The following is a 144,179-nucleotide window of genomic DNA, read 5'->3' as shown; positions in this document are numbered from 1 at the left end:
CCCTCTTACTTGCTTTTCCTATCTCTTTCTCTGTTTCACTCTTCTTCGTGCTAGCAACTCTCCCGAGCCACCCCCGCGCGTAGTCGGTAAAGCTCGAAGCTCCAGCCTCAATCTCGGCTGTTCCATTCCTGCCACCGATCCGACCGAAACACATTCCGATTCCGTGGAGAGACGGGCAAATCGCCGCTCTTGAAAATTTAACGGTCTCGTAAAGCTTGGCCTCCCTCGCCCCGCAGAATCCACGGATCGGTGACCGCGACCCGACGCGTTCGGATGCGTTTATACTGTCCATTTGGATACGTGACACTTCAGTTCGGACGAACAGTCTTGTGGGTAATAAGATGTATGCATTGTTTGTCTATCATTTGATTGATAGCGAGACAGGACAGCAGGAGTTCGTTTGCCGGGTGTTAAAATTTTATGTTGCTGATTATGTGTAATTGGCTGTTAGTAAATTAGTAGCGAAAATTAGATGAAAATAGATGAAAATAATTGTACTCGCGTTTCCTAGCTCAGCCATTACATGATCTCCTAACTTTATTTATGTCTTGTCAGAACGTACATGAACGAGGCAACAAGTGGGAACCATTACGACCAGTCTTTCTCAATTCTCGAACGTTTGGTTGTCTCGTTGTTTTACTGTTCCATGTCGCGTTTATATTATAATGTATGAATAAGTGTTGGAAATAAGTACACTAAATGACAATAGAAACCTGCTGAATAAAATCCGTGGTGAATAATTCAATGGAATTTGATTTCATATAGTGAAACATTTCTTTGAACTTCGTTGAATAACGTGACCAGGTCTTTAGGTCAATCTAAAACTCAGTTTCCAGATGAAACCAGTAATTTACTATTTAAATCGTTATCAACAGTTTCTGATCATCTAATAGATCACTGTCTTATTTCATTTGTGGAAAATGACTTTTGTTGCGATGTGCGAGAAAATCATGCGTACAGACTGATCTAATGGCGGGCAGTCGAAATTTGCGATATGTTTACGAGTGATTCATCGCGATATTCGTCAACTATCGAAACAATCGTTGCGTTTCACCGGGTTGAACAATTTGAGAGTATTGAGGGGAAAAAATTTGTTTCGCGCGTCCGCGCACTTTCGCTCGATCGAGTGTCGGTAAACATTGATAGCGATGGGAATTTTGACAGCGAGGTCGCGGCCAGTTGAACTGGTTGAACGGCGATAATGCGGAATACGCGTAGGCTGATAGAAAAACGAGAAAAATGTACGAGACCGACATCAGTATTTATGGCGTCGCACGTTTGCGTCAAAATTTGCGAACAATATCGTGAATTGGCCACATTTCACAGCAGCATTGTTACTCTTACAATAAACCAACAATTGTCATTACCATCCGACCTAACATTAGTAACTGTAAACTACATTCCCATTTGAAACAATGAGACTTTTAACACCGCCAATAAATTCGCAATTTCATGTGTTCTAGTTCAACACGCACCGAAGATTAATTTTCAATGAATCCATCGACGCGGAACAAGATATCAGGTTCAATATTTCGAAACAATTAATCGCGAAATACGATACGAAGAGCATTACACAACAATCCGTGAAAAAGTCGCATTAATACTAACCTAACACCGTTTCCACCGCAAAAGGCGTATTTGTCGCAAAGTGAATACATAATACATACATCGAATCATGAGCAAATATCAATTCCAGGAAACTCATATGCGATTCACTGCACGTGTTCACAAACACCGCAGAACATACTCTCATCTTTTATCCATCACTGAAATAAAACATTCCTCGACGCGCCGGCGTGCACGCTGCGCGGCGGGTTGGTCAATTGCTCGGCGCGATTAACGATCTGCCTGTTCGCGTTAAGAGCCCAGTGGTTTCCGCGATTACATCGACACGATAGGGACACACGCCGTATTTATTTACACGATGTTTTTCTCTTGTTTCGAGTACCTCCGCGTTCCGCACGCCCGGCCCGATTCTTGACCGCGATGATCCCGGCGTGCGGCTCGACGGCCGGTGCAACGATGCAGTGGTGCACGGAGACGCGATACGCGCGCGAGATAACGGGCCGGTCTTGAAGCGATACAAGCCAAGAAAACTGTTGTCCATCCGCGGGTCACGTCACATCGCGTGCCCCTTCGTATAATGGATACGTCGGTGCCCAGCCGAGAGCGAGCGAGCAAAATTTTATTACATCCACGCGAAAACGAGTGTCCCTAACCGCGCTCCCCGATGCTTGTATCGCGTCGTGTAAACAACGCCACTCGGATAAAGCGAAACGATCGGTTAATCGATGATTCCGTCGTTACAAGCGAACATTCCATCGCGAAAGAATTCGATTCTTATCTGGCGAGATCGAGTCTTGAAGACTCTCCATTAATCTTTCTGATTAATAATATTGTAGTTGATGAATTGTGCAAGTTTTCATTTCGATTTCCATACTGACTAATCGAACATTCGAGTGTTTGAGTAGAGAAATAACCACAGAAGTGTATTTTGCAAAATAAAAGGTTGTGAAGTCTTAAAATTCGTGTCGATAGGCGACGTTTAACCCTGTTGCAATTGTCACTTTGCCAGTGTGTTTGGTGTGTTTGTTAAAATAGCAATAAATGTCAGTGAAAGTAACTACTTTCCTGTACCCTTCACTAATTTGGAAGTGTCCTCCAGAAGCGAGAACTTTGCAAATGAATCGCAATATGTTGAATAAACGCAGTGGTGCTGAAAAATATAAGAACGTCGTTGGGTCGGAAGAGACCCCGAAGGACGCCGGCAGAATTAAAGGAGGCGAATTACGAGGCGGCTCGGTACCGAGATCTCGAAACCAACCGAGTTCTAACGCGCTCGAGCGTTTCCCACGCGAGCGGAAAGTGGCGAGGAATGTTGCTGCTGGTGCAGCGCTACTGCGATACTCGAAACCAATTAGCGGTTACGCTCTCTTTCTACCCGTTTAGAGCTATCGATGCCCGAGGCTTTTTTTCTCGCCGTCTTTTTGCCTTCTTTTTTTCTTCTGGTTTCCTTCTTCGGCTCTTTTTTGGCTTTCCCGTTGCCTCCTAGTCGTTTCAATGTTTCGACAAAGGGGAACGACGTCGGGCACAGCGATAACGTATCCCGGGGCGAATGGGGCGGAAAGTCTCGGGAAATTGAGAGATTAAAATAAACCTTGCGATACACTGTGGCCCGTGCACCGCCGAGGAAACGGAAACGTGGCCAGATCTGGGTTAAGGGTCGCTGTGAAACCGTTCAGCCGATCGAACGCCATGGTATTGGAACTAGCTTCTAACGTTGGTCTCGTCTCGACGAAATTTTTATAAATCAATTGCGAACGATAAGCGTACAGACGAAACGCGACACGGAGAGGCATTTCGCTGTTAGCAGTCTTTAGCTGAATCCTAACGTTGGACCGATATCCGCGTTGATGACGATGAATATCAAACAACAGGGTAAATATTGTATGAAGGTGTTATAATCGAAAAAGATCGATTGCAAAACTGAATCTTTCGTAAAACGAGACGCGGATGATAAATCGAACTGTTCCCAGTAACACGATATTTATGGCGAATGGGAAATGTTGAGATAGGATTGGTGAAAATAAAGTGTTCTATGATGTAAATCGCAATTATTACAAATGCGAGTCATAATATCCGGGCGAGCACTCGAAACGCGAGTATCGATTTACCGACCGGTGTCGCTATTTAAAATGATAAACGAAAATCACGGCACACATAATATCAATTTACAGTTCTGGACAGGTAAATATAAATGGAGCGCGATGTATTAAATATCGGTGCACCCGTTGTCAGGCGCGCACCGCAGCGACAGTGCGCCGTCGGAGATAAAATCGCCGATTGATATACCCTCGTTATTCGATCTACTCTTTTCAATCACCTGTGGCACGCTCATAGTAATTCCGCATCTGTTCTCTATTAACAGAAACGAGGATCCCATTTTCGAAGTAACACCGTTGCCGCGAACAACGAGCACGGAACGACGCTGAAAACCGTTCGAAAATTGATTTCCATTCTTCTTTTTCTTTTTCAACGGGATACGTGTCCGGAATTCGCGAGCGACAAATCATTTTACAAGTCTGCAACGATCGCCCGATTAACAAGTGGGTACACCGTGCGAACGATTAATTGCCGGACGCGTCCCGTCGGCATTAATTAGCGTGAGCGAGCTTGATTACGAATCCTTGCACGCGTAGATTGGGTAAATATTTTCGATCGCGACGAATGAAATAACAATTCAATAAACTGTAGCCAGGGCTCGCTGAAAAATATTCAATTCACTGTACCCTCCCCCCCCCCCTCCCCCCAAACCTCGTCGAACGTCACAGGCGTGAGTAAATAGCCCGCCGTCGGCACACAATAAAGTATTACGTGCTGGCGGAGGTCACGAGAGGATGACGCATTTGTAATTTAAATAACGGCAACAATCGCAATATCGTGCGAGGTTCTGTTTCATTGGAAGCCTAGGCGTCAGTCGCCCAGCGCTTGGTCGGTGGGGCGCGAACGGCACGAGCCGGGCTAAATGAATCGTGACCTATCGCGATTAATTGCGATTCTTCAAATATTCGCCGGGTCCCGACAGAAAAATTGGCATCGGACGCTGATTAAAATCACCCGCGTCGGCGGAAGTAATCGAATCAATTTAGAACGCTTCGTTAGTATTTAAGCTCGCTCTATATTTCCTCGACTATGTAAATTATACCACGCCGATGCAGCTCACGCTTCGCTGCGGACGCGAATGCCGATATGCGCGTCACCCTTCGCCTTCCCTTCGGCCCGATTCGACTCGGCGATCGTAATTTCTCCGATCGTCGGACCCTTCGACGGAAAAAGACGCAAAAAAATGGAGCGGACGTGTTCGTCCGGATCTGCGCGCGTCCGTCGATCGACCGAGCCAGGATCGTTTTAAAAGATCGCGAGGGAGCATCTGATTTATCGGGCAGATTTAGCTTACGTGGAAATTGCTTGATAAGAGGTAACTAATAGCGCCTTCGCGACAGTTTCTCGATAATTATGGTCACACACAGCGAGGAAAGCTTAACGTTCGTTACCGGCGAACGCCGGGCTTAATGATTTTTCGCGGGAAAAAGGAACGACTCGGTCGTTACCACGGATGCCTCCGGTAAAAACATTAATGCCATCGGCGCGATGAGAATCACTACAGAAATATTATATCAGTTACTTCTTAGCCTTAACCCGTTGCCTTATGGTTTCTTCCGTGATACGATGTCGCCTAAGCTACGCTATCCTTAATCCGTTGAGGCTTTAGAGCGTTTTAATGCTTTTTTAAGTATCGAGGAATGACGGTGATCTGAAACGACTTATCAGGCGGTCGATACAGTTATATATTCATTTACTTTTTTCATGAGATTGATCATCAAACTTTATACACATATATTTAACAATTTTCCCGCAACAATCCGAAAATACGAATTACACTAAAAACGGAAAAGAAACTGGTACACTTTACAATTATCCGCTCGATAATTATTTGAAGTGAATCCCGAAGCAGTGAGAGGTAAAAAACTTTCGTTCCAATTTCGCGACGGACAAAATCGATACGGTCCTTTACAGATTCATTACGGGGACGGAAGACTTCGTCCCGCGTGGAGACTAAAATAAAACCGGGAGGTCAGTTAACGTCGATTCTTACTGAGGAATTCGCGATAATTGCAGTCGCGATAACTCGATATCGAGAAACTTGACCGTCCCTTGAATCCAAAGCGTAAGACCGAATGGAAACGCCTGATTTCCGTGTCCCGGATAGCGAAGATTCGTCGGGTAGCGGTTACAGGCCCGCAATTTTCGAAAGAGGACTGCAGAGACGGGTTTTCCACTTCTCACGTCCGCGTTTCGATACCTAGACCATGACAAGCGATGTTTCCATTGTGACAGCAGCCTGCTCGGTGCCACGGATCCAGGCAACATGCGTTTCGGGATTATTCTTAGGCACTGCGATAGTGAAAAGCACGAAGGGACGCGCCGGTGCGTCGTCGTTGCATTCTCCATGAGAGATTAGACTACGGTAGGACGCGGAGCGTTTCAGCGCAGTGCAGCTGCTCGCGCAACAACTTCCGCAGCGGTATGTCTAATGCGAAGACTCTGTACTTTCGAATCCACGTCGACGATTTATTTCCATTTGCCTGGTTTAATGGATCCCGCGGACGAGGTTATTCGGAAAAAGTGGTTGATAACGAGGGTCGGATTAATTTACGTTACGCGCGAGAGAAATACGCCTGTGTAACTTTTGGAACGAAACTAGCATAGGTTTTTAAGGCTCAACTTGCGAATGTAACATTACTGCTGGAACAGGATACAATTTTAGCGCAGTGAAATATTTTAATCCACGTTAAGTGAAAAAAGAAATATTACTTTTTATGTCTCTTCATAGATTGAAATCCCTCATCCGAGAAAAATTTTATGTAATTCGAATTCGGTTAGCTGTCAACGATTTTCATATATTTCTCCGATGAGACCTGGCTGCTGACGATTCCCATCATTTCCACAGTCGGGTTCTTTAATTATCCTACGATAAACCGAACCGTGGGATTCCGTAGGCGCGGCTCAGCCCCCGAACCCTCAAGCATTATCGAATACCGATAAATTTACGAATTATAACCACATTTTCGGGCCAGGTTCCGCCATAAAGGGCACTCCACCGTACTCGCGGCCGAGCCACGAACAACCAACTCGAAGTTGGTAAATTATTCATCGCAACTGCGCCAAGAGACCACGAATATCGCGGGATTCGAACCTACCGCGCTTGCACCATGATTTTAAATCTCATCAACCACGAAATGTATCGATTCGTTCCCTCTATTCCCCCCTCCCTGGTCCAAGAGCGTTGAATTCTTTCTCTAGAAATTCTAACAGCCACACAGCCAGTCAAAATTCGGTAAATTTTCCAGGCAGGATGATCGATGGAGGCCGGAGAAAAAAGAAAATAAAGAACCTGACCGAAAATTACGATCACCTGCAGCAGCACGGTCGATGAACCGCAGTTTAAAGCCAACTTTTCTGCCGGAACGATTCGAACGCGGATATCCTATCGCGAGAACGGTATTTCGTTTCGCGGCCAATCTCTAATGGCCGGATTCGATCGAACCGAACTCAAATTCGTTGGGCTGGCGCGGCTCTCTGTTCCTCGCGCTGCAAGGTGTAAGAGTGTACCGTTAGGTGACGACTCGACGTCTAGCAGAATGACACAGGGACAAGAGTGATCTTTCGTCGAGTGTTTCGTTTAATGATTCGATTGGCTACCTGTAATCGCATTGACGAATAGCAAATTAGCATCGAAAATGAAATAAAACAAATGGATATTAATCAATTAGATCCGCATTCCCTATCCTAGTCACTAAGTGATCTACATTGCGATGCATAACTATAGCACCGCCTCAATTTTTAGTTGTTTCAGAGTTTAAGTTAAAAGTGCAAAAAAATTAATTGTAGAAATTGAAAAAGTGTGGAAAAAATGAACTGTACACTGAATCACATTTAAATTACTTTCTTATACAAAATAATGTAATCGAAAATGTAACTTTCAACCGTTGCGTAACTATAGCACTGGCGTTGTAATTTACTAATTTCACTGACTTTAGTTTCACTACGCATCGTTTAACCTACATAATGAAATAACCGCGAAAATAAAAATTGAAATTAAGTATTTGCCACGGTAAATATAAGAATTTGTATCTTGGAAATGCCGCATGGTAAATATTTAACGGAAGAAGAGACAGGTAAAATTTTAGCCTTGAAGGAATTAGATTTAAGCATGCGCGAAATTGCTCGTAGGATGGTCACATAAAGTTGTTATAAACTTTGTACGTGGTGAAGCTGAGTACGGAAAGAAGAAATTGAGTCTACGTGCGGGACGAATAATTGTGAAAACAGCCAGCAACACATTAAAAAGTTGAAATCAAATTAAAAGAGAACTTAATCTTGATGTTTCACGGTGCGCTGTACATCGAGGTTTACAATAAAATCGTAACATCGTGAGACAAAAGTTAAAATCTGCGCCCAAACTTCTACCGCGCCATAAGATTGCAAGACTCGAATATGCTCGAGCAAACATGCATCGGAACTGGTATAACGTAAGTTAATTTCTGATATTAAAATCTTATAAACTCAGTTTATTGTAATTTCTTTTATTGACAATTAGACTGTCTTTTTAGACGAAAAGAAATTCAACCTTGATGGACTTGATGGATACAATTTATACTGGCGAGATCTTCACAAGGATCTACGGTATTTCACGAAAAGAAATTTCGCTGGAGGAAGTCTTTTAGTTTGGGAGGCTTTTTACAGTGATGGCATGTTAAAATTAGCTTTCCCATCGAACAAAAAATGAATAGTGACGAGTATGTTAGTATCTCAGAAAATAATGTACTACCCTTTTTTCAAGAAAATAGTATTATAAATTGGTCGTTTCAACAAGATAACGCGGCCATACACACAAGTCGAAAAGTGATGGCATGGTTTGAAGCAAACGGTGTTAACGTTTTTAAATGGTCAGCATGTTCGCCCGACCAAAATCCTATGGAAAATATCTGGGGCATAATTGTGAGGATCGTTTACGCAGAAAATCAGCAATACGGAAACGTTTCGGAATTTAAAAAACGCCATAATCGAAATAAGTAACAAAATCGAAAGAGACATTTTTTAAAAACTTATTGATAGCGTACCAAATAGAATCTTCGAGCTAATTATAAAAACGGGTGGTCCCACAAGTTATTAAAATCGTTTATGATTGGTTCTATTGATGTGATGCCATAGTTACGCAACAATGAAAATTCATACTTTTGATTGTATCGTCCTGTAGAAGAGGAAAATTTAAATAAAAATTACTCTAGAGATTATTATTTTTCATATCCTTTCAATTTTCACAATCAATTTACTCGTACTTTCAATCTGAATTCTAAAACAAGTAAAAATGTAGGCCGTGCTATAATTAGGCACTGCAGTGTAATAGTACTGTTGGGATATGAATTGATAATAAAGTCTAATAAAGTGGCACAGAAATAACAGAGGTCTTTGACCAAGTTGTTTTGCTTAAACTTTTAACTGGTTACGTGTAACCGTATTGACTAATAGCAAATTAGCATAAAAACTGAAATAAGAATGGATAAAAAGTGATCAATCGGATCTGCATTCCTTAGTCTAGTCATCAAACAAAATCCCAACCTTAGGCTTGAGTCGATGCAGACCAGCCCTTCCGCAGTTCCTTCTGCTAAGGTCGTGAAAGGAATGACGAACGCCGACAATGAAACCGCGAGATCGTGTATCCCGCGGTCAACTCGATTACAGCTTTTAAAGGGAAACAAGCTGAAACACAGCCTTTCACGCTATAAATAATACGGACCGGTATCGTTGCACCTCATCAGGAGTGGGCACACCGCTTTCGCGTTCCGGCGTGCAACCTACAATAGCCACTGCGCGATAATTACAGAGTTGCAAGCTGCTGTATCCAGACGCGAGACGACTCGTGTAACGCGCGATAACCGGTCTGCGGCTCGTCAAGATTCCGAGCGCGCGAGCGGCGAACTATTTTTTAAAAATATGCCACGGAATCTGTTTGCTTAGTATCTCTCTTACCTCCTTTGAAAATACCTGGATTTTCTAAGGAATAAGATAAATAAATTTAACAAAAATTTGATGAAAGAACAGAGTTTATAAAATGGGAATGACAGATGAGAAAGCGATCGACAAAGAAGGTACATTATTTTAAAATAAAGTCGTCCTCGCTGTTATTATTGTATTTCTGCGAATACAGTCACCGTTGAAATGCTTAAAATAAGTAGATTTATGTTCACGTTATGACGGACTTTGACGCTATTATTCTCTCCGATACTAAATCTCCCGACAAAATGACATTTACCTCGCTATTCAGGGGACCGATTCCTGTGATTATCAAACATTATTACGCTAAAATTAATTTAATATCCGGCGAATGTCCCGTATGAAATTAACCAAATCGACATCGCGTAAGACGCCGAGTTCGTTAAAAAATCTGCTGTCTAACGAGGACGCCCCACGTTTCAATAAACCTCCAATAATCGACCATCACTGCCACGGCGTAAAAGAAAGGGGAGAATAGGGGAGCGCGCGTAAATCAAGAAGGACGCGTCCGAATTTTCGCGTTCGGGAGATGATTTGTGCAGGCAGTGCTTGTCGAATGTTGCCGAAACGACTGTCAGCAACGGAATGTACATCAATTTCTCGCTGTGTTCGTTCCATCTGTCTCGAATCGGGCATAAATCGGCACGGGAACGTGATGGCCGATTAACAAACGAAACTAATGAAGAGCGGATCTCGGAAGAGGCAGAGGGTCGAGGGAACAAACGTGTTTCTCCGTTAACCCTTACAGCGCGTCACTTATTTAGAACTAACAGGCACTTCGATTCGGTCTCTAATTATCGAGTAGTTACGATAATTCGTACAGCACCATTCGAAACGTTCGGATCGATAACTCAACGAGAAGAAAACCTCGTTTACGTTCAACACAAGAAACCATCAAAGATGAATGAATTCTTAACAATTTCAAAGTAATTATAAGAAAAAGAATCGCAGTATATTATTCAGCGACTAATCTCGCGGCGAGAATAAACGAGCAGTAAACACGACGACAAGTTTATGCGGCATCGAAAAAAGAATTAGATACCCGAGAGGCGAGATTGGAGTCTAGATAATTCTTCCCACGGACGATCGCGGGAATAAGTTTCATTGATCGAGGATTCCGTCTAACTTTAATATTCCCGGGGTGTTCGTCGGTCCGCGGTGGTCCTTCGAAAAGTGTCAATTAAACTTATTCCATTAGCTAGGCACGAATCCAGCGAGTATCGCGACTTAATAGACGGTATTCGTAACCAGCCGCGCATAAATTGTGGATGCTCGCGTGGGTACGCGTTTCGCCGCGTAACCGCGCGCCCTCGGGGCGCGTTAATAGGAATTCGACGAGTACGGTGCCGCGGTGAATGTAAATTAGCTGGGTCGGCCGCAGACGTTTGTAAACTGCGCGGATCATCGATGGTCGAAGGGCGCCGGGAAACTTCTTCCCTGCGGACGCGGAGGAAGGAAATATCGTGGTCCGTGAAAAACGATATGTGGGCGGTTGGATCTTCGAGATAACTTCGATTGATTCAACCAATCCGCCGAATTGAATGTCCCGGGACGGGAAAATCTATTTTGGCAAAGTACAAAGTACCGCCAGAGTCCGAGACCTTAGAACTTTTCCTTTAATTTCATTTGGCAAGTTATTATTAAACCGAGGAAAGCATTGGTCAAACGGTCAGATGGTTTCGAATAATCCGTTTACCCGGGATATGTCCGAGGAGAAACATTCTTTGCAGCTTGAAGAGCGAAGTTCAATCTTGGAATCATCTTAGCCGAACGAATCGATTGGAAGGCAACGATGTAACTTATCCGGCTTCCTCGACTTTGCTAGTCATTTCGTTCTTCTTTTTCCTCTCGCCGAGGGCACGGGCAAGCCTCAAGCAACACGCTTAATTGCTTCCGTGTTATTGATTTTTATACAATTATAGCTTGTAGAAATCTTTCAGGAGGAATAAGGTAGAACCTTCCATTATGTTACGTTCTCTTTTATGCTGTCTTCAAGCTACCGAGACTGTTAACACAGGAAATTTATCTGAGAAACTTTAATTGCGTACGCGTCCTCATGTGAACTAGAATTTAATTTAATTTAAAGCATAGGTGCATATTACAATGAGAAAGTACACGTTGCAATAAATAATCGGCAAAACCATGATGAAAAACAAGCTTGTATAACTTTAATGCTTCTCCTTTGATCGAAATCTCTTCGTGAATTACTCTTCATCAGCATTACAAAACGAATATTAAACGGTACATTCCAAAAGAAAACCGCAGAAACAGAAATCTCGTATTCTCCGTGCCGTTTCATTTGGTTTCGCCAGCACGTTCCCCCTCGCAAACGTAAAGTGTTCTTTTTATCAATAGTTGAAACACTCCGCCGCACCAGACAATGTTCCATTCATCTCGAACAACAGAAAAACGAGAAACAAAACAAAAACCAAAAGAGTGTAGCAAGAAGGGGAAAGAAAAAATAGCCGCTCCACCGATCGCAGGATCACGGGGGAACGATATCCTGTTCTGTCGATACCAACGGCGCCTTGTAAAACGACGCAAACGGAGCCTGGCATCTATTGATCAAATGATCACAATGGGATCACAATAGGAACATGCACGCCATGGATGCAACGCGTTGCACCGCTTCGATTTTCCTGTGTGTAAATGCTGGCTGGTCGGATGCTCGAAGCCCCTGAAGGTGCGTTCCCCGCGCTGCTATGCATCGCTGCAGCCCCTGCTACCGTCGCGCTGTTCCATGTAAACGCGGAACATATCCGAGGGTACGTGAAACTGAGCCAGTGCGCACCGATCGTCCGCTAAAAAGCTGACCGTAGGTACTCTCGTGGCACGGAAGCGGATCGATGTACCGAATGTCGATGTGGGATGACCACAAATCGATACCTCGCTGTCACGAAGCTGGATGCGTTTCGACCGTTGCACAACTGGTTTCCAATATCCTCGGGTACTCGGTCTTCACGAGTGCCACGTCTTCCCGTGTATCCGTGCGTTTCCCCGTTTACTCGCGCGACTTCTATGTATGTATGTCTTCGAGCTTCTTCGAACTCTTTACTCGTATTGTTACTAGGACTGTAAGACTTTGAATAAACCTTGTTACATTTTGGCAACTATGTAACTTGGCTGCTATAGAGTTTAAAGGGATTTCGTCTATTACTAAAGTTTGCTCCGCGACGGCGAGAACGTGTAGTACAAAACGCAAAAGAGAAACTCGTGTCATCTGCCCAAACAGTTACATCAAGGAATTGACAGTGTGCACTAAGAATACAAGGTTCGTAGCGAGTTAGAAAGGTAGCTATCTGTCATTATAAATTGTACAATTTCGATGGTAAATATATTATAACATTTACATCTGTAGTTAATAGAAATGCAGATATATTCTGTTTATTGAAATTCCTTCGAGACACAAGTAATGTGAGTGAAAAACGCTTCGAATACGCGAAGTTAAAATTTTTATAACCAGTTAGGTGTGTTTTCTGAGTTCAAAAACGAAGATTGTTAAGTTGTCAGTGTTACGTTCGTTCGTACGCAGAAAGTTCTCGCGCAGTTTTTCTGAAAAGAATCTCCATAACATATACCTCAGAAACATGGATCGTTTTCCTGTCCATACCTCGAGCCACTCTGTTCCGTGCAACAGTTTAACGGATCCACAGCGATGATCGATGCCCCAGCGTTCCAAAACTCTCATATTCTCCTCTCGCATACACGACGAGGATCTGAGCAACTTCGATCCGGATTCTTTCTCCGTGATCGAGACTGAATTATAGCTGTATCATATACTACCAGCTAGTTCAGCTGTGCTCCCCGTCACGCGTAGTCGCGCTACGCCATTACGTTGGACAAATGTTTGACGACCGTCGTTTCAACTAATCTTCTCGGCTCTGACATCGAGGCTTCAAGAACGAAGCGAGGACGAAGAAGAGTAATGGATTCTTTAATCCGTGGATGGCAGCGCTGTGAAGAAACTGATGCAAACGTCATGACTCGGGGCAAGCACCAACATTATCTCTAACATTATCCGCTATGTTTCATACTCAGGTTTGTTGGAATATTCATCGGAATTTGACTCGAAACTAGCCTCGTGATAACGGGCTGGTTAAGCTCGAAGAAAAATATCAAAAAATCTCATCTGCACAAGTTTAGTCAAACTCACATATATCTATCGAATTAACCAACAAAAAGAAACACCGGGATCGAAATAATAACGCCAGGACAGTTCTTTCTTCAGTAGAAAAACATGAGCGATTTGCTAGAAATCGTCTCTGCTGCTTTTAAAATAAGAAAGATATATTCTCCTATCTCTCTAACAAAAATTGAATAAAACAAGTTTACGTCTCTATTGTTCTCGCAGCTGCTATATTTTCCCGTGAACCGTTCGTGCGCGTTCGTCCTAAACCACTCGTGTTCGTGTTATTTAGCCTAAATTTCATTTGAATCCCACGGTAGGCGTCGCTGTCGTGTAGAATCGAACCCATTTCGACTGGATAAGATTACACGGTGGCGGTGTTTCGGTACGGGATCCACCGATAATTGCGAAAACGGATCGTTTCCGGCCTACGTTCAACGTATACCAAAAGCGACGCGCACGGTGAGGAACACGAATCTTTCCTGGCCACCACGGAACCTGCACCGTTCTCCTAACCGTGCCCCCCAACCCCTTGCTCGATAAGTACTTACCAGTGTTAGGCATTGCCAAGATCTGTTTCGGTTCGTGTTAGGCTTAGTGCACGTGCACACGCCCCTGCGGAGTGGGTATTAACGCGGGTATCTGGCTGGCACGCGCGTAATTACACCTTCGTTGCTCGCTTCGGTTAACACCGGTTCGAGAACGACCGCGGTTATCTACCTGTGATTCCTGACACCTTCGCCGACGTTCCGAAGACCTAGCCTTCTGCTACAAATGTGATCTGACTGTTATTCGGCGAACTTCGTTCTTCACAGGTTTCGCGTGAAATTTATTTCCTGTAGAGGGTAATTACAGGGGAGATGATCATGTTTTCTTTCAAACGCGTTTAAACGAAATGTGAAAGAATTAGAACAGCAGACTTGATTTCTAAATGAACTTTAATTACCTTCTTACTAAATAATCAACAAGAATTGCTTCAATTGTTTAGGTGAAATGGTTGAAGTGTCCATCTCTCTTGTACGATAATGTCTCGTGGAATTACTCCAACGAAAATGGCAAAGCAGGCTTACTACGGATGCTAATGCATTTCGTAGCGTTCGGAGATAATTGTTGGAGCTGACAGAAGAGACTTAATATATTGGTAGCATTTTTTAAATATATCGATGCGCTTATATTTTATTGTTGTAGCGCCATTTCGTTGTTCTTACGATAATGTTCATTCGAAAATCCTAGTATCATTACTCTCTATGCATATTGACTTCTAGTAAAGTGTCCAAGCGAATCCAAATTCTACGAAGTTCAGCGGTACAGCGGGGTTTAAGCATCAAGTTTTAATTACTTCTATCAACGTCAGAAAGACCATCCAATATAGACAGGACTTCCCAAGCGACGTTTAAAAGATTCACAAATGCCCAGGGTCCTTCAAAGGAGATCTATGTATTTTTAATGCAGAATCGTGTCCCGTGTTGCAAAGGCTCATCCATTACACTTTTCCGTGGTCAAACTGTTATTTCTGCGTGCGAATGTAAAACGAATCACTAACTACCCCCGACATAAATCTACGTACAATAAATCTTTGAACAGTGCATACTTTCAAGGTATTTGCGTCGCGATTACAGTTCAACAATTTTATTAGCTACACATAGCACTCGCTTGTTGTCATAAACTAAGCTGTACGTACTGTAGCAGTGCAATAGTGGTCCAGTGCGAATGCTGGTGCGCGCGTACAAACACGCGAATCCTCTCTACACAGGGTGCTCCAGAAGTTGCTCAAACAGAGTTGCAACACGAGAAACCCTTCAGCCCTACAATATTCAGTCAATCACCTCTAACTGTCACTCAATTATATCCCCGCAACCCCTCCCACCAAATGAAACGTCAAAACTGAACGCCATTAAAAAACATCAATACCCGTGAAACGACGATACTCTTGAAAAAAATCTGACAAAAGATTCATCCCCATCCTCAGATCCGCCCCTTCAAACAATACAACCCTCGCGTTTCAATCGTTTCTCCCCCACCCTGGAATCCAAACGCGAACACACCGAACCGTTCCCTTTGACTCACCCGGTGCACACGAGCGACAGGCTCATCCGCACGCGTTTACACGCGCATACCTTAGGTCTAATTCAGAGGGCGTACACCGCTATCTCCGGAACGCGACCTTTCTTCCGGCATGGTTCATTTACCCCATTCGTAGGTACCGAATCGCGAGGGCGTTACATTCAGCGCGATATTCGCCAGTAAGTGTTCATTAAACCCGACGTTCTGCCGCCGGTGCGGGTGTTAATAATAGTGCCAGGACGTATATATACGACTAGGTGGTGGAGGAAGGGGACTTAAAGCTGTTGGAGGCTCGCAGTCGAGAGAAGCAGCGCGCAAGATGGTCGAACCGGTCCAGCCGGGCTGTGGCTGCCATTTTTCAAGGGACATATTTCCGCGGCGGCTTTCAGGATCGGGGCCGAGAATAAAGTACGTTTCACGGGTCTCCGACGTTCGACAATTGATCGGTATCCGACGTCGTTAGAGTCGAGCCACTTGAGCCAGATTTGTAACGCGAACATTTTTCGCTATCCCTCGGTGACACATACGTCCCGCTTTTCATACATATCTCAATCCCCTCCCGAATTATACCGTGCTCGACGACGCTGCTCCAGATACACTCTGCCATTCGCCCTTAATTGAGTTACGCTTTCGGCGCGTGGTACTCGACATTCTTATTCTTATTCGGCTATCGAACGTACCGGCACCTCCGCAATCGTCCGAACACGCTACGGAAAATAAGTAGGTGACGAATAATTAGAACGACATTAAAAGTCTGTTAACGAGGTTTCCGTCGAGAGGAACCAGTCACGGTGTTATGCTCATCGAGCGTCCTCGCGATATTAATACTTAAGCGACCAATTATTTAGTTCGTGGCTGTACGCGACGAGGTCGGAATCAAGCTGACATCAAACCATGCTTGTAAGCGATAGTTTACATGCGCTCGGTTAATAAAGATGTCAATGCGGTGTGTGATATTGAGCGTTAACGCTTGATTATTCTCTGTGATCGATGAATGTTTCTCATTTCTAGTTTGAGTTCTTAGATGCTTTCGACATTCTTGCAGTAATGTGTTTTTCGGGATCTTTGAATGTGGCAGTCGATAAGGTTGGATGCAATTGCAACTTGGAAACAGGATTGCATCAGATATATCTGTAGTGTCACGTAGATATTTTTTTAGTACGTTTAATCTTAGTTTAAGATATATGTTAGTCGATGGGCTATAAAAGAGAGAGCTGGAAGAAATATCTGGCCTAGGTAATGTCAAGAGGAATGGCGTAGGCTTGTCGAGAAAGTTTCTTGGGTCTTAAGACTGAGAGAAGCGTTGCTTGGTCGTGAGGAAATTGTAAGAAAATTGTGAGAGAAACTGAACAAAGTTATTGAAGAATTAAAGAAGATTGACATAAATAGAGTTTCACTGATTAATTAAAATTAAGAAGTTGTCGTGTACTTTACTAGTGACATTTTTAGTTTCAATTTTAAATTCTTATTTAAATAATATTTATTCTGCTCTCTGGATATTTGTGTGAATTTTTTCTATCATTTCGTGCATTGAATTGTGCACTATCCTAGTTATTCTTACGTCTTACAAAATTTACTTTTAAATAGACATGTCAGAGCGTATTCGTAAGCTTTTTGTCGGCAAGATGGAACTTTCTTAAGGCGTATTACGATTTTCATAATTAAAGCGCTGGTAACTCTATCCAAGCTCCTCTATATTTGTAGAAAACCGTTTCCAGCGAAATACAAATACGACAGCACGAATGAAAAAAGTGTTCTCAATGAATTCCCGGTCATATGTACAATCAGAATGATCTGCCATGAATGAACTTTTTAATTACGAATCACAAGTATAATATCTCATACTATAAGTAAATTAATTTACAGAAATTAAAATCAGGGATTTAGTTCCTTCATTAAAAGTTTCATGAAGGTCTGCATAAGATAAGGAACTAATTATATTATATTAAATTGTTTAATTCTTGTTGCAAATGGACTAAAAGTAAAATTGGGTATATTTTAAATCCATGCTCGTTCCAGCGTTTAAAAGTAATTTTAGCCGCGCATTTTGTCTCGATAATTACCTGCACATCAACTTCAATCTTACCGTTTAAACACCAACGCTAGAACATGTCCAATATCTGGCTGCTCTAAAAAAGACCGCCTTTTATTATCTGTCCTAGATAATTTAGATAACTGTCGTATCACGGTAATATCAGAAAACAAGCATGAATGATGGAAGAAGTTAAAACAGGAATAATATTTTCGCAGAGAGGATATTTAAGAGCGGACGTATTAATGAAACGTATTATTAAGAACTAGTTTGACTAGATCTGGCTAGCTGGACGCGTGATTTCTGCAACAGGACGTCAGAGAAATTCCTCTGCTGAGTTGTAAATACGTGTATCAAAACCGTTGAATGTCAGAAAACAAAATATAATGGGACTTGATTATTCTTCTAAATATACTCATAATAGAAATAACAGTGATAGATAAAAAGGTTTTATATAAATAATCAGTTATTTTGGGTTTGGTATTTCGCTGTAATTCAATATCCTACTATCAAATCGTTCGTTCTTAATTAACATATTTCATACCGATTAATTCTTATAAAACTAGCCGATTTTTCGATCAGATCAATTTATAAGTTCGTGATGTATCACGATAAGCAAAATATTTTTTTAAATTGTGTGATAGCAAAGTTACAAAGGTAGGTTTAAATAAAAACGAGATTTCTCGTTTCCGATACACAATACGTTAATATACACGTAATAACGCATTCATTTAATACTTCGTAATTTTGAATTATTCTCATTAACAGTAGTTCTTTGAAGTATAATAGTTCTCCGATTTGCGCGAATCAAGAAGAAAATGTTGTTGAACATTTGAACAGAACATTGCAACAGAAAAGTGGGAACCTGATCCTCGTACTTCACTTCATTTGCTTACACGCTATAAAATGGACGGCGTTACATGCGTTCCTTCCCACGTGAAATCGAAGAAACGATAAGACTGCTTCCTACGCAAAAATTCTTGTATTGCTGCAGTTAATACATTTCAATTATGATATTTATTATGTATCTGCTGAACAGCATCACGAACAAGCCAAGCAGAACCGCCAGTGATAAGTATACATACTACAAATTGCTGTTCATGAGTTTGCAATGTTCTAATTTGTAAGTATTTTAATCGAACGATTCATCTTGAGACATCACATTATTAGTTAAAACAAATCACTTTTTAAATGCTGAAAGAAGAATGTATGTTCATTGGATAATGTAATATTCCAATATGCTTTTGATAAATACTATCTACTGAAGGTCGCGAAAATCGATGGTTTAGATATCGAAAAAGCTTCTCGGTAGACCATTAATTAAATTGTACGGCCGGTAATGAATTTTCGAACGCTAACAAGAATATTAAGCAATCAATATTCAAGCTCTAAAGCGTTTGTCTAATGAATATTCACGGATGAATTTATGAATATCACCCATAATTGTAATAAAATGATAATTTCTTATTGGCCAAAATTTTCTCGGCAACGGGAATGCAAGGAAGCTGAAGCAAAACCGTTGACAGCGACATATTTCGTTTATAAATAAAAATATTAAAATATTCGAAATATTCTTAATTAAAACCCATTTCATTATTAAACCGAAAATAACATTGCACAATACGAACACTATATAGCTTTAATATATAAATACAATTCACGGATATACCATTTCGATAATTATGCATAAGTTGGTGCAAATTTCAACACGCTCTCCGAACCTAAAATTAGGAATCAACAATGACAATCATCCCGTAAAATCAAGAAAAACAACTTCTAAATAAATTCATTCAAACGACAATGGTCTCCAAAGTAACATAATAAACGAGCGTTCCCCTTTCCGTTCCGAAAAATTGCACCCCGAAGACCTGTTATTTATTATCTTTGTTATAAAGTTTCCAGCAACTATTTTCATTTATTTCAGGACGCCGCGTGCGCGATAGAGCTCTCTTTGAATACATGTGCATGTACACTTACAGGCCAGTCTCCTTCATGCGTCCCCGTAAGCCGACGTGCAGAGTAGACTGCGATGTGCAGTTCTTCGAATGACGCTCGGCATCGATTGCCGGATTTAAATGTGTACTTTGTCCGTCTCTCGTGCGCATTCTCTATTCCGGGGCCGCGCGATCTCCTCGGGACGTAGACGTATGTGCAGCACGCGACGACAGTGTTCTTCGTTCTTTTTTTTCTCTTTCCCTCCCCTATGTGGAAACAGCGAACCACGCAGACGAGCATTCCTTCCCTCGCGATACGATACTATTGAAAATATTTTATCCGGCGACTATGATCGATCGGCGGCCTCGAATTTCCACGTTATCGGCACGCCTCGAGCACACCCGTCCGTTTCGGGAACAGGGAACACCCGCCACCATAAAGTCAGTAACTTGTCAATCGGGACAGTTCATTTAATCAATCGAATAATATTTTCTTTGATCACGAATCGATACATAACAGCGTTCGTATGAATTTCAATCGATCTGCTACAATATAGCGTCGACAACGAACGAACAATGTGTGAATGGTTCTCGGAATTTAATCACGTTCGTAGTAAATGCACTTTAGCTGATTTATTATGGTGTGGTGCTGTTTTAGGATGTATTATTCAATGTTTCATGTTCAAACAGATGTTTTTGTTTAAAACGAAAAATTAAGATAGACCGCGGTCTATTTTATTTGGGATTTAGTTGTAGTTTCGTAGAAATGTAGACTACGAGTGTAAAGCGTGGTAGTCGAGCGCGTGGCTCGCCTGCTTGAAGTGGGGTATACTGGACCATTAACAGCTCATTACGGTGTTCAGTTTAAATTCTACATCCTGGAACGAGCTTATATTGTGAGTGGAACTTTCAGAAATATGATAATTAAAGTCATGCTTATTCTCGCGCGCGGCATATCGTATTTCATTTTAAACACAGTCTTTAACATCAATATGAAAATGTCCTACATTTCATATCCTGACTGAATTCATTCAAAATTTCAATAACGATTCGCTTAAAATTCCATTTAGCTAAAGAGGATCGATTACAGCAATGTTTAACAATTATGAAAATACATATTAAAATAAAGAATTGTTTCTCGTACAAATTTTCGAAAAATCCGAGTGTATTGGTTCGTTAAATTCCCCTATATCTATCGCTGTCTCACTGCGCGATTCGTCCGACTCCTCTAATGATGGGTAATCAACCGACCTCGGTTTCATAGTTTGACCAGCATATCTGCAGGGGAAGTGTGTACAATAGGCGCGTGTTCGATGACACGCGGAGCCCGCATAACGCGAGCGAATCAAACACGACGACGATTGGGACCATCGCGTTGGAATCCGCGGTGCGCGTTGCGTCGTGTTGGCAGCCGGCAGCGATGCAACTTGCAGCGGCGACGATAATTATTCCGCGGATTCGCGAATATTGCGCCGGTTGTTCGCGGTTCATCGGCGCAAAGGATTGTTACATTTTAACAGTTCCCAAACGGGGGGCTTCTCCGATATTCAAAATTCCCAGTAAAGTAAGCTAAATTATAAACGACTAATACTTTGCACGTTACATTAACACTAGAACTACCGAACATTTAATAGGATTGATATGTGAACCCTATAAAAATTGTAACGATAGATTATTTTCAGTTTCTTCGAATACTCATTATAGTATTCAAGTGAAAATGTTTATTATTATTCATGACATCACATTTAGGATGTTCATCTCGACGAGATCTTTTCTTTATCTTTAGTTACCATTTCATAAACACGATTCGCTGTAAAATATTGTCAGTGTAAAGACTGCTGATGCCTCATATGTTCATAACGTGTGAAGTATTAAAAAGAAAAAAAGAAAACTATGTACTGATTTTCGGTCATTTGAATAATTAAGTTATCCATTTGCAACTTTGTATTTTACGTGTGAGACTTCAGTATCATCGATACAACGCCGTTCGTCCCCAAAGGGTTAATAAACCCTGATTCACCTGGCCGATTCTAACCGTTCCGCGAAGATTAATGCGTCGGTATGAAGAACGGTGGCCGGTTATCGATTCCCCGGCTCGGTTCCGCGCGACTTCTTCATCTAATTTCACTTTCGACAGCCCTCCCCATCTCCTTTGCCCAGGGTATTCATACTTTTATTATCGTGTAATATATTCGACCACCGTCTAAGTTCAGCAATTCCCTGCCCGCGCGCAAATTGAAAATTCTTTATTCATGAAAAAGAAAAGTGGAGCGAATGGAGGAAGGAGACAAATCCCGACGGCCCGAGTGCGACCGCCATCATTTACCATCCATTGGGCTGTCGATGTCCAACGTTAAAACGTTTAATGCCCACGGTCGCGCGACGTCGTTATCTCGCCCGACGAAACAGACGCATCAATCCATTCGCAATGGATACGAGTACGAATGAAATAGATAGTATAAGGTTTTCCAACTCCGTTCGAACTGCGACCCCTGCGTGAACGGAGAAATCGAAATGTGGAAATCGCGAGGGTGGACAGAGCTGCTCGAAACATTTCGTTCAGCTCGATAAGAATAGTTAAATTGTTTAGTGAAAAAAATTAGAATGAATGTATTAACTTCGAATGTTTCAAGCTTATCCGTATAATTCTATAAAAATAATAAAAAATAAAGTTATTGATCTGTAATTCATTCAACAACTTTCTTTTTCTCAATGTAAATGAGGATCTTGTTATAGAAGAGTAAACGTTTAGGAAAAAGTTGAAGTATTAAACGGTAAAGTAACAGTAAAAGGATTTGAAGCAGATGTACAAATCGCGGAAAATAATGATAAAACATTTCTGTTTGCCTAAAACGACCAGCAACAAAATTTTAACGAACCTACTAAAGGCAGAAAGTATCCCGCCATATTATTCTTCAATTTATTTCCCTCCACAAACATAAATTCGAAAATTCCATGCGATATCGTATATTAAAGGGGCAACGTGTACTTTATCGATTCCGGACATAGAATCGAATGGACGTTGTCCCTGTAACAATTCTGGGCACATTTCAATATTATCCCACGGCACAGCCGTGTATTTTCAAATGAATCGATCTCGGTTTTTAGCAGCGACGAAAGCGCGCTGTTAAATCGCGCTGAAATCACGTCGGGATCCGGGAAATCTTCGGGAAACAGAGTCCATGATAATCGAACCCGAACCGGCGGGGAACAGGGAAAAACACGCTGCGATCCGACAAGGTGCGCGCGGGCGGGTGACCGGTGTATTAAGCGCATTAATTGTAAACTCTGTATATATTACTTCCGCATCCCGCGTTTAAATAAAATTTAATACGCACGAACTCGCGATGCTAATTTATGTTAATTTCATTTCCCGCCGTATCAAGCCGCGCTTAATCGTATTTTAATCGAAACGTACCTTTAAATCTCGACGTCGCGTCGAGCTGAGGCTGGCGCGGCAAAACCGAAGCGACGTTCACCCGTCGCGTCGCGATTAAAATTTCGTTGACTCGCCACCAAACGGTATCGACGTTAAAAGCAAGTGCTCGCGTCTCATTCCTGCCGCGCAGTCGTTCTCCTCGATCAGATTTATTTACGAGTTCGGTGGCATTCTTCGTCGACACGGTGTCACATAAAACTTACAGAAGTTCTTATATGGTCCGGTGTAGTCTAGTTTGGGTCGAGTCTGGTCTGGTTTAATATCATAAAATATTTCTCACGCTTTAATTCTTGCGCTTCATCGTCGTAGGTAACCAACAAAGAATGCTTATGAATAGTAGCAATCCGCGATGACAAGTGAGAAAACGTTGTAAAGTATACTTCGCAATAACAAAAATCATACTAGAAAATAGTACCTAGTATGTATCTGCTTCCCATACATCCACTCGACAGTATGATTATTATTTATCTTGTCACTTGGAAATAGAACAATACAAGATGCCTAACATACATGCATACAATATATTCATACCCAAAACCGCAAGACCACGAATCAAAATTAATTAATAGCCAAAATCGATAGGCGGGGCGCATCATGAACGCGATCGTTAGGAGGAATTAGCGGATCAATCGGCGTACCTAACGTTATAATTTTCGGTTGTATGAGAGTGGTCTGTTTTTTCCACTGTTGGCTGGAACTCACCGGTGTTTATCGTGCGTGGGCGATACGCGGATTCAGTCGCCGGTCGTTGCGCTGCGGTGTATCGGTCCGGGGACTGGCAACGGGGCATTTAGAAGCATACGAAACGCGGTTTACCACGGTTACTAATTAATTTCGAGCGGTAAGCTGGCGATTAACTCGGCGGTAATATGATCTCGTGGGTCGCGCACCGCGGACGCCTACGGATTGACAAATATGCGCAATCAGGTGAACCCGGCGCGACGGGGGCGGCGCGTGTCCCGGCGAGGGGGTAAAAGTTAAGCGTGCGGGCGCGAACCATTAAAAGCTGCCCTCTCGAGCCGGGGCACCGGCGTGTACGGCCGGGCGGTAATAGATTATCGTGCCGGAGATTCGACAAGGGCTTCTCACCTCCCTCCCGGGCCGCTGCGGTAACAATTTCAATAGTTTCGTCGCGGCGAGCCGGTGCAAACTTCATTAACCGTTCGCTAATTCGGCGAACCTCGTCCTCCGGTTGGAAACGCGGACCGTGACCAACATTCCCGAGGATCACCGGAGTCAGGATTGAATTATTACTCTAAGGTGATCGTTTTCTGTTTACTCTTTTCTAAATTGATCAATTTTATTTGAATAAAAGTTTCACCTCTCTTCAAACCAAAGCAGGTTTCAATCTTTGTACAACTTTAAGTTTTATTAGTAACTAGTAAAGTAAGCTAGTTTGTCCGTGCTAATTGATAATAGAGGTTCATGATCTACGCATACGGTTTGGCATTGGTCTTCCAGGCTAGATTTAATCATGGTTAGATGTAATTATCCTTCCTAGGAACCGCGTTGTGAATTATGTGCTTGTAGAACGAAGATTTTGATACTCGATTAAATAAGTTACTTTGATTCCGTCGAATTTCCGTGGACGTTGGGGATAGAACTGCTAGAGTGCACATGCAACGTTGCGGTTGCGAAAAAGCATAGTCCTGAATATGTAGTCCTCTTTGAACCGCTCGTCCTTTCCCTTTGACGTTCTTTTTTGATTGCAACCGGGTTGGACGAATCACTCTGTAGAATATGGGACTTTGCTCGCAGTACTACTGAAAGGCAGACGATTCTTTGCGCAAAAAGAGAACGGGGAGCTGGAATAAGATTTTTTCGTATGGAGCTTCGTCCACGGGAAGATATAATTTGAAACTCGATTGGGCACTCGTGTTTGTCAAGCGGCTAATTTGCCTGTCGATCGAAGACTGTTTCTACTTCCAAGGAACACTGACAGTATTATCTGCTGTTTCATTGATTCCGCTGTTCTTTGTGATAGCAATTTGTATTTAATTGTTTCGGGGAACAAAGAATACAAAGAGCGCTGTCGATATTTGTAAATATTATATCGGGGGAACGCATAGGGTAATGGTTAGACATATAAATTGAATGCGCGTTTGATCAACGAATTTTCAATTTTAATTCTCTCGAAGACAAAGGCTGCATGGTAATACGCGACTTCATAGGAGGAGTTCACCTACTTTTCAATTGTACCGCGAATAAAATTCTTCCCCGCTGCTGCCGCCGCCGCCGCCGCTGTTTAAACGCTCAATAATGGTCCTGTTTGCAGGATGTCATACACGCGTCGCCGAGTTTCAATATAATTGGAGCTGCTTATCGCGTGTCTGGCCGCATGATATCTACGCCCGTTGATTGTTGTGCCGTACTGCGCATGACAGAATCGCGATCGAATAATAAGCGTTCATTTTCTATTTATGGCGAGCCTAATTCCTTCTGGAGTGCCCGGGATAATTAACTTACAATTAGACCCTGACGCACACTATCCACTGATAAAGCGAAAGTAATTGCTACGAGGACCAGTTTAATTCTACTAAACTACTGGCACATTTAATTAAGTTTAGTCACGGTGAAATGACACTCAAACGGTATTTCCTCGTGCATTATTAACATTCTGCTAAATTCGTTTTGCTAATGATTTACGAAATCAATTTCGGGTAACCAACTACCGATATCTCCAACCCGCTTCACGATATTAGAAATTCAATGTAACTTTTTCGATTCTATACGAAAAATCGGCTGGAAACGTAGAAAAAAATTGTTCAGTATAATTCGTCGTTTCCAAAAGTACTGTAAAAAGCAACCCACTGTATCGTCTGTTCGCAACAGACTGTTTCTACTTCCCGCAGACACTTAAACACCCGTGTGGTGCACTTTCGTGCTCTATTACCTCGAAAAACGACGCAATTCCTGAAAAAGCTTAATTCTTCGCTTCCCACTAATCCTTTGTAAAGAAATATCCATTTTTACCATGATTACGGGGACGTTCTACGTACTCACGGACGACAAAGAGAATAGGATAATGAATTCCGAGAACAATTATCAATGCGAGGCTGACTTTAAACGGCATACATGATATTTCTGAGTATCCTTCGATCTGAAACGCCTATTATCTTCGCAAGAATCGCAGTTTTTCGTGTCTCAACATGCTCGCGATTCGACGGGAAGTATTTACAAACGAACAACGACCAATCGTTCGAGCAGCTTCTCGATCCGTTGTTTTCGAAACACTGCGGCCAGAAAGTCTTCCGATAAGAGCAACTGCGAGATTCCATATATCGACCGACGGTTTTATTTACGGTCAAATTGGCCCCCTCATTTTCAACAGCCGCGGCAACCGGCAACGGTGAATTATAACGGCGCGCGTGATTCCTCTGTTTCGGAAGCTGAAGAATGCGCCCGGGGTAATCGATGGAAAAAAACGCTACCCCCGTTCCATTTAACCGTAGCCGCGCGGCACGCATCGACGGAGTCGTTGACCCAGTACCGGATCTTTTGTATTCGCCCGTCCCGGCCAATGAAAAGGTTAAGGCAATTCCGTATCGCGTTACCGCGGGTCTCTTGTTTATCACCGCGAAAAAACGCCAGGGCGAGCATTTTTCCCCGGCCGACCGGCTGCGCGCTTTTCAATTATCGGGAAAGCTTTCGCGCACCGGCTCAAGTTTCTGCCAATCGGACGCGTAATACTAGAATGATCGTTTCGAAAACACCGATCCCCGGCGTTCGCCGTTGCGCATCCTCCGAATCACGACCCTATTGTTGCGAATTTATTTCCTGTCGCTACGTTGAACAGACGGTTCGGAGAACGAAGTAAATGAATGGAAACTCTGCTTCCAGGGAAGCGAATATTAATGTTACTTTAACAATCAGTTTCTTGTTATTTGGATTCGTAAGAGTTAGTTAAATGTATATTACAGGAGAGGTCATTTAATGAGCAGCGAAAAGGATAAAAAGTAGGTAGATATTTTTGAAAATTCTGGGAATGTTTTTAGGGAATTTTACATGTTTATCGGGGAATCTTTTGCTTAAAGATAGAGAATCTGTGGATGGTGCATTTTTTATTATGGTCAACGGTTTCAGAGGTATTTCGTTTAGTCTGTTTTCCGTACCTGACTGTGAGAGTAATCTCTTCAACGTGTGCTGTGGATGCAAAGGATTGGTATTTAGAACTTTCTTGAGTAGAATATTATACTGAAAGCGTATTATAATCGGCGAGTGACTTCCTTTGTCAGGCCACTTGGGTTCTCAATGGCTCGCTCATTTTCCGTGCATTTCTGTGTAACGCGGCTCGACGAAAAAGAAGGCAAGCCTCGCGAGTGCGCCGAATACCGGGCGAAACGTAATTAAGGATTCTGGCAATCTCGTGACTCGCGAGAAACCGTGTCGCGGTGACTCGCTTCGTTCAACTGTAAACACCGCGGTCTTCTCTCGCGGGAAGGAAAACACTGTGTTTACGGTGCGCCGTGCACAAAGTATCGCAAACATAATGCAATCTCTCGTCCGCGAAGCCGCATCAGGCAATGAGGTATTAACGCAGCAACATTACACATGAGATGCGGAAAAACAGGGAAAACACGTTAGAGTATGTACATAAAATCGCCTTCTGTGTAGAAGAAACTTTAAGAATGTCATCTGTTTAATAGTGCACTATTTGTTTAAAACGCCACAGATTATTAGGGAAATCATAAATTTCGATGCACCTCGACGTTACAAGTTTTTTTTTTTTCGTATCAATGCGTGTCGAAAACTACGAACGCGTTTACGTTATTTCATAATTATGAACTTGATATAATACAATGGGGTTTTCAATCAAATAACTAACAAAGTCTCAATAAAACAATTACATGGTGATGCGATGTGCTGATTTCTTACTGCAACGAGTGATTCGGCAAATTAAATGCTACACGTTTCTGAAGATTGTATCGCCGGGTATCATAGGAACCAATAAATTAATCTTTCTCGCGTTCTACCGACGAATGTATAAATTCTACTGTAAAATTAGAGTCGTATAGAATAATATAAGCGAAATAGTATTTACAAATTTGTTCAAATTAATCACTACACGTGTACCTATTAGTAAACTGCGGACGTTGTATGCTTATAACAATCACCCACAAACAAATCATAACAGAAAGCAAATTATTCCTGCGAAATTCAAACTAATCTCTACGTTACAAGCACTATAACGAAACTCCTAAAAATGAATTTTCAGTACACGAGTTCACCGTAGAAGTATCACAAATTTGCTACCAAAAATTCGTAACATCATAAACATCCTCAATTTACGCTCATCGCATAATCAACCATCCGAAAAATAAAAAACAAGTGACAGAACTTACGTGTCAACCCAGCAAGAATCGCGGTAACAAAGCGAAAGAAGAGCACACTCACCGAAAAAACCTCCTGCAGCGGCAGCCTTGAAGACGACCCATAACAGGTAGGTGTAGATAATCCGTCCCCGCAACCACCAATCCATGGTGTCCGCGAGTATCGTCCGCCCGGCGCCGGGCGGCCCGTTTAGTCCGGCCGAATGAAAATCCGATCAGCCTTGACTGCCGGGTCACAACGATAAATCAACGCGCGCTACGCGAAACGTTCTCACTGGACGGTCCCCTTGCCGTCTAGCGGCGGTGAACCGGACGACGCGTCACGTCTTTCCGCTCTTCGTCTGCCAATTAATGTTCCGCACAGGATCATCGAGATCACCGGACGATCGACCTTCTCCCCGACACCAACGGGCCGGCCTCTTCTCCCGCCTCTGCTTGATTGTTCCACTCGCGAGGATCGTTCAGAGGAACGATACCATCGAGGATCACGCGCGAGTACGATCCCGGTTTTCCACCGCGACCCGAAAAAACCGGCACGAACGAACCGTCGTAGTTCCGTTAACACTTTTACGAGGAGCGTCACCGGCGAACGTGCGAACGACGAACCGTCTGGCTCTATCGGGCACGAGATCGCGCGCGGCGCACGCAATCCCCGCGGACTATTCGTTGTCCCGTGCGCGGTGGCCAGCGAACCGATCGAACGAATCTTCCGTTTCCGCTCGTACACTCGCGATCGCGTCTTCTCTCACTCGCGGTACGCGCGCGTACGTGTTGTCCGAATCACGACAGCTCAAACACTGACGGCGCGCCGCCAGCTTTCTCTCGCCATCCCACCCTCCCGCCGCCCACCCCCTACCCCCGAGACACCTACCACCACCCTCTGTGTTTTTCTCTCCCTCAAGCACCCTCGTCGCCGGATACCCAGAGCGAGCGCGCGGCAGCGACTCCCGCGCGTTTCCCTCTCGCCGGATAATCGCGGCCCAGACCTCTCTCTCCTCTCTCCGCCCTTAATGGTCGCGTCCACCGCGTCTTATCGCCGCGACCTGCTGCTGCTGCTGCTCCAGCTCGGAATCGGTTCCGTTACAGGAAACGACGGTGTCCCGGGTCCGGGGCGAGCAAACCTTCCGACGCATCGCGCTGTCCCCGCACAACACTACCCTCCGACGATTAATCAAGCGTTCAAGCGGTTTCTTGCGACGGCCTCAATACAGGATCTCTTTGTTAGGGGATTCTTCGGCTGCGCCTCTTCGGTAGAGAAGTTTCTTGGAGGTTTCGAGATTGGACCACTTTGAGAATGTCTTTTCGAAGTCGCTTAGAAATTCTTCGATATACACTTGGAGCGTTTTTAAATAGACACCGAATAATTTAGGGGGTCACATGCAGCACACATATACAACATCAATATTTGAAATTAATAGCGATTGGATATAGTTTCCATGATATATACTTTTCTTTCGACCTGGTACCTTCGATCGTCCGAGGATCGTTTCTCGCTCCCTCTTTTAGTAGATGTCTTGGAAACCGGGAGACCGTAATAGACACCTGTTCCGAACCAGTTCCCTTGAAACGTCGATGGGGAATCTTCGCTGTTAACCCCCTGGTCTCAAGGAAGATGACCTCGAAGTCCGAGGGAATTTCGAGGGTCGGCGAACAAAGGAAGAAACAGACGCGGCCGGTCGAGGTTTCACGCCAGTCTCCTCCACGGAACTGGGAACGCTGTTCTCCGCGGAGAGAGGTTGTCCCGGCGCCCGACGCTACTCGAGTCTTCAAGCAGCAGGGAAAAGTTCACCAGTCGACCGCAGTGGAAGAAGTTTCCGTGCTGACAGCTGTTTTTCGCAGGCAGATTCTTAGCTGTTCGTCGAAGGTCCTCGCATAATCGGTTGGAGTTTTCGGATGAATCCTCTCGATGACGCTCTAGCTCCTACCGTTGTCGCTCGAGCCTTCTCCATGTGAACATGATCGTGGTGCTGCGCACGGTACCGCAGCGAGATCTCCTGGAGGCTTGTTGTTCGATCTCGCGTGCCGTGTACGCCGATCTTCCTGCTCGTCCGAGCGGTATCGATGGTCCTTGGACGCACCTGGTGCTCCCCTGGCGGAGGCCTCGCGCGGCGAACGTTGCGGGGATCTTGCACGAGCTCGTCCTTCGATCGGAGCAGCAACACGTCCCGCACGTAACCACTGAAACCCAAGGTAGAGACTAGTAGCCGGCGCGAAGAAGGTGGGCCGCGAAGGTACGCCAAAGAGAGAGGAGAAAAAGAGAGGGAAGATACACGGAGGAAGAGGGAGACGAAAACAGAGAAAGGGTGAGAGCGAGAGAAAGATGACGACGGAGAGCAAGCTCCTCGTGACGCGGACCAGAGGAGGAAGGGACACGGCGACGACGAGGCAACTCGCGGCTGGAATCACTGGAGGGAACGATGGTAGTAGAGAGTAAGAGAGAACGACCGAGGCAAGGAGGAGAGGGCGAAGCAGCAAGCGAGCCGGTCGTCGAACCGGTTTCCTCGCAAGAGATCGCAACGGGCCAATTGGAAATACCACTGACAATGAGTCCACCGTCGGCCTCTTTACGATCTCCGCGGCGCTCACCTGACGGCCCCATACTCTGTTCACCGGGTTTTAGATCCGGATAAAACCCGGTGAGATCGGCCGCGAAGCCAGTTTCCACCGATGCCGACCGGCCAGGCCGATCGACCGTTTCATCGGCTGCAAGGATGGCGAACGACTACCACCACGTAATCGTTCCTTCCGAGCGCTCAAGGTCACCAAGGAAACGCATCGGCTGCGCTCGACCATCGCTCGATCCTTCTATACTGCCCTCCGAGAAGAGTCCTCTCAAGGAAATTAAGGTTCGACATATCACAGGATAAGAGATTGCTTTTAAAAGAGCATGGACGGAAAATTCATAAAGCTTTTACGCGTTGCGGAAGAAAAGCTCGGCGGCTTTGGATCTTTTTTCTTCATCCTGTGCGCTGTAGGACCTTATTAGATTACAGAAATTTTAGCGAATCGAGAGACACTGACAAGGCTCGATGAATTATGCGACGGGATTCGATGCAGTTTGCATCGACACAGAATCAACAGGCGATTACCACGACGTAATGGTTTGTTCAAGCGTTCAAGGTCAGGGCGCAACCACGCATCGTTCAATCCTTCACTCCGTACGAGATGCCACTGCCAAATCGAATAGAACGAAGAAGGTAACGCTCGAACTGTGTGTCCGGATAAAAATTGATAAAGAGGTGAAGCGCGTATTGCAGAGATCACGACGCGATACTCAGCCACGAGCTGATTCAATACTTCCGGAGGGTCGTTCCGGTGGATGTCGGAGAATTTTTACGAGGTCACGACGGTCAGCCGTTTAGCTGGCGCGGTCTGTGACGAAAGATGAATTATCGGCGGAACGGAGAAGAGCAAATCGGTGGAAGGTTCGTCGTGGCCGTTTCGCCTCGTACCGCGGGCTCGCCGCGATCGATCGATCGCCAACGGAACGCGCGGCTACATTTTTTACAAGGCTCGGCCGGCGAACGAGTTGCCCCGGGTACCAGTTTACATTTTTCCCAAGAGGGATACGCCGCGGGACGAACAATCGAAATTGTCCGCCGCGTGCGCCGCTCACGGTCCAATTTTCGATTTGAAATGACACGGTGGACGCATAAATTTTGCATTCTTTTTTTTATCCCGCCGTGCATCCCCGCTCGCTTCTCTCGATGGCCGAGTTCGTCGCGAAATATTGCGATCCGGCTGCAATTAACGGTCGCTGCGTAAGTAACGATTGATACCACGCTGGAAAGTATTGCTGATTAATAAACATAGCTCAATTAATAATCCTTCTTGTCCTAGTCAAGCCTCCTGCTCGTCCTCCTTCCAAAGAGAATACGCGAGAAATCGTACGCGACCAATATTTTTCTATGAATAATCGATTGTTTACGAGGACTCGTTGGGAGAATGCGAGCGGCTGCACTGATTGACGCCACAAATTGCGTTAAGTAGCTCGATTCGATAAGACGCGCGGCTGGAACAAACGTTTGTCCTCCTAAGTGAAATCCAGGAAATCCGATTCGGTACCACCGGTTCCAGAGTATATACCTGGCTGATAATTCTCGACAGATTCGGTCGCGCGCGTTTTGTCCGTCGTGCAACAGTTCGACCGATTAAATCATGCCGACTCTCCAACCCGACCAAGCGTTCCAATGATTAATTTACCAGCTGGAAGGTTGAAAAATAAGGAGCTTGTCCGCTTTCGCACTTTTAGCGGGCCAGGAAATTACACGGAGAAAACCACTAGCAGCTTTCAATGAGAGCTATCCAAGAAGGAAGCGCGAGAGACGGAAACTTGGGAAGGGGCTGAAGGAATAGGGAGGAATGCAAAAGACTCCATTTCAACATTGTGCCGTTTTCTCTTAACTCTCTCTCTCTCTTTCTCTCTCTCACTTTTTTCCCGTATTCTCGCGGGTCTTTTTCGCGAAAATAGGGTAAGCACGCTGACATACCTATTTGTATATTACATGTAACAGCACGAATATCTCGGATTCTGAGTATTTCTGTCTTTATTTATTTAGATATTTCTTGTTTCATCAATATATGTTCTGAATAGCTTACAGGTTATAACACAAAAAATGTTTCTGCCTAGAACAATGCGAATCAAAGGGTTGCAAATTTGGAATTTTTCTCTCGCTTATTAAATAACACATACAAAACCACCAGAACATATACATTCGCCTATCGTCCATACAACAAAAAACAATCGAGAAAAGACTGAATGTATCCATCGGCATAAGAAAACGATCCCAAATCCTCGAATCTTAGTCAACTTCCCTGCAACCCTCAAATAAATAAATCCTTTCCCCGTGTCGACGATCCGTACCTTCCGGTCCCCGTCCGGTTTCCGGCGCGAAGACTGACAGATAGAGGGTAAGGAACAAACAAAGTTTGACGACTACTAAACACGCGCGCAGCGGCTGCCAGGCGCGCGAGATCCTCGGAGGTTTCTTCCTCGGTCTCTTCCTACGTGCGCGGAGCCGATGCAATATCACGCGGCACGCCGACGACGACCACGGCGACGGCGACGACCATGACGACGATTGTCGTCGATGACCCGTTGCGATCGTTGCGATCGTCACGATGACCGGCCACGATCTTCTCTATCTCGACGACAATTCTAACCCGGACCAAACGTCGCGATACGCGCCTCGCCTGCTATTCCCATTCCGCGACGTACCCGTCCTCATTCCCGATCCCGATCCCGTGCCCGTTCTCGTGCCCGTTCCCGTACCGTCCCGTCTCGTGCGCGTCCCGACGATCGAGTCTATGAACGTCGCAACGCTGCACGTCCCACAGAATCACGATCCGCACTGGTACGCCATCGAGCGTTAGGGAAACTTCAGCAGCCCTCCGACATCCTTCCCCCACCATTCCAACAACCACCTCCACCGCTACCACCACCGCTTTCCACTACCACCACTATCCAGTCCAGAGTCGTTGCCCACTACTATCAGCAACTCGACGGGCCACCAACGCATCGAAACGTACACGAAACAAGACACTCATACCAGCGCCACCCTTCGGTTCTCCAGCGGCGAACTTTGCGCGCACACGCTGTCAGCCTCTACGTCGACGGTGTGCGCGAGCGCACCAGGTACCGCTTACCCCCCTTCCACAGCCCTCCTACTCCCACCACCGACTTTCTCGATTTTATCCCACCTCCCACCACCAACCGTCATCCTCATCCTCCTACTCTGCCTACCTCTTTCCATAGTTTTTCTTCGCCCTCTCTTCCTTTTCACCCTTTCGCGACTTTGTTCTTCCCTTCCTTCCTTCCTTCCTTTTCTATTCCTTACGTCCCTTTCTTTCCGCTCTTCTCGGCAACCCCTCGATTCGCGCACACCGATGCTGTTCCGAGGAGTGGGCATGCAAGCCGCACGCGGATTACAAGCACGCCGTACGACGATTTCGGACGGAAACATTGTCGAACGGCCCGCTCGAGATTCGAACCTCGAGAGCGAACCGGAGCGATTCTCCCGCGCGAATATGCGACCGAAGCCGCGCGCCCGGTGACTGGGGAACGCGGTTTTCGCGGTGGCTATATACGGCTCGAACCGATTTGTTATAGAACGCCGGGTTTCTTCCGCGGTTAGCGGGTTCGACTGGTGATACAGGGATCGGAGATGTGCTTTTTGACGTGTCGATGCGTTGATCGCGTGTTGTTCTTTGGTATTCTTGTCAATATTTATGTTTCGGTTGTATGTATACTTGTAATCCTTTGCTGTCGAGGGGCTACTCTCAGGCCCCACGCGATTCGATACAGTGGAATCGTGAAGCTTTATATAATCCATCGAGAAATATTACAATAAGACATCTTCATTTCTTAATTTTATGTAATTTCTCGTTGAAAAAACATTGTTTATATATGCCGTTAGAAAATGTTGCATATTTCTAGTGAATAATATTGGAGTGCGAAGGATTAATTAATAGAGTAGGGAACTGTTGAACGAGTTATATACAATTATGTTAGAAGGGAAGGATAAAATTTAACTTGAATTTAATGTATAACGTACGCATTTAATACCGTTCGCTCCGTCCGACGATGATAATAATGGTAATAATAATAATAATAATAATAATAATAATAATAATAAAATTTGTTTACTGTACGCAACATTATGTAATCAGCTTACGATCAATGAAAATTAATTTTGAGTTGCAAAGCATCCGCGTCTAAAGCGAATAAGACCACGAAGGGTTAATAATTATGGTTTTCATAGACTTCGGGCTCCCTTACGTTTGTAATCAGTATTTACAACATTTTGCAATATGGTGTTGTTAATGTGTGTTCCGTGATATAGTAGTTTGTACTTGAATATATTTGAATCTACAACTTTTCGTTGACCCTATTTTCATATACCCTTCCCTTCGCACGGATCCTGCGCACTGTACTCGCAATGCCTAACGAATAATACAGCGCTATTAACCACCGAATTGATCGGTCGAAATAAATGATGCAGAGGTGCAATGAAAACTTCTTTTCAACTCCAACAAATCATGGAATCGAAATTTCATGGAAACGATATTTTACAATAATGATTCCTGGAACATGACTACTCGAATACTCGGTTTCGTATAACTCCCGTTTAATTACAGCTTCCCTGCTCGCACTGTAACATGATCCACAAATGAACAAATTGATGATCGAAACAAATAAATTCCAGTTTCATTTATAACTTCTCCAGTGTCCTTTGTGCGTTGGCATCACAACACAAATGAATTCCCGTTCGTCTAACCAATTTCACTGAATTCCGTTCAAGTTCGAATAGAAACTGCTGAAAAATGTTCTTCCCGAGATAAAGAACAATCGAAACGTGCCGCGTTCCCAATCACTGCGACCGAAATCGTTCTTGAAGAAACTTCTTTCCCGCTTTAATTCTTTTGCGCAGTTCTCCGTCGTCGCGTACGCCCCTTAAATGTCGGCGACATAATTTAAACAAATTCAGACGGAGGCAGAACGCGCGATTAAATTAAACGCGGTGTACCTTTCCGGCACACTCGCAGCGAACTTTCTCGGAGTCTTCAGTTTTAAGTAATTCTTGAATGTCCGCCCGCCCTGTATACAAAGTGTCTCAGTAATCGCGGCGCAACTGGAATGGCGCGATTCTTTGTGAAACGTTGTATGGCTATAGCGGAAAGAAGTTTCTACGCGTGAAACTCCGTTTGTAAGAAAAATTACTTGAAACTTATATCAGTGCGCGCGAATTAGATTCACGCTTCAATTGATCGAATCACCGGGCAGATTATTCTCGTTCACATTTACATTTTAAAAAAATTGCAATTCTTCGAGCACCTTCTATACCAGTTTCCTGCGATTTCCTTTCGACTGCCACTTATTGTTAGCCTCAATCGTTTCCGTTTTAAACGTTGCGCGTTTCCGAAGCTGAATCCGATTGCCCCGCGATCAATTCGTCCAAATTACGCGCAGTTCCGATTATTAAGCGAGGACGCTTGCATTCGACGCGCGATAAGAAAGAACTTCGAGTCCACGGGAGCGTCTTCCCGCGAGAAAAATGCGGAATCGATTCGAAGAGAATAGTCCTCGCTCGCGGGAGTATTTGTAGATCGAAATTGAAATCGCGAGTTTCCAAATACACATTACATTCTCGATTTATACGGAGGGATTGCGAATCATTCCGCGTGTGCCAACACGACGCCGCTACGGATGCACTTGTCGGTTCTTCCTTCGGCGACGACATATTCCGACCTGTTCGAACGTATTACTGAAATATGGTTGTTCTTTAATCGGACGGAATTGGGAACTAACGGGAATTCGAATGCAAAAATGTAGATTTTGATAGATAGATGCGAGCATAATATTTTTACTGCAGTTTTTTATTCGATATTGCTTGATTGCATATTCCCGACGCAGAAACAAAACTCATAGTTTCATCGGAATAGCTCGTCGTATCTATATAACATCAATCACCGTGTAGATTTCAAAATTTTATTATTTCCAATCCCCCAACGAAATTTTCTAATTTTCGATTGTATCGCCGACGGCTCACGTGTGGGCAGCGAATATTAATAGCATACATAGAGTATCATGTAACAGGTAGTGCAATTGGATAGGGGTTAATTCTATGTAAAAAATACTATTTTTCAAATATACAATAAAATTTGTTCATATGAGGCTTTGTATTCGAGAAAATCGACTGTGAATATTCCCCAGGTACGCGTGCACTTGACCATATCTGGTTATTGGATCTCACTGTACATCTTTGTCTCGATTGAAATTTATGTTGATAAAGGTTTCCAGCGTCACGAAAATATTTGTCTCACTTACTACCCTACTATCCTTACTATTCTACAATACACCTTCCAAGTCTTGGCCGACTACTCAGAAGCTAAAAGTGCATAAGGGAAAGGGGAATCAGCGCATGCTCTACTTATTATATCGTTTCATACATTAAAACAACAGAATGCGTTAGAAAACGTTCATAGAAATGTAATTAGAAGAACAGAATTATATATTTTGCAGAATGCACAGCATTTTCAATAATTTCTATTATAATAAAATTTATGGTTACTTTACATCCTGTTTCATTGCGCATTTTCAACTCTCAAGTGTGGGAAATATTATCGTGATGCTAGTGGTCTTTATCAACATAAATTTGAATCGAGACAATGATCTACAGTGAGATCCAATAACGAAACATTATCAAGTGCACGTATACTCGACGAATATTTAAAGTCGATTTTATTAAAAGCAAATCCTTACGTGAACAAATTTTCTATATTTTCGACTTATTTTTTGACATAGAATCAGTTTCTATCCGGCTGAACGACCAGTTACTTGACACCCCGTATATTATATATGTTAACCCCCTTTACCACGTCCCCGCGTTCTGCCGACGAGACTTGTTCCAAACGAGCTGGTGTTCTGACGTTAAAAAATTACCCGACGATCCTTTGACCGATACAGGGCCGCGCGTACACGCGCAACCGTCGAGCGGGCTGCACAAAGGCGAATTTCCTCGTGGAAATCCGTCGGGGCGGATTCTTCATTGTTGAAGATCGTTAAATTTTCACGGGTGTCGACCAACGGCAATTTGATCGAATGTGTAAGCGGATTGTTTAGAACGTCACCGAACTCGGCAGCCGCCGTTAGAACAATTTCGAGTGACGTCGTCCTCTGACATTCTCCTTTTCACAGGCACCCACACGCACCCACACACGCACACGCATAGAACCCTGTAAATTTCGACGTGTTCGACGTCTCGTCGGAAAAAGTATATCTTCTGAACGCGCGACAGCTATTACCCGTTCGAGTGTTTCGCAATAAAGCGTTATTTTCTCGGAAAATATCAAGGTTCGTTCGGAAATATTAAACGTAAACAGCATGCAAAACGCAGAGCAAGCGCAGCTTTGGCAACAAATAAAGGGTGAGAGAAAGGGACGGGCGAAGGTAGACGGGAGGGAGGAGGGCAGGCTGGACTTCCGGAACAACGCCAAACAAAAGCTGGGTAAACACCAACCGACCGTGCGTAATAAAACGAAATAACAATAACAACTGATAGCCACGCGAATCGGTTAATTTCTATATACCTGTCTGATGATAAATCCGGTTAGACATGGCACGAGCCGAGTTTCGCTTTTGGTTGGTCGTCTGAACGTTTTCGAATCCTGATAGAATCGTATTCCAGTTTGGGAACACTGGGTTTAAGAACTTGATTCTTTGGAATGTTTTCAACATTTCCTTTTCGAGCATTTTGGCGTGGTTTGAAAAATACTTTAAATTTATGACAACCCGACACATCGATCTACATGCGTTTCATCAAACCTGCAGCAACGTTCTGAGAATACTCTAAGAATACCACAAGAATATTTCAAGACTATTCTAAGAATATTCTAAGAATATTTCAAAACTATTCTAAGAATATTCTCAGAATATTCTAAGAACATTCAAAGAATATTCTAAGAGTTTTCTAAGAACATTTGAAGAATTCAGCCCAATGTCCATCCTACTTCTAACGCTCGCGGGCAACAGCGCGCACGTACTTTCCTCCGAACTCCGTGAAAAACCTTACTGTCCTCTTCCTATTTACTCTATTCCCATCCATGAAGGTGCTGCATATTTAATCAGCCGAAAGCTAGTCCTCCAACGCGAAATCGAACCGTATGAATAAACGAACACCATCAGCGTGCCTGCACGCCACACCGCGCCGGAAGGAGGATGATCATGAAACGTTCACGGGAAACGCGGCCGTCGTTCGGCGAAATAAAAGCCGAATAATTTGGACACAATTGGATAACGTATCGCGACGCGTCCGGAACAAAGGGTGGTAGTATAGGCGAGCCGGTGGTTGGAAATTGGAAGTTCGTTCGCAGAGTCCGAAGCCGGAGTAAGGTCGAGTCGGGCCACCTAATCCAATGTTTTACAGGTTTACTGATTGCGGTGGAGTACGCTGGCCCTCCGTAGAAGGGTGGACCTCCCAGGTCCCCTCACCGTTGGCCGTTCTCTTCCATTTCCTAACCCCTCGCTCTCATCTCCCTCTGCCACCCTCTCTTCCTCCCCATATCGAACCGTTCACGTCCTCTATCCCATCTTCGTCGCTCTGTCTCGCTCCCTGCCCTAATTCTCCGGCAAATAAACGCATCATTGAGCAGCCGTAGATTTACCAATCAGTCCGGTGCCTCCGCACTGAACGACAGAAGCCGTGCGGAAGCCCGCACTATTCGGAATAGCAATGAAAACAGTCCTTTATATCTGCCTCCCCATCTCCGTCCTCGCCTACCTGTACGCTGTCTACGGTAGATCTTCGACAGCTGCCACCTGCGAGTGGACTTCTTCTAATGCGATCTGTCGATGCAGTATAGGGAATGATTGCTTGTTTTCAGGGTTTAAGAATGTTGTACAGGAATCTTATATGGATTTATGTTTTGAAATATTTATCTCTGTCCATCTTTCTTCGGAGTAAGTTTGTGAGAGTTGCTCGAGACGATAGCAGCAATAATCCTGTGTTATCGAATTTCTGATAATTAAATTTCAATATTCCGTTCGCGCTTAGCGACTAAAAACGACTCATTTACCGTATTAAATACTCGTTGATATACAATCAAACTCGATTGGATTCGTCATCGATGAATTGATTCCCAAACCTGCGTTGAGTAAGCATCTCCGTCCATGCCCACGATGGGGATGATAAGTCTTTAAAGTTTCAGACACTTTTTTCCCCTGGCGTGCCGTACAGTGTCGGTAGCACCGGTATGTACCCAGTCACCTGTTCTTAATTTCTATTTGAGCAGGTTCAGTCTCCTTTTTTCCATTCAGTAGCCCCCCGATTAATTCGTCGTAGGAGGATCGTTAAGCATGCCGGAACGTTAAGGGCTCGCAGAATTCGAGCCGGAGGCGTGCCGTGAATGCTTAGCCGAAGAGGAGCAGATGGCGGAATTTCATTTCGACGAATTAAAGGTATTGAAAAACTCCGGCTGAAGCGTAAGCCGCAAAAAACTGTACAGTGATAATGGACGGTTCTTGCATCCCGTTCCATGGGTGCGTTAGTTTCATGGTTGGATGGTCAGACGGACGGAGGGGTGGGTGGATGGATGGATGGATGGATGGTTAGTTGGTCCGGGTGGTAGGGATCCGCCTCGACGGATGTCAAAGCGATCGATTAAGGGGAAGAGCTCTGCGACGAACAAGGAGATAGTTGTAAGTTGATGAAGACAAATGGTAATCTTCTTATTTTTAACCGCGACTCACCGGATCGTTTCGCGGTTAATGAAAAGCGACCAATTACAACGCGTGTATTATCTAATCTTTGCGCCGATCGCGCCTTTTGCTATACAATAGAAACGTTATTTCAACCTTCTCGGATATACGATAGTAGCCGAATATAATGAATAGGGCAACCAAAAGTTGCGAGACCCCTTTTTTTCATAACCAACCAACTTTTATCGAGCGAATGAAATTTTTGCAGTTCCACGCTCCGCGGCATAATACACGCCATAATATTCGGGAAAACTGTTGAGCGCTTTTACTCTCTATCTTCACGGTTTAATTAAAGTAATGAGAAAAATATTGTACCCGAGGAATATGACAATGTTTTGCACGCTAGGCGTTTCGCGGAACCGGGCGAAGCCGTAGCTTTAAAGCGGTGGGAGGTAGAGGAAAAAAATGTTCACAGGAAAAAAATGAATAGTTTCGGATGGCACATCTCGCGATGCACGCGAGCTCGCTCCGGGAATCGCGAGCGTTTCGAAAACTTCCGTGTGACCTGAATATATATATATATAGAATACTATGTATGTATATAATATATATTACTTTTTTTAACGAAACTCTGTGTATATTGCACGTTTCAATTGACGTGTTTACTCTCTTCTATAAAACTCCATTGACGTGTTTACATTGGAAATTCAATAAGAAAATCGTTTCTATTAAAATATCGAAATCTGTGTTCTGTTGCGTGAAAAATAATTGAATTGAAAACTAAATTTAGGTTCGATGAAGCTATTGTTGCAAGAGAACTTTTTCCAAGTTAATACAATCAGTTTTTGATAAGTTGGATAAACTCAAGAATAAATCTGAAGTAAAACCCAATCACGTTTTACTTTAATTGTTTTTGGTTTGTCAAGGCGTCCTTGAAAATTGTCGGATATGTGTACATAGTTCCAGCAACAACTCCCGTAGAAATAATTAGGGGACCCATCCGTTTATGTTCAGTGACGTTCATACATTTGAAACGTTCTAGAACAGCGCGACCGCGTCGCGTTCCAGGGAACGTAGGCATCAAGATACACGCCAGCAGGATGCGCAAATTAGATCATGATGCAGGCCTCGTCCACGTATGCGTCGCGTTAAATGCCGTAATAGTGGTTTAACAGCTCGTAATGCCGCCGCTATTGCGCGAGGTAAACGAAAATAACGATCGCCGTGGAGGTGTAAGTTTCGCGCGTAACGTTTTAGGCTCCAACACGTGGTTCCACGGTCGGACAAATATTTTTTTTATGAGCACCTCGTCAAGTCGCCGTAATTTCCTACGCTGTTCCCTACCTCGTTTTGCATTAAGAAACGACGAGATGAATCTGCTACGTTTGCGCAGATTTTTATCCGATTTATTCGCAGTTTGCACGTTTCATTAATTAGCTGACGCGCCGCTATCTTTTTGGAGTTTTTGGAGTCATAGCGCTTTATTGGATTTATAGAATTTTCCATGTCTTGTTTGCTTTCAAATTATGAGCATTATTTGCTTCGCAATCCGATTTTATGCGTCGTTACTCAATATAATTACGAATAATCTAATTGTTGATGCATATTTTATTCAATTCGAACGGTTGTCTCGGGATAATTTCTTCGAATTCCATTAGCACCAACAGGAGTTTCTTTTTCTGTCTATGTTACAAAAACAATACATAGACCGTTGTCTTCGATTTTCGGCAGGTTAGTTTCATTTTGTTTCCCTTGTTTTCGCGGAATGAGACGTATCGACTGATCGCAAAACCTCGTAAATATACTGGAATTTATATTCGGTGATCGAGGATTTTTCTGTGAAACGATGGCTACCTACTCAGGGCTCAATATAAAAAAAGAATATTACATAACACAACATTCACGACTGTTTCATTGAAAAGTTGCAATGAAAAATTTGGAAATGACAACGGAAACATTTTTACTGGATGAAAAGTATACATGTCTTGGCAGTATGTTCGTTAGTAATACTTAAAAATGTTTTTCTGTAATCTGTCGTACCTTTCGGAGACTATTCAACCGAGCCTTCGACAAGAGGTTAATGCGTCCACCTAAGCAGCACTGATTTCTTATATTGATTTATGCACTGAATTAACATAAAATACAGCGAAAGAAAATCTTGTGAAACAGTCTTCAAAGAATTGACAACGCATTTTGAGGTATACTCAGTTCACGCGAATTTCTTCCAGTAATTCGCGCGCCAAAAGTCGTTTCCCTTGCTGCGCCACGTGCCGTGGTCCAACGTTAAGCGACTCGCAGGCTGCTCTCAATCGGGAAGCGCATTTTCAACTTAATTAGAATCCGCGATCAAAGAGATGGCCGTTTCGGACTTTCAATCCGCAACCGTGTTGATCTTGTTTCGTTTCCATCGTTTGCTGCAATGACTAAAATATTGACGTGTCGTAACTGAATCAAACTTTACGTGAAAAAGCCGAGCCGGATTTTCAGCGCCTGCCCGGAAGTGAAGGCAAACGGAGCGGTATTAAAAACGTCATTTCGACCGTGGCTCACGGTAAACCGAGGAACCATTTTATATAAACACAGGGGTAACGGCGGGGTTGTCCCTTCGAGCACTGCTTTTTTGTGCGAAACGGTGACCCGATTTCGGCGGCTCACAGACTTCATCGTGATTCCTGCTGGAAATATTTCATAAAGCCCCGCGTTATCACGGATATAAAATAAAAGCGTTACGGGTGCACCCGCGAGCCTCCCCGCTGAAAATAACATATCAACCGAGTCATCGTGATAATTTCGAACAAAGATTTCTGAGATCGTACATCAATAGCACACGGGGGGAAATAGAAAGAAATATAGCGGATGAGAAACAGAAATAAGCGAAGCAGAGAAAAATAGAAAAAAAAGGAGAGAGGGGAAGAAAGAGTAAAATGGGAAGTTCAGAGATGAACAGATAGAAGCAAATAGAAGAATATGAAAGAAGAGAAAGAGAAAGAGAATCACCGAAAGAAGGGGTGAGAGGAACAGAGAAAGAGAGAGAGGGAGAAATAGAAAGAAATCAAGGAAAAGTGAGTGAAGAGGGAGGAGAGGGAAGGAAATAGAACGTGTGGAAGTCATGGAGAAAGAGAGAAAAATTGAAAGAAGAGTGAAGAGGTGCAGAGATGAAAGGAAAGAGGGAACCAGGCACAGGATCCCCAGGATTCGGGTTTGAAGCGGAGCGCCGTGTACTAAGACGATTGTCGCCCGGTACTTCGGAACCGGCTTACGTTCCCTTGAATGTGAAACGAAGCTGAATCCCGCCGGAGCACCCTGTTGGATCGCTCAGAACCAATAATGTTTAGCGTCTCGCGAATTCCGTCTGCTGTAAAGGATACCTTCTAAGTGCGCAGACGACAAGTTTACGTACAGAGGAAGCGACTGAACCGTAGCTGACCGAAGGTCAGGCGCGCTATTCCCCTCCGGAAGCCTTTCATGCCTTTCTGTGGTTGTAAACGATGCGAACGTACGTTCTGCCAATGCTCGTGGGGACTTGCGTATTGTGTTCAATATAAATAATCGGCGAGTTTATTGAAAGAAAAGAATTATGTTCAATGAAAAAGAAAAGAATTATGTTCAATGGAAAATTATGTTTCGGTAGAGTAAAAAATAAATCGAATTGTATAATTCTGGTTAATTAATAAATTGTGTGAATATATTGAGAACAATTTAATAACATTTGCGAATCACTATTTATGATTTTAATGGGAAATTTGAAAACGTGCTTTCGCCGTTTCCATTCACCTAAAACGTTTGCCAGCTTGAATTCAATCGTAATTCCCGTCGTTTAAAATCTGTCCACAAAAATGTGTATTTCCATTAAAAACCGCAATCGACCGGTAAATTCGTTCGCGTCTACAAACAGAACACCAATATTCATTCTGCCAATCAAATTTTACCGATTCCTGTGCGAACAAACATTCGCGCGTGGGCGTTCCGCGGCGTGTAAAATAATTCGCGGAAGGGAATTCACGGCATAGGAGAGCCCGAAAATGAAAATGTTACTCTGACAAGTGTTCCGTTGGCTCCGCGTTTTTCAGGTAACCGTTGAGGGTATGAAAACCGGTGAAATTGTGTGGACCCGTCATTTCGACTCAAGCCGCGTCGAAATACGTGCATCCCTTATACCATTCGAGATTGATTCATAGCGTATGTAATGCATTTCGTAACCAAAAAACCGAGTTACACATAGTGTCTGTGTGCGTGTAATGATAATTGCGAATTTCTATTATCAGTTACTAGAGGAAAAATAGCTTTCTTTATTAGTTATTAGAAAAAATTGAAGATGTACAAAAATGAAAACCTGTAGACTAAACCGAAATTAGTTGGATCTCAGGACGTATTGGAACAAAATAAGAATCCAGTTATAATGAAAGTGATGACTTCGAGTCCTAAGGATCGTTTTAAAAAAGCAACCCTCACCTCGAATAAGTTAATCCTGTCTGCCCAGCGAATACGTAAGGTCGCGCGTTACCAATCTCGTAAACAAGCGCGATACGCTGTGGGAATGAAAGAAATTTTCCTTCATTCCCGCATTTACATTCGCGGCCGCACCGAGCGTCAAGCTTCCGCATTCGTTTCCGCTGGTTTATGCAGCCACTTGCGATTCCGCGTCCGATGAAGACGCGAATTACCGCGCGCACGTTCTTGCCTATCTCCAATTAACCGGGAAACATCCCCCGTCAAGCGTTTTACGGTGCGCTGCGTTCTTTTTCCACCCGAGCCTCACGGATCACCGAGGCCAGCGAAGACGAAGGTTAAAAAGAAAACGGCCCGAGGGCGGCCGGCCGGGAATTTTTCATAATTTTTCCTTTATTATTCCGTACACAGGCACCACCCTCCCGCCGATGCGTGTCGGCTCTCGCTCCACGACTCAAAGACCAGCTCGTACGTACGTGCCACCCTTCTGCCTTCTGACTGCTTTCACGCTCGCCGGTAGACGTGTTTTTTTTCGCGTTTGGCTTTGTACGCTATTTGTAAGTGACTGCTGTTTCTAGGAAACTGAGCGTTAACATTTTTCGTTTCGGTGTAATACGCGTACAAAGTATAGTGCTAATAAAAATTTAAAACGAACAAGAATTTTATGGGGGAATTTATATTATATCGGATGCTTTGCATCCAGTGTCTCCATTACTTCTACACTATTAATTCATGATAATTTTACTGTACCAAGTAACATGAAATTCTTATATTTAATATTACACTTTGTGTAATGCATCAGTACATGAAATTGAAATAAACTAGCTTCGTTACTTCAGTTACATCTGATTTCTCTGTAAGCGAGTTTCACTGGTTGAATATTTCTAGCGACAAACATCCGAGTGCAAAGAGTTAATAAAATAAGGAAGCTTCTTCCTCGTTGAAAGAGTACAAATTGCAAGCAACTTAATTTCACCAAAATAAATCCGTAGTTTCACTAACACACTTAACGAACCCCGAAAACACACCGCCACGAGACAACCGATCACCGAGCAGATCTTCTCACAATCGTATCGATAACTTGAATCACTGCTTGATTCCTTCGGCGCGTGCACACGAGAAATTTCGCGTTTCCGTTTCTAGGGCGTCGATAGGAGTCTACAAGCACGTAATGTTTCCGCACAATAAAACGCCGGGACGAGCCGTAGCATCGCGATAGAATGAGAGAGGCCGCCTTAAAGCCGCCGCGGATCACTCTGAGTGCGTTTTAATCACGCAACAAAAGCCCTTGGCGCGAGCGACTAGCGTTCCGTGCCCGCCGCGCCATAAAAGCAGCCGGATAATGCGACCGCCCGGTTCGTTTTCAATATCCGCGGTTACGCGGATCGTAAATGAATTTACGGTTCGACGTGCCGTAATCCCTAAGTTTACACCGTCATTAACAAGTCGAGTGGCCCGGTGAGGAGAAAGCCTTCCGGCTCAGAGCTCCGACCGATAAAGTAGCCTCTGCGGAATTGCTATGCCAGGGCGGGCAAGACGAATCCACCCCGTGCGATCTATGTCCGGCCGAAACAAATGAAATGTTCCTAAACGGTCTCGTTAACATCGCCGCTCGTTCAATTAATTCCTCCGGATGTTTCGCTGCCGGAGCTGCTCGGCTGCCCACGTCCTTCCAGATCGATCGATATCCAATTTTCCCCGACTGCCGTTGAAACCGCGCACTCTCCCGAAAAGGAACTCGCTTTCCCCGAATTTTTCGCTCGCGAAGCTAGCACGATCGGCTGAAACGTAATAAACGTTTACATGGGCAACATTGTCGGCCTCTACCTCAGCCGTCGCCGCCGTTCGGGTCTCCGCGACGCGAATTTCGTTTCGGTTGCACACGCGGAAGACGGTTCTCCCAGTCACATTCGTTTCGTTTTGAAATACTAATTATCCAGCGATCCCGCGTCGCGAAAGTTAATTAGTGCAACGGTAATAGCCGCAGTCGTGGGCCAGTTGTTTCGCTTTGTTCGCGAAACACGCGGGGATATGGAAGTAAGCATTTCCGAATAGCTTCTTCAAAGTGCAACGACATTGATTTTCTGATGAAGAAATGTTCCGCGTTCCGGATACTTGAAGCTTATTTCGATTAGCGAAGAAGGTAGTTGGTTTACCGGATATACAGAGTAATACTGGCGAATAATGATCGATATCAAAATTTTTTATTCGTCATTTCATTTCGGTCATTATTGTGACTGCATTGTTCGTTCGCTGTGTTTCGTTCTATTCAAATTTTGAAACCATTTCGCCGGTTTGCACTGAGTGGCATTATACGTACGTAATTCCATAAAGATTTTCAGAGTCGGATTTAACAACAATGACGTTAAAGCGCACTGAATCTCGTCCATTCCGTGCTATCATTATTCTCATTACCTTACACGACAATGCGTAAGAATAAATATTATTCCAATTATAATTCTACTGATATGCGGGCAATAAAGGGGTATTATTATTACTACCGCGCAGAATAGTTTGGTCGGGTTTAAACCAATGAGAACGAGCTGCGCCCGGTTCATATCAGCGTTGATGTAGAAACGTCCTACTCTCGTTCAATTAACTACGATTGCTTTTTGTACCCGCGTGTGCGCTGATAATGTATGTAGCTCCGTCGTAAACATATGCAACGTAATGCTTCTAATTAATATTATTCTTTGTAACCGGGAGTAGTTACTGTTTCCCCATTTTTACTAAATTTTATCTCCACAGTACATCCATACCATTCATTACTACGGTACAATATTTATATTACGGAATCGGAATATGAATCAAGTTATCTTCATTCGTTCGTTTATCAGTACCATTTTTTGCCCAATATTTGCAACCGTTCCGCCTCTGTTTATTCCGTATCCACTAGTTTCTGGAATATGTTCTGCGATGTATTTGTGTTTATATTCTATATCGTGCGTGTTTGCATGTGTCCATGTACGAATGCATGCTCATGCCGCATGATCTCCGCTATTGTGTTTATATTCGCAGTCTATTTTGACGAAAATTTTGGACCCTCCTATTGTATTATGCATATTGATACCAACATCGTTATTTATTAAACACAGGTTACATGCGTTCCGAATCTCTGACGAGACTGTCAAATTCATTTGATTCCCGCGAGTCGGAACTCCCGGTAGGGGCGGAACGAAACGAAAATGTTCAGGTAAAAGAACAATATTTGGTACGGCGGAAGATTTACAACTTCGGACAAACATGATATTCCAGCAAAACGTCACGGAATATATTCGCGGTGGCCGATCCGGAACTTGTACATTCGAAAACTTTGCTCGGCGTTCAAGTGCGACCCGCGCCCTACCCCTTCACCCCCGCCGCTCCTAAAATCGAATTGTCGAGGAGATCGGAAAAATTTCGCCCATACGAATGTTGACGTCCCGGGGAAATTCCGTCGCGACACACCGGGGATTATTTATATCGTCTTCGCTACAACGGCCGGCCCTGGCCGCCCGTATAAGAGAAAAATTCCCCTCGACCCCGGCCGGGTCCCGAAAACTTTCAATCGATAATCTATAAACGCTCGAAACCATTCGTACGTATCTGTTCCCCTCATTAACCCATATTCAAGCTTTCTCTTCCTCCCTACCGCTCCGAACCTTCCTCCCATACCATTTCCCTCTCGCACCCTAAACCTCGTGCATCATCGCATTCTCGTTTACGCTTTTTACCCCGAGCGGAGCCGGGATCTGTCCCTCGTATGTAAATCAAGGGGGCAATGTTTCTCGAGATACATCGCGGATCGTGCGTCTCGGAGCCCCGGGTTCATTTTGAAACACGGCTAACGAAAAAGTGTAATAACCGTTTTCCTGGTGAATAATTGCCGGTTATCTGCGAGGGAATCTGTGTTTATCTAAACTACGTTTTAATGATCACGTCGCTGGCACGGTAAATTTCGGGACCGTGAGTTTTGTGCGGAGCAAATTGTTTTATGAAGCGGAGTGATCGTTTTGTGTCGCGACCGGGGAGTTATGCAGGGCGAGTCGCTTGAAAGAATTGTATCGAGTAATACTAACAGTTTGAGAGGTACGAAATCTTTCGAATAAAAATTTATCAGACATTTTGTATATTCATTGTACACGTGTGATAAAAAGTTACAAACGACTTTTTTTTAGGAAACGAGGATGATCGAATCTTTTAAATGCGTTCGTAAGGTAACATGTTTCACTCGTAGCATAGAAGATAAAAGCAGATGATAATTGAAACGTTATTTTACATTTTCATAACGGTAGCAATTATTCGGTCCAATTAACTTAAATAAATCAGCTTCAGGTATGCGTCGAGTGCAACGTCCATGTAAATGCCCGAAAAACGCGAAACTCGCTCTAATATTTAATGTTGATAACAAAGCGCTAATGAGAGAAAAATCCGTTTACACTTGTCTATTTCAAAGGATACGCACTTGTTTCGCGATGTTAATAAAACATTTAAAAACCCTCCGTCCGGGGCTCCATTAATCACGGAAAATAATACAAGTTGAAAAGTAATTCGTGCTCGATACCGCCGACTCTAATCAAAGCACAATTCCCCGATCTCCGTTTCGCGGTAGTGAACCGGCGTGTAATGGAAAAATTCCCGGTATATCCAATTAATCGGACGTTCCCGCGGCAGAAGTTTCATCGCGTAAACGTCGGCTGGCCGCAGAATAAAGAGGAATTAGGGCAAATCACTCTCGCGGGAGTATTATTCGTCAGGAACGAGTTTGCACAGTTATCAGACGGTATTGGGAACGGAGTCTCGTCGGGTTCCGTGGGAGTAGCCGGCGGCCCCGGCTGGGAACAGGAGAACCGGCGCGTCCGTACGAAATTCCGCTTTGACTGCGATGCCTCGAAGGTTAAGCACCGCAGGCGCGCTCGCGAAACGGACATCGTCGTTTCGGAACTCGGCCAGTTCGACTCCGAGGCGCGCGCCGCTCGAAACCTTCGCCTAAGCGAACGACGAAAACAGAAAATCCACTTTCGGCCAACTTTCCGATCTCTTCGAGCTGTTTAAGGCCCGCCCACCCCATCCTCCCGATCTCTCTCGCTTAAGTAAAGCGAACGATTCCATTTTTGGAACAACGTCGTCGCGAAAATTCCGCGGTACTTCCTTCCTTCCTTTTCCCTTCATTTCTCCGATCGGCCCTTTTCTTTCGTGAAATAGTATTTCCCTCGTTCCAACCTTTACCTTTCCTTCCTTGCGCCGGTTCTGTCTTCCTCCTTTCCCTTTTTCTCCGCTCTCTTTATTTTTCTTCCTGTACCGGCAATCCCTCGAGGAACTAGCTCGCCTCCGCGTCGAACGTTCATTACAAATATTGGAAAGCACGGAATTTTCTCGGTGTCGGCGCGGCATTCCTGCGGCCCCCACGGTGTTATGAGATAAAAAGGGAAGGGAATCGGCGTCGACACGGAATTCCGTTCATTCTACAATACCCTCGACGGCGGGGTTAAGTATCGCGGTGGACACCGGCAGTTAACTCGTTCCTCAAAACTCTAGATTGCGAACCGGCCAGACGGAAAAACTACTTGCCCAACTTCTCGAATCCCATTGTTCTTGTCTCCGGGCTTCTTACCCGTTCTACTTCCTTGTGCCCGTACCGCTTTCACTGCCCGCTCGCCCGTCGAGCTTCGAAATCACGCGAATAAACGCTCGAACTCGCCAAGAAGGAAATTTCGAGTCTCTTTTACAACGGACACGTAACTTCGTTCTATGCCAACGGGGAGAAGAAAATTCGACAAGGAGCGAGGAATTTTTGCGTCGCCGACGTGTTGGAGTATTGTATCAGTGGTGTGTCAGTTGGTTTTAAAAATGTCTCAGGGGGGAAAGCGTGCAACGAAATTAACCAATGACGAGTATACTCGTTGAACGATGGCCAAATACATGTGATATACAGGGTGGGGCTATAACTATTAGCACCACAGATATCTTCGAAATTATAAGTTTCACAGAAATATTTGCTGAAATAAAATTGTACAGTAAGAAAGGGGCCATCCGGTGGCGATAATAGTTTTTTTGCAAGTGGAGGTACTTTGTACATTTGACGGTCACCTCCATTTTTTTTAATAATCGGTACGTTTTTGCTTCCATATCATGATAGAGGATCTTAAAAAGGATTCAACGACCTATTACATAAGGTCATTGAAGGTCATAGAAAGTAGAGAAAGGCGATAATACTTACGGTTTTGGTAGTAAATGAAACATATGTTTATAGTAGGTGGTCGAAATGGTGACCATCAATGTCAGTGCAACATTGGATCCTTTTTACGATTGACTGACTTGCAAGTCTTACAGCGTCAGAAATTATTGACGCACAGGCTGCAATAATTCGCTGTTGCATGTCGTAAGGTGTAGTTGGTACACTTCTTTGTATACTTAATCTTTCAGTGTTTCCCACAGAAAGAAATCTGGAGGTGTTAAGTCTGATGAACGAGCTGGCCATGATATTGGATCGCCGCATCCAATCCAACGACAGTGATGATCATCATTTCGAGCACCTACTATAAACGTATGTTTCATTTACTACCAAAACCGTAAGTATTATCGCCTTTCTGTACTTTCTATAACCTTCAATGACCTTATGTAACAAGTCGTTGAATTCGTTTTAAGATCCTCTATTATGATACGGAAGCAAAAACGTACCGATCCATTTAAAAAAATGGAGGTGACCTTCAAATGTACGAAGTACCTCCGCCTGCAAAAAAACTATTATGGTCACTGCATGACCTCCTTCGTACTGTGCAATTTTATTTCAGCAAATATTTCTGTGAAACTTATAATTTCGAAGATATCTGAGGTGCTAAGAGTTATTGCCCTACCTCGTACATTAAAATGAAAAGTTAAAACGAGATAATGAAGAATTACGTGTGAAAGAATGAGTAATTCATCGGTGAAACGATTACTGTTGTTCTAAGTTTTAAGGTAACAGGTATACTCGTCAAGCAAGGTTAACAGGAAATTAGAATTATTTGAAAAATACATTTGTGTAGTATGACTGTAGATGTTTGTCAACTGAATATTATTTGGTCAGTAATGGCTATTTTTTCTAAGAAAATTCTTTAAATATGGAAACAGTTAATCGTTAAACAATCAGAAATTGAGATGAAGTTTGAATACTGTCCCTGTTTGTTTCGGATCAATTGCTGTGAACAGTAGTTGCACGAATATCAAGCATCACATTATCGTTTGCTTGTCGTGGCGATAGTAATCTGTTTCAGTACATCTCAAACTGTTTAGAAACGTATCTAGCAATAGATTCGCATACAGATATCAATTAGAAACATGAACGCATCGATTATCGTCGTTGTTATTAGCATCCCTAGATATGCAGAAATACACTATAATTGATAGGAGAAAGGAAGAAGCCCGATAATTGTGCAGTCGAAGTTATAGCATTGTTAATAAATCATCTCTTGATCAAATACTCAATAGATTTCAGATTTTATCGTTTATTTTTGCACAGGAACGTTCTATGGGGAATTGAATTCTTCATGGCAGGTTGTTTCTCGCGCGAAATGGAATCTAATTGCTAATGAGTTATTAATGATCGAGTTTAATTAAATATCTACCTCTATAGGGAATATACGCGCCGATTATCGATTAAAAAATTGACAGAAGTTCGTGAATACACGAATGTGTCATTATAGCACCAGATAGATTGCCTGAAAACAGAAATATTGTGGTCTCATAACAGCGGTTGTAAAAAATGGTGAACATAGGTGTGATCTGGGTTTTACGATAAATACAACGCGATACTCATCACTGACCCCTTAATTTCACTGTGTGACGGAATTAAAAATTTTCGAGAGATAGTCCGGTACATTCAAATCCACACGATGAGACTTCTAACTGAAACTTCGAACTTTCGATTCGTTATAACGAAACGTAATGAAACGTGATGAAGGAAATATTCTATTTCTGCAAAAAATGTGTGTAACGGTCCGACAGAACAATGACACGTAAACATTATTCTTCTTTCGTGGTTTTGACGTTGATTAAACGTATTAGAGCTGGCCTGTGCGTGAATTTGATATATTTGCTGATGGTTATGCCGTTGAAAAATCGTGAAAATGTTCCCAGTATTATTGAACAGTTGACTGACGTCTATGGAATTTTTAATTCACATTCACGTTCCTATTCACAAGCGTGTCGATCAAGTGGAATTTCCGATCTCTGCGACGATTCTGTTAACCATACGCACGTAAGATATAACATAGGCGAACCTGCTGATTGTAGTCTTCTTCATTAACGGGGTACAAACATCAATTCAGTAGAGCGTGTACACAGAGCGCGGCGGAGTATTTGTCTACAATCAAAAGCTATACGGCGTACCGTTAATCAGGAAATAATGAAAACAGTTTAGAATAAGGACGCAGGAATAATAAGGGATAAATACAATGTAAGTGGGAATGGTGTCTAATAATGAGTAATTAAGGGGACGACCGTTACTCTACCGAGAACAAAAATGAAATAATTACGAGAAGAATAATGATGCGATAAAGCCGATTCCTGTGGGAAAGGAGAGAATATAAATTCATAAATAAGTAACGCACGTGTTTATAATAACCCGGTATCATAGACACAAAGAGTACACTCAGAAGTAATGTATTCAAAATTAGACCTGTAATTTCAGAGCATCTCTCCAGGTAGGTTAAATGAATTTAATATGAAAAACGACTACTTTTTCAATACATCGAATGTTTTCGTATTTTCGTTAATGTCCAGTAATAACACTCTTGCCGAGCGTGTTCCGCGATCATATTTCACGGATAAAAACTAAGAATTACAAAAAATTAGTATCCCTCAACGAAAACGGAACAAATGAATGAACCCCCTAATTCTCATGTATTAATGTATACCGTCCGAAATAAGTGGTCCCTAGGGCTCGATACAGGGCGCGATGTTTAATAGCGGGCTCGGAAAGTTTGCAAAGGGGAACGGCAAATATATTTTCCACTTTTACTTCCGTAACCCGTGGGCTCCTGCCCGATTCCCATTCGAAACTGATACAGGCGTTATTGCCGGCAAAGGTGCGAGCCCGGAACAAAGTAAAAGTGCTCCGTATAGCCAATTCATTCCGCACGAATCGCACGGAACTGGCCAGGGAAAGACGTGGATACGACCATTCGATGGTTCCGAAGTGATGTAAACTGCGGAAACGTGCAAATAAGTAACCGGAGGCCTGCGAAGGTGCTCCCCTTCATGGACTGATAAATTGTTCTCAAGTCGGAGGCTAACGGCTATTCCCAATGATGAATGCGTGCTAATATGCGTGCGCGACTGACTCCGCTGGAAACTTTTTCACACGGTGCGGGAAAGCTGTCGATGGAACGACGAAAGGGGAAGAGAATGCACCGGAATCAAGGAAACAATAAACAGAGTGGTAAAACGTATACAATAGAACCGTGATTATAAAAACACATGCCAAAGTAGTAGCCGAGCCACTAATTTTTAAGGATTTCAATTATTTAGAGTACCGATTATCTACAAACTCAATAATTCGGAGCCTTAGGTTGTTAGGGTATAATCCAATTTTGCAAATATACTTGCTATTAATGGTTTAATTGGATCGGATGATTGAGATATTATTGTACTTAAAATTAATCGAAGATATTCTAATTCTTCGTATTGCTACCAGAAATTCCGAAAGGATTATTGCTTCAATAGGTAAATGAAGGAAACCCAAAGAGACTAATCCAAGAAACTCCGTATGAATTTGAAAAAATCTACTGAAAGATTTGCAGAGACTCGTAAATTATAGTTTCCGGGAGATCCCATATAGCCTTGAGGGAATGTTACCAAGAATTTCAGGCAGCATTCGAGGAAACTTTACAAGCAATCCTTTAGATTCTGAAAGGGACCTCCAAGTTGAAGTATAGAGGCCCTTGAACGGCCCACTTCTGAAGAATCCTTCTAAAGAGACCCTGAATCTTAATAGAGAAGACGTTGACTAGGTGAGGCCTGCTGTTGCGTAGATCTTCATTAAGGGACTAGAAAATTTCGATGTTTACCTGTATTTAGAGAGCCAGGAGAAGAAAAATAATTTATTTTACTATTCAACGTGTTCGTAATTGATGATAAATGCAATCAAATTTTCCATTCAGGGAATTGTTAGTATTGGTTTAATTACTTTCCTTTCCGAAGCCAACGGCTGGGGAGTTCGATTGTGTTAGTATTTGAAAGATTTTATATTTACTCTGGCTAAATTGATTACTATTTATTTTACCGGAAATATCAAACAATCTGTCACAAGTTACTGTTTGCTTGTACATTAATTCACCATTAATTTCATTTTCCACTAGATTAAACTCGTGTGCAAACTGTGAAACGCGTCATTCGTTTCAAAGCATTATTCATGATGTTTATACAATAAAATCTCCGGAAAGATAGATATGCTATTGAAAAAAATGTTAATTCCTTTACCGTCCGTTCTAAATTCTTTTTTCGGCATGTACTAATAATTACCTATACAATTGGAAACGTAAGTATTGCTTTAGACTCTCGAGCGAAGTATCCACGTACGTAATTACACGTATCAGTGCCCCTAATTTATGTTATCGTTTCTAAAGCACGTAATGATCAACATGAAAAAAGCATTGCGCTATTATCTGAACTGTTACGCCTCGGCGTTGCACTTATTTCTTTTATAGCCATAGTAAAACAAGACAGTTTTCAGCTTTTACATGCACGAAACAACCAATTGTGTCGTGTAGCTACTTTATAGCCTTATCTTCGTTTTTATTTTATCCGCGCTGGCAAGTGGCGGGATGCAGTCAATGTTTAAAAAATATACAACCCGTTCAACGTGGAACGTATACAAATAACGCGCACGTGAACTTCCCATTCTGAATTATTAAGCTCGTAAATAGCACAGCCAGCCAGCACGTACCCATTATGATTCACATAAGGCAGAGTAATTATCATCGACCTAATTAACTTCATGGAAATAAATGAATACCTCCAACTTCTCCTCGAAACGACAGTTTTTGTTCCAAGTACCATTCCGATGTCAAAATCATAATTCATTCTATAAAACATTAAATGATCCTATCGATAAACGGTCATCGACCTTCGCAAACTATTGCACTGTCAAATCGAATCGTGCCAAAAGTAATTTGTAAATAACCGTTTTTCTATGAATGTCGGCGCGAGATCGAATATAATATTTCTACTAACGAACGAGAGCGACCGCCCATCCATTGAAATCTAAGACCCGAGAGCAATTAACTTCCATCCGATCGTGATTGATGTCAGTATTGGAGTTATGCGCGCAGAATGCTGGGTACCGTGACCATATCGATATCGCGTAACCGAACGTTCACACGTGTAAGGTCTCCCGTAAATCTCGGGTAACACCGACTACGAGCGATATTGTTAACACACCGAACGGTCGAGAGGGGGATGGGACAGAAATCGAAGCGAAGTTGAAAGAAAACAGAGAACCGTTCGAATGCGATCGAATGAAATTTCATTACGCTACGCGGGACACCGTCGAGGGTCGGGATTCAAGTGGCCGCGACAGACTCGGAATCACAGGTCTAAGAAGATAAAGAACACACCTGCTCCGGGGGGCGAGCGGGGGTGGACCCGAAGCGATGTTTGAAACGCGGTTAATAAAATCGCATGAATATTCAGCGACGAGGGAATTGAAGCTGCCCCAGCGGCGGTGGCGGCATCGAAACAAAAAGATCGGGCCGGATTTACCGCTGCACGCGGCGTTCCCACCGGAAAATTGAACTTTTCGAAATCCGGCCGGATTATTCCTTTTGCGCGTTCATTTCTGTTCGCCGCGTCGATTCCAAAATGAAACTTCGCCGATTAAAAACGCCACGGTACCGCGCGCAAATCCCTTCGCCCTCCGACCGTTGCCCACCCTTTCCCCCCTCCGCGCGGTTCTTCTTTCTTCGTCCGTGAAAATATTGCGGTCGGGCATTACCGCGATTACGGGCGCGCGACCGAGGCGGACGCGAATGGGAACCGTGCGCCCCCGTGGCACGCGGTTCCATGCATCACGGGGACGACGATTACGGTGACAAGGCTTGGGGGAACCGCCCGGCAGTCCCGTCCACCCTCCAGCCTCTCGTCCAATTATTTACGAGGCTGTTTATCACGAAATTTTAAAAACGCACGAATACTCGTCCCCTCTCGCGCGAGTTCTTACGCGCCCCGCGAGAATTTACCGCGGTCTTCCCAAACAATTTCCAGGATCCCTCCGTCGAGGTGTGCGAGCGAGCGAGCGTCGGTTAGAGGTATCCTTCGGGATTCTTAGTCGTTTTGTTCTTCTTACCGCTTCCTTGGCTACCTTGGCTACCTGTCTCACGCTCCGATGTACTTGCGTGCTTCGGAATAAATGCTGAGATTTACTCGATGTTGAGATTGTAATGGTTCTTCAGCTAATGGATTTCGGACGTGAATGGGTTTATCTGTTTTTACTGGGCACACCGAGTTTCGATTAATTGAGAATGATGTCATTACGTTTAAAAGAAGTGTACGATCTTGAAAAAATTCATTTTAATAACATGTTTTTCTGTTGAAGATATTTTTATGCCGCTGTTACTTGGAGTCTAGTCTTGATTCTCGTTGTATAATAAACTTGATTACAATGAACAAAAGTAGAACATAGATTATACGCAGTAACTCGCAGATACCATTATATTAAAACCTATGTGCCTCGTAAGCGCAATACATTTGATAGATTCTTCAAATAACCCCTTTGCTGCAAATACCATATGTCGTTAAAGAAATCAGTTTAACATACTAAATCAGTATTACCTAAAAACCACCAAGATTCTGTTCTACGCTCATTCTAAGTTTTCTCGGTTTCTGTGAAAATCCGCCGCGGTTCCTGCAACCAATTTCCACGATCCCTCTTCCGTCCCTCTCATGGCCAGGTTTGAAGTATCTTTCGGGATTCTTCGTGTTCCTCACCCACCCCCTACTGCTCCCGGTGCTTCCCAGGTTTTCTGTTTCGCTCCGTCGACGATTCGCCAAGAAGCTTTTAGCCGGCAACGCAATGGATCAACATCGACTTGAAGGGTCACGATCAACTCGAAAGAGGATTCCCCGGTATATTAGACACCGTCCACCGAGCTCCAATCGAAGGATTGTTGCGATGCATGTCAGTGCCTCTCTGTTTGCAGAACAAACACCGCCGATTTAGTGAACCCTCCGCGAGACTAAACAGACCACGCCGAGGAAACTGATTCCATCTAGCGTTCCCGGCTACACGAGCATTGACTTCACGTCCTAATCGCTTGCATCTTTTCTTTTGCATCGTGAATCACGGATATTTTTCATTACTTTGCACCTAACGATTTACCAGTTACAATCTTGAAATACCATTTGCCTTTGGGCAACAATATCGTACAAGATAAATCGGAGAATCTGGTTGATCGATTATTTATGGTCAGGAGATTCGAAGGAACGTTGAGATTACATTAATGTAAAAGGGTCTTAACGTTGTATCAATACAATTGGAAAATGGCTTAAGTATTTACAGAGTACTTACAGTGCATAGAGCGTTTGCAGCATGGTGAGCTCATCATGATGGATCTGCAAACAGCAAAAATAGGCACGGAATTACATGCAATTCGTAAGACACATTGGTTCTAAAACAATTGCATTTGAATATTGTCTGAATATGACTTACCACTTTCACTTCCTACAAACACTAATTCATACCGAGCAAACTTTCAGAGACAATTACCTCCGAAACAGAGTCTCCAAAGAAAAGACTTCATCTCGTGTTCAACTTTATTTTCCCATATAGAACCACCTTTCTCCCCCTTACACGCATCAAGCTACCCAAAACAGCCCTACATCTTGATTAAAGCGAGACTTAACATTATCCCCTGCAAGGATTAGAAACTACATTAAATACCCAACATCCAGCACCATCGTTTGGCAGCTAGAATCAGCTTCGCTAGTTAATTACAACGATCCAACCATCGATTAATCGTTCGTCCGTGTTATCCACGCGCCGATGCGTTCTCAGGGCCGCGCGTCCGCAACCCGTCGGAATCTTGATGCGCCGCGGCACATCGTGAGTACCGGATGCCGAGAGACGAATAACAATTTAATTGCACTCGCAGCCGTCTCGCAGTTACGAAACTCACCTCTATTCGTAATTAGGCTTGCGGCTGGCCACGGGAACCGTGGTTAAGTAATTCAATCCGGCGCGTCTGCGTGTGGCCTAAAGGTTTCCGGGAGGTCTGCCACCTGCTACGAAATCCTCTCTCTCTCTCTGTCTTTCTCTCTGTTCGCGTATCGATAACGGTGTATTAAGTAGCTGCTACAAAGTAAGTAACTCCGCTGCCAATAATACTACGGTTAATTATCCGCGATTCCGAGGGGTCAGAACGGTAGAGATCACGTGGCAACCAAATAGGCTTCGAAGACGCTTCGTGTCGTCGTTACCATTAGAATCTCTGGGTGCAGAATCGCAGCGAGCATTCGCGGTAATAACGATGTGCTGATTAGCATTTCATTCGAGACAAATATATTCGGTTCTGAGGGAATCCGCGGAATACATTCGGCGATATAGCACCAGCCGTTATTACGCGTGCAATCTGCGTAGCTATCCGCTCGTCCACGCTTTATCGGAACGGAGGATTCGTTGTACCAGTTATCAGGCCCGTTGTTTGTATGCATACGGAAAGTTTCTCTGTATTGCATCTAGCCGCGGCTTCAGGCGGCAGCCCGATGGAACCGGGGCAATCTAGCAGAAGCAAATTCTGTGCGTGAACTGCCAAACGTAACGAATCAACAAAGAGAAAATAATCGGATGAGCTGCCGCGACGTCATAAAACGGTCACGATATGTAGGTCGCGGTGCCTCCGCAGAAGCCGTCAAGCGGTGGGTACATATCCGTGCGCAGACACGGTATTTTGGTAAATTTATATGCTAATCCCGTGCGGTTGACGAGTCTGAGATTAACTTCATCCTCTAGTTACCAGCCACCGAAAACCTAGGCCGGCCTCATCGCTCTGTTTCCTACGGCCGCGACAAAGTCGGTTGTCACCTCATTTGCGTTCGCAGCGAAACGACAGAAACATTATTCCGTTGGGCACGAAGTTCGCCCGCAGATCGGATACACGTTTGATTCGTCCGCGCAACCGCGACTCTCGTTGCGTCTGTCGAACTGCTCGCCGAAGAGATTTTTCGCTAGAAACTTCGTCGCGGAACACCGTGGCAACTCCAGGGCCACCGGTGCTCGTGACAACCGGCGGTCCACCGAAATGTCATCGAATCTTGTTTGACGCGTTTGGCAGAATAATTAAATTCTGCGTGCAATTGACTGGGGCAGCCGGTTGCACTTCAGAGGAGATTTCTCGTGGGACGTGTATCCGGATTACCCGCAAATGCGCAACACCATTTTCCTTTTTCGGAAACGAGGAGAGTATTTCAGAGCTTGTTTTTCGACGATCGTGTATCGCGGCGTGAATCAGTGAGGATGAATTATTCGGAATTCGAGAATTGATCTGTTAATTGTCTTAGATAAATATTTATTGAGGGCAGTTCAAACGGTACTTATCCCTGAAGGATATTGGGTTATTCGTTAATACCTCATGCAGAATTCATGTCCGGAAGTAAACCAATCTGTGTTGACGAAATCCGTGAACATAACTCTTTCATGCTCCATTCTTGTGAAAAATAAATGAAGCGCCCGTAACTTCTATTAAACGCGCGCCACAAAAATCCTAATCCATTACAACATCGGTATCGCTACATGTAAAATGCATAATCCGTGATTCACAATTTATTACTTTCGTTTCGTGGCGTTACGAATGTACTGCTGGTAAGCAACGGAGATCGATGGAAAGTGAATAAGTTACCGCCGCTCCTCCGAAAGAATAAAGAAAAACCGACGTTCCTGTTCTGGGCATTACAAGCAGATAAAAATTGCTACAATGGCCGTCGCATGAAACGTCAAAGGCACCGATAAGATTGTTTCTCGTTTCCTTCCAGTGCAGAGAAGGAAAACACTTCTGAGTTTGCGTTCCTAGAAATTCTTTTCATTTCCCTGGTAAGGGGAATACGCCGAGACGAAATTCGTCCGGGAAAAAATTGCGGGCCGGGTCGCTTCGGAGCGTGGACCGCAAGTACGGACTCGTATCGACGGAGTAGTTGTGCGCACTTGTCCCATTTCCGCCGACCCGCTGTCGAAAATTAAGGTCGACCAGACACGTCGAATTCGCATCGGAAAGTTCCAGCTCGGTAGCAACTTCGTATCAAAATTTCGTTAAGATTAAAAAAAAATATTATTCTCCGTTGAAACTGAAAATGTGTCTGTTCGTGCGTAGGTTGAAGCGACGGACCTCGCATAATAAGGTATTTGTTCGATCTGGGCGGACAAAAGTCCATTTATCCCAAAAGTTAGGCATTTTTCGAGTACACATGTTACTCTTAAACTTACTCGCAACAATCACCATATGTTTTGGAAAAGTTGTGCGAATGATTCTTCGGTACCAATGTTTTCAGGCAAGTATATACTTTTTATGGTGATTCTTTGTGTAAATATCACCATTTTATCATAACTAATACATCTTCGACATTCCATACAGTTGTACAACTTCACGAATGATTTTGTCATAGATCAGAATGCGTTCCGGCATTTTTTCAAGCATAGTTGTATTCAGTAAGGTCTTGAGATTGTTATCTAAAAGAAAATTCTCCGTATACGTTCGCCTTTTCGCTTAACTCTTTAATAAGCCACTTTCTAAGGTCAGTAAGTTCAATACATAAAAAAATTCTTTTCTTAGAAATTTATATCACTTTCAACATCAGCAATTTTTCAACAGAAATATTGTCATTATTTAATTTTGTTCACTAGTATAGGAAATTTGTAGAAAATCAATAATATATAAATATATAAATCTATAAATATGTATGTATGTATGTATATATTTAATTCTATTACAATACAAATTTATTCTATTACAAATGCGTCGAAGCAGAATTAATCGACCACGCATCACATGTAAAATTATTAGATTTCGTATAAAACAATTTAACACTACGACGCGGGCACTTTTAGAGTGCAGGTAGTCGGAAATTCTATCGTACATCGTAATATCCGCTATTTCAACGCTCGCATGTCCCCGGCCCAAGGACCAAATCAGTTTCAGCTAGGCCATCCCCTTTCTTGCTAATTGATTATCGGCAATATTTCGTAAACACCGTGGAGCAGCTTCGTTTAAAAATTTCGTTACCGATCAATCCGCCATATCCTGCGCGTTTTATTTATCTATACGATATTTAATCGAGAACCGAAGGCAGAGGGTCGCGTTACAATTCCCCAGCGCAGCACAGCGACGCACCATTTTGTAAATAATTCCGATTTCTCTTCGGCCAGCTCGAAAATAATAATTCGGGCACCGGCAAATGAAATGTTAACCGGGCGCACGGTCCCGATGCAATGGTAAAATATATCGTTTTTCTGCGCGCTCGTTGGATGCCGTGGTTTGACTCGTTAACAATAACACGGTGAAACAGTAACTCTCGCGAATACGGATAAATACCGCGCGCGGGATGGGGAACGAGGGAGGGGGGACTGTCCGAGTGAATATCTGTTCCGAAAAAATCCGGCGGAATAAAACATGAATTTCCGTTGCGTTCCGCATTATCGTCGCGGCGACGCGGTGTATACGGAATTTACGGTGTTCCTCGTGTTCCCTTGCCTTCCCTGTCCTGTCGCAGCCGCGACCGAACCGGTCCACCCGTTTTCTTTACCGTCGAATGGAATTAATAAACGCGACAGCGACGAACGCCCCCTCGGCGACGACAAATATTTATTCATGAAGGAAAATCTGAAAGGTGTTGTTGGTTTCGTTGAATGGTAATGCTCTTGTAGAATTCGCCGAAGGTATTACGACCTTTATGCATCGACGGGGAAAGCACGCCGTGGCAGGGGAACATTTTTATAGACGCCATAGTCTTAAGCCCTCGAAGTACGGCGCTATATTTCGCTCGGAACCGCGGTTAGGGTTTCGTGTTCGTTGTCGGCGATATTTTCAGCCGCTGATAGAGTTTCATCATATATTAAAAAAGTATTCGAGAATATTTCGGCGATATTCATTTTCGACTGTGCAAAAACCCAGTTATTTGTGGTTCTCCTTTTTTCCTGCCGGTGGATCGGAAATCATTGTTCAACGAACACGTAATTGAATATTCTATTGTAAAAATTGTTAACGTATTTCAAAATTTTGAATAAATATGTTTTTGTGCATCGTTGTATTCCGAAATAATTCAAGGGAAATTGCGGCGAAAACGGGATGAGGTTATTTTACATGAAAAATTGGACGGGGAATATAGAGTGAAATGTTTTCGTACGATACTTCGTACCGGAGATAATCGTATTTAATCATTGAACGGACGTACGGGGTATCTGTTTGTGATATTAATGCAGCTTAGAAGAAACAAATGTTTGGAGAAAGCAATGTATTCATATAGTGACTCTTTCATTTAAAATTATCCTCATTTGAATTGTATAAACATTTAAAGTACACACTGTTCTACTTCAATACAAATTAAAATATCTCCACTACAAACATACAAAATTTCATTCCCATGTCTCCCAATCTATCACGCCTGAACAGTTTCAATCTCCACCTCCCCTAATCACATTCTAACCACTTCCCAATTAATCTATTCACATATCCCCGCAAATTATAAGAATCATCATCCTCTCTTCAAAACCCATCCACTCTGCACCAACGAACGAACGAGCGTCCACGAAACGCGCGCAACTCTTACTTCACCGTGCTAGATATTTGAAATGTCTCAAGTGGCCCAAGAATTTTGCAATCGACTGTAATTCGAGCCTCGGAGTCGTACGGCGTCGGATCAATCCGCGGACGGACAGCTTCATTATCCCGGTTCACGTGATCGTTCGTCGGCGATCGCTTACACGCCCGAACGAACGCGGCGGAACGATTCCCGAGACCCGAGGCGCAGCAGCCCGGTGTAACGGGATTTTTTTCGCGAGAAAACGCGGCTTTTAATTCCGAAAATTTCACCCTCTGCTGGCCGGTCGCCGGCCGCGGCTGTATATAAATGATGCAATTGCCTTCGGTGCGGACGGGAGGGAAATAAATTACGTCTCGCCTCTGAACGGAATCCGCCGCGTGTAGGGCGGGAACGATCGTGCAAATTTATTTGCGCGAAGAAGCACGAAAGAGCGAGCCCCGGCCACGGCCGGCTCCCTTCGTTCCGAAGGGCCGGCAATAAAAGGATCACGCGGGTCGGGTTAAGACGATTTATTGTCTACCTAAGTTTGCCATATTCGATAAAAAACAAAAGAGAAGAAACAAAGAGAGAAGACACACCGCGGCGGCGGGGAGGAGGAAAACACCGCCGGTACACGGTATAAAAGGGTCCAACGCCGGGGGACAGATAAAGTCGATAATTCCTCGCGGTTGACGCGAGGCTTATTGCCTCTGTCACAGGCGAATCGCGGGGTCCTCGAGCCACCAATTTGTCAGGAATACTTTATGGTCGAATTTTCGGGAGTTCGAGACTCCGTAATTCGTATTTCCCTCCTGTCGACCGGCATTCGAACGTTTCCACGGGATTTCTATCTTCGAAATATTACACTCACCGCTGCTTTTTTCCGTTGATTTATCGAGCCCGCGAAAAATGCGGTTGAGCAACGTTTACAGAAAAAGTGTTGTACGATGTTTTATATAATCCACGTTCTACGGAGCGGATGACATAATATGTTTAATGAAAAACGATTTCAATGGCGGAAAATGACGGAGGAGTAAGGAAGGGATGATTTTAATCTCGTATTTTAAAAGTGCTCTTGAAATACTCGTTGGCGATGACAATGAGGGAACAAAGAATGTATTATTAATATTTACTATTTTCTATGGAAAGTAATATTTTTCTTATTTATTAGAAACGATTTTATCGAACAGCATTTCACGAGTACGTATATATTGTAGAGTGATGAAATGCATCGCGTAATAGAATGAAAGAACGCATCAGTACTTCATGCACGTACAAATAACAAGAGAAATATAAAAATTGTTGCCGCCCTCCCTTCGAAAGGGCGAAGATTACACCACGTAATAGATTTCAATAAATTTTGTCCTCGATCGAGATTTTCGGACACGTCCGTCAATATCGTTCGTCGCTTTTTCTACAGAATTCATACGCGGGGAGAATTTATCACATAGGGGGAATTTTAACGAGTTCCCTACTGCTGAGCAATAAATCTGCGATGACCATCGATCAGAGAAAGTCAATCAACCGGTATCTCTGCGCCGAGCTTGTATAAAAACAAACATCGCTGTAAGATTTATTGCACGCGTAGCTCGTGTGTCGATCGTGGTACTTGCTCCTCGCATAATGCGTAATATTCGCAAACGTTTCAATATTTATTGCCCTCCATCCAGTCGGAATAAATCGGGATGTTCACCCTTTGTATGGCCAGAATTCATCCGAAACGACCGCCCAGCTTCGCCGGACCGCTTTCACGGCAAAGCGTTTGAAGACGAAAACTCTACTTTGGAAGCAGAAAATTGTAAAAAGTTACGCTATTATCGTAACACATTTTCCTTTTTTTCGTTACCTTGCTTTATCTTGATATTGATAAAAGTTGAGTTACATATTCTGAAATTTTCCATGGTATTATATGAATAATAAAAAATACGCGTTTGACATGAATTCTTTAAACTAATAACATATCGTAATTTTCTGTAAGTATAATAAGTTAATTATAATTACTACAAAAAGTTAATTAAATAATTCATTGAATTACATATATTGTGCTTCTCGACAAGATTTCTTTCTCCTTTTCGATATATTTTTACAGTAATATAATCTACATATATATTTTTATAGTAATACAACATAATCCTGCCCTCTAGCGTTAATCAGAATATCACTTTCAACATCCAATGCGCTGGTTTTGTACGAGTGTCCCAACGATTAAACAGACTCATCTTGTGACAAATACTATAGAAACGAACGAGGCTGTACCAGCAGCCGAGAAGCAGACGGAAAGATCAATAATTGCAGAGAATCTTTATACCGTCACTGATGAGGTGTCCTCATTTGTAGTCGAGCTATCTCTAGTCGGTGATATTATGTTATTTCTTTATCCTCAGATGTCATTTGAATTTAATTTTCAAAATACAACAAGTGACATATCTTGTAGCATGTGTTCTTCCATTAGCATTTCTTGTGTTACAGTGTACATAGTCCTAAAACTAATTGTTTCATTCGAATAGAAACCGATAATAAGTACCAGTCCTGTCGGTATTTCAGATCCACAGTCACGAAAGTTAAATTTCATAAGAGATGTTTACAGACGTTAGATCTGTAGCTTATAAAATATTTCATTTGTTCATGCACATTGCGTCCATATTTATGACGTTCCTCCGTCGGTACGTCTCATAGGGGTTGTTTCCAGGAAAACACTTCTGCTGACCCCTATCGGCCTTTCTCGCAAAATCTAAAAGAATTTCCAACCCGATATAAAGGAATTTAACAATCATTGCTCATATTAACGCGATAGAAACGAAATTACGAAACTGATTCGATAACGATGCAGAAGAACATCAAGAAATCCATATATTCTTTACATAGCTTTTACATTCTGACGTTTTAACAAATCCTGATGATCCACAAAGGAAGAATCATCCAAGATCACACTGAAATCATATCATACTACTCGATAAATAACTCGATTCCTCATCTCTTTGTCATCCTACATTATTGCAGCCTCCTCTATCCACACAATCATGATTTCACAACGTGCCCGACTCGTTAAAAGAAACTAATACTCCGCATACTGATTAACACTTTCAACAACACCGGAAGTGTCAACAGGAAGATTATCGAAAAACCACGCACGTCCAAATTTCAAAGTAAGAATCCATCGGTCCGCGGAAGATCCTCCGAAGCGACTGGTAATGAGACTGACGATCGGTTTGACGGGTGACACGAAGAAAGTCGCAAAGTCGTGTTTCGTCTGCGGCGTGTCGCTCGAGGAGAGCCAACGCGGGCTCGGCTCGAGGCTGAAAATAGCATCGGCGGAGTCGCTCGCTCGCTTCATTCCGCTCGGCACCGCGCTCCGGCAGACCCGCTCGAGCCTCGATACGATTTTCGTCGGAGGGGCCCGATAGAGTGATCCGAAGAGCCCAGGACGAACCCCGAAACGAACAATCCGGCTCGAGCAGTACGACTCGACCCCCTGGCTCGGCTCGAGGTTGATTCTCGAGCCCCGAGAATCAAGTCAAGTGTCGCGCGAACATCGAATTTTGTACTATCGACCTTCGACCCGCATTCGAAGAGATTTAGTGTCGCGGGCCTGGCTACCCGAGGTGATTGAAGAAGGTCTTCTGGATCGCGGTCGTCAGTTTCCGCGGGGAAGTGAATCGCAGTGGTACTGGGAAGAAAGCAGTGAAGTTTCACTGGAAAAGGTAATGCGGATAATGTGTTACCGGTTTGCGTTTCGCGGTGGTCAGTTGGTCGGTTAGGAGCGATCGACCTCGATGCATTCACATTATGATAACCGCCAGCGCGGGTGGAGCGTGTGCGTGTACGTGTGTGGGTGTTCGCGCGTGAGTGAGTGAGTGCGTACGGGCTGGGCAGTACGCGCACGGTGCGCCGCAGGCAAGTTTCTCGAAAAGTGGTGGCTGTTTAATTACGGACACGGCCGAGCAGATCCTCCCCGCGTAAGGTTGCGGGGTTGAATACAGGTACTCGGAACAGCTGACACGCCGTGTTACTTTCCACGGAATTTCTTCTATGTATTCAACGGATGTTAACCCCCCTGATCGGTTAAGACGCTGCACGCTCTTTTCCCCCCCTCGCCCCTTCTCTCTCACTCTGTATTAATTTATGTAACTCCGTCGACCGGGATTCGAGCAAATTTCTCCGCGTGAGTTACCTACCCGGTGCTTCTGGCAGACGGTTCCCCGAAATTGCGAAATTCTTGAGGGACACGGGATACATTGACGCGGGGGTTTTTCTGCGCACCAATGACAAAGTATATTTTCTCGCTAGGAGCCGCGAGGATCGCGCCCGAGGAAATATTTAGCACGGGAACAATATTTTCCGTTGATACGTTGCCAGTCGTTTCTGCCGTGAATGATTTATCAGCGGTTCGGTTCGGGCCGGGCCGGGCTGAGCAGCGCCGCGCCGCTCGGTAGCCGCCCGCCGCGTCTTCCGAACTCTGCACCCTGGACCCGCGGTGAACCACGTGTCCCGGAGACGATCGCGATATTATCCTTAACCTTCGATCGGCGCATTACCGTTTCTAATTCGAGCGGAAACACGGCCGAGCGGTGTGCGCGCGTGTATCTCAACGACGAGTGCTGGTAAATGCATCTATTTCTGCCTCGTTGCTGGAAATAGACATGAGAATGAAATAGGCTCGGTCCTCTCGGCGTGCGTCTGTCTGCGTCGTAGTAGCCTCGCCGCGTTGTCATCGTCGATAATATTATTTAATTAGCTGATTCACGGTACAACGGCGCTCATTCTCGGAATATCGATCCAGCCGAGGAGTGCGTGCAATTGAAACACGCGGCGCTCCGGATTACTACGTATCCTTCCCACTCGAGCAAACAGTGTAACTCATTCGAGGCTAGGATTTTTGTAAAAGATGCTACCCAAATTCTGAGACTTTCTTTCAGTTTGTATCGTAACTTTAAAAAAGGTTTTTGGAGCAGTGTCAGAACTCGTTATGAGGTTTTAACTTGAAACTAATACAAGTTCGAATCTTTAAACATCTTTAGTTTTTACTTTATTTGTGCGAAGTCTGTCTTTTTTATTGAATACTGAATTACACACTTGGTGTGTAATTGGTGTTGAATAAGTGGTACGGATTCGCACGGTCGATCGGTTCTTGCTTAGTTCAATGCTAGAAGTTGGTTTAATAGCCAACGTTTAATAAATTGAACAGCTATTTTCGAGGGAAGTACGTAAATGAATATATATTAGAATAGAAGTCGTCCGATGATTAAATGAATACACTCGTGCATATTTTGAACCAATCGCATCTAATATTAACGCATCTAGCGTTAATTGTGCTTTCATGGGATGCATCATCCGGTTCGCTGCATCTATAGCGCAACAGGAAGTCTTTTCGTTCAGTGAGTTACGTCCTTGTATCTTACGTTGCTCCGGAAGCGTCATGTGGGAAGACGGGACGCTCGAGAACTATTTTTACTTAAATCATCGCACGCTGGATTTCTACGTATCTAAATATACTGGCTTCCATGCCGAATCCCTTTCAGTATGATGCCACTTGACCATGAATGATTGTCAAGAATTAATCAGCGCGTCAGCTCCATTTATCCTTTCCTAGAGTGGGATATATCGAAAAGATCACAGAGTATAAATTTAGTTCAGGTGTAATAAAATAGTCAGTGAAACTATCTTCTGTTTATTGACATTGAACATATTTTCAGAGTGTTCCTAATCTGATTAGTTATGGAAAGAATAAATATGTACAACTGCATCGAATAAGATTCGCTTGGAAATTCAAAAATAAAATTTCGTGAAACAAAGTCGTTTGATGTGTCAGTTTGATCAGTTTCATCGAATGAAAGGTTAACAGTAGCGATCACGTATCATTGACGAGATTAGCAGCCTTGTGTTTCGTTTCGATAAATGATCAGCTGCTTTGTGCTACGTTTGCCGCGAAAATAGCGTTGAACGGTTTCTGTCGCAGTGTTCGTATCGAATTGCGTATAAATATACGCGTTTCTAGTTTCGAAACGCACGAGAAGCAGTCACGATTCTAGGTCACCATAATTACTTGTCTCTACCTGGCGTCCAACTAAGCATGACACGATCCAAACTTTCCCGCTCGTTACACTGACTTCTTTTCCCCACTGGCATCAAGCTTCGTTGCCGAACACGCACAATTTTCTGTTGCCCCCTCCTCCGTTTATTTGTTGATTTATTGGGCAATCTCACCCTCCACTAGCTTCGGTTCCGATAAACGTCTCGCAATATGCGAAAATCATTCGATTCCTACGTAACAGATATCGATAAAATTGGAAAAATATCCGCTCAGATTTTCGAAGACTACGTTTGGAAACGTTGCCTCAAAAAGTCACAGAAAAGGAACAACGCGTATTATTTTCCGAAATATACCAAAAATTAATTAAATTCATGTATCCAGAAGACATCCTTTTGCCAAATGTGATGACTTCTCATTTTCTCTTTAAAATTAACAAAAAAAAAAATGAAATGCCGAATTATCAAATCGTTGACAATCGGAATATTACAAGAACGTGCCTCAAACTACCCAATGAATCTTCGATCTCAGTTTTCTGAAAAAAATGAACTCGACGTAACGAAACTATTCAGCGTACTTTCATCCTGTGTCCTTGCATGGACTCACCCCTCATCTAGTACAACCTTACAAGAACCCGGTAGTGTCACAGTTCGAATATCCCATTCACCTTTATTTTTCCCAAGGAAAAAATCCGAGTCCTATTCCTCATCGGGCAAGAGATCGCAAACTTTTTAACGAGCACCGTGCACGTGCATGCGTGGCGAGGGAGAGAGTGTGTACGGGAGAACGCGGTGTAGTGGGATCTCGTTGAGCGGAGCGGTATATCGCGGCGGTAACGACGGAATTTCGAGCATGCGGAATTTGATTGAAGGGAACGGGCGCTTGCGCAGGGGTTTGTCGGCGTTCGCGCGAGCCACCCTCTCGGGGCCAGTAGCGGCCGATCATTGGGTGCACCATCAGAGGTTAGAACGTCGCCGACGCTGCTCGTCGTCGTTGACGGGACAGGATACGTGTTCTGCAGCCGGGGCCGACAGACCGCGACCGCCGACCGGAAAGGGCGAGAACAACGGTGGCCGGAGAGGCGAGGGCAAAACATGTCGAAACGTGGCCGCGTGTGACCATCCCTCGACCTTATTGACTACGGAGGTGGGCACGGTCGAAGTGAGCCGCGTAAGAGAAGCAGACACCACCTAGATAAAGCGAACGGAACGCTCTCGGGGCGAGCTCCTCGTCCAGGTTTCGTGAAAACGTACCGACGGGATGGCTGACAGCGAAGGTGGCTCCGAGCAGGATGACGTATCCTTCCTCCGCACGGTGAGTTTCTCGTTTCTTCTGTTCCCTATGTTCTGTATCCACTTGGAATTCTAACAACTCTATATATTCAGACTTAATAGCCCTATTATTACATTAATCTGTTCGATTGCAATCAAATGAAAATATTCTACTGCTTCCTATCGAATAAAAATATTCTGCTCATCTCATATTAGAAAATCAAGTAATTGTGTTTATTATCAGAGGAGATACTCAGTTACAAAAATGAAAGGATGAAACAGAAATTTTAGTAAATTCGTGAGCAACCACTGATCTGTTTGATTCTGTAAGAGTGTATCTATTAGAATGAATATCTGTATTTTCGGAGGTAAAAGTCACGCGGGTGATATGCTGATAAACGAGATGTGTAACGTATCACGTGGGTGGGTGTATACCGTGGACAGTGATCGAAGGATAACGGTGTCCGGCGATGAGAGAACGTGTCTGAACGGAAAGATGGAAGACAAGTAAAGCAAGCCGCCGGTTAACGGTTGCGTCTCTCTGAGCGTGTAACCGACGCAGAAACGCTCGCCCGCGTAAGAAGTAAATCCTTTTAAGCAGGGTTAAAGTTAGCGCGTCATCGTTGTGTAGCTGCGGCTCGATGTTTACAGCTTTATCCGTCGTCGGCCGTAAAACCGCGGTAGTCTTGCAGAAAATCGCAGCCCTTTTCCGCCGCAAAGGAACAAGAAGAAAGGTTAGCGCGCGCGCTGGCGGGGAGAGATTCAATGAATCGTGGAGGAAGCACTTAAAGTTCCCGCGGCGAACGACCTTGACCCCGTTACCGGCGGCAAGGATCAGGCAGTAGCATGGTGACCGAGAAGGGTAGCCGCAGCCTTGAGCTTCCGTTAAGCCGCACGCTCCGCGGATGCCCGCGACTTTTTAATACTCGCCCCCCCCCCTAAATAAAAATACACCAGCGCGGTACGTGGGGTTCCGTTAAGGGAACGTTCACCAGCCGACACATGCGTGTCGCTATCGATTGCCACCGGAGTTGTCTCCTTTATTAACGAAAAACATGTATATTTGTTGCACAGAAGGTACAGAGATGAGTATTGCTCGATTGTTGCACACGACACGGACGTGTTGGACGAAAGATCGCTTCGACGCGACAAGAGCGTTCTTGACGATTGAACGAGTTACTTTTTTTATATGCAAGACAGGGAACCGGTACGTTAGGTGTCCTTCGGATCCGCGTCAAAATTTTCGTCGTCTCACCTTTCAATCTGCTGCTTACCGTTACCAAACGCTGGATTCCCTTTGTCACGAGAGAGTGCCTTGATACTCGCTCCACTTTCGATCGACGTCAACCTTGATTCCGTCTCAGATGAAACCGGTGGATCCACCGGTTCACCTTCTTCTACGTTTCCCGCATCTACGTTGATACTTCTCTGCCATGCGTATGTACTTCTTCTTGTGGCTCTCAGACATGCAACACCATCTGCGACCGGCCTCTCTAGCTACCACTGCCACTCGCTTTCCGGGTGACTTGAAGTACATTTCCAGGTAGAAAATGATGAACGGGTTGGCGGACATGATGTTTTGCCTCCTCTTGCGCCTCCTTCGTCGGGGTTTGCAGGAACAGCTTTTCTTTCCCATACGACGGGATCGGCGCCGGGATTTTCGGGATCGTCGGGAACGAGGACGACAACCGCGACGGGAATGGCGACGCGATCGACGACGTCGGCTTCGTCGCCGACAGCCTCTGCCACCCCTCTCGACTACCTCATCGGTGAACGGTTTACTAGATTCTTGATTGGCGTCCGGTTTCGTGTCTTTCCTATTGGAACGTTGACAATTATTGGGGGTGAGATTGTTTTCGTCGCGAGAATCGTGTTTTCGATAGCTTATGGCTGGATGTTTGCTGACAGCCGAGGGTTCTTTAATTTGATGAATATCTCTGTGATGAATACAATCGTTTCGACTTACGAAGAGCTAAAAGAAACTAACTAACCAGTTAGATTCTAAAATGGTTAAGTTTTATAAGAATTAAATATACCATCAAGGTAACATTTTGAACTTATAATCCAATAAAATGTAATGTAAATTACGAACGGAAAGATCCTTAACGTGCCACTGTAATTTTAACACGCTGATTTAAAATTCCAATACAAATCCTTGAGGGATTAACCAGTAGCTATATACAGATATTTAATTCCAGCTAATGCCAAGAGTGGCTTTTAATCAGAATTTCTCGTGAGCCATGATTCGTACGTGCAATAGCATTCGAGAATCGTGTTTATTTTCTGGAAGCGAAGGAGCCAAGCTTCCAAGATCACGGAGGAAATTACTATGCTGAGTGTCTGGAAGCGGCGTGTCACCTTCGATCGCGCCGCTTAACGGTCGACCTCTCTCATTCTAAGCTCCTCCAGCTCGGAATACAATTGATATAGTCAGGGGCGGAGAGAACTTCGGAGAAAATCGCGCGCTAACGAAATTATATCGTTTGATCGCCGTTTCCTCTTAGCCACTGAGCACTAATCGAGGCTTTATTGTGACACGCAAACATAACCGAAGGACTCGCTCCCTTGTGCCATCGATCCCTCCCGAATTTTTACGACGTTTACCTCGAAACTGAGTAAGTACCGTAAGTGAAACAAGAATTTTACGAGTGCGGAACGTTACCGGGTTAGTAAGGGTTTCCAAGTCCGCGTGGGAAACGACTCGCGGAATCGATTGTTCGACCGGGGATATCTAATCAGCTTGCAGCTATTCGTTGACCCTCTCTATACGTGAGCACGGTTTAAGTAGGCATAAACGTTCGGGCTTGACGTTCGAACATTGTCAAAGATAAAACGCTTTTTAGATATTTTCACAGGATGACATTTTGAAAGTATTGTAAAACGAGTTTGACGCATGAAAAGTATAGAGCAAGTTGCGAGATTAAAGAAGCTTTAAAAATACGCTTGCAGCTTCTGAAAAAAAGGTTTACTTACTTTACTTATACCTGAATTTTTCAATTGAATGCATCGTAATTAATTATAGCATTAATTATATTCAACAAAATAATGAATATGTAGTGGATAATTAAAGAGAAATTTAAAACAAGCCATTCGAAAGCCCATCCATTTTTCGATGTTTGAAATGATTATATTCCTTTAACCCGACGACACGGAATCCTCGTTCCGATCGATTCTGCGTTTCGCGAAATCGCGTGAGGAACACGATTCCACGAGATCCACGATAAAATACGATCCATTCGGCGGACGCAGGATCTGTTCCGATTCGCATGTTGGCCTACCGAACGTGTTCCTCAACCGACCAAATTTGCGATCGACTGGTGGCCTCACCTTTTTTCCATGCTGTTTTCGTAATCGTAGATCCGTCCCATGGTCTGGTTACTGGAAATTTTGTGAACGGAAATTTACTTGAAAATTTGATGGGTGTGTCCGAAATCCGAAATGTCCTAATGGCCGAGAAACATTTGAAGTTTTCATTGGCCAGTCTCGCTCGCCCCGTGTATCGAAACGAGTCGAGCATCGATCGCAACGCACCGCACTTCACGCATCCTCCCATCGGAATAATTCGATTGCCTTGTGAATTATTTTCTTGCCGACGTTATTTTCCACGATTAAATTCCGAAAAAGTTTCGCTCCCGTGGTAGAGCGCGGGAATTAATAACAACGCTTTAATCTCTCGGTACGGATTAAAATCGATACAACCCTTTGTAAAGTTCCCGTTAACCTTGTACTGTACATGCCGCCGAGAATGGAAGCGGCGACGTAAGTCATTTTCATCTTGTTTTCACGTTACAGATATATCCGGCGGTAATTCAATTGTCGATTTTTTATTCACCCCCTTGCTATACGATTCGTTCCGCGACGTATCTCGAGTGGATTACTGTATCACTAATGATTACCTATTAAAATTATCTACTTATCATAGCTGCACGTTTAACATTCAATACACGCACATATAAAACTCAATTTAAAGTCATTGCTGGATGCTCAACTTAAAATTATAAAACGAACTGCAAATTCGCATACTAAAATTTAAAAAAGAAACGCAACGATCCACTAGCATCTGAAACAGAAGCAAAGATACTTGAACCTCAAACGTTCCTTCGCTATTATCGATAACATGAAAAGAGCGACTGGCCACAAGTAAATTCCCCTCACAACACTAGTGACAATCGAGATTTAAAGACCTCGAGAACTGTCGAAAGTATTCGTAATTTCGTGGAAGCCAGTTACATGTTGATAGAGTGTGTAAACAAACAAGCAACGGGCGCGGGCGGGAATCGCGCGGCGAATTGTGTCGCCGAGAGCACTCTGCCGCTGTGTAATGATCATTAATTAAGTCAACAGCTGTTGGCTTGGTACCGTTCCCCGCGGAACAACAGCCGTCCGTTCTCGCGCGTCCTAGCTCGGTCCTCGGCCAACCGTGAACGAACGGACATCGACAATTAAAAATAATTCTTAATTGCGGGTCGCGATCAATCTTCACGGCGCGGCTCGGCACGGGCTCTTCTCGCCTCTCTTCTTTAAGAGCGTGGCGACAGTTAATTTTAGCGATCGCTGTTGCATTGTTCCGCATGATCAATACGGCTTGTTGCGGCTACCTTTTCATTAAAGATTCCACGTCGAAAAGCGGCCGCGTAAGTTAATAACGTGCCGACACGCGCCTACACGCGCCGTGCCGTGTCGGGCCGGGCTAGATAGTGCCGCGAACGTTACAAAGCTGTGGCAACCGGTCGTAAATGTACGCGACCGCGAATGGAGCATGCCGGGCAACGGGGCGATCGCCTTTCAAGTGCGCCAAGAGCTCGCTAAAATAATGGAGATATCGATCGGTAATTAGCCACGCCGTCCGAGTAATACATTCCTTTGTTTCCGAAGCATGACAACGAAACCCATGACGGAACGAGCTTTGTTTTCCCCGTGGAATTGCTTTCGATTCAATCTGCCGAGCGTAATATCGAGCATCGCTGAGGACGGTTGGAAATTACTGTTATCTCGAGCGATGGACCATTCGCGTTGAAATAATCCGGCGATCGTGGAAACTGATTACTTTTCCACGATCCGAATCCGGATTTCTATCCGTCCACATTAAACAGTATTTTTTTGAGGTTGAATCGTTTCATTGAAATTTAGATTCATCGCTTTCTGCTCTTCATTTCAGAGTCGTTGATTAGTTAAAGCCATAACCCGATTGTTTTGGAAGTTACGAAGATTTGTTCCAAATATCGACAACGCGGAGTGTCTCCGAGGCCTGAGGTCTTGAGAGTTTAGAGTTCACGTTTCCCTTGTGTAAACCTACATTTCTGAATTTAGGGCTTTCAAGGTTATTGTAGATTGGGTCACCCAAGTTGTCCTGATATTAGGTACGACTATAGGAAGTTCAACACTATGACCTTTGAAAACCCATCGACCATTTTTAGGTAACTTTTAAAACATGGTTTGACAAGAAATTTGTTTATGCAATGTCATCGAATATGTTTATCCCCTGAAGAAGCATAATCCTTATCATTTTCTTCTATCTTCAATTCCAACTTGTTTCTCGAAATTAGGGGTGGAAGAATAACAAAAAGGGTGATGATTCGGAATGTGCATCCATATATCGCTAAAAATTATGAACACGATTTCCAGAGCTATGAGCATGAAATCAGAAATCCATGAAATTAACCGACCCCGCAAATCCGGTGTAAAACTATAGAGGCACTTTAGCGTATAGAATAATAAATGAAGTAAACTCGTATACGTGCCATTCAACCCAGTTTCAGAATTAACAAGAGCTCTATATAGGAACAACTTCTTTTCAGTCAGTGAACCCGTATGCCTGAAGTAGGTTCCGCGTATAGTATTATAGAAACGCATCCGGCACGTTTGCTTTAATATAATTTCGACGAAAGCGGAGCGTCGCGACGCGCGAGGCCAGATCCCCGCGGTGAACACAGAAGACCGGCCGATGATTTATGTTTACTCTTCGCGGGGACGAAATTGCGCCGGACTATCCCACGGCAAAATATATTCGCACCCTTGACCTATACCGCAACACGTTGCAGCTTCGATCGCACTTGATTCCGCGGGCCGATGTAAATAATCAGTTCGCTAGCATTTTCCTTTCCATATCTTCCGCCTTTTCTCAAACATTTTTTCTTATCTTTTTTTCATGCATTTCGTTTTCATCGCCCATTTTTCAATGTTGATTTTTGAATCTTAACTTATATCGGCCAGCTGTAGTTATCAACGACAATTTTGGTACTTCGTTACTTTGTCAGTGTCCTTGGCAACTCGCTTTGCACAAGAATTCAATATTTTTGGTGTGGTTTCGTATAACACTCGAACTTCTTTATTCCGTCTGTGTTTCTTGGAACGTTTACCATATTCGTCACGTCGTCGTTTTGTCCCAGTATTTTCCCTCGACTTCTGCACTTCCGGAATTTGATAATTTATTCAACTGTAAATGGAGTGTGTAGCAAGTTCTATAATTTTCACGAGACTTCTCGTTCAATTAAATAGTTACGTTTTAAACTGGCGCACCTCGCATTTACTATAAGTCGTGTTAGCATTGTCTGTTATTTTCCGTTGAAATCGTTGTACTTCCTTTTGACGTTCCACGTCTCTACACATTTTCTTATGTTCTTTTCTATCTGTTTGTGTTTGTTTCCATATTACCCTAGATTCTTGTTCAAATTACTTAGTTGCCTGTTTTATACCTTGGCAAAATGATAGTCATGACGTGAGTTTACTTGTAGCTTATTTTGCAGCTTCATCTATCGATTACTGGCTTGATATTCCTTGACGGTGTAGAAACCAAAAAATATTACCGAAAATTTTTAATTCAGTTCAATGTTTTTGGATAAATCTCGCTGACTGATCTTACTGAACTTACAATTTTCACTCCTAATCACTAGAACTCCAGTTGAATCATTGTATCCCATTCTGCTGTTTTACACAAACAAGCATCCGCGTAAGGAAGTATGAAGAAGGTGGCAGCGACCAAGAAAATTGAGCGTTTATATATACGTTAATAACGCAAATGGGTTGAAAGATCACAACGACGATCGATCGAGTAATTTTTCGTGGGAATTGCGCGGGGCCGTTTCGATAGGACTCCGATGAAGCAAGAATGGAGAGTAACTCGCGGGCAGGCGGAGAAAATCATCAACGCTAACGTCGGCCGAATTTCCGAGAATTTTTGGCCGTGTCGTGCGCCGGAAATGCAAATTACGGCCAGATGAGTCGCGTGCCGTTTCGCATAACGCAGCTTATGTTAATCCGCCCTCCAACGGGCATTATTTATGAATGCAACACCACCGCGACGTAGGCGTTATTTCCAGTGCGTTTAGGAACGGACACGCGCGTGCCGCGTTTATCCGTGCGAAACAATACGGAAACCGGTCGACAGGGGAACGGAACAAATTTAAAGATTAAAAAACGACACGGAATTTCAAACGCCGCCACGCGCGGCACGACAATTATTTCCTCGTCATGTATAGTTTCGTTACGGTTGTTCGCACGATTTTTATACTCGCCGTTTCGTTAGTCGATACGCGTTACCTATTACTATTGTCTTTAATACAAACAATGAAATCTATAGGAAATATCTTTTACATTTATTTTTGGAGTTACTAATATCTATATTAAACCCTTTCTACCCGATTCGTTTTACAACTGAGCTCACCAGAGTTATTTCATTATTAATGATTCGTTGGAAAAGAAACAACCGCAATATATACAATAAATTTATGTTTACTTCGAACATGGAATATTGATGAAACCGACGCTGTAATTGTAAATAAATCGATTGCACTCTTGTTTTTTAAATTGACCTTGAAACCATCGGCACAAGATTCTTTGGATGCCTCTGTATGAGGCAAGGGGTTGTAATTTTTCTTCGAATATCTTTAGAAAGTTGGACATATATACGACGTTCATTTTCATTAAAAAAATCGGTCTCTTTATGCAGAAATTTAAAAAGCGAACATCAAGGACGCTATAATTATGTTCTTTGTCCGTTAGAATTTCACTACCGTCTCATTCTGAATTTCTCTTCTTTCTTCCTCCGTGAAGAATGCGTGCAAAGGACTGCCGGGTCTCCGTGTTCCTCCATATTCATAATTGAATATTATTATGCTCTGCCATTAAAGAATATATTCGTATAGAAACGGTCGGAGTTACTTGTTTATCCCAGTTACGTGGTGCGACCTGCATACTCTAAATTACCGAGCACTAGAGTTTTCCCTGAACCGTTCGATACGGTTCGCAACAATTAGAGAAAAGTGAGCAACGAACGCGTCAACGTGATTCGCCTCGTTTTAATCCAGCGAATTATTTTTAAACGACGACACGATCGCCGCGTTCGGATTTAGAACGACGGATCCGAGCGGCGACCGGGTGATACAGATATCCGCGCCCACTCAAAATTAGCGTTTCACCTGTTAAAACGGTCGATCGGCGCGGCGGGGCCCTGATAACGCGATTAAGCGCTCACGAATATGATCGTGTTCGCCGATGAAGAGCAACGGTCACAACGTCATATTCACGGCCGAGGGAAATTGTCGTGCCTTGGATTGACAGTCGCAAATGCCATTGCGATTTCAGTGATAGTCGAAAAGGGAAATGCCACGTATTGCCTTGATCTAGAAAGGCACTAGAAAGAATATTTCTGTCAACAGGTGAAACCGTAAGAGTATCGAATTAAATTAAATTTCTTTCGAATGGATTTATATTTGAAATGAAGGAACAGACAGTTAATGGTATCAAAATATATTGTTAGAAGTTTAACTGAATTTCACGGGAAATAAGTGGACACTCGTTTCAAATGATATGTATCGTTATTTAGATAAATTGATTGATTAGACGAAAATGAATTTTTCGAGTTAACGATACGCCACAGTGTCTTTAGCTTTCAATGAATGAAGTGTGAAAATTCCAACGAACGACTTGGAGAACTCTCTTTCTAAGCGGATAGATAAGTGACCAGGAAAGGTGTAATCATTGTTTATTATAAAATAACAGTGTTATAGGGTACATTATTTATTTAAATCGGAACTATTTTCAGAAATGCCAGTCTTTGTCTTTAGCCGTTTACATTTCATTTAAACGCGACGTCGCGTGACGGGTTCGAGTCCCGGTCTGACTCATAGCGAATGGCAATTCTTGTGCACAAGAATTGCCATTGCCGCTTCTTAAGTAACACGTATGCTTAGTAAAAACAACGGGCATAGTATCCCGGACGGTCCGCGTCGAAAACACCGACGAACATTTCCCAGTATGCTTGTGTAAACCCGTTCACGCATTCCTCAGCCGGTCCAAATTGGTTCTGGCACTGTGCGTAACATCTGCCGTTTGGCTTACATCATATTTTACCGTTTCGCAAAGGTCGTCGTTATGCTACTCGTATTTCCGACGCATCAATGAATCGTTTTTTCTATACGTGGTCTCGCTCACCCTGTACTCTTTTGCACGCTATCGCCATTTCCTCGTCATGCATGTGAATTATTTATCCCGGAAAACATCGAAGTGATTAATGGATAAAAAATATGTGTAATGTTATTCGAACAGATTGTTCGAATGAACGAGGGGGAATTGTGTGATTAATGTGATAGATTAACGATTGTCGCGGACAGTAAATTGTTATCTGGATGAAATACTCGAATAAGAATTTATTCAGGTAATTAGTTTTAGAGAAAAATTGACTTGATGTAATTCGATTAATGACTAATTTTGAGTTAAATAATAGAGTATACTTAGGTTACATAGTGAACTTATAAGTGGTACAATCGCGAAGAAGGTAAATCTAGATGAAAAAATAGGTTGTAAGAACGAGGAGCCATTTTTTCCACGTGAAATACCATTTCCCGCTATATCGATGATGAAAATTTCAGTGATGCATATCTATTTGTGCTTACAATAAGTAGAAACGGTAAACAATGGTCAGACAACATTGGCTAAGCCCTATTGAAAAGCACTCGTACCTGGCTGAAATCCAAATTCAGTTTTTTCGAATGTAAAGATCAAATTTAATTTTACATTTTCGATTTATCTGTAGAGTCTGTGTAGATTCCGTCTTCAGTGACAGCACTAGTTTTTCTAACTTTACATCATTCGAACAATTTTTATTTTATTCAAAGAAAGTTCTGCGATAAAATTAGTATAACGAAAATAATCGAATTTATGAAATAGTATTCCTAGGGTCAACTGTTGACAATCAACTTTTGATATTAATTTTTTATATAAATTTTTCATATCAACTCTCCAGAAAAATTATTATCGAATGAAATTTCGGTAACAGATCAGTGATTGCTCGAGTTTCACCGAGCGCATTCGATTTAGCTTCATAACACAATTCACGTAATCAAGGAACTGAACAGTGAAATTAAATTTACAGGAGGACATGGTGTGTCTCTCCTGCACCGCAACCGGCGAAAGGGTTTGCCTGGCGGCCGAGGGTTTCGGTAACAGACACTGCTTCCTCGAGAACATCGCGGACAAGGTAATCGTGCTCAGTCGATAAAATTGATCCGGAAAGGAGAAATGTTCCACATTCCCGCAAGACGAAAGCTTCCGTGTTTAGCGAGCAGTTAATTAAATTTAATCTCCAATCCCGGTCGAAATGGATCCCGATGGAAATTCGAAACTAGTTTGCACGTTCGTTAAACTTTCAAACTACAGTAGAGCCTCGCTTCGTACTAAGAGGGAAACTTAACCGTTCTAATAAAAGATATGCGTTAGTGTTACTAGAATCACATTTCTAATATTAAATTTCATTCATTTTTGAAAGAATGAAATCAAATCGTGTTATGTACAGATTCTATACTTCTTTGACTGTTAATCCACCAATAATGCTGCGTAAGTCAGATTTCTATCTCTGTTTATTGCACGGTACACCACTGTCCATACTCGTAATAACCTGTCTCACGCGCGCCGCTATTGACGGATCGTCATACAGGTTTTCAATCGTTGACTTAAAAACGAAGCCTCTATCGTAATTTCCTCGCTCTTCATTTCCGTCTTTCTGGCTTTCAAAATCAACCTTCAAAATTTGTAATATACCTACTCAAACATCCTACATAATTGCGTCGACTCTCCTACTAAATTGTAATCAGAACTTATTTCGTTAAAATAGTTACGTATCCAGATAACAGAATATCGGAAAACTATTGAATTATTACGAACGAAATATACAAGTGATAGGTAACCTAAATTTTCTCGTAATAAATAACAGATGTAGATAAGAATGACTAGCTTTCGACTTAAACAGAATTCCAAAAAAAAGATGAATTTCATCGATTGGACTCACCTTTCTGGAACGACGAATATCAAATAAATTATTACTAATCGAATAATAAGCGTTATGGCAGGCTCTACTGTATACTACAGAATTAATTGAGATCGATCATTATTTGGCACTAACAGCGAGTATAATGCATGCTTTTCTTTATGGTTATAGAACATACCCCCGGACCTGTCGCAATGCGTATTCGTAATAGAACAAGCGCTCTCGGTGAGAGCGCTGCAGGAATTGGTTACCGCTGCCGGTTCCGAGACGGTAACGTAACACTTCTTTATCACCCAACACCCTTACGAAGAATCTCATACACCGCCAAAATATTGTGTATATATATACCAGCGGAACAAAAAAAAGAGAAAAAACAAATTCCGCAGTTCTTTTTCTCTCTCTTACTCACTCTTTCTATTTGTAATTCTAACGAATTCAATTCACTGGCACTGCGTTCTTTTTCCTGTGCAAACGTTCGTGTTCTATTTTTGCGTGTAATTTCTCACCATTGTGCACCGTTACGACGCAAGAACGGTCTCAGTATGTTTCTTTTTTAATCCGCGACGTCCGCTAATTACGCGACCGACCTGACTCTCCTATGTATCATGCATTTGATGTTCTGCGGCTCGCGCGCACTGTTCGAATTACCGTCAGCCCCATGTTTCGTGGCTCCGTAATCCAGAAAATCGAATGAACTTTATTTCACGCGCTATTTTCTCACGTCTCTTATGGAAATGATACATTAATATCGGCGTTCGATGAAGCGGAACAGTGCACGAGGGCCAAAGACGAGAAAAAGATCGGAAAAGATAATTGCCACTGGGTGTGTAGACACAATCTGCATAGGAGTGGGCCATAAAGTCCTGTTTGAGTACACGTCGAAAACGCAGGAGAGATTAATCAGCAACGCCGCTGTCCTATTCGTTTTTATGTTACGACTTTATCCACTAATTCGAACGGAACGATGCACTTAGAAAAGTAGACGGCGAGAAGACGCGACCTCGGCCAGTCCATGGGCGCAATTTTTACCCGTGAACGTGCGACGAAGTTTTATCTTTTTTCCCCGCGAACGAGGACGGGAAAACGATTTTCTGAATGCATCTGCACGCACAATAGCCACTGCTCCCAACCGTTCCCACTCCCCGTCCCTCAAACGCCACCCACACCAACCACTTTTGCCAGTCCCCAAAAGGAAACTCTTGTCCAAATAATTGTGGCATGCATCCATGTAGCAAGAAACCGTGTAACCAAAAGTGTCCACGTTTATTGTCTTTCATTTATTCGTATATGTCTTCGTCCCCACCACCACCAACGCCGCTAACGCCGCAGCTGCCGCCACCCCCAACATCTTGTTGTCCGACGTCTCTACATTCGTTCATTTGTATTTTTTCCAAACGTTTCTTTGCGCTGATCGAAAAACGCGCATGAAACCCGCGACCCGTAATCAGAGAATCATCCAAGCGATTCCATATTATCTGATCCGCACTCGTAAGGCGTGTTTCTCATTGATCATTCTCATTGTTCTCTTTTTTTTATCGATCATGCCATCCTCTCATCATACTCACGATTGCCGAACGAACGAGATTCACAACTCTTATGTTTCTCTTTGCAGCAGCAAGAAAGCTTAGTAAGTATACCTTTCGTATTCACTCTTCAGGTCACCGTTTCTGTTCACGCTTCGGTAACATCATATGTAGCTTTTTGCTGTTCTTTCTCTCATTCTGTATACATATACATATTTGTTGGATTTTTCTCCTTTCTCTCTATCTTTCTTTATTTTCGTTCTTTCTTCTCATCTCTGTTCTTTGTGTTCCGTTATTTGTCCTCTTCTACTTTTTTATCATTCTTTTCTCCTCTTTATCTAATTCTGTGCTACACCGGCTTTTCTGTTCGGATTTTGTGATCTTGTTTGCTTTCCGCGTTTAATGCTCGGTCCATGGAACGCGTGCTGTGATCGGACCGATACCGATACGTATCGGCCGTACCCGAGCGGTTCGATACCAAAGTGCTCGATGATGAGCAATACCGAAAGGTATCGACAGTCTTCGGTACTTGTTGTGAAAGAGAATTAGTTTAATAGTTCAATTGATATTTTATCGAAACATTAATTATGATAATATACCAACATTATATTCATCCAACAGTACATTACAATTTCAAATTTGATTATTCCCGAGATTCCTAGTTAACGTGCATAATTTAATGAACAGAGGATTTCAGTATAAGCTGACTGACCGCTGAACAATTTCGTCGTGCAAAATATGCAGTTAGAATCGTTGCCATTTTGATAAAATGTCAAATGAGTGTCCATTGTTTTAAGGGATAATACGTAAAAGTGCCAAACAGGTATCGATTATGTTCAATACCTGCTAGACCGTTACTATTCGACACGGTACCATAATTTGCGATCTGGAACATCGACAATACGGACTCGGTATTATTCCGATCACCGATTGTATGTACATACGCCGCGCTATCACGTGCATATTTTCTTGTACGTTCATTCGATTATAGCGCAGCCACTGTTTAATAAGCTTGGCGTTCATTTTTACTCATCAGCGATCGTTATTTATGGCCTCCTCTTATCAGTATGCTTATTCATTAATTTTTTCTTTATTTCCGTTTCTTTATCTCTTCTTTCTTCCGTTTTGTTTCTCGTTTTTTTTTCTAATTATTTTAACCGAGTTTCGATCTATCAGTACCTTAGGCCGTGCCCTGCGCATTGTTCGATCTTTGCATTGTTCTATTATAATTCTAGGGAAAGGGCACTGGATCGGGCCACAGAACTCTTCTATATGGCAACGCGATTTTACTGAGGCATCAGAACAGCGACATGGTAAGAATACCGTCGCGCTTAATGACTGCCTTGTACCGCAAATTACTCATTGTTATTCTTTGCAGTATTTGGCTTGTCTGTCGACCAGCTCGTCCAACGACAAGTTGGCTTTCGATGTCGGTCTACAACAACATTCTCAAGGTTCCCCGAGAAAATACTTACATTTTACATTTACTTTCGATTACCGTCTAATTCTAGCCGTTCCGCGTCTATTACATTCCTACCGCCATTTTTACAGGGGAGGCTTGCTGGTGGACAGTTCATCCAGCTTCGAAACAGAGGTCAGAGGGTGAGAAGGTCCGAGTAGGTGACGATCTCATTTTGGTATCCGTGGCCACCGAGAGATACTTGGTAAACATTTGAAAAATCCGCTTTCTAACGTTTCATAAAACTCATTCACGGTGATTATCGTTCGACATGTAAAAGCAAAAGACGAAATCTATAGGATTTTATTGGCTCGATTCCCGAGCGCCTACCGTTTCGGCAATCATCTATCAAAATGCCTGCCGTACCAGACGTTACATGCCACCGATCAATGTATCAAAATTTTTTGTAGCACACCACCAAAGAGAACGATTTGTCGGTGGTGAACGCCTCGTTCCACGTCACCCATTGGTCCGTGCAGCCGTACGGTACCGGGATCAGTCGAATGAAGTATGTCGGTTACGTGTTCGGCGGTGATGTTTTGCGATTCTTCCATGGCGGCGACGAGTGTCTCACTATACCGTCGACTTGGAGCACAGCGCCCAGTCAGAAGTATATTTTCAATGTTTCATCTCTGTCCTCAAATTCAATTCCTTTTATGATCACACGAATTCTTATTTAACTCTTCAAGTTTAAAAGAAACCGGACATCCAGTCTACATTTGCAATACACTTATCGAGGAATATTATTTCTGCTAATCTGGAACCGATTATGAATTTAGATTATAGATATTGTAATTAATAGTTACACAATCGAGAAGGAAATGAATAAAAGTATGCCTTCGTATCGTAACGTTAAACAAAGTCGACGTAAATTGCAAAGAATAATATTTACGAAGTTTGGAATTCATTAAATCGATAAGTTGCTTAAATCCTACAGTGGATACGTTCTTTCGTTTAATTAAACATGAAGCCAGAGTTCGATATATCTCTAATGGATAATATTTAATGGTTACAGTATTGTGATCTACGAGGGTGGCAGCGTAATGAGCCAAGCTCGATCTTTATGGAGGCTCGAATTAGCAAGAACAAAATGGGCGGGTGGGTTCATTAATTGGCTACACCCGATGAGGATCAGACACTTGACGACAGGCCGTTATTTAGGCGTAAAAGAAAACAACGAACTGTACCTGGTCGATAGGTAAACATCTATTTTATAAGGAGAGAGGTCGTGATCGAATATCATGTTGATTACGCGCGCACACGTTTATTGAATTCCCTATCATTTTATGAAAGGAACGAAGCTACAATAGAGACGTCAACGTTCTGGCTGAGACAAGAGAAGGACGACCAGAAGATTGTTCTCGAAGACAAGGATCTCGAGGTCATCGGCTTGCCAATTATCAAATATGGTGACTCGACTGTTATCATGCAACATGCTACAACATGTCTGTGGGTCTCATACAAGGTAACATGAATTCGTACAACAGTTAACGTTATATCTGCCGCTGATAAGTAATATTTATCTTTAAATTAAGTTCTTAATTTCATTCACAATCGTGGATCAACAAGTTGTTTCGAATTACGTAAGCCCTCTGTCAATCTACCTAAAAGCTATTTAAACAAAAAAGATGTTCATACACCAATGCGTTTAATCTGTCGAAGAAAAATTTCCTTTTCATCTAGAAATTAATAACGATTAAGTAACTTTTGTCAGTTTAATTACTAAAAGAATCATAAATCAAGGTATAAAGTCTTTTCTCAATGTGCTATAATTATCGAGATACCTATTCATAGGTTTTTGATAGGTGAATTATTCAAAATTCATTTATTCAAATTTATTTCTTAACCGGGCAGTCATACGAGACAAAGAAGAAGGGCGTCGGTAAAGTGGAAGAGAAGCAAGCTGTGCTTCACGAGGAAGGCAAAATGGACGACGGTCTGGATTTCTCCCGGTCGCAAGAAGAGGAGTCCCGCACGGCTCGTGTGATCAGAAAATGCAGCAGCTTGTTCACACAGTTCATCACGTGAGTGTCTAAAGATCGGTCGCACTGGACTCGTTCATATTGAACCCTCTGCAATTGAAAATGTTAGAGGCTCCGATGGAATCGTACAGAGACGTTACAAACCGAATGATAAGTTAACGTGGGCAGGCGGGTCGCTAAAAGGGCCGAATATGTTTTAGAGGCCTAGAGACGCTGCAAGTAGATAGAAGAGCGTCAATGTTCTTCCAAAATGTGAATCTGAACGAAATGGTGATGTGCCTGGAAGACTTGATCAATTATTTCGCCCAGCCCGAGGATGACATGGGTAAGAATTTCATATCTCGTTGTTAGACTGTAGATTTTTACAGGATTCCTTATAATCTTAATATTTTACCTTCATTGAAAAGCTCGGATAAAATAGCTCAGAAAAATTATATAAACTACGTTTCGCAATTTTATAATATTTCGTATTAAATTAATATAAAACTGAAATTAAATTTAATATTTTGCGTGTTTAACAATTATTGAAGTCGTTATCGATGAATCAATGTTGCTGTTTGCAGAACATGAGGAGAAACAAAACAGATTCCGAGCTTTAAGAAATCGTCAAGACCTGTTCCAAGAGGAAGGCATCCTGAATCTGATCTTGGAGGCAATCGACAAAATCAACGTGATCACGTCGCAAGGTTTTCTCGTCGCGCTTTCCGGAGACGAGAGCGGACAAGCCTGGGACCAAATATCCGGCTACCTGTATCAATTGCTGGCAGCGATTATCAAAGGGAATCACACGAACTGCGCACAGTTCGCTAACAGCAATCGTCTAAATTGGTTGTTCAGTCGACTGGGTTCGCAGGCTTCCAGCGAAGGTACAGGGATGTTGGACGTACTTCACTGCGTCCTCATCGATTCGCCAGAGGCGTTAAACATGATGAGAGTGAGTAAACAACTCGCTTATTTATTCACGAAAACTTTTATGGACTACTGAAAACGTCACATTGTTCGAAATGTTCCTGGCGCCTCGATCAGTGAAACTGGGTCACAGCTTGTGTCTTATTTTACACACAATAACTTTCATCCGATTTTATAGACTCTTACGACAAGAACGGCAGATTTTTCAGCAAGTTTCTGAACAATACAGTTATTACTTATTTTATTCTGAATTATTTTACATATACTGTTGACAGGACGAGCATATCAAAGTAATCATCTCCCTACTCGAGAAGCACGGAAGGGATCCAAAAGTATTAGACGTTCTCTGTTCACTGTGCGTCGGTAATGGCGTCGCGGTGCGCTCGTCGCAAAACAACATCTGCGACTTCCTCCTGCCTGGGAAAAACCTTCTGCTACAAACGCAACTAGTAGATCACGTAGCTAGCGTTAGACCGAATATATTCGTCGGTAGAGTCGAGGGATCAGCTCTCTATCAAAAATGGTACTTCGAAGTCACCGTGGACCATATCGAGCAGACAACACACATGATGCCTCATCTGAGAATCGGCTGGGCGAATACTGCAGGGTATCTAGAGAGTTCTCAGAAGTAGATAGAGAAATGCTTTTATATAATTCTAGAAATCTCATAAATCCATTTTATTTCTGTTTAGATACATGCCGTACCCCGGCGGTGGCGAAAAATGGGGAGGAAACGGTGTAGGCGACGACCTCTATTCATTCGGCTTCGACGGTGCCTACTTATGGACCGGTGGCAGGAAAACCCAAGTGGTTCACAACGCCACCGAACCTTACATCAGGAAAAGCGACGTGATCGGCTGCGCTTTGGACCTGACGGTGCCCATAATCACGTTCACCTTCAACGGAGCACCCATTCTAGGATCCTTCCGAAACTTCAACTTGGACGGCATGTTCTTCCCATCGATCAGCTGCTCTTCTAAGTTGTCCTGTCGATTCCTTTTGGGTGGTGACCACGGCCGACTCAAGTTCCAACCACCGGAAGAGTTCTCACCCCTAGTGGAAAGTCTTTTGCCTCAGCAGATACTATCCCTGGACCCTTGCTTCTATTTCGGCAATATGAACAAAGTGGTGTTAGCTGGGCCCTGGTTGGTCGAGGACGACACTGCTTTCGTTCCAGCCCCCGTTGACACCTCGATGATCAACTTGCCGTCATATGTCGAACAAATAAGAGACAAGCTGGCTGAGAACATCCACGAAATGTGGGCGATGAATAAGATCGAGGCTGGCTGGATCTACGGAGAGCACAGAGATGATATGAGGAAGATTCATCCGTGCATCGTTCAATTCGAGAAACTCCCAGCTGCTGAGAAGCGATATGACACGCAACTGGCTGTCCAGACGTTGAAAACTATTCTGGCCCTGGGGTACTATATTACCATGGACAAACCACCTTCTAGAATAAAGACTCTGAGGCTACCCAATGAACCATTCCTGCAGAGCAGTGGATACAAACCAGCGCCTCTTGATCTTACTGCTATCACACTTACTCCTAAGATGGAGGAGCTGGTGGATCAGCTTGCCGAGAATACGCATAATTTGTGGGCGAAGGAGAGGATCAGTCAGGGATGGACCTATGGTTTGAACGAAGATTCAGAAATGAGGAGGAGTCCGCATTTAGTACCCTACCCGAAGGTTGATGACGCTATTAAGAAGGCTAATCGAGACACTGCTAGCGAAACTGTTAGGACGCTCCTAGTTTATGGGTATATGCTGGAACCACCTACTGGAGAGCAGCATGAAGGTTCTTAAAACATATGTTTTTCATACTTTGGTGAAGTATCGTGAACACTTATTATTTTGAAACACACAGAAGTGACAAATATTGATTCAATGTAACACTGTATTAACCACTATATCAAGTTTCGACATTGAATATTGACGCAATGTGTCTAATATTCTGGTATTACTACAATACTCTTTTTGTTCCTATAGCTCTGCTCTTGGAGGCAAACAGGTTACGACAACTGGCCTTCAGAACGTACCGAGTAGAGAAGCACTACGCGGTAAGCAGCGGAAAATGGTACTTCGAGTTCGAAGTCCTAACTGCAGGTCCAATGCGTGTGGGGTGGGCGAAAGCAGATTGCATGCCCGGAAGCATGCTAGGAAGCGACGAGAATACGTGGGCATTCGATGGTTACAATGTAAGTTTTCAAATCGCAACTTTACGACTCATTTTATCATATCCCGACCATAGCAGTAGATACCGAGTTTAAAAGAAGTTTCGGTGATTATATACGATGAAGACTATCTCAAAATACTGATTTGTATGAAGCGGGTGAAGATCATTGAAATTGATAAGTTAGTTCTTATCCTATACAATTACCAAAATTTCATGAAACGTTTCAAAGAAAATATCAAAGTGTCAGCCTTGCGCAGTTCTTATTACAGAATAAATTGTAAGATTCAAGTCGGCGTTCATGGTAAGACACAATTAATCATTCAATCGATTCCATCCCGCGAACGTTACCCTCCATATTACGTGATTGGAAGTCATGAATAATTGATATCCATCATGAACATCAGGTGACTAAAGTACACGCCGGTACCCACGAGTCATTCGGCCACAAATATCAAGTGGGCGACATAGTTGGATGTTTCATTGACGTCGCGGACAGAACGATCAGTAAGAGTTCAATATTTTCTCAACAGCCGATCTAGTAACGGTCCACCGATTTTTCTTTGAGTTTTCTCGTCCACTATTGTTGTCTTTGTCTCTATATGTTATTTTCATGTTGACTTTGGGTTTTTATCGTTTCTCTTTCTTAGTCTCCTTTTTGTTTCCTTTTTTTTCGTCACTTCGCATTCCTTGTTGCCCACCCCCAACCCCGCGACGAATGAAACCGACCTGGGTATTTCATTCGACGAGTGTGGCTTGACTTCTTTATTCGACGTCTTTAAGAATTTCTTGTGAAAATCGTATCTACGTTGTACAGTGTACCGACTAAGTGTTACCGCCGATTGTTCTATGTTTCATCTTCACCCAGCCCACATCACACCACCAAAAAAAAAGAAAGAAAAATAAACCACCCTCTTTGCCTATCAGAATACAGAATCACGGATATCGTGGACGACGTGTTACGACGCACGTTAAGACCGTCAAAACCGAACTCGTGGCTTACCGTGTGGCGAATTTCCCGCACGGTTCGCACGATCGCCAACGTGTATGAAGCTTGTTGAGTTGGTGAAATTTTTCATTTTTAAAGGAGGAAAAAGTATACTCGGGCACAGCCGAAACATTTGGCAAACAATGGCAGGTTGGAGACGTTGTCGGGGTATTCCTGGATCTAATTGACCGAACGATTAGTAAGACGGAATCTTTAAGCGAACGCTTCAGCTGCCATTTCAAGCTAGCCACACGTACAATTTGATTCGAGGGAGAGATAGATTACTGGATACAGACGCTGTGAACGTAGCGACGCCGTTTTTTTAACCGATAAAAGGAAAAGAAACAGTGACCGTAAAATCAGACGAAGCCTGTGATCGAAACGCATTGATAACCATCGAGCCTCGAATTTCACTGAACAAAATTTCCCGAAACGCAATTCTATCACCGAATACAATCTTACCGAATTACACACGTCGATTAATTACCTGTATTGTGCAGTCGAGTATAAATGTTGTTCGCTTGATCGCCTAATCAATGAACACACACTCCGACAAACGCTTTCGCAGTAAAAGCAGAGTTGCCACTTCATCGTAGACGATTATTATTTGTCCACCCTCATCGCAGCAACGCTTTCGTACACGTTCTCAAGTATCATCGCACAGAACACACCTGGTGTCTGTTCCTTTTTTTCCGTTTTTTTTTGGTGTCTGTAATAAAATTCACAATCGATCGAGTCAGCAAATTCACGTACTCTGTTTGCCCATACTTTCAGTATCCAGTACTCTATTCGGTGTTGTACCGTCAACACCCAGCAGCGCTTTATTAATTTAATTCATAGAGATATCACGTTTACTAACAACCACCGAACGAAATTAAAACTACCGTATGCTCCAGAACCACCTCGTAAGATCGAATTATGATCAGTAGCACAATGTTTGGGAGAGTAGTTACTACGAAGATGCTAACAACGTTAACAATCTCTCCGAACTAAATCGACATTAACCCCTGTACCTTCATTCTACATTCTCCCATCGATTTTATTCACTTTTTTTTCAACGAAACTTTACGACATGAAAACCACCTTTTTTTTAAATATTATTTAACACGATACTACTGTCTGCATGTGTAACATTCTACTCGAGTAATTTTCGCACTCGCTTTGCATACTTCTGTGTAGTTGTATTGTGTCTATGTGTCTTAATGGTCATTGCTGGATTATAATTGCAATTAATCGAATTCTTAACGCTTCAGTATTGTGCCATTGAATTTTCGGATCGCTAAATGAAGTAACTGTTTGCCCTTTCTAGACGAACTTAATTACTATTTATCAGTCTAGCGTTTTTTCTCATACGCATGAAGATGTTATTGGTGTGTTCGTGTCAACGAGGTGTATGTATTCAGGTTTCTCTCTGAATGGAGAATTGTTGATGGACGCGCTCGGCGGCGAAACGTCGTTCGCCGACGTCCAAGGAGACTGTTTCGTGCCGGCCTTTACTCTTGGAGTCGGCCAGAAGGCGAAGCTCACGTTCGGTCAGGACGTAAACACGCTGAAATTCTTTACCACATGCGGTTTGCAAGAAGGATACGAACCCTTCTGCGTGTAAGTATTTTATTAATGACAATAGAAGATTGATTACGCTTGTAACGTTGCGTACAATACCATTTGCGCTATACAAAACAGGAAAGATGAACGTTTATTACAGAACTTCTGCATTTATTCTACATTATTTACGAATTAGCATTTTGGCCACTATACTCTTGAAGACAATTTTATCTCTTAAGCTTGATGCATGTAATTACTAGTTGCTCGACAAGCTTATGGAATTCAAACTAAATTGAAAACTGTTCAAAACCCTTTTTTGTCATTATATTCAAAGAATTGGTCTCAGAAAACTGAATGAAATTAACTCTAGGTTTACGGACATTTATTGTATAGTCACTCTATTGTTCGTAGAAAAATTGATGTGCGTTCATTTAAATCTTGGAAATTAGAAGTTCAAAGATAGACGATTAATTTTCGTGTAAACGCATGAATCAACATCGACGTACACATTTGTCAAATATTGTGTGTAAAATTCAATATTTATCAAATTGACGCGTGCGGTGAACCTAGTGTTAATGTCGTGTTACATAGGGGATACATGTTTTTATATAATATGATGTAATAATAAACTATATGTAGGCAAAGTAGCTATGTGTAGTAAAAAATATATTTTCCAGAAATATGAATCGCCCAGTAACATACTGGTACACGAAAGACCAACCAATCTTCGAGAACACCGACGACATGGCCGACACCAGAATAGACGTTGCCAGGATCCCTGCAGGGTCCGACACCCCTCCGTGTCTCAAGATCTCGCACAATACGTTTGAAACCATGGAGAAAGCGAACTGGGAGTTCCTACGGTTGTCTCTACCGGTTATTTGTCAATCAACGTTCATCTCGGAGAACGAAAAAGTAAAAAGATGGCAGGAAATCAAGATGCGGCAGAGCAGGCTGTTGTCCGAACAGGTGGAACAAGCGCAACAAGCCGCGCCATCGGCTCAAATGGAGCAGATTATGAAGTCTGGTTTCAGCATGAGTGACATTAAAGGTATTAAATTATATTGCTGTCGTCATAAAATTGTCTTACGTCTGTCAACATAATTCGCAAAAAGATAGAGCTGACACATTTCTCAAGAGCATATACTTAAGCATAATTATCACACAGGATTTTTAAAAATTTCGGAGGAACCGCATTTGGCTAAGATTCTATTTGCTGTAATAATAGCTTTATAAAGTGAAAATTAATATGAAATTGAATGAAATTCTGTTAAACTTACTATTAATTGATGACACTCTGAAAACATTTGAATGCTATAAATTCTTTAATACGTAAGGATCTGTACTGATATTTTATGTAAATCTTTTTATGATAATGTAGGGTTGCAGAGAAATTACTCCGAAGATGCAGTGGAAGCGGACGAGATGATGAAAGAGTCACCATTGCCGATGCAGAGGAACAAGCCAGTCAGACCTCCCAGGAAAGGTTCCCTTTACGGATCACGAGGTGGTAACATGGAGAACGCCATCAGCGAGGGAGACATGAACGGTTACGGTGACATGAACGGAGACGTAAAAGACGACAAGAAGAAACGCGGGCGTTCACCGTTCCGGTTAGTACACGCTGCATAACCAATCCTTCTCATGAATTATATTTACAACGAATCGATTCTGATATGTGAACCTTCTTAGCGAGCTTAGCAAAGAGACGGAAGAAGAACAGTGAGTTACATTGTTAATCCTTACTTCACGGAATTGGTATTTCTTCTGTAGACAATATCAAGTTGAAGTAAACTGATTTGAATTTGAAAAGTTTGATAAGGAACTATTTAAAACACGTGTTACTGGAAATACGAATTGCACCACTCAACTATTTAATATTGGAACTCTTACGCTTCGTTGAACACTATGTAATCCAACGTTAAAACTTTGTGTTTTTGTGAAATAAGTATATTTCGTGGATATTAGCGGCGAAGAAAATAGTTGCCAAGAAGATTACTGAAGACGTTGACAAGTAAATTTGAGCGATGCAATAAATATTTCGGATAGTTACTTATCCAAGTAAATGGCTTTACCCGTGAAAGTGTAATTGTCATTGTTGGACGAAAATAATCAAAGGAAATGACCTTGCGACAACTATTTCAGGTTCTTCTCGCGCAAAGCGAAGTCGCCGGACGCAAAGTCGAAAACGCCCGAGCCGCCTGTCCGCTCCGACGTCTCCGACAAGAGCACGAAAACTCTGTCGATGAACAAAGCAAGTAGCCGGCCTCCCCAAATTCGCATATCAAATGTAAAACCTTTTATTTATCTATTTGTTTGTACCACCGTCCACGCCGCTTCGTAAAATCTTTCGTCACTTAGCAAGGACGCAAATTAAACGGTCGTATGTCTGCCGCAGACGGATTTGAAGGTGATACCGCCTCAAATACCAGAACGGAACGCGCCGAAGGCGATGTCAGTGCTGAGCGGGTCTGGCGTCGAGGCTATTGGAAACGAAATATTCGACGCGGATTGTCTCAAGCTGATGAACGAATACTTCTACGGCGTGAGGATTTTTCCTGGACAGGATCCAACCCACGTTTATGTTGGCTGGGTCACGTCCCAGTATCATCTACATACGAAGGACTTTAATCTGTCTCGCGTGAGGAAGTCATCCGTAGTTATAACCGATGATTATGACCGACCAGCTGAACAGTACGTTCTGTTATACGTTTTAACGCGAAGAGCAATTCGCCGTTAACCCTCTGTGCGATTGATACAATTTTTATAAACTCCCAAAAACCTTTGCTCTCTCTATTTTCATCGATTGATCTCACTTCTCAAATTACAATTATTCACAAACTTTACTATAGTTGCAAATATTAATTTGAAGCTGAAATCAATTTATCAAATATCAAACTAGTCTCAGTCGAATCCTTAAGGTTACCTAATTGTGTCTTTTCCTTAATTGATTTCTTAAGATTAAAACAATGAGTGGAACGTTTATAACGTTTACCATTGTTTTTTGAACAACGTGCCAGTCTAGAATATTTTCATTTCAGAGTGGACAGGCAAAGTTGCTACATGGTCAGAGCAGATGAACTATACAATGAAGTCACACAAGACGCATCCGGCAAAGGAGCCTCCCAAGGGATGTTCGTTGGTTGTTTCGTGGACACAGCAACCGGTTGGGTCTCGTTCACCTGTGAAGGCAAAGAGACCAGCCACAAATTCAGAATGGAACCCGACACCAAACTGTTCCCTGCCATTTTCGTGGAAGCCACTAGCAAAGAGATCCTTCAGATCGAACTGGGAAGAACATCGACGACTTTGCCACTGTCCGCTGCAGTTTTACAGAACTCGGAACGTCACGTTATACCCCAATTCCCGCCCAGATTGAAGGTTCAGTGTCTGAAACCTCATCAATGGGCCAGGGTACCTAATCAGTCGCTTCAGGTGCACGCGTTGAAGCTGTCTGACATCAGGGGTTGGTCCATGTTGTGTGAAGACGCAATTTCAATGCTGGCGTTGCACATCCCTGAAGAGGATAGATGCATCGATATCTTGGAGCTCATTGAAATGGACAAATTGCTTAGGTCAGACACAATAATAACTATAGATCATAACCGCGATGCCAGAAGTCTTAAAAGTCTCAGTTTACACGACAATACTGAACACTAACGATAACATTTCATTCCTTTCTCCGTACAGCTTCCATGCGCACACCCTAACACTTTACGCAGCTCTTTGCTACCAGTCGAACTACAGAGCAGCCCACGCTCTGTGCCAACACGTCGACCAGAAACAATTGTTATATGCTATTCGAGCGGAATACATGTCCGGGCCCCTACGACAAGGATTCTACGACTTGCTGATCGCTCTGCATCTCGAGTCGCACGCGACGACGATGGAAGTGTGCAAGAATGAATATATCATTCCTTTAGGTCAGTGTTACTTTATTCTCGGATAACGAATAAAAAATGAAATAACCAGTGGAAATAATGTTTCAAATGATTACATTGAAGAATTGATTGATACATGAGCCAATCGTGATTGTTTGCAGGTCAAGAACTGAAAGACTTATACGAATCCGTGGAGATGCGGCACAGTCTCAGGTACCTGGAAACCGAGTCGGTGCGACCGCAAATGAAGATGACAGATATCAGGTAAGTAAACTAAATCCGAAGTTGAACCTGGACCCTGCAACTAATTGTCGACATCAAGGGAAATTCCTTCTAGCGATCAAACGATCGAGAACATAAGGAGCCTCTACAGCCCGTACTTCCCTCTGGACGTCGTACGGGATTACGTGATGGAGGCCCTAAACGAGGCCGTCGAGGTCAATCAAGTACACAACCGAGACCCTATCGGTGGCAGCAACGAGAATCTCTTCCTGTATGTAAACATTGTGAATACGTGCACGGCTGGGCTATATTCTGCATAATTAATGCCTTCGTCAGCGATATCGTGACAAGAAGAAGATGTGCTTTCAGGATGAAATGCGCCGCCGCTTAACGCTATAAGCCACAGACATTTCGTGTCGTATGCTTTTCGCTAATGCTGTTTTTATTTACAGGCCGCTTTTGAAACTCGTCGATAGGCTGCTGCTAGTCGGAATGCTTAGAAACGAGGACATCATGAAGCTTTTGATTATGATTCATCCAGAAACTTGGGACCCAACGTTTGATAAAGGTGAACATACTATTCCTACGATGACAATGTTTCTGGTTCCATTGAACACTCCAGATTTTAAAAAAAACTCTTCATATCAAACTTTTCTAGATTACACACATTTATATCGCAATAGAATTATAAATATTACCGCGATTTCTTTGGATGAACTGTAAGTTCCAAATTCTAGATGTAAATTTCTATAACAAAGTATTACTGATAATTTGCAGAAGGGAAAGACGAACACAAGAAGGGATTGCTCCACATGAAAATGGCGGAAGGAGCGAAACTCCAGATGTGCTACCTTCTTCACCATCTGAACGACATCCAACTGCGCCATCGCGTCGAGTCCATCATTGCCTTCAGCCATGACTTTGTCGGTGACCTTCAAGCCGATCAGCTGCGCCGTTACATCGACATCAAACAGTCGGATCTGCCGTCAGCGGTAGCAGCGAAGAAAACCAGAGAATTCCGTTGCCCGCCACGTGAACAGATGAACGCGATTTTGAGCTTCAAGAACATGGAGTTCGAGGAAGATCCTGACAACATACCTTGTGGAGAGGATCTCATTACCAGAATGAACGATTTTCACAGCAATCTGATGTCCTACGTATCCCTAAACGCTCTTCAGGTTGCGGCTGAAGCTGAAAACGAACCAGCAGAGGAAGTTCAGAAGCCTGGAGCGATGAAGAAGCTGTTCAATTTCATAAATGCAGTAAAGGAACTGGAAGAAGAACCTAAGCCAGAACCTGAACCGGAAAAGAAGACTCCAGAAGGTAATGTTCTTTTGAATAATTCACAATTCCAATACATTTCATTGAAAAGATTTTCCTCCATGCTTGAAACACTATAACATTATACCTCGACAAAATTCGGAGCCACCGTGATTTTCAGAAGTATTTCAGTACTTTGAGGAGTTCTTAACATAATTTTTAACATATTTCCTTCCAGAGGTGTTCCGAAAAGTACTGATATCAACCATCGTCAACTGGGCAGAAGAATCCCAGATCGAAACACCGAAATTGGTGCGTGAGATGTTCAGCCTTCTGGTTCGTCAATACGATACCGTAGGTGAATTAATCAGGGCCTTGGAGAAGACTTACGTGATCAACAGCAAGACAAGAGACGACGCTGCCTTGATGTGGGTCGGTCTGAGCCAAATTCGTGCACTGTTGCCTGTGCAAATGTCCCAGGAGGAAGAAGAGTTGGTCAGAGAGAGACTCTGGAAGTTAGTGAACAATCACACTTTCTTCCAGCATCCAGATCTGATCAGAGTGTTGAGGATCCACGAAAACGTCATGGCGATCATGATGAACACTCTGGGCAGACGAGCGCAAGCGCAATCAGACGCTCAGACTCAAGCCCAAACCACCGAAGGAGAACCAGCTTCCAAAGAGAAAGACACTTCTCATGAGATGGTGGTAGCTTGTTGTCGATTCCTTTGCTATTTCTGCCGTACATCCAGGCAAAATCAAAAAGCCATGTTCGATCACTTTGACTTCTTGTTGGAGAACAGTAATATTCTGTTATCGAGACCTTCTTTGAGAGGATCAACACCATTGGACGTAGCTTATTCATCGTTGATGGAGAACACGGAGCTTGCGTTGGCTCTCAGAGAACACTATCTCGAGAAAATTGCTATCTATTTGTCTCGTTGCGGTTTGCAGTCGAATTCTGAACTGGTGGAGAAAGGATATCCAGATCTGGGTTGGGATCCAGTGGAAGGTGAACGATACTTGGACTTCTTGCGATTCTGCGTGTGGGTCAATGGTAGGTTTCATTTTTGATTAACTCTTTTAAAATTGGTATACATTTTTGTGTGAATTATTTCTAATATTCTTGTAAAATTTATTATTCGATGAATTATTTTTTTCAGGCGAAAGCGTAGAGGAGAATGCAAACTTGGTTATACGTTTACTGATCAGGAGACCGGAGTGTTTGGGTCCAGCATTGCGAGGCGAGGGCGAAGGTCTGCTGAGAGCTATTATAGATGCTAATAAAATGTCTGAACGCATCGCCGATCGGCGAAAGGTAGATGCAATCATTTTAAACTCGGTCTAACAATAATGTTTGTCCTTGTAGATGATCTAATATTAATTGAATTGAGAAAACAGGTACACGATGAAGCGGAAGGGACAGCAGTGATGCAATTTGAGCATCCGCTTCCGGAATCGGATGACGATGAAGATTATATCGATACAGGCGCTGCGATCTTGAATTTCTATTGTACCCTGGTAGACCTGTTGGGTCGCTGCGCTCCGGATTCTTCTGTGATCGAGCAAGGTAAGTGAAATCGAAGCTATACCTTTCGGTAGCCATGTGCTTGCATCTAATGATCAGAAAGAAATTCCGAACCGCCTCCGTAAGTATATCCTTCTGTTGCCTTCGCACATACCTCATCGTCCAAGTTCAATTTACGAAGCTAAACACCATACACAGAGTTTGTTGTCTTCACTCTTAACCTTTATGTCAATAACTAAAATTTTGTGGGTTGTTCTATGACTGAAGCACTATGTTAAAATGCTACATGTTTCACGGTTATGTCACGTGTAATACAATGAATTCTCTTTTATAGTCTCCTTTCAACACTTTTTTGATGTTTTCAGTATATACCAGGATATATTAAGTGACATTCGAGTAAAACGTAATAACTGAGATTATTATATGTGTTCACAAGCTGCAGTTAGTTTATGATACAGACGCAACTTCCTTCAACAGTCGATATAAATTATTTGAATAAGGACCAGAGTATTAAGTTCAAAGCGATTTTGCCATGTTACATCAGGAACATGCGACACATTTAAACACACGTCGGAAGTGGGTACTTGGTTATTGACATAAGGGTTATACAACGATCCAAGTATATAATCACGAGCTTCTTCATAAATTCTCAGAAACTCGTAAAGAGAGAACGATCTATCTAATAACAGTATTTATTTTTTAACGAGCAACAGAGGCGTCGACAGAATCAGTTGGTAATATATACATAAATACATAATACATAAAAGATTTTCTTCGATATACGATCTCTCTTTGAGAATGAGACCAAAGTAGAATTATATTTCAGGGAAGAATGAGTCTTTGCGAGCGAGAGCTATTCTACGATCGCTGGTGCCCCTCGACGATCTTCAGGGTGTTTTGTCCTTGAGATTCACGCTGCTGAACCCTGCGGCTGGTGAAGAGAAACCGAAAAGCGACATGCCGTCTGGCCTGATCCCGGGACACAAGCAGAGCGTTGTTTTGTTCTTGGAGCGCGTTTACGGCATCGAAACACGGGAATTGTTCTTCAAGATACTCGAAGAAGCTTTCTTGCCTGATCTTAGAGCAGCTACTATGCTAGACAGGGTAGGCGAACAAGAATTTCTGTTAAAAGAAATTGGAAATTAACAAATAGTCTTCTCCGCAATTGCCATGTTTTTATGAATTTTTTTTCTCTATCGCTTTCTTTTATACTTCCAGAACGATGGCTACGAATCCGACATGGCGTTGGCGATGAATCGATACATCGGGAATAGCATCCTGCCTCTGTTGATCAAGCATTCCAAATTCTACAACGAAGCGGACAATTATGCCAGTCTCCTCGACGCTACTTTACACACCGTTTACCGGTTGAGTAAAAACAGAATGCTGACGAAGGGACAACGAGAGGCGGTGTCGGACTTCCTGGTGGCTTTAACTAGGTAAACACAGTATTCTTAGAAACGCGATTAACATAATTAACGGAATCATTTTGTTGCTTAACAAGAGAAGTCCACGAATTAAATGTCTCGTAAGTTCTATCAATATTTCTTAAAACCGCTTTTTCTTTGCCCCACAACAACTGTAAATATCGATATTCGATGTGCTATAAGGGCGACTGCGCTTATAGAGTACTTGTATCTACACACGCTGCCGTCTATTAGTATTTGTATACTTGACATTAAGAGCCTTTCATTTTTGTTAGAATGAATACGCATCGTAATTGATCAGTGTGGTAGAACAAGGTTTTAAAAGTCAACTTTTTAACTACTGTATACTCATAAATTTCACTTTATTGTAATCGTCTGTTTTCTGTGGCCATTAAAGGATTGCATGTAGAATATTTGAACACAATATAAAGCAAGAATAATCCTTTTCACATATGGAGTATTTTTCCCATATAACTATAATTGTAATTTTCCCTCCGTAATGTCGCGTTACTTGGAAAGCCCAACAAGATGCTAGGAAGTAGTATAGGAAAGCTTGCCTGTTGTTGAATAGTATCATGAGACGGTGCAGGTAGAGATAAATCGCTTACAGTGTCGCCAATACGCGACGTTACGGACAGGATATTGTATTGCACAATTCCTCGCTGTTTAGTAGACATTACACTACAATTTTATTATAAATGAACACGTCAGGATAAAATTAAAAATTGGAAATTATCACTTTCCATTGGAATATCCATTTATTTCGTATTTTTGTGGCAAGTACCAGTGTCCAAATACTTAAGGACGGTAGCGTACACGTATTGTTGTTGATTCAATTTAACGATTACATGGTTCTGACTTTCTCCTCGTTTTAGCCAAATGCAACCCAGTATGCTGTTAAAGCTGCTCCGGAAGTTGACTGTAGATGTGTCGAAGCTGTCAGAATATACCACCGTTGCACTAAGAGTGAGTCACTAATTCTAGGGTCTATGTATAATTCGCAGATTTCAGATTCTAAAGTCTCCACTTTGTTTGAATTAAAATCTAAGATTAAACGTGCATATTTTCTGTATTTCCTGTAACAGCTGTTGACTCTGCACTACGACCGTTGCGCGAAATATTACGGGTCTACCGGCGGACAGGGTGCATACGGTGCATCGAGTGATGAAGAGAAACGTTTGACTATGGTTCTCTTCAGTAACATATTCGATTCCTTGTCCAAAATGGACTATGACCCAGAATTATTCGGCAAAGCCTTGCCCTGCCTTACGGCTATTGGTTGTGCATTGCCACCTGACTATTCACTGTCTAAAAATTATGACGACGAGTGGTACGGCAGCAAATCAGCCTCCACGCAATCGCCGGATGGACCCTATAATCCGCAGCCAATTAACACCTCCAGGTACGTTTCCCATTCCCAAAATATATTGTAATAAAACAAAAGTAATGGGTCCATAAAAGATACTTCTCGTTTCTTTTTCATTTTATGAATGTTTTTCCTTCAAATATTGATATATGAAATATTTAATATTCTTTTAAATATTTTTCAGTGTGGTGCTGAATAATGACCTCAATCAAATAGTACAGAAGTTCTCTGAACACTATCACGATGCTTGGGCTAGTCGAAAATTAGAAAATGGTTGGACCTATGGTGAACAATGGTCAGACGTAAACAAAACTCACCCCAGGTTGAAACCTTACAACATGTTGAACGATTACGAAAGGGAACGTTATAAGGAACCAGTCAGGGAGAGCTTGAAAGCTTTGCTAGCCATAGGATGGAGCGTTGAACACGCAGAAGTGGATGTACCTTCAACTAATCGTAGTTCCATGAGAAGATCATCGAAAAGTCAAGTGAATAGCTCATTCGCAACTATTGAGTCATTCCTTAGAATAATATCAAAGGACATTGTTATATCTAGAATAATCTAATATTTGTGTACATTAGTAATATACTAAGTCGCTGCATCGTTTCAGGGTGATTCAGCAAATCCGTTCAATTACAACCCCCATCCAGTTGACATGACGAATCTGACATTGAGCAGAGAGATGCAGAATATGGCTGAACGTCTCGCGGACAATGCACACGACATCTGGGCGAAGAAAAAGAAGGAAGAGCTGGTGACTTGTGGTTCGTAATAAAGTAACACGAAAGAACATTTTTCATCTACAAACTAGCACATGTCTGATAAGAAAAATATATTGTATTTCTTAATAGGAGGCGGTATACATCCTCAGTTGGTACCATACGATCTATTGACAGACAAAGAAAAGCGAAAAGACCGTGAACGTTCACAGGAATTTCTGAAATATCTACAGTACCAAGGTTATAAGCTTCACAAACCAAATCGCGGCGGAGAATCGGAAGTAGCGACAGCGGGAGCCTCAGTGGAGCTAAGATTTGCATACTCGTTATTGGAGAAGCTGATAGCCTACTTGGACAAGGCTACGATCAACATGAAACTATTGAAACCATCCGACACGTTCAGCCGACGAAACAGCTTCAAAACATCGACAAGGGACATCAAATTCTTCAGTAAGGTTGTGCTGCCATTAATGGAAAAGTATTTCAGTACGCACAGAAATTATTTCATCGCGGTGGCTACCGCGACCAACAACGTTGGGGCTGCCTCTTTGAAGGAAAAAGAAATGGTAGCAGCTCTCTTCTGCAAATTGGCTAGTTTGTTAAGGTCCAGATTGGCTGCCTTCGGGCCAGATGTTAGGATCACAGTCCGTTGTCTTCAAGTGTTGGTCAAGGGCATTGATGCGAAGAGCTTGGTGAAGAACTGCCCAGAGTTTATTAGAACATCTATGCTAACCTTCTTCAATAACACTGCGGACGATTTAGGTCATACGATTTTGAATCTCCAAGAGGGAAAATATAGCCATCTTCGAGGTACGCATTTGAAAACGTCAACCTCTTTGTCGTACATCAACAGCGTAGTTTTACCAGTATTGACTGCGATGTTTGATCATCTGGCTGCTTGCGAGTACGGCAGTGACCTTTTATGTAAGTAAATATCCTAGTTCTGTACCTAGTAGAACTTTATTTATCTGGATTTAATTTTCGAAGCTAATCTTGCCATAGTATTTTACGTATTTGTGTATACTTGGTGGCACCACCATTAGTAAATAAATAATTCAGATAAATAAAAGTGTAGTCAAAGTTTTATGGTTAATCTTAAATTCTGAATCTTTTCAGTGGACGAAATTCAAGTCGCATCCTACAAAATGCTAGCGTCTCTGTACACTCTCGGCGTGGACGCTTCCCTGACGCACGACAGAAAGTACCTGAAAACTGAGATCGAGCGTAACAAGCCCAACTTAGGTTCCTGTCTAGGTGCCTTCTCGAGTTGCTTCCCTGTGGCATTTCTGGAACCTCATTTGAACAAGCACAATCAGTTTTCCCTTTTGAATCGTATCGCTGATCATTCCTTGGAAGCTCAAGACATCATGACGAAGATGGAGTCGAGCATGCCAACACTGGAGACAATCTTAGCGGAAGTAGATCAATTCGTTGAGTCTGAGAAAACCTACAGTGACGTTCCTCATGTCGTCGACGTGATTCTGCCTTTGCTTTGCTCGTACTTGCCGTTCTGGTGGGCGCAAGGTCCAGACAATGTGAACCCGACTGAAGGTACCTATGTCAGCATGGTAACTAGTGATCACATGAACCAGCTTCTCAAGAATGTTCTCAAATTGATCAAGAAGAACATTGGTAACGAGAATGCTCCTTGGATGACACGTATCGCAGCCTACACTCAACAGATCATCATCAACTCTTCGGAAGAGCTGTTGAAGGATCCATTCTTGCCATTGGCCGAACGTGTCAGGAAACGTACCGACAACATGTTCCACAAAGAGGAGTCTCTTCGAGGCTTCATCAAATCATCAACGGATGATACGTCGCAGGTCGAGGCACAGATTCAAGAGGATTGGCAACTGTTGGTTCGCGACATCTACTCGTTCTATCCTCTGTTGATCAAATATGTCGATCTTCAAAGAAATCACTGGCTTAGAAACAACATACCCGAGGCTGAAGATCTTTATAATCACGTCGCTGCGATATTCAACATTTGGTCTAAATCGCAATACTTCTTAAGGGAGGAACAGAACTTTATATCGGCGAATGAGATTGATAACATGGTGCTGATTATGCCGACTGCTACTAGGAGATCCACTACCATTTCGGATGGTACTGCACCTTCTGGTGGTGGCAAGGTTGGTAATTCAGGAAATTATTATAAGTAAAAAGCATATATATACGATCTATCGATTTGTTACACAGAAAAAGAAGAAACATCGCGACAAAAAAAGGGACAAAGACAAAGAGGTTCAAGCGTCTCTAATGGTAGCCTGCTTGAAGAGGCTGCTGCCAGTAGGTCTGAATTTGTTTGCCGGCCGCGAACAGGAATTGGTTCAGCACTGCAAGGACAGATTCCTGAAGAAGATGCCTGAATATGACATCGCAGAATTCGCGAAAACGCAGTTGACTCTGCCGGATAAGATTGATCCCGCCGACGAAATGTCTTGGCAGCACTATTTGTACTCGAAACTGGGTCAGAAGAAAGACGCCATGGAACCAGTGAAGGCGCAACAGTTAGAGGACGTGGTCGCAAGGATCACCGACATGGCCAAAGTTCTTTACGGCTTGCACATGGTAAGCAGGGGATTTCTAAACGAGTTAATTACTTGTATTCGATCACTGGTTTTTTAGACGAGTACTCTTTTATTGGAGTATACCATCGATTCATCCAGCAATTTTATGTTCTTGAGTAGATAGATCATCCGCAACAGCAGAGCAAGGGTCAATATCGATCCGTGGTGTCGATACAACGTAAACGAGCCGTGATCGCTTGTTTCCGTCAAACTTCCCTACATTCCTTGCCCAGGTATCCTCTTTTGGTTTGATTCGCGTTACTGGTGTTTCTGGATTTCTGTTTGCCTCGGTTCTAACCGACCGAAAACCACTACGCCTGTACGCTGTTTGAGTTTTTTTTGAGTTTCCGCCGCTTACCTTTGAATCTCGTTTAACTCTCGGTAGAAGCGATTAGAGTTCCGTTACGAGGACCAGTAACCATCGTTTTGGTTGCTATCGATGTTCTTCCAAGAGAGCTTGCGAATACAATATCCGCGCGATACTAATCATTAATCATCGACGTTGTTTCTCTCTATTGTTTATTAGTGATCTAACGACTATAGTTGTGTGTGCATGCTGCTAAAAGGCAACGAAACCTCCACCATCACGGGATGGATGGAAGCGTGTGTTGTGTGCGGCCAGAAAGCGAGCAGCAATTGCATGTCTGCGTAGCGAACCACTTTACAAGTTACGAAGGTAAAGTAAGGGGTCGATCTTTCAACTTCTGTTCATCTATACATTAAATTGTATTCTCGCGTTTCCTGTTTTAGGCATCGGGCTATAAACATATTCGCGCGAACATATTACGAGCTCTGGTTGCAAGACGAGAACGTCGGTCAAGAAGTGATGATTGAAGACCTTACGGTAAAACGAAATTAAGTTAAATTGAAAATCTCGATTCTAGCGAAGGATTTATATCAAAGTGTATACGTTTTGTCACGATAAAACGGTTTTATGATACATTCTCTTCTGTTCTTTTCCTAAGCAATCTTTCGAGGACGCAGAATTAAAGAAGATGGACAAAGACGAGGATGAGAGCAAACCAGACCCTCTCACGCAATTGGTTACAACGTTCTGTCGCGGTGCAATGACAGAACGGTCCGGTGCACTTCAAGAAGATCCGTTGTACATGAGCTACGCTCGCATCATATCGAAATCTTGCGGTGAGGAGGAAGAAGAGGGCGAGGACGAGGGTGGAGGTGGCGAAGAAGAGGGAGGTGCCTCTATCCATGTAAGTATTTCTATCGTTTTCACTATGATTTTTTACTAACACTATTATATCTCAACTACTAACCTACTACACTATAATCTACCATTCTACTATACAATGAACAGTTACACTACCATGTTGTATAAAACTATATTGTTATACTATAAATAACTATGTAACTATATAATGAACTACAGGGCGAAGCATTTAAAACCAATCACTTGAATAACTCACCTGTTTCTTGCAATAGGAAGAAGTGCATTGGGTTAATTTATGTTTTGTGTCCTGTTCGACATCGAACAATACTGACACAGTGCGTTTCTTTTAATTGTCAAAAATAAATAAGTTACTCCTGTGGCTGTTTTAGCTATCCTGCCCTGGATACTGAGAGAATAGAAATTATGAACGACTGTTCTGTATATTTCAAACTTATTAACAACTTTCTTCCTATCTTTTTCTCACATACTAACACTGTAGAAGCCGGCGCATAAGCTACTTATGGTAAGAATAAGTAGTCGTTGCGGCAACTCATTTACTTTCATACCGTACGCTCGTCAAATCAGACCCGGTGTTACCACTATACCCGTTTGTTACTTGTATGTGTAGTCATACATACAGTCTTGTAAATACGTGATAACGGATCGAACCACGAATCGCTATGTCTGCCTATGTACTATGTCTCTCTGTGTATCGTTACACTCGTCCTCGTTAAATTTCACTTCACCTTTGTCGCCGTAATTTTCAATCTCAATGAGTAACTCTGCTATGCATTTTTAACGCTTTCCTGAAGAGACCAATGCACAAACTCATGGTAAGACACTTGTATATGATATATTTGTACATTTACTTTAATCAAGATTTCAAAGACAGAATGTGTCTTTCTTTCTTTTTAAAACTCATCTGTAGAAACGTAAATAAGTTGAGTGGAAATTATACTAGTCATCGAAACGGGATTAATACCCATTTTCACAGGAACAAGAAATGGAGAAACAGAAGCTTCTCTTCCACCAAGCTCGCCTCGCCAATCGCGGCGTAGCGGAGATGGTCTTGTTGCACATATCAGCCTGCAAAGGTTTGCCCAGTGAGATGGTTATGAAAACCTTGGAGTTGGGCATCTCGATTCTACGCGGCGGTAACATAGAGATTCAGCGGGGAATGCTAAACCATTTGAAGGAAAAGAAAGACGTAGGATTCTTCACGTCAATCGCTGGTTTGATGAACTCCTGCAGCGTGCTGGATCTAGACGCTTTCGAGAGGAACACCAAAGCCGAAGGTCTCGGTGTCGGTTCAGAAGGAGCTGCTGGCGAGAAGAATATGCACGACGCTGAATTCACGTGTGCTCTATTTAGGTTCATCCAATTGACTTGTGAAGGTCACAATCTTGGTACGTTCCTTTGGAATTATTTGTCAAGAATCATTATGATATTACAATTTGATACTCACCAAATTTTGCATAATAATACATAAATGTTCAACGAGATAGTTGAAAATCTTGATTTCCAACAGACTGGCAGAATTATCTAAGAACTCAAGCTGGTAACACGACGACAGTAAACGTTGTTATCTGTACCGTCGACTATCTTCTAAGACTCCAGGAATCTATCATGGACTTCTACTGGCATTACTCCAGCAAGGAACTAATAGATCCAGCCGGCAAAGCTAACTTCTTCAAAGCTATAGGCGTTGCCAGTCAAGTATTCAACACGCTGACTGAAGTTATTCAAGGACCTTGCGCGCAGAATCAACAAGCACTGGCACACTCTCGATTGTGGGACGCTGTCGGTGGTTTCCTCTTCCTCTTCTCCCACATGCAAGACAAGTTATCGAAGCACTCGAGTCAAGTAGACCTTCTAAAGGAATTGCTGAACTTGCAGAAGGACATGATCACCATGATGCTGTCTATGCTTGAGGGTAATTCATCTTCGTTCGAATTTTCATGATCGATGCGAACCGGTTCAGTCAATATTTGATGACTTTCGTCGTTGCAGGTAACGTCGTGAACGGAACGATCGGAAAGCAAATGGTGGACACGCTGGTAGAGTCAGCTGGCAACGTAGAATTGATTCTCAAATACTTCGACATGTTCTTGAAACTGAAGGATCTGGTGTCGTCGCCAAGTTTCTTGGAGGTCGATTTGAACAGCGACGGTTGGGTGTACCCCAAGGACTTCAAGGAGAAGATGGAACAACAGAAGAGTTACACGAAGTAAGTTTCTCTAACATTTCCACCGATCGAAGAAAATCACGAGTACCAATGTAAATATTTATTTCCAGCGAAGAGATCGAGTTCTTGTTAGCTTGTTGCGAGACGAACCACGACGGCAAAATCGACTACGTCGCGTTCATGGATCGTTTCCACGAACCGGCAAAAGAAATCGGCTTCAACCTTGCTGTCCTGTTGACCAACTTATCGGAGCATATGCCGAACGAGCCCAGATTGGCGAGATTCCTTGAAACAGCTGGTTCCGTATTGAATTACTTCGAGCCATTCCTAGGCAGGATCGAGATCCTCGGCGGGAACAAAAAGATCGAGCGCGTATACTTTGAGATCAAAGAGTCGAACATCGAACAATGGGAGAAACCGCAGATCAAGGAGTCCAAGAGGACATACTTCTACAACACTGTTGTAGAGGCCGGCGAGAAAGAGAAGCTGGAAACGTTCATCAACTTTTGCGAAGACGCTATCTTTGAAATGCAACACGCGAGCGCGCTGATGGCGGTAGAGGAGAGCGGAGGAATCGGGAAGGCCAGAGAATCTTCTTATACGTATATGACGGACGACGACGAAGAGAGGAACAAAGATCCGATCAGACGGGGCATCCAAACGTTCAAGGACAGCATCTATTTCTTCTTCTCCATATTCTCACCCAGCAACATCAAGAACAAGATCGCTGAAATGCAACAGATGACGATACTAGAACTCTTCGTTGGCTTCTTCAAGACGATATTCTACGCGTTTTACTACTCTGGCTTCGGTGTCGGCTGTGTTATCAAATACTTCATGGGATTACTGTTGGCGTTGATGAAAGGACCGCACGTGGAAGAACCTGTGGTTGAGACGAAGGAAGAGGAAGAGAAACCGTCGAGGCATCTACCGGCTCTACCACCTACTCCGGATGAGTCTAATCTACAGGTTAGATTTAACTGTCTCCATGTGATCATAGCGATATTCTGTTTTCAATGATTCTGCAACCTTCCAACTCTATCCTTGAATTCGCAATAAACGGGTCTAATTTCTTTATAGGTACAGGCGTTTGGAATGGACATAACGAAAGAAGAAGGCGGCCAGATTAAGATAGCGCCCCATGAATCGGCAACTTCGACACCGCAATCAAGTATCGAAGAAACTGGCGAAAGTACACCTGAGGAAGCCGCTGGTGACGAGGGTGCTAGAGCTGAAGGAGGTGGCGACACTGAAACGCCTGTTTCCTTGGTTGATTTATTAGGGTACGGATACTAGCATCTGTGATGATCAACATCGAACATTTTTATATCTGGTAGTTATGACGAAAATGTTTTGATCTATTAACAGTGGCGAACAAGCCAGAGCTCAAGCTGCAGCCGCTGCCGAAGCGGCAGCTGCGCAGCAGGCAGCAATGGCTGCAGTTGAGGCAGAAGCGAAGCAGGAGACGACAACGGAAACTTCGTCGTCTAGTATCGATTTCTCCGAGTACACACATCGCATTGTGTCATTCTTGGCTAGGAACTTCTATAACTTGAAATATGTTGCCTTGGTTCTCGCTTTTTGCATCAATTTCATGCTGCTGTTCTACAAGGTAAAGTTTCTAGCGGGAATCTCTTGGCACTGAGACACTTTCGTTAACGATGTGTATCGTTGATTTTCCCAGGTATCATCGTTGGCTAGCGAAGAAGATGAGGAAGGCAGCGGTCAAATGATGGTGGACATGTTGGCGGAGATGTCTGGCGAGTGTCCATCCGGTTCCGGTGACGGCGGCGGAAGTGGCGCGGAAATGGGAAGCGGCAGCGGGGAGAACGAATCAGAGGAAGAGGAAGATGCGTACGCTTTGGAATACGTGGAAGTGGCTGAGGATTTCTATTACATGGCGCATGTTATGAGGCTCATGGCTGTTCTTCATTCGATTGTCTCTCTCGCTATGCTGGTCGCTTATTATCATTTGAAGGTGCGGAAATCAAATTCTTGTACTTCTACAAAACCTCGCGAATATGATTTTCCTTTCAATTTATGAATTATTATGAAACTTTCACATACTTCAACTTTCCCACTTGACTTACATTCGGTTGGAGAAAACAATCAAAATATAGCTGTAACTGCTATCTGATTATGTGAATTTCTTGAAAAACTAATATGCTGAAATTCAGAGTACACAGAATTCGACAAAAAAAAATGTACTTTTTTCATATTTTAATACAGGTACCGCTGGCCATCTTCAAACGAGAAAAGGAAATCGCGCGAAGGGTAGAGTTCGATGGGTTATACATCGCCGAGACGCCGGAAGAAGACGACATCAAGGCACATTGGGACAAGATGGTAATATCGGCGAAGACATTCCCCGTGAATTACTGGGATAAATTCGTGAAGAAGAAAGTCCGACAGAAGTACAGCGAGACCTACGACTTTGACTACATCAGCAACCTGCTTGGCATGGAGAAGACATCGTTCAGCCAGCAAGAAGAAGAAGGGTCTGGATTGATTCATTTGTAAGTAAAATCCCTTAAAACAGATCTGATTCTATGTTACTGTCTTCTAAAATATTTGATCTCGTGTTAGTATCGTGAATATCGATTGGAGGTATCAAGTTTGGAAAGCTGGCGTTACCATCACGGACAACGTGAGTGTATTTTGAATACACAGTGCAAATCAAATCGATATCGACTACTTGATGTTAAATTTTATTGGAATTTTTTTTAGGCATTTTTGTACAGCTTGTGGTACTTCATATTTTCGATCCTCGGTAATTACAACAACTTCTTCTTCGCTGCCCACTTGTTGGACGTCGCGGTTGGTTTCAAGACGCTTCGTACGATCTTGCAATCCGTAACACACAACGGCAAACAATTAGTGTTGACGGTGATGTTGCTGACAATCGTTGTGTACATATACACGGTCATAGCCTTCAACTTCTTCAGAAAGTTTTATATACAAGAGGAGGACGACGAAGTGGACAAGAAGTGTCATGACATGTTAACGGTATGAATTGGCAAGAATATTTTCATAAGTCAGTGATTATAATTAAATTTAACGTTAGATATATATATATATATATATGAATACTTTTTGTTCAGTGTTTCGTGTTCCACCTGTACAAAGGCGTCAGAGCTGGTGGTGGAATCGGTGACGAGATCGGCGAACCTGATGGTGACGATTACGAAGTTTATCGTATCATGTTCGATATCACTTTCTTCTTCTTTGTCATTGTCATTCTGCTGGCTATCATTCAAGGTAGATCCAAACATGTATTTCAAGTCATCTTTCCTATTTTATCTTTCGGTCTTTCGTCCTTTTAATCTATCAAATTGTCTTCAGGTTTGATTATCGACGCTTTCGGTGAACTTCGAGACCAGCTCGAGAACGTGAAGACAAATATGGAGAGCAATTGCTTCATTTGTGGTTTAGGCAAGGAATATTTCGATACAGTTCCTCATGGTTTCGATACACACGTTCAACAGGAGCACAATCTTGCTAATTACATGTGAGTCTATACAGATTACCATCTGAAATTTCATGAAGTTTCGAAACGGTTGAAGAAAATATTCATCACTCTTTTCAAACTGGGTATTAACCCTGTTCCTAAGAAAATTGTTAAGTTTAATATCTTTCCATCTATAATTGTAGGTTCTTCCTCATGCACTTGATCAACAAACCGGACACCGAGTATACTGGTCAGGAAACGTACGTATGGAACATGTACCAGCAAAGGTGTTGGGACTTCTTCCCGGTCGGAGATTGCTTCCGAAAGCAGAATGAGGCGGTAGAGGAGGAAGCGAAGAAGAAGTAAAGAAGATCTAATTTCCCGTGTGATCGTGCACGAACGACCAATCGATTGTTACCGCGTAAGGAAGACACGCTTTCCTGAAACGTCTTCGATAATCGTAGTCTCCAATTTCTACACGCAGAAGGGGATGTGATGCATTAACACTAGAATTACCAGACGGATCAAAGTGATCTGTTCCTTCTTTAGCGATTATTAAAATCGTAAAGGTGCTTTTCCGGGGAATTAATTAAATAGATAAATTTCTTCTGCCTCGACGAATGCACTATTATAACTTTTCTGAGGAATCGTAAGCTAGTCAGTTTGATTGGTTGGTATTTCTAGTATTAATACCGTTTGTCAGGCTATGATCAGAATTTTAGGATGTAACGTTCACGCGTGTACGTTAATAGATAAAGTAAAACGTTGAACGTACACTCTTAAGAACGGGACGCGCCTCGTTGCTGGAAACTCGAGCGAGCTGCGCGCACGTTTCGTACCGGAAACCGAATCGCGTGTCCACTGCTGAGGACGAACAAGGACCTGGGAGACTGGTGAAAATATTTTTCCAACCTATTTTTCCAACTTTGTATGGATGGCTGGATCGTATTAACCAACAGTTTCCTCCTTAGATAGGTAATTTGCAAACATATTGTTGAGTCATTTGAATTTACGGGGAACCGATTGCACAAATCTTGCATTATCATGAAAACCGTTATCGATTGCCTTCTTTTCATACGTCGGCCGACCACACTTGTGCATAAGAATTTAATTCATCCACGTAATGTTTGAGATTCTATACGGTAAGATGGTTATTGTAAGTTGAAGGTGTTTAAAGTTTATATATAAAAATGTGTCGAGGAACCTCTACGTGAGAACTTTTTAACGATCATTGACGACTGAAATCGCGATGTAATCAAAGATGTCAATACGTTGTAAATAACGATCTACGAAGAGATTACCTGAGAATAAAGAAAGACATACTTCTTTAAGTTTTCTCACTGTATCTACGATCACACATTTGCTGCCAACGATAGCGTCAATGTATTTCCTCCTTTATCACCAACTGGTACCATTATCTACTTGTCGAATCTAATTACCAACTATTAAACCATCTATTAAACGATACTCCCTTTTAAATTTCATCCACTGATCATCCTGAAACTTTCAAAATCATCCCAACTCTCTGCTTCTTCAAAACCTTACAACTTTAAAACCACCGAGGACCAAATTAAAGCATTCCCGCAATAACCCGTCGATAACGACTCATCGATCTAACAGAATCCCCGGAGATTGCTCTTCAGGAGAAGAAAAAAGGTAAGTCGTGAAGCTTCGTCGATCTTCCGTCACCTCGCCGACGGACAATGGTCTAAATTAAAGCGTGACATTATCGTATAACTCTTGATTGTTAACTCTAATGTTTCTGCATTTAATTCCTTACTTGTTTATAATTGATTGCATTCTTGTATTCGATATACCTATATCGATCAAGTGTTTAAAAAAAGTCGACATGCCTTCATTTGTTGATGTCCTCAAGCATTGAACAAATATCATTGAACAACGTAATTTCGATTAGATCTAAAAAAAATCTCACTCCCGAGTTTGACATTTAAGGAGAAATATAAATCTGCTAAGCCTCGATACGAGAAAATCCATTTTTCATGAAAATGGCACACCTTTCCTGAATGCGGAGCACTGTGCGACGGCGTGGTGCGATCGATGGAAATAGGAGAGTAACAGGAAGCTGTTAGAGCAACAGTGGTACGCCGTGTTTTCCGTCGCGTACGCCGTTTCTCGTCGCGTTCCCGGAAAAACGAAAAAAGTCGCGGTCCTGCCGCGGAAAAGGGCCGTCGGAGGGAAAGAGGTCGCGCAGGCGCCCCTATCCTAGCGCCGGCGGCAAGTGCCTGAAGGCGAAAATGCACCATGGCATGGGAGTGTCAGCGGAAGATCCTCGCTGTGTCGAAAATACGGTGATGCAGCAGCCCAGAAACGGGCTCTGCTACAAGATCCAAAATTACGCGTCCGATCTTGGACAGTGGTACGTAAACGTGGCGAGGCTAACACGCGGGATAAACTTTCGCGGACAGCACCCTCGGACCGGCTTCATACCGGCGACCGGAGAGGGGGGAAGGATTTCAATGATAAAAGTGGCGGGTGTTCGCCAAGATTTTTCTCGTGATTGTCAGTGTGCATGAAAATTCTTCTGCTTTAGCGAAATGTCTCTTATACACGTGCCCCATCATTTCGAAGGAATTTAATTTCGTTGTGATTACCAGTTAGAGATCGTACAGTTACCGTCTTTATTTTTTAAACGGTGATTATTCTTTTGTGGTTCTTTTGAAAAAGTTCGACGTATCTATTGATTTCTGCATCGTCCAGATACATTGTTCGGTCTTTTAAGAGACGGGTATAAATATAGTTGAGCGTGTTTACCTTTTATTGTAATTGAAGTTTTAGGTGAAAGGGGCAAATAATAGTTATGTAAAACATCAGCTTTCCATTGTCTCGAAGAAACCGTGTAAGGTCAAACAGAATTTTGAATTATCGAAGTTTGTTCAATTAACCAGTTTCGGTAATCGCGTGTGGTGTGTTTGTATAGTTGGATTCCTCGTTTATTCCCGTTCATTCGCAGGAAAGTATGGAGAGCGATAATAATAGGACAAATCTTATCCGTGGCATTGTGTTTGATGACCCTGGCTAGTCACTACATCAACACCACGTATCAACTAGCACTTCCGACCGGTAAGTTATTAACGAGCGAACGTCTGACTGGTATATTCGACATATGTGGAAGGCGATGTAAGTACGCTTTGTCCCGACGTTGTGAATCGGAAAAATCCTTTTTTTTTTGCGAGACAGCACAAAATTTTCCGCATTACGTTATGATGTGCCTTGTATACACAACCTGGATGTCCTGCAGAGGGAAAGATTTAATTTCCGTGTTAAGAGCCCGTGGATTGAGGTACTTATTGTTGGCACTCATTGACGTCGAAGCATGCACACTTGTAACATCCTCGCATCAATTCACCAGCCTAGCTAGCATACAGGTACGCGCTAACGATATCACACAAGACTTCAACTTTACATTTTCCCGAAGAACGATGATGAAGCTCTCCTTAACTACGTAACGCTTAAAAATTATGAATATGCACAGCGAAAGAAATGTTTAAATGAAAATTATTCTCTTCCTCTAAAAATGTTCACTCGAAACTGTTTCAATTAAATAAAAGTTGCATCTCACTTTATGAAATTGCGCGAATGTATAAATAATTTACGATACAGCTCTCTTTAACGGATTCGCCAGTTTATCGTTTCATGAAACGCATTTCTTTAAAATACTGGTTTATTCATGATCCGAGGTACAAGATGGAGTTCCATTCAAATTAAAAATAATGTGTCCGTTGCAAATAGACGCGCACTTTCTACCGCCCCTAAACAATTACACGGAGGCGTTGTGCTTTACAATCTGTGCGCGATTGCTGCCGCAAGTTCTGCCGTTTCTGCCGTCAATTAAAGCATCGTCGTACTCGTGGTCGCGATGAATGGCGCGGAACATCTATTGTGTATCGGGTTTACTATCGTCAATGAAAGGAGGACGCTGGGTCTTCGACCCATCACCCTCACCAGATATTCCTGATAAAGCGATATGCGAGAGTATTGCAAGCTTCGTCATTATTCATCGCTGATTACATTCAAACGTTGCATTGAAATCACTAACACAAGTGCCGCTAACATGACTTCCATAACTGGCTTTCCACTTTTCACTAAATATAACAAACTGAATCTCTCCAAACTTATTAACCTTGTTCTTTTCTCATCGAAGAATTCGTATACGAACACTGAGTATCAAAGTTCAATGTGTCAATATGTTTCAGCTGCTCGACTGTGTTTCTATACCAGTCGCACTGGTGTTGTCATGTTTAATTCTTAGGGTAAGGTACCGAATGGTGCACATCATCGGCATTTCCGTTTGCCTGATGGGAGTGGGTTGCCTGGTATGGGCGGGAATCGATGACAATAAGGATGCTGCTTCAACAGGTGACCAACCCTTGCTTGGATCGTAGTAATAATATATTAAATGTACTCTACTAGATATTATAAACATTACTAATAGTATTAAATACAACCAGACGCGTCATCAATGTTATTGAGAACGTTCAGCTTTCAAACTTTAAATCTGGAAACAATGATCGTTAAACTTTACCACTTTAACCTAATAACAATAAAAATCTTATAGGTGTAAATCATCTTGTTGGGGATATGCTGTGCCTCGGTGGAGCGGTATTATTTTCGATAACAACTGTCCTTCAGGAGTTGGTTCTTAAAACTGTCGACGTGATCGAATATCTCGGCATGATCGGCTTCTATGGCACGATATTGAGCTCCATGCAGACGTGAGTCTATTGTAATAGAACAAATTTATGTTTCCTGACTTAATATCGCTGTCGGTTTTAGATGTTTCATTATTATTACCCTCGACAATGTTCTAGGGCCGTGCTGGAAAGCCTGAAGCTAGACTTTTTTCAGTGGTACAATGCACCGGTGGTTATATTCCTGGAAGTCTACTGCCTCGCCCAATTCGCGTTCTTTTCTATAGTACCAGTAGTGTTAGCCGAGACGGGCGCGACGTCGCTACACCTGACATTGCTCACCGCTAATTATTTCAATGTCCTCTGCGGCATGTTGCTCCACCAATATAAGGTAATCATTGTATGCCATTAATACTCATATTGTTAAAGTTGTTAAAAAATCTCATTTCCCTGAAGTACAAATAACAGAAGTATAAACGAACTCCATTCACTTGTTTCAGTTTCACATATTGTATTTCGTCTCGTACACGTTGATAATGACTGGCATATACATATACGCGATAAAGAAAACGTCGATACCGCCGAATCTTCGAAGGCAAAACATTGAACCCCCAGCACCGGATTACAGGTGAATTTTATATTTTGACTTTCTTAGCAAAGACATAATCGTTTACATATATTTTAATTTTCATCCGTTATTTCATGAAATCTTTTTTTTATAAAAATTGTTCTACTTTGAAAGACATGGAAACAGATTATGGATCATTAATTGCAGTGTTAACCCGCAGTCTACTCCCTAACTTAATAGCTTGATGCTTCAAATTCCTCGTACCCTTTAAAAACTTTGCTGCCCTTATTTAACCTTTAACAGACACTCGCAGCTGATCTCAGAAACTAATACAGAATTAACTGTCGATTAAAGTAACATCATATTAAGTCAAATGAATCATCCCGACGTCGGTGATGTAGAGATGCCGGGGAATTCAGGGATATCCGGCGTTAGCGGCATCTTGGACGTCAGGGTGTCTACCCTTGACACCGAAGGGGAAACGATGGACTTGACGAGCGTGCCACCGAGCGTCAGTTCTGAAACGGCTTTCACTTCCTTTTACGGAAGTTATTACGGCTGGAATCCCACGCTAAACGTACAGAGCGATCGGGACTCGTAAACGTGCCGGTGATCGGCTACAGTTGAAGTTTTACACGAGATTTTACACTGAAGATTGTGCGACAACATTCCATTTATACGACGTTACGAGACAACCATGTATAAATAAAGCATTTCCATCGATTAAATTCTTAACGCGCGTTAAGACGCGTCACAGTTAATCAAAAACACTTTTATAAACACTTAACCGTTCCAACATCGATTTGTATAGTATAAACGTGATCTTCGTTGGTGATTTATAAATATTTATCGAGATACAACTGTTTTATATCCTCGTTGCTCAAAATAGTTTTTACGTTGCAAGAACATTGCAACTGATTGTTACTGAATTCGAATGACGAGCGTTGAATCGTTTCACGTTGTTATATAATAATTGCGAATCGAATGTTATTTGTTTATGATCATTTGAATTGTTTTCGGTCACGGGTACATATGTTACGCTACGTTCGTATTGCATCATCCATACACATTGTCTAATCGTTACTTCATGTATTGCGTATATTTTTTTCAAATAAAATAATGAACAAACGTGATGACCAATGTGATTATTTCTGATTGTTTTAACCGTTGACCCTTATGTTTGCCCTGCGAAATGGTGTCTAAAAAGGAATTAGTGATACGAGCAAGATGTAATTGATTAAAATATATATGGAAGCTTTTTAACCATTTTGGAAACTGATTATTAACATATTCTTTTTGGACTAAATTAAACTGAATATAGTAGGAAGATTTAATTATTAAGGATATTAATCAATTTATGTTATTCAAAAGAACCGCGCTGTGGGATGTGTTTACCATTCACTTAATGGGACATCTGTTGGCCACGCTTCATGAAAATCAGTGACGATGCCGCAATGGCGGGTTCCATAGAGATTCCGCTTCGTGACACAGACGAGGTGAATATTATCGTTTCTACCCATCAAATTTTGTACTTTTAAGAGATTGGGAAAAAGTAATACGTGTCCTGTCATACCTCCGTTAAGTGCAACTTGAAATTTTCCCGGAAATCGTGATAAGAAGACATTTTAGTGAACCTAACCTCCAAGTGGAATGCTTGTGCAATAAAGCGTCGTGCATACGATATAGCTGTACACATTGTTACTCGAATATTTGTATACATACATATACAAATTTATTTTATGATACGATATCTCAATGGCTGCTGTTTCGTTTCATTTGATCAATTTAATTCTCATTGTGTCCGATATCTTTACTTTGTTCAAGTTGTTTTTAGTATGTGCTTTATTTGTAACGTACACACTAAAATGTCGGTCGTTAGCCATTTGTTAATTGAAATTCTTCAATAAATTGAATTTTCACCTATCCTTTGTCTAATTAAATGCCTCACCATGCCATTGTATTATTTCACCCTACATCTATAGTCTTTTTAATTTGGACATTCCATTCTGTTAGGTAATAGAACTCTACCTCGATCAGTTACCAGAGGGAGATGAAGTTCTTGGAATCTTACGCCAAGAACATGCACAACTTAATATCTGGGTCAATTTGGCCGTATGTATTTGAAATGTAGTTACAATAAGGTTGATAGGAAGGTCACAATGCGTGAAACATAATTTTTTATTACAGCTTGAATATTATAAGCAACATAAAATTGAAGATTTCATTAAAATACTTGAATCTTCTCGGATTGATGCAAATATTGATTATCGCGACTATGAGAAAGATCAAATGCGCGCGTTGGACATGTTGGCCGCATACTATGTCCAAGAGGCCAACAGAGAGAAAAATAAGGACAAAAAGAGAGATCTTTTTACAAAAGCTACATTGCTATATACAACAGCTGATAAGATCATTATGTATGACCAGGTATATATTGTTTGTATTATTGCATTAGAGAGGTAAAAATGTTTATAGTTCTCATATGAATATAATTTATGTTAAAGAATCATTTACTCGGCCGAGCTTACTTTTGCCTCTTGGAAGGGGATAAAATGGATCAGGCCGATGCCCAATTCAATTTTGTACTGAATCAATCTCCAAATAATATCCCCTCTCTACTTGGTAAAGCATGCATAGCATTCAACAAAAAGGATTACCGTGGTGCACTTGCCTTCTATAAAAAAGCTTTGAGAACAAATCCCAATTGCCCAGCAGCAGTGAGGCTAGGAATGGGACATTGTTTTATGAAATTAAATAACCAAGAAAAAGCACGTTTGGCCTTCGAAAGAGCTTTACAGTTAGATGGGCAATGTGTTGGAGCACTGGTTGGATTGTCAGTTTTAAAATTAAATCAACAACAGCCTGACAGTATTAGAACTGGAGTACAAATGTTATCAAAAGCTTACACAATTGATTCAACAAATCCTATGGTATTAAACCACTTGGCAAATCACTTCTTCTTTAAAAAAGATTATAACAAAGTGCAACATCTGGCACTCCATGCGTTTCACAATACAGAAAATGAAGCTATGCGCGCAGAAAGTTGCTATCAGCTAGCTAGAGCTTTTCATGTTCAGGTAAATATTTTTTCACTGCGACATTAATATCCTTTGATGGTTTTATAAATAATTCATTACTTGTTTCAGGGTGATTATGATCAAGCATTTCAATATTACTATCAAGCAACACAATTTGCACCTCCAGTTTTTGTATTACCACATTTTGGCTTAGGTCAGATGTATGTTTACAGGGGTGATGCGGAAAATGTATGTGGAGAATATTCCTTCTTACAATGAATTAAACAAGGAGTCTAACAGATTTCAAAGAAGTTGCTTTTCGATTACAGGCTGCGCAGTGTTTCGAGAAAGTGTTGAAAGCCCAACCAGGAAATTACGAAACGATGAAAATTCTCGGATCGTTGTATGCAAATTCGAGTTCCCAGTCAAAACGTGACATCGCCAAAAATCATCTCCGGAAAGTAACCGAACAGTTTCCTGATGACGTTGAAGCATGGATTGAGCTAGCTCAAATATTAGAACAAAGTGACCTTAATGCAGCCTTAAATGCATACGGTACTGCAACTAGAATTTTAAAAGAGAAAGTTCAAGCAGACATACCACCTGAAATTTTAAACAATGTTGGAGCCCTACATTATAGGTACATAACCAGCATTTCATTCGGGTGAACATTTTATATTTTATTTACACATACAATGTTTATACTGCAGACTTGGAAATTTAGAAGAAGCCAGAAAAAATTTGGAAGAATCACTAGCGCGCTCCAAAGCTGATGCCTTACACGATTCTGTATACTATAATTCCATCGCGGTCACAACAACATACAATTTAGCACGACTGAATGAAGCTTTGTGCGTTTTCGACAAAGCAGAAAAATTGTATAAAGACATTTTAAAGGAACATCCGAACTACGTAGATTGTTATTTGCGACTTGGGTGTATGGCACGAGATAAGGGACAAATCTACGAAGCCTCCGATTGGTTCAAAGATGCTTTGAGAATCAATAATGAACATCCGGATGCTTGGTCCCTTTTGGGAAATTTGCATTTGGCTAAAATGGAATGGGGTCCTGGTCAAAAGAAGTTCGAGAGAATCTTGAAGAATCCAACGACGAGCACGGACGCTTATTCGTTAATTGCTTTGGGCAACATCTGGTTGCAAACTTTGCATCAGAGCGGAAAAGATAAAGACCGGGAGAAACGTCATCAAGACAGAGCGCTGGCTATGTATAAACAGGTATTAATGTCGTGAATAATTCGAATTTACAATCGAGTATCCGCGCATGCAACAGTTGGTATATAATTTCTAGGTTTTGCGAAACGATCCCAAAAATATTTGGGCTGCGAACGGAATTGGAGCTGTATTAGCACATAAAGGCTGCGTGAATGAAGCCAGAGACATTTTCGCTCAGGTGAGGGAGGCGACCGCTGAATTTTGCGACGTTTGGTTGAACATCGCGCACATATACGTGGAACAAAAACAATTTGTCAGCGCTATTCAAATGGTAACAATCTCTAATTACAATTAAGAACTCATTCAACGACGTTATTCTATTTGATAAATATCATTGTATAGTATGAGAATTGCCTCCGAAAATTCTACAAGTACCATCATGTGGAAGTTCTTCAATATCTCGGCAGAGCTTACTTCAAAGCTGGCAAATTGAAGGAAGCAAAATTGACATTGTTGAAGGTAAGCGAAAATAGTCTGTCGCTATGTTACATACTTTCCTTGTTTACTGGAAGAAAAGTTCAACGAATTGCATTGATTGCAGGCACGGAGGGTAGCGCCGCAAGATACGGTTTTGTTGTACAATATTGCGCTTGTGCTTCAACGTTTGGCAACGCAAATATTGAAAGATGAAAAGTCGACTCTGACTACTGTACTCCAAGCAGTACACGAGCTGGGACTCTCGCATAAATATTTCCAGTATTTGTCAACACACGGGGACAGAATGGAACAACTTGCGGAAGCGGAGGCTAGGAGATGCCAAGATTTATTGTCTCAAGCGCAGTATCACGTTGCTCGAGCTAGAAGATTGGACGAAGAGGAGAAAATGTTACGAAGGAAACAAGAGGAAGAACGGTAATAACGTTAACATGCGCAAACATTTTAACGATTTATGTCCTGTCGAAGTACTGTTGTTGATCACGACAATAACATTTGAAAAATATTTCCAGACAAGCATTTAAAATGCGCCAGACGGAGGAACAACGTAAACTGGAGGAATTACGAAGACAGAAGGAAGAAGAGATGCTACAGAAGCGGCAGGAATACGTTGAAAAGACTAAAAATGTGCTGGTGTTCGGCGAAATGCCCTCGGAAAAGCCCGGCAGGAAAGGTAAGAAAGTACGTACTGATCAGTATGTAAGCGACAGCGGCGGTTCCGGGAGAGAAGAGGGAAGAGAAGAAGCTCCGAGGGAGAAGAAACCGCGCAAGAGGAAAGTCAGCGGTGAACGCAAAGAAAAGAAAGGCAAGGGCAAAGGCAAGCGCAAGAAGGACATGGGTAGCGGTGAAAGTGGTAAGTGTCATCTATTAAACAAGCAATCTTTCATTCACGCAACCTTTCATTCACACCAGAATGTAAAATATCCTAAATTCCACAATTAGGTTCTGAAAGTGATCGACCCAAACCGAAGCGCGGAAGAAAGGCTGGCATTAAAAAAGACAAAGGATCTAGGAAGAGTACTGCTGAGTTTTCGAAGGGCAAGATGCCCTTATCGAAGGAGACTATATCGACAAGTGAATCGGACAGTGATTCAGGAGGACTTAAAATTGCCAGCGGGTAAGAACGATTTCAAATGACCTAGCAAAAAACATGACTCATTGAACGGATTAATTGTACATTTAATTTGGTTTACAGGGGTGAAAGCGGCAACGAGAGTCGCCCACGTGGAAGCAGAAAAATTGCATCAGATTCCGAAGGCTCGCAAGCCTCGCGATCTCGTTCCAGATCGAAATCCAGAAGTCGTTCTAGAAGTAGTTCGCGATCGCGATCAAGATCGGGATCCCGATCGCAGTCCAGGTCGCGATCCGGATCAAAGTCCAGAAGTCCGTCTCGGTCTAAGAGTCGGTCAAGATCAAGATCAGGCTCAGCAAAGAGTCGGTCTCGCTCAAGGTCAGGCTCCAGGTCAAGGTCTGGTTCAAGAAACAGTCGTCAATCGAGGTCACGATCTCGCAGCGGTTCACGAAAAAGTGGATCGCAGGCACGATCAAGGTCAGGATCTAGACGTAGCGTATCAAGGTCAAGATCACCCAGTGGATCAAGGAAAGCGATGTCAAGGTCAAGAAGTGGATCGCCGGATGAACGCAGATCCAGAAGCAAGAGTCGTTCAAAATCAAAATCCGTTTCGAGATCCAGATCACGATCTCGGTCGGGTTCAAGGTCGAAGAGCGGCTCTAGAAGCCGCAGTCCTAGTGGATCGGCACGGTAAAATATTTTACAACATTGACTTTTTTGTCGAGAGAAATTTCATACTTCGAATTACTTGCTCCCCACCCCCGCACGCTATTTTATTTTAAGTGTTTAAAAGAACATCATAATAGCCCTAGTCTCAACCTTGTTATCCTCGATGGTTTTTTGGAAGAAAAAGTAATGTTTATATTGTTCTAGGCTTACCCAATGAACGCTGATGATCGTGATTCTTATGTTTCAGATCCGCAACTCCAGAATCCAGAAAATCGGTTTCTGGTAGTGATGTTGGTTCACGCCACTCGAGTTCTGACAGAGGGGGAGGAGGAGGAGGCGGCGGTGGTGGCAGCGAAAGCGATTAAATCCAATGGCTGGGTTAAGAGAATCGGCGCAACACGTGGAACGTACACTTTCACTGTTAATTACATATACACGTTTTTGTAAGAGTGAATTTACATATGAAATATACGAATTTTCGCGATATCCCCCAGTACCGGTTCAAACGCGTCCGGCGAGTGAGCAGTTACAACTAGTTGCGCGCGCACATCGACCGTTAATCGTTCGAGATTCCGAGCACCCTTCGATCTCGTTCGATTTTTGAGGTGCACTCGTTCAAAACAATAAGAAACGAACACGGGATTGTTTCGACGTAACAAGATTGTAAATCCACATCAGCTGTAACGTTTTCTTCGTTAATTGATCGCCACTCGTTTTAACTTTATCCAGCTTCATTTTTGGGACTATATTTAAATCGTGACACAATCAGTCGACGTGAAGTAATATTTATACTTTTACGCGGAATTGTCACGATTTCATATGTAAATTGGTTCCGTTTTGCGGACAGACGTTATTCTTCCTCATTAGTGGTCTGTTGATACTTTGTACAATAAACAGATAGTTTTAATCGATATTACACATTGAAGTTGATTATTAAACGTGGAACAGACGAATGTAGCGAATTATATCTTTTCGATTGCGTTAGTCGTCATAATGCAAACAAAATATATTGAGGTTGTATTGACAACGAACGAAGCATCGTTTTCTATTAAAAAATCATAAATAAAAGGAATATTGAAATCAACGTTTCCCGGTGTGTCTATTGTTGGCTGCATGTTTTTAAGGAAAATTTTTAATAGGAACAATGCTTTCACGTGTTTTTTTTTATCCCTTACGAAATACTTTATCCTTCTCAGATAACTCAGGCACACAGTGTGCTTACATACTTCTCGCTCCAACTTTATATCGATCATGCAAAGTACATTATTAACGGTCTCTTAAGGTGAGTGACACACCTATAATCTTCGACAACCCGTTCATACTGCTTTTAGCTACAATTTTCCAGTACCTATTCGCTGACCTTTCGCGTCCTTCCCTTTCTTTGCGTATTATCTGTTTATCGTTGTTTTTATAGGCGCAGGCACCAAACTGCAATGTATTTATATATTACTTTTAACGCCTTCGTGAATTATTCAATTATTTATGGTTACGTTCGTTATCACTGATTTCAATCGGTAAGTAACAGCAAAGTGCGCACTTGCTTAATGCCTTGTTTATGTTTCTCTTTTAAGCGACGCATACAGAAATTGTCCCTAAGATATTATAGAAAAAACAGTGCATTCATAAATTTAGCTGGAACACGAAAAGCATTTTGTGTCAACCATTAATTTTATCTGCGTCGTCTCTTATTTATTCCTTACTTTTCGGAGAACAATCAAATTGTGAAATGTGATTCGCTCAGCACTTTTATCTGTCAGATTGGGTAATCGCCGTTAGGATGGATTAGTTAGACTAGGTAATCATCATTCGTATAACATTTTGAAGATCTTTACGTAATCTGCGCAAAAATAAAATGAACTGTTCATTATTGCTAAATCTGCTATTCCGTTGGAACGTTGGTCTATTGATTCGCAACCTGTTTGTAGAACAACTGGAGAAAACCTGTACCGAGACTGTAAACTGTAGAACGAGAGGCAAGAATCATATTCAGCAGCAGAAATGCTTCGAACGTGAAGCGGTTTAAAGCTACATCCCTTAGGGACATGGAAGTGCGAAAACAGTTTCTCATGTGCCAGATAGCGCGACATTTTCAATGAAACGACGTTCCCCAATCCATTGAATTCTTGTTAAGCAGCTTCATCGGGCCGATACCGGGTCTTGGCGTGCTTTATGCGAAGTTCTTTTCGGAAGATATGCTTAATCCAGAGTAACTGTCGTTCATCTTAGCTACTTTAATCCCGACGATACATAAACTTCAGCAAGCTGAACGATGTATACATCCGCAGTTTATACTCTGCAGTAGTATGACAACAATGTCAGACGTTGCCAAAGGATGAAGCCAATTCAGCGAGTTATATCGCCCGAGGATAACTCGGGTTAACGCGATTGTCAAGAGGAACAACACTACAACTTTGCACATAACCTCTTGTCGAAATTAACTTAAAAGTCTCAAATTTGCCGTTCGTCATTGGTCTGTGCTAGTTACACTTCGAAAAACTATTTGATAAAGTGTTTTTACAAAAGGACTTAGCTTATCTATGCATCGAATGTTATGTTACAAACAACATTATCTGTCTCATAATCTTATATTAACTAACAGTAGATACTTCCATTGTTCTACATTTTTTATAATTTCTAGAACTAAATACAATATAGGTTCGTATGGTTTGAATAGTTTTACATAGTGTCTCGTAATATCCCCACAGAGTGTAGACATCACTTTGTAGACAGTACCGATACTTACCGTTTTGTTATGGCGTTGAAGCCTTTGGGTATACATGATTCATACGGTGCACGTTATATACACAAACTCTGAAATCTTGACCCCGTTTACAGAAGAAGCAGAGAGGTACAAACTAAAAGGAAACGTTGAGTCGGATAAAAAGGACACCGATTTTATCCAAACCGTGGAGGTTCTGGAAGCTCGAAATGTTTAACCTTTCGATTTGACTACAGAGAGTGCGGAGTTACTTACCCGGTTCTGTTTTAGCCGGCAGTCAAATCTCGATTCTCATCTCTCCTCGTCGAATAATCCCTGCCGTGTATACCTTGCTTCAATGACTCCGCTTGATTAAGGTAATTCAATCGTCCCGGATATCTGTGATACGTCCCTTCGTTATATAATTGTTATACGCAATAATCGGGGCTTTCCTCGATTAACTTTTTTTTTCTTTGAACTTGCATTTTCATTTCACCCGAGCTTCTTAAAGTTGGGTAACACTTATCCCTTTCAATTAACGTTATCCCGGCGTTATCATTAAAACAAGAAACATTAGCGACCGAGAAAAAACGTAAGAATAGGTTTCCCTCTCTCCACCTCCGGCTATTTATTACGCGATTTTTCAATTATTCCGACGATGACATCGATTATTATACCAAAGTATACGGAAGTTTCCATCGTGGTGTTTCTTTAATAAAGTTGTATCGATTGTACTGACAGTGACAGAAGTTTTAATCAGGTCCCGAGAATTTTCGCGCAGCAACTTATAATTTATGACGGATATTCGAGAATTGGTAGCTTCCTTGGTAAGTTTCAAGCTTACCGAAGAGAATTATTTACTCTGCCGCGTATCTTGAAACTGGCTGACGGAGTAATAGTCCCGCGAGTAGGAGTTTTGATTAGCTGTGTACACTTGAATGTTCAACTTCCCATCTACCGAGGACATTCCTTCGATGAGATATCCGCAGAGAAAGTTAAAGAAAACAAAACTTGCCTCCCATCGTATCGTGATCTTCTTCTAAAAACTGACAGCTTCACAATTTTTAATAAAACACTACTTCCTTTAAGATACTATTAAATCCGTTTAGACTAAAAACGTTCCAAAAGAATTTGGCCCCGCGCTAAGTTTTTAATTTCCCACTTCCTCTAAGAAATAATTGATTTCTACGTGTGACTTCTTCCGCGAATAATTTCTGTCGAAAATAGAGCGTTTCTCGTTGAGAAAGGAACGGCGTCTATTATTCACCGCGCACACGGTACTCCATTACATATCCGCAGGATAACAATGAGTTTTCGAAATCCTCTGTACTCTTACCTCGTACGACTCCCAAGCTTACGTTCGACCCGGTTTTAAAAAGATGCGGAGTGCAATATTTCTTCTGCACGGAGGGGCTCGGGCGATGTTATGTAGACGTCAGTGACCCACTTGTAACGAGGAGCTAGTAGAAAAATGCGCGTTCCCTTCAATGATCCCTTCGAGCCGGCATCATTTTAAGTATTGCGATGCAGTTTGCATGCTATAACTTCCTAACAGTCTTCCGTCGCTGAAATGTCAACCAATTTCCGTAGCATTGTCGATCGTAAGTCTAAACGTAAAATCCTCTTTTTAGATAACTCTTAAACGATCCCGAATATTTCGATGGTGACTGTGAAATCTACGAAATATCGAAATTCTTTGTTCCCATAATTTAAATTCTCAACTGATATCGATGACATTACACTATCTTCTCAAAAAAATGATTATATATTGCATTCCGTACTTATGTAACCAACGAAATCCAACAGAACAATTAGTAAATGGCCAAAGTACCTTATGTAAAGCGTAAATGTCAGTGTGGTTTCCGTTTACGTCTTGTTGTAATGGAAATTGAACGATTCGCGTACTTAAATACTAAGCTCCAGAGGACACGTAAATAGGTACATTTCATTATCGATTTTCTGCCCTCAAAGCGCAGAGTAATACGCACCACTAACATTGAATCACCTTTACGGCGAGGGATAACTATTTCAGGTGCCATTCGGGTTGCACGCTGTTCGTCGGCGCAATATGAAAACACGACCGCGGTGAAGCTGATGCATTAAGTCACGACCGTGCACAAAGGAAAGACAAAAGTTCAAGATGGGAGCGATATCGTCGTCTCGCCGAGAACAGAGGGAACGTCGCTCGGTTTTCACAAGACGCTTTTGCTCAGTCGCGGAAGAATCCACAGCTAAATTCAAGATTAAAACCACTCCGCGTCCCTTTTTCGGGTTTGTGAAAGTTGGCGTTCGACTAGTGTCGAGTACGAACTTAATTACGCGGGAATCAAACGTGCATAACGGTGGAAATTGAAAAGCAGCTGAGTAACGGGACTTAAATTGAAACACCGCGAGCACCGATCTCGATCTCGCTTTTCCACAAGGCAGAGAAATTATGTATTATTGCGGCCTTCTCAAAGTTACGAAGATATTGCGCGTGGAATATGAGATTCCCGTTCCGCTCTCAAAGGTAGGGAATTTAATTGTATTTTGTTTTCCGCCCGTCCTCGAGCGTATCCTCCGCCTGGCCGCTTCTTTAATGAATATCTAATTACTGATATCAAACGGACTTCCGTGTAAAACTGGATCTAAAGCCGGGAACTTTTTCCGCGGTGTCCTCCAACCGGCGGCCGAGCTGCGAAAAATTTAATTGCGCACGTTTCATTTGAATCCTGAAACTCGAAATCTCCTAAATGAACCCTTGTCGCGCAGGATTATTCCGCGGAATGTTTCTGTGTCGAAAACTGAACTGAATTAAAGCTTCCCCGGCTTTCCGAGGAAGTCGGGATTAATCCGACAGAGAGATTCTTCTATCCCGGCTTCCGCAATCGTGAAAATTGCGAAAGGGGTGTCCTGACGAGTTACTTATCGAATGGTCGTAAAGGATAGGTCGATTCCTGCGACGGCTTAACGGCGACAGAAATTACCTGCGAAAGCGTTGCACGTATACCGCGGAACGCATTCAACCATTCAGAATAACCAGACGATGCACTTTATGACACCGATACCATTTACCTGTAAGCAATTCCGGTTACACACCCATTCGCCTGAAAACTTGATACCAGCCGTGCTCGTGCGATTTCACGATGACAGAAAGCTCCACGTTTCTGATTATCCTTTATTTCAGTAAAGAATTATCTCTCTGAAAACGCTCGTTTACGAATGAATTGTTTGTGTGAAAAGTTGAAGTTTGCTGATACCGATAGAGACAAGTGGATTCTGTTGCATTGTTTCTACCGTTGAATACACTCGTAGTAATGATTTGAATAATGTTTCACCGGTTACGATGTTAATTATACATAAAAAATTGGTATTTTTATAATATGCTGTGTACACCCAAGTTGTAATTAAAAGGCTCGAAGATATTCCATGCGTAACAATGCATATTTAATTTCAGTCCTATTTGTTGCGCGAATAAATTGAACGAGACCTAAATAGATGCTAGTCACAGTAGAACAGTCTGTTATTGATCCGACCGCGTTCTGAAATAGTCGCAGGCTGGATTAATTAGATTTATATGTTTTGGTTTACAATGCAACTAATTACAGTCGTCGACCTTAATATTATAATGTATACAATCAACATTGTTTAAACTTGGGATTAGTGAAGTGCGATTAGTTTCGATGAATTATTATTAAATGAATTCAATTGAATAGAACCTAGGTGTGCGAGAAAATGGTGCAGATAGGAATGATTCGCAGAAAGTGACTGCTCGAATTATTTCTCAATCGCACAATTTACGTGAATCCCGCGGAGAATCAATTAAACAAAAACTCGATCGGTCACTCTACGTAAATTGCCAGGCGCATAGATAAAAAACTTCAATAACGTAACTTGTAGATTATCCAGTTTTATTCACGTAACGATACCGACACGAACGTTCGCACTTTGCACCGCTAATGGCAGCCGCAGATGCTCTACAACGATACAACGCCACCGGTCGCCGCCTGCGAATTCGTGTGCAGTAGTAAAGGATGTTATTAATCAGACAACGCAACCCGTTCTATTACAGTTGTACTCGAAATATTGTCGGGTCACCAGACCAATCGTAAGTATTGATGTTTCCCCGTATACACACTATAGATTTACGTGCATGTACATTGACTGCGAGCATGTGACTGAATATTACAATGTAACCGTTAATCTTCAACATTGTATACGGTTACAGTAAACAAATACTGCACGGTGATGATACTCCGCAAACTGATAATTGTGTGATATAAATCACCGTATAACGGCTCGTAAGGTTATTAACTTACTTTATTAATGGAGGAATATCGTGTAATATAAAATAACAAATATCGTCCATTAGAGACGGGAGGAATAAGTTTCCCGATTTTTCGAGCATATAATAGCAGCATAATAACATCTCTATGAAACTGTACTGAAATCAAGGTTCAAGTTTGCAGTTATATTAAAATACGTAAAAACTGATTATATAAAATATAGGTAGATAACAGAATATTACAGATCATCATATATGCACACAAAGGTTAAACCATTTCAGCAACATTTCACAGAGTTTCTTTAACCACAGTCTCAACGCTGCCTAGTTTAAGTCCTTCATTAACTTGATCTTTGTGCCAGGTGTAATTGTCTGAGAAATTAATTGTCCAACTCCATGTTCTGTCTCGTGTATTGCGAGCTTAGTGACAGGAGTTCATTGTCAACAGAAACAAACGGTCCGAGGCTGAAAGTTTTCGAGCAATCTAATGGTCAGTGGAATGGGTCACAGCTGGTTCACAGGTCTCAGGGGTCGCTGACCTTTCTGTACACAGCGATGGGTTTAAGGTTACGACAACAGTGGTCTTTGATTTCAAACCGTATACAGAGGAATATTGACGATATTCCGTTTATTCTCTCGTGTTCGTATACGTGCCTGGCGAGTGCACTGACCCAATTCGACGCTCATCTTGTCGTTTCCTAGGCAGAGAAGCAAAAAACATTTATTCCAATCACAATTTCATCCAATATTGTAGGCTGATCGAAGAACGATTTTCGTTTGAACTTAGAACATGTCCAATCAGATAATAACAGAAATACATGAAAAAATGAACAAATTATAAATTATGAGAATATTGAACAAAGGGTGAATTAGTATAAAATAAAATGCAAAGGATATTTTTGGCGATGCCCAGTTTTAATTATAAAATACTGTTGCGGAATTATATTTAAAACTCTCTTAGAAAGTTTACCGCAAACACACGTTCCGACTGAAGGATAAAATGGAAAATTTCTGTCGCGTGTCCTTTCTTGCAATAACGCAATTATAAATGGCAGAGTTAACGAACAGAAGAGCGGACGCTGCAGGACCTTCTATCCATTTATCGTTTAATCGTCCAGCAGAGTTTTATTGCATGGAAAATCGGTGATTTCACTGATTTGCAGTGGAGACGCGATAATTCTTCTATTCACGGCAAGTTTAATTTCACTCGCACGCCGATTCAGGGCACAGGGTAACACGCCGTAGGCGCGAGATGTAAGTAGCACTTTACTGCCCCTAATATCCAAGACTCGAAGGGATCGTTATCAATTTCTTGAGTGACATGAATATTTATGCGCATGCAGAAATTGTTTACACTTTGATTTACATACGTGTACATATCCGTTAGCGTTGGAAAGTTGATATGCGAGTTCATTAATATTTATGACACGGTCAACAATGTGTCTCTTCTATCTTTGAATTACTCAAACAATTTGTGAATTACCGACGAGAGTTAATTAAAGAGACGTTTATTCCCGTGGTCTGCGGGGAATGCGATGTAAACGGACTTTCGGACTCGCGGAGTCTAATAACAAGGTTACTTTAATAGTATCATTTTAAAGCATTAGGTGTCTACGAGCTTCGTAACTTAGCGTCCCTGTACTTTGAAAATTCTCTTTGAATTTACGAAAGTCCAGATATCTGGCGTACTCGCAACGTTCTGTAATTTTTCGTTGAACTTGCTTCGTTAATGGCTACAATGAATTTTTTAATTATCGATGGATAACAAATTCAGGGATCATGTAGATCCTTCTTAGACAACTTTCGTAATTTTCAGTAGTAGCGAGAATCACTCAGATGTTCGACTTAAGCGAAGCCATCGATCCATTCCCAGTCCAAGAAAATTAATTGCTGGAACAGTCCCGGGCGGAATCCACGTCCGAAATCCTCCGAGTAGAAAATATTAACAGTAGGTTAACCTTATTCGATTGAGGTCTGCGGTTCTCTATACGTATGCTTCCAACCGAATCCCGGGTGGAACGCGAAGTCTGCGCGCGTTGCCAGTAAATCCTCGGAATTCACTGTTGATATTTTGCCACGGTCTAGCGGAGCTTCCATCATCAGTGAATTATGTTGATTTCGAGAATACCTGGTAAGAAGGATGATAATAACACGTGGGCGGGTCAATTAGTAGTTAGCATGCCCGTGGCGAAATTGGTGGTTCGTAAATTTAAATTAAGCGAGACTTACAACGCGGTAATACGTTATGTGCTGTCGCATTATTTTTCCCGCGGCCCGGAATGTCACTTAATTCCTGAGCAATCCTTCAACTAGACGAGAGAAAAATATTTTTCTTTCACGAAACGGATGAGCGATTCCATGTAGAAAAATTATAGACATACTCTCTAACGGATATAAAATTTTCCAGATAAAATACGAACCGGTTATCGCGAAAAGCAATTTATTATTTGTTCGCGGAATATAATCAAGAGCCACTAAACTGTGATTCTGCGTGGAACCGTGAGACTGAACTCTTTGAACAAGCTGCAGAAGTTCCTCCATTGCCAAGCGAAAATACACATTAACACATTTATGGTGAGAGCTAATCTAGATAAAGTACGCCGTGAAATCGCGGTTAGTTAGCAGAACATGCAAATAACTTGATGTTTCAATCTCTCCTCTGACACGTATCGTATTATTAAAATCACCATTTTCTAGGAAGGTTTTATCATTTCGCTCATTAATTGCCTGGAGGTTAATTTTCCATTAATATATTTTGACGTAATACGAACGCGAAATTGATTTAGCGGTAAACGGAACTCGTAACTTCATTTCGCCGGTATCTTATATACTTCGTTTCTCCGGTAAAGATCGAAAAGTTTAGCCTTGAACACCCTCGAACGTTTTCCAAGACGTAAGTACTCATCGGAAACGTAGAAGAACTACGGATGACTTTATAAAAATGTCGTTGGCGTAGTTCGTCTTCTATCGATAGCGTCTACGCGCGAGATTAAAGCGGAGAGCGTGGGGAAATGAAATTCGGGATGATAACAGTGTGGAAAAGTGACGTCACGACGCAATTCCTCGTGTTCTCTCCACTTTAATATCCGCCGCGCAACCATGCTCCCCGTGCTCGCCGAGTATGCACGTGAAAACCGAGTTCCGGTGCGAACGCTTCGGTTCATCTTTTGTTTCCCGAAACAAATATTTTCTCAATTTTCGAGCGAACGAGGGTGCTCAAGCATATTCTCGACTCGTTGTTGTCCCGCAAAGGGACACTTTAACAACTCCACTTCCGACGATTTCTTGGGAATGTAATTGAGCTATTCATGGTTGCCGCTGAAAAATATGAAATCAGAACGCAACGAACGAAATCGTCGTGAAATCAGGAAGAGCTCGCTTCAAGCGAGCAACTATTATTTCCTATTGAGTGCAAGGATGCATTTGTGCCGTGCAATAGCACATTTCTTTTTTAACTTTATCAACGTCGCATTCTGCACACGAAAATCTATGATAATTAAGTGTTAAACACAGGAAAACATAAACAGACACAAAGAATGTTGCTGAACAGTATAACTATTAGCTAAACAAGATCGCAACAGTCGTGATAACGTTGACATTCTCGATTTCGGCCAGCGTGTCACGTTACAATTACACAGACCATCGAAATATAAATACTTCTATCGCGGAGAAAAGCGTACAGAGAAAACATAGTCCGGCATCCAATTTCACGAGCTCCCCTGCAGATCCTGGAGTTTTTGAATAAAGGTCCCAAATAGTATTTGCATCGGAGAGTAAAGTGATCTCCACCGGGTCAGCAGGATCTGTTTTACGGCAGGTCGTGAGCGTGTGTTGGAAATAGGTCGGGGGGGAATGTCTCTCGGTCCCGGGGGAATATCGAGTGTGTTGGCCCAGAGATAAGACGCTCGTTACAGGAGTTCGGGAGCCACCTTTCTCTCCAATATTCGCGACATTTCGAGATTGGCACGGTCTGCCCTTGACATTTCATTCGGCGGGAGCATCGGGCTCGTTTATCAAAACGGGAGAACATTCGAAGTTTCTTGGAGACGGTGGGCCGCCGGTGCCGACGAGAGATATTATTTCTTATTACGCCGGGAAAGAGGACTGATCTACGACAGCCGAGACCGAGGATCCTTTTCGAGAGCGAACCCGCTGCAAGGTGCGCACCGGAAAGAATGTCGCGGTATCGATTCACGGCGAAACAATGCGTGTGGTAAGGTCGCCGAAAAAATTGCTCGTGTCTCATTCAGAAAATCATAACTGAAAACGAACTCCATTCTATTGGCGGAACGCTGCGGAGCACGCATTCCCCGCGAAAGCGTTGCGGATTCGCCACAGGTTCGCTTGTTACTCGAAACGAATAAAGAACCGGTGGACGTTATTCGAAGCGATTGTTCTATCAACGCGTGGGTAGAAATTGGTCGTTTAATTCTATAGTTTTTTCTACTGAAAGTTAACTATGGACCTGTGCTAGGAAAAAAAAGAAAGAAAATCGAAGGATGATAAATGTGAAAAATATCCTCCGCCATGGATCACAATGAGGAAAGGCGGTTGGGACTGTTGAGCGCGGAGGAGCAACGAAAAAAGACGGAAACGGGTAGACGTCGATATCCATTTTATTTGTGGTGAGAAAAACGAGAAACGTGGGCACGCGAAGCGGCGAAAATTGATTTGTTTTTCATTTGCTCGGGAGGGAACGACGTTTATTCTCGGGCGGTCCATGGAATTTGTAAGAAAGATAGCGGAACAACGACTCGCCGGGTGGCGTCGAATCGATTCTTCTAAGGAGTTCATTAATACGGTTTGTAAATTGATTGCCTGTCCGCGCCGAGCGGAATTTAATTTCGAAGCTCATTTTCATGGCAAATAACCCGGCACGATGCGCGCGACAGAGTCCGTTTTGATTGAAGCCGAAATCGAATTTCGGCGTGGATGGGAATCTGTCCGGTTCGGCGTGGCAATGCAACAGAAGATTCATTTTTCTAGTTCGTTCCTCGCGCATCGGGTTCCATTACCTGCAATATGTATGATAATACGCGTAGAAAGTTCAATGGACTCCAACCGATCCGGCCTGGAAATGTTTCCGGATGGAATTTGCACCGCTCCGGAAACGGTAAGGAGAATTTCGATTGTTTTTTACGGTAAACTCGAGAAACCGTTCAGGGGATCCGTAGACTCGATATCTGCGTGTTGGGGAATGGGAGCGTGAAAAGGGATGGACAAAATGGCGGCTCTTTCAGGGAAGTCGCGCGAGTTTATTCGACGCGGCGCTGAGTGCGATAACGGAGCACAATCGGGCGGAAAAAGATTGTCCGCCGTGCGCGTCTTTTCCGTAGATCTTTCTCACTGAAATACCACCAAATTCTCAGATAGCGACGTGAGAATTTGGTGACACCTGAGAGCCGCAGTGGAACGCGAGGGACGGCTGATGATATTTCTGATCATCGCACAGTGGGGTATTTGAACGATCTGAGTGGCCAAAATTAAAGACAGGTTTATGTTGACTTTTGACAAGAAAATATGAGAATGTAATATAATAATATACAATAATATGCAATTATATGGAATTTAACAATAAATTTATTGGTATAAATTATATATAATTTCATATAAGTATACAAAAAAAGTATATATTTATATATTATATGTTATACATTATATATGTATACACTAATGTAACATATAATACATAATAATACATCACAAATAATATATTATTATTTAATTTATTGATTTACTACAAATTGTCTATACTAGCAGGAAAAATTAAAGAAACACAATATTTCTATTGAAAAATTGCAGAAGTTGAAACTGGCATAAATTTATAAGAAAAAAATTTGTTTCGAAGTATTGAACTTAATGACCGTAGAAAGTGGTTCTCATATTCTCATATTTTCTTGTCGAAAGTCGACATAAACCTGCCTTTAATTTTGGCTACTCAGATCGGGCAAATACCTCACTATGCGTCGCCGCATTTCCCCGCGAATCGCGTGTTCGTACGTGGAACGCAACATTTCACAACACCACCCACGGTCTCGAGACACAGAGAACAATACGACTGGAACTTAGACGCTCGCGGTAATCCGGTTAGTCAAGCTTTGTTTAAAATTTGAAGCGCGACACGCTGACGCAGGAATTGAAATATCGCCGAGCAGCCTGAACACCTCCGCGACACGTCCGATGTCAAGAGCGCGCAACTGTTCGCGTAAAGGTAGTTGTAGTTAATTTCATTCGGACAGATAGCACGCTCCTAGCCCGACCGCGGAAGAGAATCCGTTGCGCGACGATGCGCTGCTCTCTTTACGCTCGACGTGTTTCAGCCTGAGGAGTTTAAGGTATTCACTTGATGCTTCGTCGCCCGATACTGTGGATTATCGAAGGCGAGATTGAGTTTCTGATCATTTTAATGCGCCCGAGAATATGTATCGTAATCGAAATTGAACGACGGTGACGGGTAAGCTAAAAATGTTACGTTTAATCCTATTTGATACTTCGCCGTCACGGGGAATGAACGTTATTTTCACGATGTCATGTTCACGCTGTGCGACGTACTACGTATTTACACAACGGACCATTTGCATACAACAACGAGCAAAAGTAAATTTTGTCACGCTGGGAAATTTCGCGGTCGCTTCGTTACAGCGGCGAGTTTCCTGTGGCTTTTGAATTTCTCTGGCGCGTACACCTTACCCCGGTTTAATTGGAACGAAGTAATCGTCGGGTCTGACACAGGGTGCACGAAGATCAACACGGTTTGGTCTTGTTAATTAATGCTGATTCGTACTGTCGATTGGTTATAAAATTATCGATAACTTTGAAAAGGTAAAAAGCAAATAATACGATGATTTTTATTGTTTACCATTGATATTAGTACTGCAATCATTTCTATTTACTTTTTGAATGTTCCTTGTTTTTTGTTAATTACTTTTTCAATGTTACTTACATTCACCTTTTAGCTACGGTGGGACTAGCTGCGAAGCTATACCTCTGTACGACAAAGTTTGACGAAGTGTGCGTATCATAAATTTAGCATTGAGATTTGAGGCTGGTAGAATTTTTCACTGTGCAATTACGTTAGATTAGACTATAATGTGCACAGCTATCCATGACAGAGGAAGAATTATGTTGCCTTAGTGAAGTACCGTGCGAGAAGATGATATTCACGAAAGCCACTACAGTGACGTATAGTAGCTAAAAGGTTAATAAATTAAATTCTGTTTAGCAACATTACTTCTTTTCAAAGAACTGTCTTTGCCGTAAAGACTTTATCAGAACAGTGTTTCTGTTTAGCTTGAAGACAATATTCATTACGGGTAAATTTCAATTCCATCAAAGGCAGTTTGCAACGTCAAAATTGTAAATTTATGGGCTACGTGTGGCACGTGTTCTAAGCGAAATTAATCTGTGTTCTTGGATCTTCTCGAGTACTCAGAAAAATGTAGTGTCCTATTTGAACGAATAGGTCGTACGTGGTTCGAAATCGGAGTTAACGAAGAGATTAACCTTCCCCAAAGAGTTACTCGAAAGGCAGCACGCTTAATGGATGTGTATCATTCATTTTGTTTTTACGACTAGAAGATACTGTAGAAGGTAACTGTAATAAAAACAATACAAAATTTATAACCTCGCTAAATTTATATCTTGATGATATATAAAAAGCATAAATCTAGTAATTTTCTTGAAATGCTTATTTACTAATTATCCACGGAATAAAAATAAAAACGAGAAACCTCGAGAACGTCTTTCAAGTATACTCCTGAGTATTGAATAATTGCCAATTCCGAATTAACTGGCTCCTCGTGTTCAGCACTTACAATAGAGTTACACGTAGCACAGATGCCTTTGTGAATCATTGACTTTTTAACAATTTTAAATTACAACCATGTATCAGAAACGATATTGGCTTTGTTAAAAGGACACTTGGTGAACTCTAACATTATCAAAAATTAACGGAACGCAATTGTGCGGGCACGGATCCTGCCTCTTTTTTGGCCCCACAAATTTTTATCGTTTCCGTTCACTTTATTATCCTTGGAAATTCATGACAGGCTACACAGACGTTGTACAGCTCCGCGTATCATATCGGTGGAAATTGCTGGTTTAATCTGACATGATGGATCTGCCAGCTCTGCTTAAAAACCTTTGTAATCGACTACTTGTGTAAGGTACAACTAAATAATAAATTTAGTTTCAGGGATGTATAGAACTAGGTCAATAAGTGTTACATTATGTTCTGATACTTTGGAAAATAGAATCTTTACTGCGCTAAACTACGATCATATCAATATTGAGGACATAAAAAGCAATGTAACATAATCTCTGATTGAACTGATGATTAAATAATTTATTTCTTCGCCATAGTATCTTAATATCATGAAAAATTGGCCAACACATCTTGCTCACAAAAAATACGAAATAAATACAAAAACACTGTACATTCTCATACAGATGAATTAACAAATTAAATTCTAACGACTCTTGAAACTGTGGGTCCACGGTTTACTCTTGCTAGAAACGTGCAAACGAAGCAGCACAAAATTGTCGTGCCTGGTGGCATCATACGTCTATGTCGGTTATCAAATCGTGAAACTATTAACAGGAAATAACGATTTAGCTGTGTCCCCGGTCGAACAAGCCGAACTATGTCAAATTGCTCAGACGCAGTTTTCGCAAATGGTGAACCTTCGCTACAAGCCAAGCGGTTTCGTGGGATTCGATTGCAATAGTTCGATTAGCAATGAACCATTGTTAGCAGACGGTCCAAGTTTGAATGAACTACAGAATTCGGAATATTCTGAAGTCCAATAATTGAAATTGATCTAGACATTGATTGTATAAGATGTATTTCACTTTCCCTTCGAATATAAATTTCTAACGCTACTCATGCGTCACGCATATTAATCCTACATTAAACATTTTCGTATTTTCCAAAATACGTTCGAAGGTAAGGAACATTTGTATCATGTATTTGATATTATCCGTACTTATCATCTCATAATTACAATTTTATCAATTTCAGTGAAGTATTTTAGAACGATTTCTACTTGAACCACTTTAAAATAATGCAGAATTATGTGATACATTTAATCAATGAAAGATGTGGATACTGCACACATGCATCACCGTGATAAACGATTCATGTACACTTCGATAGAGCATAAAGATAAAATGCTTGTATCCAGGATAATATTTAATATGTACTATCGTTTTTCTTTAATGATATATATGATTTCAATCCCGTGTAATGAAATATTTAATTTCGTACGTTGCGAGAGGTTATTCAGAATTATAATGATGCAAGAAATTTAATACAAAACTTACCTACTTCCTTTACCGTTCCGGTTGGAGACTAGGAGTTCAAGTTACTTCGACTGGAAAATCAGAAAATTGCATCTTCGATTAATCCCCCCTTCCCGTTCAATTTCTTTCTGATAAAACAAGGCATCCGTCTGATAAAAGGTATCCGTTTAGAGGCACCGTCGACCGTTCATATCTTCCCCGGCTTGTAACCTTATCGAAAACCGGATATCGATAACGTAACGCAATTACATGTTCCCACGAAATATTTCCCACAGGTCACTTCATCTAATTACATGAAAGGTTAGTCAGTCCCATCACATACTTCAGCTTAGAGACCGGCAGTGATCAGTTGCACCTTTCACTACTCTACTACTCAATATTTACGATACAACGAAACATTTTTTAATAAAATCCATCTTACTTCATTAATTTCCACTGCACACCTACACAACAATATTTCGATGCCTACGCAAACGATGCATAATTATTTCGATATAGAGTACCGTCGTTGGTTTCGTTTGGTCTCTTTGAATTAATTAAATGCAAACAATATACGCGTCTCTATCGGTGATTGTATGTTAATTAACCTAGCACACGATACAAGAACTATTACCCAGAAAATGGAGGCTGCAGGTACGAATAATTGAATCTCGTTCCAACACGACCGGTAGGTTTACCGTTTCTGAGAAGAAAAATATGAAAGCAATAGACTTTATCATTGCAGTGGGGTTGGGGCAAGTTGCGAACGATGTTTCCCTATCGAAATCCTTTATCATTGTGCGCCGCGTCGTCGGGGACAACTATAAATTCGTCTCAGCACGCGCTTTCGCGTAAAGTAGTCTCGCCGATCGTCGTCGAGAACGGTAACAATCTTTCCGCAAGGTCACGGGCAGAGACCGAGCACGACCGTCTAATCGATTCAATTAAAATGGATTTCGAATAGCGCACGATGCATATTTATATTCTCTGAGGCTGCGCCGGGGAAAACGAATTTAAATATTCAATGTTGGTCCGCGATTGTCCGCAACGCTACGTGCAAACACTATGCGTTTCTCATCGCAATTTTCAATGATAGGAATCCCGATGTTGTCGGAATATATGGCGTATTTATGCAATATCACGGGTACAAATATTCCCCCGCTTTCCTTGAGCATTTTTTAATGCGACACGTAAACTCGCACACAGGCTGCGACGTATTGCGTCTGCTAATAGCCGAAATCATACAAACGTTCAAACGACGGATGTTAACGCATCGTACGCCGGCGAGGTATCAGCTATTGAGAACAGATGATTATACCGATATACCTTTGAACATTTGTCAAATTAAAAGTTCGAAATTATAAAAAGGAGAAATACGGTTTTCCAAATTTATTTTGAACTTGTGTTTGCATGGAAAATGTCACAAGACGGAAGGATCACCGATTAAGCGACGGTTTAATAATCTCGCAATTACACAGGATTAATACGATAACGCAATGTTTGATTATGTTAAGACGAATGTCAATTTTATATAAAATTATACATTTTATAAAATGTATGAAATTTGGACGTCAGTATGTCTGTTATCTGAACAGGTCCATAAAAGAATAAGGACAATATTCAGAATTTAGTATCATTTATGTAGAAAACTGTTGTATCAATATAGAAAAAAAATCTTTGAAAAAGAATATAATTTCAAGGTCACACTCCATGAAACTACAGTAGTCAAGGGAACGTTTTGAGTTAAGGATATCTTTTTGCACAAGATGTTCCACTTACGAGGATTAACTCCATATAAACGCGTTCTAAAAAAAACTGTATTACTATCTTGGTAAAAAGGAAATGTTATAAAAGTTAGCCGCATACGTTAACTTCACATTTGCAACGTGCCCAATGAAAAAATCACGAATCTCCAAGCGTGAGCGTACCTCTCGCTTAATAAGTCCAAAAATCTAAAAATTTCAGGGTCCTCATGCAGTTTCCTCCGGAACCGTAATGTAAGGAAGTTTCTTTAACGCTGGGACTCCACTTAGACACGGAACTGCAGGGGAACGTGTGGCTGCGCGCGTAAAAAATGCTCTGTAGCGCCGTCAAAGTGGATTCAGCCGGCGAGATTCAGCCGGGAAGAAAATAAAATAGCTTTATATCTCGAGGGTCGGGTCGCAGGGTCGGCACAAAGGTTGCGCGAGCTTTGGAACGCGGTCGGTCGAAGAATTTTTGAGTGTCTCGTTCGCAGCGGAAGTCGTCGCAATGAATTTGGCATGACCCCAAGTGGACCGTCATGAAAGCTCGTGCTCACAAAATTATCACAAAAAGGGGGAACATAATTATCACATTGTTTAGAGCTTGACCGCAGCTCAACCTCGGTCGTTTCAATCGTTTCGTTGCGTCGGGGTATAATGGTACATCCGGGGAAAAAATAACTTCGGGTCTAATTATACCGAGACGCGACGTGTCCGCCAATAAAAGTGTAACGGCGGTATTTTCAAGGAAGATTTACACCATTCCGGGCATGAATTTAACGATCGTAACGGAGGTCCGCCAACTTCCCTTATCGTGCACGTTCAACTTCACGGTAATTTTCTCCCGTATTACACAGACCCGTGAATCGATCGGACCGGCCGAACGGTGCAGCTACCGAAATGTCTGAACAGGTTATTTAAAAATAGTTTCTTTATTAGCCTATTTCCATCGTCCGTGTGTATAAGTTCTTGTCAGCCTATGTAATAAATCAATCCTTACCTTATATGATCCTTTCGATGCTACGTAACTTTAGCTTGAAGCACGTTTTTAAGTTGAAATCGAGCAACTTCGGCTAACGAATGTATTACCGAGGATTTCCGTAATTATTCGTCGAAAAATTCATTCTGTCTAAAAATAGTTGTTTACGCACAGTATTCCTGCAAAAGCTCGTGTTGTGTTTAATTCCTCCTCGCGAAACTTTTTCCCAAAATATTTTCTACCGAAAAATTTAATCACGATTCCGGTTGAAGCTGAAAGGAATTCGACGCGCCGAACTCCCGCGAGGAGTTCGTTAGGAATAAAAAATATTCATGTAACGCTGAAAATATGATTACGTCGCTGGAGGGGCAATTAAATATGCTGAAACGTTTTATTTTTCATTTCGGTGAGTTCGAACTGAACCTGAAAACCGGTATCCACAGGGGGAAAAAATATGCAAGTGTACAGGGTTGTGTATGCATGGGTTGTGCATGCACATCGCGGAAAGGACAAATAAAAGAGTGCGCTTGGTTCGGATACGCCGCGGTGTCTCGAGCAAAAATCACGTCGCGTAGAAAATTACCTCCCCTACCGACCGTTCGCCTTTAAATCAATTAAAACGCTTTTCTCACGTAACCATCATTTATTTACTTTACTTAATACGTAGGAGGAAATTTACTGTACGTTCACAGGAATCCGTTTAATTTCAATCATAATTGT

The 144,179-nt window shown here is 42.4% G+C and overlaps 4 protein-coding genes across 46 annotated transcripts in view; 3 read left to right on the top strand and 1 right to left on the bottom strand.

The window, feature by feature from the left end:
- The window catches only part of LOC116426600 (putative receptor-type tyrosine-protein phosphatase mosPTP-1), a 519,051-nt gene extending 489,724 nt beyond the window's left edge, over nucleotides 1-29,327 (bottom strand). For all 8 annotated transcript variants that reach the window (XR_004234947.2, XR_004234948.2, XM_031975761.2 and 5 more), the window contains exon 1: nucleotides 28,608-29,327. Coding sequence is in view for 6 of the 8 variants with exons in the window: in XM_031975761.2 (XP_031831621.1) it covers nucleotides 28,608-28,692 (85 nt within the window). In the remaining 2 variants the exon portion in view is untranslated. The remainder of the gene's footprint in view (nucleotides 1-28,607) is intronic.
- Nucleotides 29,328-67,238: 37,911 nt separating this feature from the next.
- Nucleotides 67,239-114,185, top strand: RyR (Ryanodine receptor). 35 transcript variants are annotated; one of them, XM_076368582.1, is made up of 62 exons: nucleotides 67,239-67,633; nucleotides 70,851-71,274; nucleotides 81,604-81,708; nucleotides 82,666-82,764; nucleotides 84,107-84,121; nucleotides 85,253-85,330; nucleotides 85,396-85,471; nucleotides 85,569-85,681; nucleotides 85,887-86,086; nucleotides 86,492-86,674; nucleotides 86,770-86,941; nucleotides 87,331-87,500; nucleotides 87,659-87,783; nucleotides 88,022-88,392; nucleotides 88,643-88,974; nucleotides 89,060-90,168; nucleotides 90,360-90,568; nucleotides 91,631-91,730; nucleotides 92,935-93,133; nucleotides 93,754-94,127; nucleotides 94,458-94,689; nucleotides 94,778-94,798; nucleotides 95,222-95,330; nucleotides 95,475-95,770; nucleotides 96,118-96,651; nucleotides 96,767-96,999; nucleotides 97,119-97,221; nucleotides 97,280-97,450; nucleotides 97,632-97,747; nucleotides 97,957-98,502; nucleotides 98,678-99,496; nucleotides 99,603-99,757; nucleotides 99,841-100,009; nucleotides 100,681-100,701; nucleotides 100,794-101,071; nucleotides 101,186-101,406; nucleotides 101,472-101,495; nucleotides 102,270-102,360; nucleotides 102,480-102,796; nucleotides 102,945-103,248; nucleotides 103,372-103,525; nucleotides 103,613-104,404; nucleotides 104,597-105,615; nucleotides 105,683-106,054; nucleotides 106,174-106,286; nucleotides 106,804-106,897; nucleotides 107,019-107,264; nucleotides 107,721-107,744; nucleotides 108,034-108,054; nucleotides 108,216-108,627; nucleotides 108,750-109,154; nucleotides 109,232-109,448; nucleotides 109,517-110,375; nucleotides 110,487-110,689; nucleotides 110,775-111,018; nucleotides 111,091-111,384; nucleotides 111,636-111,922; nucleotides 111,993-112,053; nucleotides 112,134-112,412; nucleotides 112,508-112,664; nucleotides 112,749-112,914; nucleotides 113,058-114,185. In XM_076368582.1, the coding sequence occupies exons 2-62, from the start codon at nucleotides 71,221-71,223 to the stop codon at nucleotides 113,218-113,220; spliced, it is 15,426 nt and encodes a 5,141-aa protein (XP_076224697.1). In that variant the 5' UTR covers nucleotides 67,239-67,633; nucleotides 70,851-71,220; the 3' UTR covers nucleotides 113,221-114,185. The 35 variants fall into 35 exon arrangements, with proteins under 35 accessions (XP_076224697.1, XP_076224681.1, XP_076224692.1 ...); XM_076368566.1 differs by having other exon boundaries at nucleotides 95,222-95,366; XM_076368577.1 differs by having other exon boundaries at nucleotides 94,769-94,798.
- Nucleotides 114,186-114,964: 779 nt separating this feature from the next.
- LOC116426988 (solute carrier family 35 member F1) lies at nucleotides 114,965-119,193 on the top strand. Of its 2 annotated transcripts, none has more exons than XM_031976785.2 (8): nucleotides 114,965-115,231; nucleotides 115,826-115,935; nucleotides 116,053-116,240; nucleotides 117,069-117,231; nucleotides 117,431-117,587; nucleotides 117,684-117,894; nucleotides 118,004-118,131; nucleotides 118,426-119,193. In XM_031976785.2, the coding sequence occupies exons 1-8, from the start codon at nucleotides 115,110-115,112 to the stop codon at nucleotides 118,670-118,672; spliced, it is 1,326 nt and encodes a 441-aa protein (XP_031832645.2). In that variant the 5' UTR covers nucleotides 114,965-115,109; the 3' UTR covers nucleotides 118,673-119,193. The 2 variants fall into 2 exon arrangements, with proteins under 2 accessions (XP_031832645.2, XP_076224239.1); XM_076368124.1 differs by having other exon boundaries at nucleotides 118,473-118,635.
- A 308-nt stretch (nucleotides 119,194-119,501) lies between these two features.
- On the top strand, nucleotides 119,502-125,568 carry Ctr9 (RNA polymerase-associated protein Ctr9). The gene is made up of 14 exons (XM_031975482.2): nucleotides 119,502-119,567; nucleotides 120,085-120,183; nucleotides 120,259-120,498; nucleotides 120,576-121,148; nucleotides 121,218-121,337; nucleotides 121,418-121,728; nucleotides 121,799-122,324; nucleotides 122,398-122,592; nucleotides 122,664-122,780; nucleotides 122,863-123,173; nucleotides 123,269-123,609; nucleotides 123,699-123,873; nucleotides 123,952-124,518; nucleotides 124,745-125,568. Exons 1-14 carry the CDS (start codon nucleotides 119,502-119,504, stop codon nucleotides 124,860-124,862), a joined length of 3,759 nt encoding a protein of 1,252 aa, XP_031831342.2. The 3' UTR covers nucleotides 124,863-125,568.
- Nucleotides 125,569-144,179: the final 18,611 nt, after the last annotated feature.

Source organism: Nomia melanderi, chromosome 6 (genome assembly GCF_051020985.1).
Source record: "Nomia melanderi isolate GNS246 chromosome 6, iyNomMela1, whole genome shotgun sequence".
In the NCBI taxonomy this organism is placed as follows: domain Eukaryota; kingdom Metazoa; phylum Arthropoda; class Insecta; order Hymenoptera; family Halictidae; genus Nomia; species Nomia melanderi.
The sequence above is the reverse complement of the archived record's forward strand: the minus strand, read 5'-3'. Positions and strand labels throughout refer to the sequence as shown.

What these genes read in the sequence shown, in the direction of transcription:
- Ctr9 (XM_031975482.2), top strand. Translation starts at nt 119,502, where the DNA reads ATGAAAATCAGTGACGATGCCGCAATGGCGGGTTCCATAGAGATTCCG. An exon ending in ACAGGGGTGATGCGGAAAAT is followed by an intron (nt 121,338 to 121,417) that starts GTATGTGGAGAA and finishes TTTCGATTACAG; the next exon opens with GCTGCGCAGTGTTTCGAGAA. An exon ending in TTGTCAGCGCTATTCAAATG is followed by an intron (nt 122,593 to 122,663) that starts GTAACAATCTCT and finishes ATCATTGTATAG; the next exon opens with TATGAGAATTGCCTCCGAAA.
- LOC116426988 (XM_031976785.2), top strand. Translation starts at nt 115,110, where the DNA reads ATGCACCATGGCATGGGAGTGTCAGCGGAAGATCCTCGCTGTGTCGAA. An exon ending in CCAGCCTAGCTAGCATACAG is followed by an intron (nt 116,241 to 117,068) that starts GTACGCGCTAAC and finishes AATATGTTTCAG; the next exon opens with CTGCTCGACTGTGTTTCTAT. An exon ending in CCCCCAGCACCGGATTACAG is followed by an intron (nt 118,132 to 118,425) that starts GTGAATTTTATA and finishes TGTCGATTAAAG; the next exon opens with TAACATCATATTAAGTCAAA.
- RyR (XM_076368562.1), top strand. Translation starts at nt 71,221, where the DNA reads ATGGCTGACAGCGAAGGTGGCTCCGAGCAGGATGACGTATCCTTCCTC. An exon ending in AAAGAGACGGAAGAAGAACA is followed by an intron (nt 94,799 to 95,221) that starts GTGAGTTACATT and finishes CAACTATTTCAG; the next exon opens with GTTCTTCTCGCGCAAAGCGA. An exon ending in CACCTTCTGGTGGTGGCAAG is followed by an intron (nt 105,616 to 105,682) that starts GTTGGTAATTCA and finishes TTTGTTACACAG; the next exon opens with AAAAAGAAGAAACATCGCGA.